The sequence below is a fragment of the Ochotona curzoniae genome, unplaced genomic scaffold, assembly GCF_017591425.1.
Source record: "Ochotona curzoniae isolate NIBS_2020 unplaced genomic scaffold, NIBS_Ocur_1.0 scaffold_1852, whole genome shotgun sequence".
Lineage (NCBI taxonomy): Eukaryota > Metazoa > Chordata > Mammalia > Lagomorpha > Ochotonidae > Ochotona > Ochotona curzoniae.
In genome coordinates, this window is record NW_024467087.1 from 25,761,183 (window position 1) to 25,905,361 (window position 144,179).

General features: G+C 40.6%; 1 protein-coding gene across 4 annotated transcripts; it reads right to left on the reverse strand.

The window, feature by feature from the left end:
- Window positions 1-21,923: 21,923 nt before the first annotated feature.
- Window positions 21,924-110,193, reverse strand: PLS3 (plastin 3). Of its 4 annotated transcripts, XM_040999904.1 has the most exons (18): window positions 110,080-110,193; window positions 66,458-66,535; window positions 63,522-63,602; window positions 49,024-49,187; window positions 41,238-41,367; window positions 40,420-40,552; window positions 37,376-37,457; window positions 36,493-36,658; window positions 34,888-35,030; window positions 32,300-32,326; window positions 31,935-32,030; window positions 30,400-30,595; window positions 28,514-28,592; window positions 27,663-27,777; window positions 27,328-27,461; window positions 25,836-25,959; window positions 25,493-25,617; window positions 21,924-23,177 (listed from the first exon to the last, which is right to left on the reverse strand). In XM_040999904.1, the coding sequence occupies exons 3-18, from the start codon at window positions 63,592-63,594 to the stop codon at window positions 23,045-23,047; spliced, it is 1,920 nt and encodes a 639-aa protein (XP_040855838.1). In that variant the 5' UTR covers window positions 63,595-63,602; window positions 66,458-66,535; window positions 110,080-110,193; the 3' UTR covers window positions 21,924-23,044. The 4 variants fall into 4 exon arrangements, with proteins under 4 accessions (XP_040855838.1, XP_040855839.1, XP_040855837.1 ...); XM_040999905.1 differs by lacking the exons at window positions 32,300-32,326; window positions 66,458-66,535; window positions 110,080-110,193 and adding exons at window positions 69,233-69,237; window positions 79,903-80,011 and having other exon boundaries at window positions 49,105-49,187; XM_040999903.1 differs by lacking the exons at window positions 32,300-32,326; window positions 66,458-66,535; window positions 110,080-110,193 and adding exons at window positions 69,233-69,237; window positions 79,903-79,979.
- Window positions 110,194-144,179: the final 33,986 nt, after the last annotated feature.

Consider the following 144,179-nt stretch of genomic DNA (forward strand, 5'->3'; position numbering starts at 1 on the left):
TGGCCTTGGCTGCCTTCGGGGCGTGCCAGATCTCTGGCTGAGGTCACTGTGGTGTCCACCCACTTCCTGTAACCGCGGTAACCATCAACACCATTCTTCAGGATGCCTTGATAACCAATACTTCAGAATATACTGCTTCCCCCCATCAAGTCTTCTGCTCCCAGCTCATCAGAATACTATACACCCCAACTATACAGAATACATTGCCCTCAAATTCCTCAGAATGTATTCACCCCAAATCTTCAAATTCTCACTCAATTCCTCAGAATGTCCTGACCCCAAATTCTCTGAATTCGCTGCCACCTAATTTCATTTCCCATCAACTATTACAGAATGCTGTCACCTTGAACTCATAAAAATATCTCACCCACCACAACTACTCAGAATTTCCCAGCCAACCAAATCCTCAGATTGTCTAACCCTCAATCTCTAATTGCTCCTCTAATCCTCAGATGCCCGGCCACACACCTCCAAATGTGTGGTCCCCAATGTCTCACAATGTCCTCTCATTCCCATCTCCCCCAAATGTTCTGTCCCCTATATCTTCATAATTTTTTTTCCCTCCAAACTCTTCAAAAATGGCCTAACTCCTGAATTCCTCAATTCAGGAGAAATTGTTGCCCTGCAAAATATCAGAACACACTATCTCTCTGTGCTACTCAAAAATTCCTGACCACCTATTCCTTAAACTATTATTAACTCCTAAATGCTTGCCATCCAAGTAATCAGAATAAGTCTGTCCCTCTGAATGCTCAGAATGCCTGGCCCTCTGAGCGCGTCTGAATCTCCTGCCACCTAGTGTCTCAGAATATATTGCACCCAGGAACCGCTCAAATAATTCCACTCCCGGCAGTTTGTGAATGTTAAGCACCCTCATTTCCTCTGAACAGCCTACGCTCCATCATGATGGCTGTCTTCTGCTACCTCCCCAGAATTTCCTGTGTCTGAGTTACTCAGGATTTCTGCCTCCCCTCTCCCCAACAACCCTGAATGTATATTCAACGCAATTACTCAGAAAGCACTAAATTCCCAATCCTTGAAAAGTCCTGTCACCACCAACTGAAAAGGTCTTGTTTTGCAACCCGCTGGATTTTATGCCCATGTTAACGCACAGCATCTTCTTGTCCCCAAATTCTTCAGAATTTCTTTCCCCCATCGATTCATGTCCAAATTATGAACACTTCAAAATGCTGTATTGCTCCAGTTTAAAAGAATGTCTTGTCTCCAGAACTCCTAAGATTGTCCTGCCCCTCGATGCGAGGGACCAGCTCTGCCAGGGGCAATCAGTCCGAGGGGAACAGGACCCCGGGAACGGTGGGCAAGGATGCAGCAAGTGACAAACAGACACGACACTCAAGGCAGTTGTACCTGAGTGCATTTTGCAAAAGCAAGGCATCAGCTTATATACAATAGATTATTGCAAAGGGACATTTTCTTTGTTTATACATGTGGTTACATTTCTACAAACAATTATTCCAAGGAGGTAAGCGGGTCTGTTGAGAAAATATTGTTCTCTAATAGCCTGGTGACAGCCTGTAGTTGCTATTTCTTGTGGACGCAGTTTGGCATCTGTTGCAGTTTTAATCAGTAAGCGGTTAGTTCTCATTGTGTCTTGTGCCTTACATTGGTTTTAATAATAACCTGTCTATGTTCCTTAGTTTTTCTTCCTGTATGGCTTTTTAAGCTATAGATCTCTGCTATAATCTTCTTTTAGGAATCTCCAAAAATAGTCCCAGGTAGGTTTATTAAAGCTAGTGACCTGATAGTTTTTATCCCATACAGCTTGCAATCCTTGTCCAACTTCCCATCAGGAGGCTTCACAGAACTAAAAGGGGACATTGGGCCTTTGCCACGCATAAATAGCATTATTCCAGCCACAAAGATAAGAGCAGAGAGAGTACAGCCAGGAATGCCAAGACCACGAGAGATGCAGTCAAGTCCAGGAGGCATCCTTCCTTGCAGCTTCCGCCTCAGCTCCACTGGAGGTGGCGTGACACCCCATAATCCCCAGAAGATGCCTATCCCCTTGGAACCTTCAGGATGTCTTCCCACAGAACTCAGGACATGTTGTAACCCCCAATCACTCAGACGGCCACGCTCCCCAACTCCTGACAAATCCCTCTTCCGCTAGACTCACAACATGCTTCCTCCCTGACACCACATAACACGCTGTCCCTAAGATGCTCAAATTTTGCTGCCCCCGACTCCTTACAACCTATTCATCCATAATTCCTCAAATTTCCTGCCCCTCCATGTCCTCAGAATTTCCTTAATCCTAAACTACTCAGAATGTCTAAAGCCCCAATACCTCAGGATGCTCTGCTCCTCAACTCTTCAAAATGTCCCGTCAGCCCCATGCCTTCGCTCTCCATAGCCCCAGGACATCTTGTTATCACCTGTTCCTCTTCCAAAGGTCCTTGGACCATTCTCAGTTCCCCGGCCCTCAGTGCCTCAGTCTATACTACTGAAGAACATAAGTGTTTTCTGCTTTACTTGCTTGGCTGGGGGCCGTGTGGACTCCAGGCCTGGCAGTCTATGTGACACCCGGCAGGACACCTGGCAGAGCACTCCTCAGGAAGGAGGTCCCTGGTGTTAGATTAAGATCCACCGCCCTATAGCCCACCAGTTTGTACTTTTTGGAAGTTGCTTGCTTCAAACCTACCAGTAGAAGCCTGTCAACTTGCTCTTTTTGAAAGCCAACAGTTAAAACTGACCAATCATGACCGCATAATTACATGGAATTGGACTGAAATGTATAAGAACCCTGTGCTGTTCAACCTCGCTCTTTTTTTTTTTTCCTGCCCTGTTGTTCCTGCTGCAGCTGCCTCTCCCCCACCTAGCCCTGCTGGGCTGGGGGGGGTGTGTGGCTGGGAGACCTAGGTTAGCCTGAATAGACTGCCCTTTATGCGTTAGCACCGACTTCAGACTCGATGGTTTTTCTGGGGACCTCCAAATCTGGCACGACACTACCTCACTGCCATTTCTTAGAATGCCCTTCAATGCTTCAAAATGTTGTGCCCACCCAACTCACTGGCATACTGTGCCCCCGACTGCATACAATGTGTTCACCATGAACTCCTCGGAATGTGCTTCCCCCACATCCTCACACAGCCTGACCCTAATTGTTCAGCATGTTCCCTCAACCAACTCAAGAATATCCATCTTGGGGCTGGTGCTGTGGTGTGATGGGTGAAGCTATTGCCTGTGACTCTGGTGTCCTACACGGGTACCTGTTAACTCTTGGCAGCTCTGCTTCGGATCCAGCTCTCTGCTAATGTGCCTGGGAAAGCAGCAGAAGATGTCCCAAATGCTTGGGTTCCCGTTCCCATGCGGGAGAACCAGAAGAAGCTGCTGGCTCCCAGCTTCCACCTGACCCCAGCTTCAGCCTTCGTGGTCATTCTCTGTGTGTATAGGCAACTCAGCTTTCAAATAAATCTTCAGAAAGAGTAGTCATCTTTTTCAAATTCCTCAGAAGTTTTTTTTTTTCTCTTTTATTTCTGTACTTTTATTTGAAAGGCGGAGACAGAGATCTCCCTAGCTCCTTCATCAAATGCCTACCACGGTTGGCTGGGTCAGGCCAAAGCCAGAATTAGCGAACTCAACCTGGGCTTCCCACACAGCGATCAGGAACTCAAGTACTGGAGACATCACTGGCTGTGTAATAAGGGGGTGTAGTAGCAGAAACCTGGTCAGGAGCAAGGATGGGGCTCGCAGCCTGGCACTGGACACGAGATGGCAGGCATCCCAGCCGGTTTCAACCAATGCACCAAATCTCTGCTAATACTAACTGCCCTGATCTCAACTTAAAAAAAAAAAAAAAAAGAAAGATTTATGGAGAGAGAGACAGAAAGATCTTCTGTCTGCTGATTCACTCCTGAAATGGTGGCAACAGCCAGAACAGAGCCAGTCTGAAGCCAGGAGCCTCTTCCGGGTCTCCCATGCAGGTGCAGGGTCCCAAGGCTTTGGGCCGTCCTCTTCTGCTTTCCCAGGCCACAGGCAGGGAGCTGGGTGGGAAGCAGAGCTGCTTAGATACAATACTTGCAAGGTGAGGATTTAGCCCCTGAGCCATCTGTATTGGGCCTTGCTCCCTAACGTTCCAAAATACCCTGCCCCGCAAATCCTCAAACATTCTGTCTACCCAACTTCGAGAATGTTCTGCCTCCACAATTGCTTAGAATAGTCTGTGCTCAACCCTTCAGTCCTGCTCCCAACTCCTCAAAATACTGTCTGCCCGATTTCTCAAAACATCCTGCCTCTGCCCTAATACCTAGGAATATCTCGCCGCTCCAGCTCTTCAGTGTCCTGCCTCTTCTCCAAGTCTCACATTATGCCCTCCCCCCATATCCCTGGGAACAATCTGATGCCCAACTCCTCACAATACCATGCCTCCAAGTCCTCAGGCTGTTCCGGCCCCTGACTCCTTGGAATGTCCTACCCTCTCTCTCCAGTCCTCACAATGTTCTGACTCAACAATTACTACGAACATTTAACTTCATAATGGCATCCCCCAAACAACCAGAATATTCTGAGAACGTCCTGCCTCAAATCCTCAGAAAAATCTGCCTAGTTCCTTAAAATATCCTATTCTCTCAACTCCTGAAATGTCCCTTCTCCAATCTTATTCATCATTGCCTTCGCTGTCGTGGCCACCTGGCTTTTAAACCCAGCACCCAACACCACCCAAGGACACCTTGGCTCTTTCACGTCGCCTCCAGCTCCCAGAGCTCCAGCAGAGAGAGCGGATTAGCTTGCAGGAACACTGCTGGCCAATTCCTCCGCCGCGCAGGAAAGCAACCAGCCGCAAAAGTTGTGGCAGTGTGCGCCCTCTGCTGGAGGAAGCAAGACACTACACAGTCAAAAGTCCACCGCTTCTAAGCCAATAGGTACTTCCCGAGCTCAGCCACTAGTGCTTTCCGGGAGGCAAGTGAAGCTTCTCTGATTGGCCGTTTTGAAGACCCCAACCTGTATGCTATCCAATCCAAGTGTGTAATGTAATGTAATGCCCAAATATGCTTAAGAATTCACCATGATGGAAATACTCCATTTTTTAAACAGTTTTTGAATCTTCCTTTGTTATTGATAGTTCTCAATGTTAGATTCTTAAAATATATATATTTATTTTAAAGGCACTACCACAAAGGGTGAGGGGGGAGAGAGAGGGAGGCAGGGAGAGGGAGAGAGAGAGAGAGAGAGAGAGAGAGAGAGAGAGAGAGAGAGAAGAGAGAAAACTCCCTGGGTCACTCCAGAAACGGCTGTAAATGCCAGGGCCGGGGCTGGGCACGGCACAGCAAGGGAGCCAGGGCTCTTGTCACACATGGGGTAGCAGGGGTGCAAGTACCCGGGCCATCTTTCTTTGCTTGTCCAGGGGCATCAGCAGGGGCTAGATCCAAGTGGAGGAACTGAGACTTGAACTGGTACCCACGTGGGCAGCTGTGGCCACTTTTATCTGCCAGGCCACAGTGTGGCCCCAAAGATTCTTTTGATGAGCTCAGAAGGCATCTAAACATGTGATTGATTATGAAGCGAAAATCAGGGACAGAATTTAGGTGCAGACAGTTCTTGCATTTTCATTTGCGTGTGGATGTGTAAATGTAGGCAGCCGGAAGTGAAAGCAGCATGATTTGCTTCCTGTTGAGGGAGCCATGGAATACCTCTAAAAGACTGCCGGAAATGCCACGGCTTAGGATTCGGGTTTGAGTGCGGTACTTTTGAGGGCGCTCAGGAGCAGAAGCAGGCCAAACTAACTCTGTCTTGGAGCAGAACTCTAAGACCATCGCAGAGACCCCCTCAAGAGCAGCATGGACACGCCGAACAAAACAGGGTGCAATCTGCTTATAACAATATTTGCAAATGGGCTCTGGGGTTTAGGGATTGAGAAAAACAAGTTAGAGGAAGTTCCATTAAGACTGCTCCTGCTCTCACAGTAGCTGACGCACAACCTACGTTTGATGTACAAGCTACGTTTGTTCTTTGGAAGATGATGTGTTTGAGACAAACACCCCTAGACCATGAGACCATCATGGCTTCCTGCCAGACCTTCCTGCCCTTTGTTTCTTGTCCCTTCACCATCACACCCAGCCTCCTTAAGTTTTTCTTGGCTCCTAGACATCATCCCAGATTGATCTCACTAGTTTCTCTGCAATAGCTTGGGAGACCATTTAAGCAGCCGCTGCTTCGCTTGGAAGCAGGTGCTATCAGCAAGTGATAGAAATTCTGTTACTGGGAATCTTACTCTGCCTAGAAGAAGCAAGAATAGCGAAGGGGCCTGAAGCTTTCATTGGTTTAAGCAAAATAACAAAAACAGGGGCTGGCACGATGACGCCACTGGCTATTCCTCTGCCTGCAGTGCCAGCATCCCATATGAGCAGTGGTTCATGTCCTGGCTGCTCCGCTTCCGATCCAGTTCCCTGTTTGTGGCCTAGCTAAGCAGTGGAGAGTGGCCTAAAGCCTTAGGACCCCGCATTCACAAGGGAGACCAGAAGACATTCCTGGCTCCTGGTTTCAGCTCAGCTCAGCTGCAGCCGTTGTGGCCATTTGCGCAGTGAACCAGTGGATGGAAGATCTTTGTGTCTCTGCTTCTGTCTGTAAATCTGCCTTTCCAATAAAAGTAAATAAATGGTTCGTCTCACCACAGCCAAGATTTTGCTTTAGAAACTATTTTCAAAGATTGTAGTCTACACTTGGCAGTCCATCATTTTGTCTCTTTTTTAAAGATTTATTTATTTTGATTGGAAAGTCAGATTTACAGAGAGAAAGAGAGTCAAAGATCCTCCATCCATGGATTCACTCCCACGTGGCCATAACGACAATACACAAACCAGTACCCATATGGGATCCCGGTGGATGCAAGGGGAGGACTTTAGCGACAAGGCTACTGTGCTGGCACCCTCATCATGTTGTCTCTTTTACAATTTTTTAAAACTTTTTTTGAACTCTAATTTAACATTGTTGACCGAATATCATTCAAGACTGACAGGGTTTAGGATACAACCATCCAAAATGTGACTTGTAGGAGACAGGATTATGGTACCCCCAAATATTCCTGTTTAGCGTAAGGATGATTTGAACTGAATATTCTGGGAAACAGCGAACACAGTTGTTCTAGAAACAAGAGTAGTAACTGCCCTTTTACAGGAGGAGTTCGTATTGATAAAAGGAAATGTCCAGGGGTAAGGGTGGCTCCCCCCTCACCCCCACCCCAGGATGAGCATGCGTCTAACCATCAGGCCCTCTTCAGTGGGGAAGGCATGGACTTGAATCTGCCCAGACTTTCTTTAAACCCAGTCAGGAGTCTATCGGCTTATTCATGCTCTAGGTGGGGGAAAATCCGCTCTAAGTACTGTGAAATACGGCCACCTGCAGTTGTACTTACATACGGAAGTCCAGCACGCAGCGAACCCGCTTGATGCTGTCAGGAGACAGGTGAACAGTGCATGGCGCTGCTGCTGCCGCCGTGGCACGCTGTTTCCCAGTGAACCTTTCCAGTTATTCACTGGGTAGAGAAACAGCTGGAGAAGGGAAGGGGAGGGCCGAGGAGGGGGGAGAACAGGAGAGGACCTACTCACTGGTTCATTCCCCCATGCCTGCAAAGGCTGGGCACGTGATGCACGCGCCCCTGTGTGGCTGGTGGAACCTGTTAGCATGATCCGTCACAGCCGCCCCTCCAGGTCTCCACTAGCGAGAGACTGGAATCAGGTGCAGGCACTCTGACACGGGCTGTCCCAGTCCGAAACAACTATCTTAATTGTTACAGCAAATGCTACTCCAACAGTAAAACAGTTTTTTTAAATACACAGTGTTAGATGGGAAGTTAGAGATGATGTGTTTGAGAGGGTCCTAAGGAATAGAAAGCATCCATGAGGTCCAGAATCTTGCCTTGGAAGCAGCCCAGTTACACTACTAAGTCCTGCGCGTGCCTGGATCACAGGTGGTCCGAGCCTGCCTCTGCTGAAAGCTCCCCTGGAGAATCCTCTGTCCTCAGCCCCAGATGGGTTACTCAGCCTGCTAGCACTGGACGATCGAATCTTCCCATCCTCTTCCCAAGGAGGACAGTGCAGGGGAGGCTCCTCTGCTGTCCCTGTGAGCCTGACAGTCCTGAGTGGAGAAGCCCTGGGAGCACCATTACCTAGGCACACCCAGCAAACATTTTTGTGCTAGAGAAAAGGGAGGAGGGGGAGGAGAAACAGCGGAAAGCACTGGACCCCAATCCATCAGATGCCCAGGTCTGTGCAGACTGTGAGCTCAGCTCTCAGTTCTTTCCTGAGCCACACACCTTGCCTGTTAGGTGTATTCTCTCCATCACACCATGTCACTTTGCTTTCCCTAGTCTGAATGGGCACTTGCTCTCAGGTTCTGTCTGCACAGGTGACCATGCCTTCTGACAGATGCCCTAGCCCGTTAGCCCTCATTACCTTGCTTTCCACTGCTCTCCGCTTCACTTCTAAATACTTTCTTGTGCAAAGAACCTGTTCCACCCATCTCCGCTCTCAGTAAGAATATACTCCAAGGTAATGGTGCAAGTACAGGACTGCACAAACTAGTAACGTGGTCAGTTATTTCGAGTATCAAGTTCAAGTTCTGTACTCAATTGTGTGTGTTTTATACTTTCATGTGACTGGTAACACAGAAGCCTGGTTTATAACAGCATCACTGCAACTTGAGGAGTGATATGTTGAGCTACGGCTTGTGATGGTGTGAACCCTTGGCAAAACTGAACCCTCAGGATGGCTCCTGAATGCCTATTCATGGCTAAAATTCAAATTGGAGCCGAGTTGCCATTTGCCGGTTAGGGGTTACATGCATGCTCTCTTGTACTCTATGTTCCTGCCACAACCACTTTCGGGCCCTCATCTGGACATATTCTTGTTTGCGCTGTGGACACAAACAGCCTCTGAAAATTATTCCTTGGTGACATGGACCTGGCCAAGGAACTGTGACTGGTCAGTTTTGAATATCAGCTAATCAACACTGGGCACTTCCTGCAAACTTGTGTTCCTAAGTTAGCATAGTGGTCCAGAGTGGGAACCTTGCTGGGAGGGAGTAAGCCCGCTCTTCCCTTCCTCTGGCAGCGCTGGCAGTCTAAGGCTGTGAGATCCCTGCTTCACTTTCTTCTTCCTGAAATAAAGCCTTTCAGTTATTCTACAGTCTTTTCAATAGAAATTCTATTGACAAATTTTCCCCTTCATTATCATCTTCTGAGATCTCTGTTAACTGTATTGTCCATCAGTGGAAATAGCAGGTGGCACATGACTGCTGACAGGCACAGAAAGGAGTGCTTGCTAGAGGTCACATTCTCCATTGGCTCTACTTCAGAGGTAAACAGGAGCTTGCATCCCATGTTGAAAGTGCCTGGTTTGAAAATTCACGACTTCGGCCCGACGCGGTGGCGCAGTGGTTAAGGTCCTCGCCTTGGACACCCAGGATCCCATATGGACGCCGGTTCTATCCCGGCAGCCCCGCTTCCTTTCCAGCTCCCTGCCTGTGGCCTGGGAAAGCAGTCGAGGACAGCCCAAAGCTTTGGGAACCTGCACCCGCGTGGGAGACCCGGAAGAGGCTCCTGGCTTCGGATTGGCATAGCATCGGCCGTTGCGCTCACTTGGGGAGTGAATCATCGGACGGAAGATCTTCCTCTCTGTCTCTCCTCTCTGTATATCCGCCTTTCCAATAAAAATAATAAAAATAAATCTTTTAAAAAAAGAAAATTCACGACTTCGTGCTTCTAATCCAGCTTCCTGCTATTGCACCTGGGAAGGTCCTGGGGCAAATGGGAAGGCACTGGGGCATCTGGGCTCCTGTCACTCACATAGGAAACTTGAATGCAGTTCCTGGCTCCTGGATTCAACCTGGCCTGCCTTTAGCTATTGTGGGTATTTGGAAAATGAGCCAACAGATGAAGATCTCTCCGCCACTTTAACTGTCAAATGAATGAATGAATGAATGAATAAAGAATTGTTTAAAAAACCAAGACAGTCAAATTCTACATGATTATCAACAGTCTTGGCTAATGAGTCTAGGAGTTATGTTACTTAAGGCTTTTTTTTTTTTTTAGACTATCACATGTTTTGGATTCTGTTTGCCCAGGGATGTTATCCTTGATGAAGGAATGACTGCTTACATGACATGCAGCAGAAGAGTCAGTTATGCCTTTAGATTATTTTTGTTTTTAAGATGTACTTAGTTGAAATACAGAGCAGCACAGCAGTGGAGGGGAAAGAAGGGAGAGTTTCGAGCTATTGCCACCTGCTGGTTCACTCGCCAGCAGGTGACTGGCCAGAGCTGGTCCAGGCCGATAGCAATAACCAAGCACTCCATCCAGTCTCTCACAAGAATGGCAGGGGCCCTTCAGCCTTCCAAGGTCAGCAGGGAGCAGTATCAGAGCCGCGATCGGGATGTGGACCAGTGCTCTAATACAGGATACTGACATCACACGTGTGTGCCTTAACCCGCAGTGTCAAGCTCTCCGCAAACTTTCAGGCTGATTTTTACTTATTTGTGAGGTCAAGTGTCAGAGTGCAATATCTTCTATTTCTTTTTTTTTTTTAAAGATTTATTTTATTTTTATTGGAAAGGCAGACATACAGAGAGGAGAGACAGAGAGGAAGATCTCCTGTCCGATGATTCACTCCCTAAGTGAGCGCTATGCCGATCCGAAGCCAGGAGCCTCTTCCGGGTCTCCCACAAGGGTGCAGGGTCCCAAAGCTTTGGGCTGTCCTCGACTGCCTTCCCAGGCCACAAGCAGGGAGCTGGAAGGGAAGCGGGGCTGCCAGGGTTAGAACCGGCGTCCATATGGGATCCTGGCACATTCAAGGCGAGGACTTTAGCCGCTAGGCAACGCTGCCAGGCCCCAGGTTGTACTTCTGATCAAGCTTCTGGCTTATGCGCACAATGGAAGGCAGCAAATCATGGCACAAGTACCTGGGGCTCTTCCACACGCACGGGAGAGCCAGAGGAGGCGCCTGGCTTCTGGGTTCAGCCTGGCCCAGCCCTGACTGTTGTGGGGAGTAAGTCAGCAGATCGAATTGCCTTCTCTGTCTCTCTGCCATTCAAATAAATAAATATCAAAGACATAGAACTTCAGCGTATGAGTTTGGGAGAGATGCACGCCCAAATTCAGTGTATTGCTTACTTACTATTTTAGAGAACCCAAAGATAATGTAGGTATAAAAGATATCAGCGATTGACGTTTTGTAATTCTGAATATGGATTCTGGATTTGAGAAGGGGAAAAATAAAATATAGTTATTGAAAGAGGAAAGGTAAAAGGCCTAAATAACAAAAGATAAATATTTACAATCAACATTTTAAACCTGTATTATACTGTGGCCACAACTGGAATTGATACAGAAGGATCGGAAGTGGGTGCTGGGGCATGTCTGGCTGAACTGCTGTTTGGGTTGCCTGGTTCCTAGTTCACAGTTCCTGGGGTCACACCTCTGCTTCTGCCCCAACTGTTTCACCTGGCTGGCAGCTGATGACTGTCCAGTAACCAGGTTCTTGCCATTCAAGCGGGAGAACCAGTCAGAGTCCATGGCTCCTGGCTCCTTCTGGGCAAGTTCTGTCTGCTGCTGCCATTTGGGGAGTGAACCAGCAGAGGAAAGATGTCTCTGTATCTCTCTCCCACCACCTCTCTCTTTCAAGCAGATGAAAACAAATATATAAGCATGTTTGTTGTTGTTGTTGTTGTTTTAATTAAAAAGGAATTGCAAGATGTACAAGGCAGCAGCAATGCTCACACTAGCCAGCAGAGGGCGATGTTGGTTCATCTCTGTGGCTTGGACAATGTGTTTTGTCTGTGTTCACAAATGATTATGCAGCGGTCTTGTCTTTTGTCTCAGTGCTTCATTGTCACAGAGAGGCCTTGTTGTGGAATTGTTTGTGTGCACCGAACAAGGCCCGACTGTGAGTACCAGGCTGGCTCCCATTTGTAAGGGATTCATTTTCCCTTTTCATCTATTGCTAGTTCTAGGCTGTGAGATGGGGAAGCTGGTGAGGCTATTTAAATATCCACTAATATTCAAAGTCTGAGCTGTCAAGACTGAGAAATCCTTCCCATGAAATCTATTGTGTATAAATTGGTTCTGAAATAAGATTTTGAAGCCAGGAAGTAAGTATGGGTTAAATTCGCACATCACAAAATCTGGTAGGTAGGCCTTTGTTCTAGCTGATAAGACAGCACTCCCAAAGCCTGCATCGTGCATCAGATGCTGACTCCCTGCTAGTGCGCACGCTGGGAGGTAGCAGGTGACGGGTCAGGAGTTTAGGACCCTGCCACACACATGGCAGATTTGTGTCGACTTTCAGGCCACTGGGCATTTTGTGGACTGATCCATAGGATGGAATCTCTCTCTCTCTCCTTCCTGCCCTCTTTCCAACCCCCACTCTTTCCTTTTATCCCCTCGAATAAGTAAAAAAAAAAAAAATAATTTATAAAGCTTACAGGATTTTTCAAAGAGACTGGGGCATTTTACTTAAAACTGACAATTCCAGGCCCCGCACGGTGGCCCAGCAGCTAACGTCCTCGCCTTGAACACACTGGAATCCCATATGAGCACTGGTTCTAATCCTGACAACTCCACTTTCCATCCAGCTCCTTGCTTGTGGCCTGGGAAAACAGCTGAGGACGGCCGAAAGCCTTGGGACCCTGTACCCGCATGGGAGAGCTGCAGGAAGTTCCTGGCTCCTGGCTTTGGGTCGGTGCAGCACCGGCCGTTGTGCTCACTTGGGGAGTGAATCATCGGGCATGCTTCCATGCTGGGCCCCACTGCCTACTTGCAACATTTATAAAAAGATTTTGTCTACTTTCTGTCAAATGTAAAGTTCTTTTTCCACTCTGAACATTGTTATCTTTCAAACTTTTGCCCACTGATCCCATCTTAAATCATTAAAAAAGAAAACAGGGGCAGGTGTTTTCACATGTTGGAACATGTGCCTTCCATAGTGAAGGGCCCGGGTTTAGCCTGTCTGTCCTGATCCTGATTCCTGCAATGCTTTGAGTACAGATGCTAGGTATCGGAAAGTCTCCATCCTTCAACTTCCCTGCTCCTCAGCTTAACATTTCCTGGCTTCGGTTTTATGGTTGCTAATCAGTCTCTTGCTAAAACGTGCTGGCTGAATTGAGGGTGTGGTGCAGCTAGCCCTACAAGGTCACCAGACTCCCAAGATTGCTTATCTCCTCATAAATAACTTCTTATTGTTGATCTTGTCCTAATGGGATTTCATTTTTTTCTCTTTCTTTTTTTAAAGATTTATTTTCATTTAAAAGGTAGATTTACAGACAGGAGAGGCAAAGAAAAAGATCTTGCATCTGCTGGTTCTTTCCCCAAGTGGCTGCAATGGCTAGAGCTGAGCCAATGTGATGCCAAGAGCCAGAAGCTTCTTTCTCAATCGCCCACATGGGTGCAGCTGCTCAAGGACTTGAACCATCCTCTGCTGCTTTCCTAGGCCATAAGCAAGGAGCCAGAATGGAAGTGGAGCAGTCAGGACATGAGCTGGCGCCCACAGGGAATGCTGACACAGCGTGGAGATACTTAGCCTGTACCCATCCCTTGAAGGGGTTTCTTTCCAGGAATCCCAGGCCCCGAGTAAGAGAAAAACACCACCTCCAAGTGGCCCCAGACTGACTGGAACCCACTCTGTCATCATGAACATTCCCTGAAGGACAAGGAATTGCTCACCAGTCGAAAGGGGACCAGGAGCACTGCAGGCCATCCAGGGACTTGGGCAGGCACTAAACATGCCTCAACTTCAATCTTTTAACAGCCTTTACACCCAACCCCTTAGGGAAGCCAGGAATTAAGCAATAGTTGCCTGGGTCCTTGCTCTGTGTTTTGCAGTAAATGCCTTCTTTCTTCCATGGTCCCCATGCCAGTGATTTTGGCCCCATCAGGTAAGCAGGCCAAGTTTTAGGGATTCTGGAGCAATTCCTCCAAGCAATTTTGGGAGTTGTTCTTTATCAGTGATGACTCCAGTCCCTGTCACCTACGTCAGAGGCCTGGATTGACTTCTGGGCTTCTAGTTTCAGTTCAGCCCAGTCCCAACTGTTAAGGGCATTTGGGGAGTGAACTAGAGGACAGGAGATCTATTAAATATTAATGAGATAAAAACAATTTGAATTATACATAGACACTTCTAGAAATAGGAAAAGTTTTGCTTAGAATAAATGACAGCTTTTTTGTGCATACTTAATTTATTGGCCATTTGGTAACCCTGCACCATAATCCAATCATACTTCATCCTCCATCTTGCAGCTCATGGAGTGGATAACGACAGGTGCAAACCATTGTTGGAGCGAGCTTATATGTTCCATGTAATGACCGGTTATGGAAATAGCTCCAATATGCTGGTATCTTAGTTGTAAAGCTTTATTTTACTTGAAAGTCAGAGGTACAGAGAGAGAGAGAGAGAGAGAGAGCTTCCAACTGTTGGTTCACTCCTGAAGTGGTCACAATAGCCAGAGTTTGGTTTAACTGTTAAGACTCATTAGATCACATTGCTAGGTCCTCCTTCAAGTCTCCAAATAGCATGGGAGAGAGAGGCTTGGAAATGGAGACAAGCTCAGGTGAAGGAAATGTTACAGAACTTTTCACCTGAAGACTTAGCATGAATGGCTAAAAGAAGTTGCTTAAACAGAAAAGGAAACTATATATAACCTGCAGATGCTGGGGAGAAAGGAGGAATGACAGAGAGAGGTAAATATAGTCAACTAGGCTTCTCCCCATGAGTTTTTTAAAAAAGATCTTATTGAAGGGCTGAATTGGAAATTTTAACACACATTCTCTAAAGTGGTGCTTAATGTATGGAAAGGAATCTATTTAAAACATTTCTATTTACTAGGGAAGGGGGCTGGAATGTCCCAATGGGCACGAGGTTTGTAGACCTTCCTTGAAGTGGTAAAATACTACTAGTAAACTTTAACTGCATGTGTATATTTTTCTTTTTAGAAAAACTTTAGAAATTCTATTTGATTTCATTTTATTTGAAAGAGGGCCAGAGAGACACGCGCTGTAATGAGCACCCCAGGAGGCGGCAGCTCAACGCACTTGGGGCCCGGCCACTCACATGGGGAGACCCAGATTCAGTTGAAGGCCTTCGTCCTTGAATGCTATTGCCCTCAGAGGTGCGCACCCCACTTCTCTGTCTTCTCTCTCTTATCCCTGGAGAACTACTTGTTGGTGCTGATGGCTCCCGGCTTTGGGCCATGCTGCTGCAATGGGCAGGCTCAGTATTCATTTCCTTTAGGGGTGAGGAGCCCCCCGCCACATTCATCTCCGCAGGCCCCCTGGGTCCTCCCCAAAGGCTGGAAGCTCACTGCTTTCCCTCCTTTTTCAGGTGATCATTCAGGCTGACCAGCATCAGCCTGGACCGGATGCTTCAAGAGTGAGCACAACCCTTTTTTGGCCCATTCCTTCCGAACCTGGATTGCTCACCCAGTATCATAGACCTTCCCTTTCAAACAGCAAGTGTCAGATCTTAGCCAAAGGAGGCACCCACGGTATCCTCCAGTGGGTGGCATGCCCTCATTACAGTGGGCACCTGGTTCAATTCGGTGTCTCCCTTCCAGTGGGATGCACCAGAAAGGGTTTACGCCGATTGCTCCTTGGTTGGGCCATTTTCTGTCCCGTAGATTTATTTATTTATTTTTAGTGGAAAGGCAGATTTCCAGAGAGCAGAGACAGAGAGAAAGATCTTCTGGCAGCAACAGCTGGAGCTGAGCTGATCTGAAGCCAGGAGCCACGGACTTCTTCTGGGTGTCCCACGTTGGGTATAGGGTTCCAAGGCTTTGGGCCATCCTCTACTGCTGTCCCAGGCCACAGGCAGGGAGCTGGAAGGGAAGCAGGGCTGCCGGGATAGAACCGGTGCCCATATGGGACCCCGGTGCATGCAAGGCGAGGACTTTAGCTGCTAGGCTACTGTGCTGGGCCCTCCCTGTCACAATTTTTAAGGCAATGTCTTGTATTCTCTTCAATCTCTGTTAAGTTCTGGTTTCTTGGGGAGAATCTCTCATGTTCTCTGCTGTTGTTGTTAGGTTCTAACTGCTTGTGAAGCTGAGTTAAGATGATTATCTTAAAAAGGAGCCCTGTGGGCCTTTCCAATAAAAAAAATAATAAAAAATAAATCTTAAAAAAAAAAAAAAGGAGCCCTGCTAGCTTTCATATTTTCCACCTCCATGACTGAGGCTTACGTCACCTTGGGTATGGCATGTACCAAATGGAGTTCTTAGACATGGACAGGTGGAGTTTTGTAAAACTCTGCTGGTACTTTCTGAACTGCTGTATGCAATGAACATAACTGACTCGCCTTGTCCTTGTGTACTTTTATAATCTTAACCACGACCATTTCAACACTTTTGTCAGCCACAGCTCCACTTCGTCTTCAGGAACACTGTTCTCAGTAACACTCTCTTTAAGATCAATCAACTAGATAAAAAGTTCCAGAACTCCGAGGCAGGAGAGAACAACTCTAAAACCCATACACCTGCTAATGGAGATCAAACAAGAATTACTTATTTCTATGTCTTTGATTTATAATTTTGTAAACTGACCTTGGCACACCACTTCTCTAAAATGCAAACATTTTCCTGAGGTCTTATTTTTGTGGCAATGTGATTGTTTGTGTGAGTTCAGTAAGTGTATATTCTTTTTTTTTTTAAGATTTATTTTTATTATTTTTTTTATTGGAAAGGCGGATATACAGAGAGGAGAGACAGAGAGGAAGATCTTCCGTCTGATGATTCATTCCCCCAGTGAGTGCAACGGCCGATGCTATGCCGATCCGAAGCCAGGAGCCTCTTTCAGGTCTCCCACGCGGGTGCAGGGTCCCAAAGCTTTGGGCCGTCCTCCACTGCTTTCCCAGGCCACAGGCAGGGAGCTGGAAGGGAAGCAGGGCTGCCAGGATAGAACCGGTGCCCATATGGGATCCTGGGTGTCCAAGGCGAGGACCTTAACCACTGCGCCACCGCACCGGGCCCAGTAAATGTATATTCTTATCACAGGATATAGTTGGCAACATTGGTGTATCTAAAAGTTACGTAAGCAATGCCTGGTTTGAGGGGTTTTCAGCTTTGCAGTCAGTAAATGGACTTGCTACTTCTTAGTAGGCTGTGACATTTCTAAAGATTGGATACCACAGTTAAAATAAGAGGGTCAGCATTGTGGCACAGGTCTTTCCACACAAGCGCTGCTTCAAGTTCGAGCTACTTCATTTTGAATCCAGCTCCCTGCTAATGTGTCTTGGGAACCGTGCAAAATTGGCCAAGTAGTTGAGTCCCTGCCACCCATGTGGGAGACCCGGATGGAATTCCAGGCTCCTGGTATTTTCTAGGGCTTCAGTCATTTGGGCTAATGAACCAGCAGCTGGAATAGCTGTGTCTCTAACTCTGCCTTTCAAATAAATAAACCTGAAAGAAATTAAAATCTAAGTTTATTTGGATTGGCTTTTTTGCACAGAATTTTTCAAATCAGAGATTATCTGGCAAAGCAATTTTCACTTCTCTAAGTTGTCAAACTAAAATATGTTCAGCTTTACAATGTCACTCTGATCATTGTTTTTAGACTGGCTAACTTTGATGTTTTATTGGTCTAGCTATATATGTTTCTTCTGTTTTGAGCTTTGTGTCTATTGGCTGTCAAAATTCTCCAGAAGATAATACTGGCCTGGCACTTTGCAATGATGACTCATACTTACAGAGCATGTAAAGGAAAATTTAACCCGAAAGTCTTGGTAGTTAGGTTAAGGACCAGCCTTCTAAAACCTCTTTGTTTCGATATGGCTAAAAGTGTTTGACACTCTTGGCCATCAAATACTCCCTTCCCATATTGGCTGGGATTAACTTGGCAATGAGGGAAAAATTTAGCTACAAGATGATGGATGAGCAATGTGTTTAGAAAATCTTGATCATAAGGAAACAATAAGAATCAATATGGAACCACTGGTGTCTTCCCTAAACAGTTAGATAAAGATGATTATGAAGCAAGGGTGCTTGTGCATGGTTGCCTGAGAGTAACCATCACAAAAACCTGCTCAAATCATATCCTCTAGGGCCCAGCATGGTAGCCTAGAGGCTAAAGTCCTCGCCTTGCACCTGCCAGGTTCCCATATGGGGTGCTGGTTCATGTCCCAGTAGCCCTGCTTCCCACCCAACTCCCTGCTTGTGGGCTGGGAAAGCAGTGGAAGACGGCCCAAAGCCTTGGGACCCTGCACCCGCATGAGAGACCTGAATGAGACTCTGGGCTCCTGGCTTCAGATCAGCTCAGCTCTGGCCGTTGTGGCCACTTGGGGAGTGAACCAACGGATAGAAGATCTTCCTCTGTGTCTCTCCTCCTCTCTGTGTATCTGACTTTCTGATAAAAATAAAGATAAATCTTAAAAAATCATATCCTCTAAAAAGGGCCCCAACTTCACGAGAGATGTTAGCCAGATGTTAACTGCTATTTCAAGACCCATTGCTACTATGTAGGTAGTAGCCGCCGGGAGGTGCCGAGGAAGCTCTGACTTCTTTGTGCCTGAGAAGCATGGACTAGGGCTGGAAACAGGAAATAAAAATTGGGGAAAAAAAAAGCGCAATTTCTGATGGTGTAAGTCTATAAAATCTGGACATTATCATCAAAGGCTGGCTGACGTATTTGAGAGGAACACCCACCTTGCACTGCAGGAGACAGAGTCGTTCACTTTTGAGCAGTTCACCACAGCACATCCAGCTCACTCGCTTCTCAGCACTGTCCTTGTTTAAGTGGTTACCCAAAGTGGAAAGGCTCTTAACGCCCATGCACCTGCCCAACGGGGGACCTGTGCCCCTCACTAAGGCAAAATGCCATATACACTTCCCTAAGTCTTCAAGAAATACATACCCATCTAGTGCTATCTCTGACCCTACATCAAGTTCTAAATCAATGAATTGTTTTCCCCTTTGGGTTCAGGATTAGAAGTCCCAGATGGCAGAGTCCATTAACGGTTCTGTTTTTCATTATGTAGGAAAGAATAGAAACAGTAGCATTTCCCCCAAGTATTTTAGCCCAGAAGGCTGAACTCAAAACTCTGACCCATGCCTTATGCCTTAGGAGTTATGGGAACGCTTGTAAGCTGTTGCTGCAACTGTTGCTGTGGAATGTAGATGTAACTTGAAGATAAAACTGTATTAACTAGGCTTTGCAAACCCTACTCAAGATGCAGAAAAATGTCTTCAGTTAAGCCAAGAGCAGGGATTTTTCCTAAGGAGATGTTTATAGCCTCCACTTTTACAGCTCTGAACTGCTCCCTACCCAACCCCTCTGAAAGCAGAAGTAACCAGAATGATCAGTACTTCCACAGGACTGAGGAGTAACAAACAATACAGGGACTGAGACCCAGTGCAAAACAGTAAGTTCATGCAGATCAGATGGTCAATACCAGAAGACTCATGTCCCTAGCCTTCTGCCATTAGCTTAAAATGTTCTTGCCTTTTGATAGCACCAAAATTGACTCATTACCTTGGGGGAGTGGCACAGCTGGTCTTACAAGACTCTAATGACCAGATTCATAAAGTCCTTTGCTTCTCCGACAGATTACACCTTGGTCATCAGTATTGTCACAGGATCTTGCTTCAGGGATAATTCCTGGTCTGGGACAGAACATGTAGCCCCCAGACTTACCAAAGCCCCCTTTGGCCATCATAAAATTCCCCAAAGAGCATGTTATCACTGCCCAATCAAAGGGCGACCGTAACTGCAAAACTGCTTGGCTACAGTCCTTCCTGAGATTAGAAGAAAAATGGCCACTTAATAGATCTCTGGGTTATGTCACTGTTTCTCAGCTGGAGTTGTTTTAAGTTCTTTATATGTAAGCTTTTATGCTGTTATAGCAAAGCAAGATAATTCAGAGTGAGTGAATGAAATATACCTAAAACAATATTGAAAAAAATATGAAGTCAAATGCATGTTAGGTCACATAATTTAAGAAAAGTTTTGATGGATAAGCTGTTAAGGGAAGTTGCGAGCATGAGAGTATATTCTTTGTGAGAAAAGAAAAGCACTGCTGAATAAGGAAAGGAATTACATATAAATTCTTTCTCATGGGCCCAGTGCGGTAGCCAGTGGCTAAAGTCCTCGTTTTGAATGCACCAGGATCCCATTTGGGTGCCGGTTTTAATCCCGGCGGCCCTGCTTCCCATCCAGCTCCCTGCCTGTGGCCCGGGAAAGCAGTCGAGGACGGCCCGAAGCTTTGGGACCTGCACCCGTGTGGGAGACGTGGAAGAAACTCCTGGCTACCGGCTTTGGAATGGCTCTGCTCAGTTCATTGCAGTCACTTGGGGAGTGAATCATTGGACAGAAGATCTTCCTCTCTGGCTCTCCTCCTCTCTGTGTATCTGACTTTCTAGTAAAAAATAAATCTTAAAAAATTTTTTTTGTGATAAAGTAGAACAGGTGGATTATTTCAATTGGAAAGGAAGAAACAGATCAAATAATGGGGGGAAGCTAAGAATGTGTACGGCCTGTGAGAGCTGAGTGCGATGCGAGGTTAGAGACTCCAGGCTTGGGTTCCCAATCCACTCAGTGAATAACTTCATTTCTGTTTTCTCTCCTGTCTCTACTGATTCTTCTAATATTTCATGTCCTGCACTAACTCATGGGTCTCATTTTTCAAACCAACTAATTTATGTTTTTAAATGAATCAATAATAAATATTTATTGTATGTGGATGAAATGATCAATTTGTCATTCTATTATTGTTTTTCGCTGATGTCTTTTTTTGTTTGTTTTATTGATTACATAGCATTATTTGACACAGTTTTATAGGCACTGGGATTCTCCCCACCCCTCCCCAACCCCCCGTGGTGGATTCCTCCACCTTGCAAACCAACTAATTTAGGTTATCTCCTCCTGAAAATGGTGAACCCATTTCCAAATGGCAGTGCAACTCCTCCAACAAAGTTCTCAAGAGGAGGCCACCTATAGTCCCTTCCCCTCAATCAAATGGCAGATGTTGGGCCTGGCGGTGTGGCCTAGCGGCTAAAATCCTCGCCTTGAACGCCCCGGGATCCCATATGGGCACAGGTTCTAATCCCGGCAGCTCCACTTCCCATGCTCCCTGCTTGTGGCCTGGGAAGGCAGTCGAAGACGGCCCAATGCCTTGGGACCCTGTACCCATGTGGGAGACCCGGAGGAAGTTCCTGCTTCCCTGGCTTTAGATCGGCATAGCACCGGCCGTTGCGCTCACTTGGGGACTGATTTATCGGACGGAAGATCTTCTTCTCTGGCTCTCCTCCTCTCTGTATATCTGGCTTTGTAATAAAAATAAATAAATCTTTTAAAAAAATGGCAGGTGTTTCCAGAGTGGATCACCCCCTTGAGCCCACTGAGGTGCACCATCTGCTGAATCCGTGAGGACCCTGGGCCAGATCAACAATCATGGGGCTATCGCAATGCACTGTCCAAGCATGAAGCAGTTACAGAAGATGACACCTTTACCCAAAGATTTGTCATTGTGGATGTGTCAGGAGAGAACACGGAAGATATCTGTTCTCCTGACTCTGAGGATGCCTGTGGTAAAAATCCACAGCAATAATCCGCACTACTGCCATCTAGTGGGTCGAAGGCGATGATGCCACTAACACTCCCAACAACGCATGGGACTACCCTACCTGCCTCCGGAGAATTAATCGTCTAGTCCAAAATGCCAGTAGTCTCCTCTCGGGCTGTTTAAATGCCCTGTGTTTCAGGATCTGTGCATCACAGAACAATGAAAAGATTCAAGGAGAAAGGAAAGAGAAAGGAGGGAAGCTGGATTAGGACATTTTGTTAAGTTGGAGAAAACTATTTTGCTTTGATTGTTCTATCTTTAGGGTCTCTAATTCAACTTAAATTTAACAGATACTATTGTTCTAGATGACATCATGGGTTACAAAGGAAAAAAACAAACATTGACATACCAGGAATCAAGAGGAGAGATTAATTATTATGTAAATGCCTTTATTTGAACTACTACATAGCTACCAGATTACATCACTTTCAGAGTTAGAGTAACATAATTATCTTGAAAACTATAGCAACAGCTTGACAAAGCAGGAGTACATTAAGTCCTACGTAGATGTTTTTAATTTTAGTGACATTTTCTTGTTTTAGATGTAAAATTTAAAAATATATTGTACACTTAGCATATTGGTCTACTAAATCCTGTCTATGTTCCAAGCATACTCTCTCCTCAAAAGTGTCATATTCAACAGCATTTTAAATGTAAAGAGAGAGTTTGATGATACAGGTTTTAAAACAAATAAGCATGTATTGAACGAAGCAATTTAAGACAAAATATTTCTTTTGTTTCCAGCCTGGGTACGAGAGGAAGATGCGTACTTAAGGTACATTTTTCCCTCTAGCTCTAATGTATGTGTTTTACTTACTTGAAGACCCCTTTAAAAAAGTAGCAAAATCAGCAGTCTTGCTTCATGTAATCAAAATATTCTTAAATGTACAAAAAGGATCATGTAGAAAGAATACTGTAAAAAGATACTGATTTTAAGAATAAAAGAATAAGAAGAAAAGCTTCTATTACATTCTGCACAGCCAGGTACTTTGGCAAATTCTCAGTACTACAAAGATAACCAAGGATACGCATATCCAAATATCCTCTGATCATAGTCCTCGAATCAGAACTAACATAATGGATGGAAAGTAAAATTACTGTCTAATAATAATCTGCATCCAAACATCTAAGCAAATCCCAACAGATGAACGTTCTAAGAGGCAAAAAAAAAAAAAAAAAGATACACAGAGAAAGAACACACAGCGATGGGAGATGGCAAGGGCAGCGTTCTGGGAGGAGAGAGTAGGAGGGTTTGGCTATGAGCACATTTCAGGTGTGCCTGCAACACCCAACTTCGACTATGGGAATGAGGAGTTGTTTTTGTTACAAATGCGTCCTCCAAGGGCTTTCATGATGAGCTAGTCTTGTTAATCAAAACTAAAAGTCCTTTAAATGACCAAGAGTTCCTTAAGCCACGAGCACTTCACCTGCATATAGCTGACTTGCTAGTCATGCACCTGGGAACAAGGTGGATTTTATTTAGCTTGGTTATTTTACACCCTCTTCATCCCTCTGCCCATCAAACATGCAAACACCGTCATGACCATCTTGGGCTTTACTTCCACAAGATCTTCAGGGAGAGCGTACACTCTGGCTCCAATTCTTCTGGCCATTGATACCGCATACCTATTTTTTTTTAAAGGAAACAAAAAGCAAGCTGAAATTTTTGCCAGTCAAGGTCATCACATGCAACTTTTATTTTTTCTTACGCATTTGGCTGGGATATAAAAATTTTCATGACACATCAGGACAATTTCAATTCTTGTTTTCTGTTTCGGTTTTGAAGTTCAAAAACTCAAAAAACTCAAAAGTTAACGTTTTAAGTTACACGAGGTTCCTAAATTCTGTTAGTGACACAGTTAATATTTTTTATTCACACTTTTTTCCTCCAAGGTGAAGTGAAAATTAGTCTTGAAGCACTGATTTTGTATGAAAACTAAATTGTGTATGTGTAATTTACCTAGGTTGGCTCTACAATCAACGCAAATGAAGCCCTTAAACAGTCTAGTATCTAAAACACAGCAAAAGCACAATCATACTAGATTTGAAAGGTAAAGAGCGAGAGGGAGATAGAGACAAGATCTTCTCTCCATTGGTTTACTCCCTGCCAAATGGCTGTAGACAACCAGTGGTGCACAGGGCTGAAGCCAGGAGCCTGGAACTCTGTCTTGGTTTCCCATGTGGGTGGCAGAGGCCCAAGGCCTTGAGACCATCTTCTGTTGCTTTCCCAATTATATTAGCAGGGAACTTAATTGGAAATGGTGCAGATGGGTCCAGAATCATCCCTTAAATGGGATGCTGGCCTAGCAGCTGGCAGCTTAACTTGCTTACTATACCTAGCTTTTAATTCTATTTTCTTCACATTTTTGAAGTAGCCTTGTAAGAGTATTATATAATTCTCAGCTGCTTCACTTCCAATCCAGCTCCCTGCTAATGCCTCTGGGAAAGCAGACGATGGCTCAAGTACATTGGGCCCCTGCCACCCACGTCATGTGGAAAACTAGGATGTTGTGATGGCGTTTCAGACTCCTGGCTTTGGCCTGGGCCAGTCATGGCTGTTGTGGCTGTTTTGGGGAGTGAATGCGCAGATGGAAGATCTTTCTGTCTCCTCCCCTAATCCAGCACTCTTTCTAAATCAAACAAACAAACAACATCTTTAAAAATGAGACATGAGGGTCACTGTAAAGCTTGAATCATCTCAGCATATTTTCCCCTTGTTTTAGGTTTGAACTAGATTTTCATTAAAAGTTTCACTATATCACTTGCATAACCCACTAGAATGGGTGATTGGGCATCTTGCAGATCAGGAATGATGGAATGATGCCAGGTTCTTGTTTTTTTTTTTCATTTAATCTCCATAACGCCTTTAAAATATTATTGCCCTATTTTACTGATGAAGAATCTAAGGCTCAGAAATTTCTTCCATATGAACTAAATCATACACTATTTATCTTTCTTTTAGAAAATTTAAAAAATATTTATGATATAATTCCATAGGTTCTGGGATTTCCCTTATCCCCTCCCAAAATTCCCTCCTCCCCACCAATTTCCCCAGTATTATTACAATAGTATAGTCCTTCATAAGCAGTCCTAAGTCTATCATTCTGCTATTTAAGTGTATCCTGAGACTGTGGGCATGGACAATGGTAGAGAGTCCGGCATCCAATTGTCAAGATATAGCTAACAGTTTCATTGGGAGTGCATCTTTGATTTGGAAGTATAGATGCATACTGCGCTGTATCTTCACTTCTGGATATGATAGTCTCTATTTGTCTTTATGTGCCTGGTCTAGCTCACTTGACTACACCTCCCAGTTCATCTATGTTGCTGCAAATGACAGGATTTCATCTCTTTCATGGCTGTACAACATTCCACTCTCATATATGAGGAATCTAGTTAAAAAGCTGATCTTATAGGATAGAGTACAATGATGGCTACTAGAGGTTTGGTAACTTCTGGGGAGGGAGGGATGGAAAAATGTTGGTCAAAAGATCTGGATTTATAGTTTGATAGAAAGGGCAATAAATCCAGAACAGGCCAACACAAACAGTGAGACATTAGGCAAGTGATTTCTTGGAGCCTTCGTCATGGGGTGAGGGGTGGTTATCTGGGGCAGGTGAGAGAAATGGGGAAAGACTACCAATGGTGATGGAGTTTCTTGTTTATGTTAAGAAGTAATCTAAAACAGATTATGTTGCTAGTGTATAAATATTTTTACATACTAAAACCCATTGCACTGTACACTTTAAATGGGTGAATTATAGGAAATGGGAATTCTGCTGTAACTGAGTAGTTTAGCAAAATGTTCAAAGCTTCTTAAAAAGAAGCTGACATTTCTCCCAGGTAACACCACCCTTACAGAGGCAGAACCTGAATTAGAGTCAAGGTCTGGCCAGTCACAGAATCCACATTCTTTCCCCAATATTTGCAGTCTCTCTTACTTGGCATTATTGTGTTTGTCATCTTCTGTTAGATTGCCACTCTTAACAAGGTCATAGTTTATGCAGCCCGGCTGGATGGCATCAATTAAATCCACTACTGCCAAGCTGGAACTGATCGTCTTGTCCTAGTGGAAAAGCAGAACCAATTGGAGAATTTCTATTAGGTTAAAAAAAAAATTTTGTGTTTACTTGTATACCATGTCAAAAACAAAGCTTCTCAATGTAAGAGACTCTCAACATGCATGTAGCAGTTGTTATTCACATAGAAACCAAAGGTTGTCCTACCGAACTATAGCTATTATTTAATAACAAACATAGTGTTCCAATTAAAATGGATTCTGACCTTAAAACTCTGAATGGAAGTTGATTTTCCAGCTTCACTCAATGTTCTGTTCACCCAGTTTACAATGATGTCATCATTAGCTTTCTGACCCTCTCCAAGGTCTTCCAGGACATTAAGGGTGTATCTGAGAAAAGAAGCAGAAGAAAAGTCAGCATGTACTCTAAGAGAAAACGGAAGCACCAGAAAGATGCCTGATCTTCCACTTCTCTTATTCCTTAGGTTTGAAAGACTGAACATTTAATGGAAAGACATTCACAGTATGCGTAAAAAGTATTTCAAGTACTGGCGGCTTGCCACATCTCCACTCTTTTCAGAGGCAAGGGAAGATTTTTAGTGCTTCAATAAGCAAGGCCAACAGTCTATTCCAACAGTGGGGGAAGGACTTACATAGGCTTTGGCTGATGTGTAGTTACAATGAATGCTTCTCAGTGTTGTAGTTGGGAACTTTTCAATTTCACATGGATACAGAGGGGTGTTTTTGAATGTTTTCTTACAACTGCTTTATTCACTGACTGAATGTGACTTCAACCTATTTTGCAGACTACTAATAAAGGGAATGAGTGGCAGAAGGCATCAGGGGCAGTGGTCAAGACACTGCTTGGAGTATCTTCAGGCCATACTGTAGCATTTGGGTTGAGTCCTGGCATGACTTCCGATTCCCATTTCCTGCTAATGGACATCTTGAGAGGTACCAGTTGGGACCCCTGCCTCTCTCATGGGAGACTGGGATTAATGGGTGGCTCCTTGCTCCAGTCTGATCCAGCCTGTGAGAGTGAACCAGTGCTGTGAGCTCCCTTTCCCTATTTCTTTGCTTCTCAAAGAAGCAAAAAAGGAAGGTTTCTAGTTTAAAAAGAATGTTTTTATTAAGGAAGGGAGAATATTCATACTTCTGTTGCAGAATTTGTAAGAAGGTATTTCCTATTGAACATTCAACATATACAAGAAGTCTTTTTAAAAGTTCACAATACTATTATGGAAAAACTATGCATGGATTTCAAAACCTCTTGCTCCAACACAAACTTTTCTATTAATTTAATTTTTCCATGAGCTTTTTCTTTATATATTAAAAATATGTATTTATTTGAAGAGGAGAGGGAATCTTCTGTCTGCTGTTTTCCTCCCCAAATGGCCACAATGGCTGGAGCTGGGCTGCTCCATAATCAAAAGCCAGGAGCATCTTCTGAGTCCCCCACATAAGTGCAGGAGCCCAAGAACTTCAGCCATCTTCCACAGCTTTCTCAGGCCATTAGCAGGGAGTTAGATTGGAAGTGAAGTAGCCAGGTTTTTAACCAATGTCCATATTAGATGCTAGCACTGCAGATGGTAGCCACAGTGCCAAGTCCCTTCCATGAGCTTTTTCAAACACTCTTGTATTCATCAAACTAAATTCACAGTTTAAGGGCAAAGGTTTCATCATTGATACAAACAATACGAACTAAATCATAGTCCTGTATGATAATACATTTTAAACTGGTATACTTGTTTACCATACCTTCTCATCAGCTGCCAGACTAAAGCTAAAGTCAATGTTTGGTTCCCATCATTCAGGTCTTGCCCTCCAATGCCAACCAGGGAGAATTTAGCAGGATGCTTTCCTAATTCAACAGCATAGTTGCAGTTTTCCAGCTGCAAACACACAAAAGTCAATGGTTACACAGTTTCTTGTTTAATGTGTGTCTGTGTGTGTATGTGTGTGTTGTGTGTAATGCCTAGATGTCAGCACACAAAACACACACTTTCTATCCTCAAGAAGCTTGGTCCAGAGATTTTGCAACCCAAGAGACAGATCAAGGACACAATCTATAACAAAGATACACAACAACTTACCTTTTTCATGTTGGCTCCAAGTTTCGGATATGGAGGTTTGTTAACCTTACTCCAGTCAACAGGAACTTTAATTCGTTCATATAGTTGTAAGATTACCAGGGCATCTTGCAGGTCACTAATGATTTAAAAACAGCATAATTAGTGTTTTAGATAGTTGGGTCTTCCTTAAAATCAAATAACATTACAGTGTCAAGCAAGATACATAAAAGCGAAGATAGAATCTCAAACTCCTATTTTCTACCAGTCTGTGCTGAAGACAGAGCCAAGACCATCCAATGCACTTAAAAGAGCTTAATGTGAGCAAGACACTGCTGTAGAGGCTGGGCACAGAGGACAAAAATCCCTGTCCTTACAATAGAGTCAGAGATTGATAATAAACAAGCACTCAGCAAAATAATATGCTTTGGGGCATATGTAAGTAGTACGAAGGAAAACATGGAGCTAGCGTTGGCACTAGAGAATGATAGGTGGTAACCAACAAGAGCCTCCTGAAGCAGTAACTGGAATATGATAAGGGTGCAAGCCATGTGGGCACAGAATATTCCAGGAGGAGAGAATAGTGGGACAAAGGTCTTGAAGTGCTTCCTGGTCTTTGTTTCAAAATTTGAAGTATCTGCTCCCTACAGTACTAGAAAGACATTGACACGTTCTATCACTTATAGTTACTGATTATGTGAAGAAATCATTTGCGTTTCTTTGCAGTTGGTAAATGATGGAAAGTACCACTCACTACTTTCCAATATAAATAACTGCTACACACTAACATTCAGAAAATCTTCAGAGCTGTCATGGTTTGTGCAGCAGCCCTTCATGGTGTTCATAACTGCTTAACAGAACGTAGAAATGCTTACGCATAGAGATGATTTACGTGGGGATTAACACCAAGAGAATTCATCCAGTTACGGAAGGTTCTTTCTTCACGAGTTTCACCTATTAAGAATATTCCAAAAGTTATTCCTTCGTTAAACATCCTATGTATGTAAATACAGTGTCAACCCACCTGTTGGATTATTTTATATGTTGTGTTCAGGTCTAGAAGATACTCTAACATGAATTCCCATGCACTCTCTCTAAATACATTCTCTAGATAGATGCTTTACAAATCTTTTGAATTTATTTTAAAGTTAATACAACATTGTAACCACTTAAACAACTTAGAGGTTTATATTTTATAACCTTCTTCTTTTCTTCTAACTTAAGTATCTCCTCTTATTTTGCCTGACTCAAAATTACCGATGTCACTTTATTTTATATTTTAAAAATTGTTATGGTCATATCAGCTAATATATGTATTAATTTAGATTTGACATAACATTACTTATTATTCACATATATGTAATATTAATTATGCCTGATGAACAGTAAAATTTATTTATTTGAAAGGCAGAGTTACAGGAAAGACAGAGAGAGAGAATCTTCCATCCAACTAGTTCACTCCTCAAATGATGGAATAGCCAGAGCTGGGCCAGGCTGAAGCCAGGATCCAGGAGCTTCATCTGGATCTTCCACACAGGTTTCAGGAGCTCAGGTAGTTGGCCCATCCTCCACTGCTTTCCCAGGTGCACTAGCAGGGGGTTGGAAGCAGAACAGCCATGTAGTGTGGCACAAAACCAGCACTATGATATAGGATGCTAGTGTTGCAAGAGGCAAATGAACTCAGTGTGCCACCTTGCTAGCTCCTGTGATTACTACTTTTACAAGTATATGTTCAGATAACGAATTACTTATAACTTCCAGAAAAACATAATTTTAGAATATTTAATAATTTTATGGTAATAGAACTACGATTGGCATTTATACACTGTACTTCAAGTATATACATGCACTTCAAATATAGCATATATATGCATCAATAGTGTATATAACATATTTATTTAGTATACTTCATATATAGCATAAATAGTCTGGAAGAAGTAAGCTCTGTCTTTCCCAAATTACCAGACATCATCATTTGCTTTTGGAGGTAAAAGGAACTCATACTAGTTCCACTTAATCTGAACACTATTTGGGGTTCTGGTTACTCTACCTCTTAGTCAACTTCCTGCAGCCAATGCCACCCTCACAGGAGACCAAGACAGAATTTTGGTCTTCTGGCTTTGGTCTGGCCCAGCCCTGGCAGTCATCTGGGCAGTGAAATATATGATGGAAGATCTCTGTTGCTCTCCCCCTCTCTCTGTGTTGTTGTGCCTTTTAAATAAAATAAATCTTAAAAAAAACCCAAAAGGCCATCTAACCCTAAACTTTAAAATGAAACACTGGTTTCCTAAGTGGCCTTGCATTAACTGATCCTAGACTTTATTTTCAAAAGTTCGCTTGTGGGCCAGGCCTTTGGCCCAGATTTAGGACAAATCCTCATCCAAGTGTTTGGGTTTATTTCTTTCACACTGATGTCCATCCTGGGAGGCAGTGGTAACAGCTCATGTAGTTGGGTTCTTGCAACCCATGTGAAAGATTCAGATTGTATTTCTTGGCTATGGAGAAAGTGTGAAAAGTGAATCAGCGGGTGGGAGCCCTCTGTCTCTCAGATGTATACATTAAAGATAAAGTCAAAGTTCACTTGTATTATTGCTTTCTAGCGGCTGCCAATTTGTACTCAGCCCTTGCATCTACTCATAGCCGGTATCTGCTGAAGCAAAGGCAACAAAGAAACTTAGCAGCTTGAGATGATGAAATAGCTGTGGTCTCTGTATTTTTACCCTATAGTGCTCCCGTTTGAGAAACTTTCAGTTTAAGTTACCTTCTAATAGAGTCCAGTCAATATCCTGGTTCTCTGGCTTAGTTAGTGCTGGATATTTATTAAACAGGTTAGCAACAAAGGCTAAGTTGAGTTTGGGATTTCCGCTGACAACATCCGCAGGGGTAACAAACTGCCTGCACCCTAATTTGTCTGCTTGTTGAAGCATACTTTCAGCTCTCTTCAAATCATCTGTTTCCTGTTGAAGTGAAGAAGAGTTTTTTTGAAAAGGCCATACTAAAAATATAAAAAATTTCCCTACAATTATAGCCTGAGTATACAATTCAACTTTCCTCCAAGCCAACATACGGTACTTATTATGAAATTGTTTTGAATGAAAAAAAAAAAAAAAAAAAGCTGGATATGCAGTACTGTTAAAATACACTAGGTGGCAAAAGCATATATCTACCTTCTGGGTACATTTAACTCTAAAAAGTCAAATAGCTGAAACACACACACTGAAGAAAAAGATAAAAGCTGGATCTGTTCAGGTTTTAAAATTAGACTGTATACCTTCTTTGGTGTAAGGCTGGAAAAATATGAAGGAAACTGAAAAATAAGGGAAGGGTATGTTTGGATGTTGGTGGGAAGGGAGGAGAAACTGAGCAAGACTGTGTAGGGCCTTACATGAAAAGCACAGAATTTTAGAGTCATTGGGGGAGAATTACTGAGAGATTCTGCGAAGAGACAAGATCAATCAAGCAGTAGTGACTCAAAGAAGGGCTGTCCCACAATCACTGTCATTTCCCACACATGCCATCACCTTGCTAGTCATCCCAGATTCTCTAATTTGTAGAATGGCCGCTATCCATACTGAGAGTGACCCAAGCTGAAAAAGTTTACATTTTGCATACAGACAGAAATATTTGCATCAGTATGTAATGCGGTTCTGGTTAGGACTGTGCAAAATGGTTCAGCTGGTTAATGCACTCAATTCCATTGCATAACATGGTAGATCTGTGGATTTTGTTAATTACTAGAATGTGTGCTAGATCAACTGGGCACAAAGAACTACAGAAACCCAGAAATTTGATACCAAACACTGCAATTCTTTACTTTATGTATAAGCAAAATGAGATTCAATTTTGGGAAGATACCTGCTCAAGTTAACTAAACAAATCAGTGACATACCCAAAGGAATAAAGTCCCTGAAAATGATTCCCAACATTGGATTTAATGGATTTGGAGTTTGCAAACATATTCACATCACTCTGAACACAGCAATATTACAGATATGTATATTAATGCATAGTCAATATGTTTATAATCCACAAATATATAGAAAAATTAATCTCTGGTTCTAATTCCCATATATTTGATTTGAATATTTTATGCCATCACTATAAATCAATGTCACCATAATTATAAAACAATAATAAACAATAAAAAGAAATAACTAATTTTGGGGCCTCTGAATTATATGTACAACAATGTTTCTAAAGGTAATACTTAAAGTTGTCAATATTATTACATACAAATATAAAAACATTTGGATTTATAAGAATGCAACTACAATTCAAAAGAGCACCAATACTTACATTGAAACCTGACATGTTAATATCTATCCGTGGTTCACCTTCCTTTTGCCCTTTTGGTGCAATTTGATTGAGAAGATGGAAATAGGCTTTGGAATCCTACAAATGAATGGAAAATGTTAGTGAGGTCACATTCATAAGTAATGAATGCATCCTATTGCCCTATGTTTAAAAGGATATTTACATCAGATTATTTTTAGAACACATGGCAGAAAATTCTGCTTTCTTATTTAACTGATCTTTTCTCCAGAAGAATTCCATCTACCTGCTTTACGTCTCTTGAATTTGGATGAATTGGATTTTGCCATGACTTCAATTTACTGACATTCAAAATGTAGTAATGCTAACAAACATAACTAGTTCTGTACCTTCACTGAATTACTGAAGTCAATCAGCTTGATAGATTAAAAAAAGGCATGAAAAAACAGCAGGACAGCAGAAATCCAGGAAGCACAGGGAAAGAAAAAATAAAGTGGTTACATCATTAGAACAATATATATCATAATCTATGATAAAGAGATTTCTTACATGAGAAATAAACATATTTGATTGCAAAGTTAAATGACAAAATCTCAAATGAAAACACTGTAGGTGGTAAAATAACATGTAAACTTTTATAGTTTGTATGTAATAATAACACGTGCTGCTCCTTGTGTGTGAAGCTCTGGATGCTCTTTCATCTTTTCCACATTGTTTACTTGAAATCCCAATACATAAAATAAAGAGGAGCTGATCATGGTGGGATTCAGAGGGGGGTGAATTCAAGCTGTGGATTAGCTGTTACACACGACTTAGAAACTATTGTCCTAATGCAAATGATTAAATATCTTCACAAACATGTCAAGTGAAACAGTCTCTCTGGACCACTAGAGGACAGGATTTGAGTCAAAAAGTGATCCTTTCCTATCTGAAGACTATCTTTCCAGCCATGGCAATTTTCTATCACTGAGCCTTAAAAATGCAAACAAGCTAAGAAAGGAAGTGTTTCTATTGGTAAGCTCCATAGGCTATATGCATCCTAGTCCCCTGAACAAGTCACTCCGTGTAACAGGGCCTTCAAAAAGATTGTGGAAAACTAGTATTATGAAAATTTGTGTATGTATTTCCAAATTTTGTTGCACCAAAATACACTTCTCTTGTAATCTCATGTTTCCCAAGAACTTTCTGAAGTATCTGTGTATGTGAATTTCTAGATCCATTTTCAGAACAACTAAATATAATTCTCTGTGAGCTGCCCGGAAGGCTACATCTTAAACTAGCTAGATGATTGTGAAACTCAGTGCTATCAATAAGTCTAAGAACAGGGTAAATCAGGTGAGTAAAAGGCATTTTAGAGCAAATCATGAAATGCCAATCTAGCTCGGATCATGATGGGACATAAAAGGTACCTTGCAGAAAGAGTGAGTTATAGTGGTGAAAGCAGATTCACTTTTAACTACTTATTAGTGGCTCCATAAAGAAATTACAACCTAACGCTACACAGCTGAAAACAGTTGAAGAGCAGACCTAGCGGACTCCGTTTACTATCCTGAAAAAGCCCTGTTAGGGAAAATTTGAATGTGAATATGTATAAATTGGAAGCCAGTTTTCACATTACCAAACAATTCCTGCTTTTACAAAAATTCAAAGGCTTCATTTCAAAGATGTCCTGGTACATAAAATCCATTTACAAATGATTTTTGGCAACAAACCTAATACATGAAGCAAGATAACCTAGCAAAATACATATAAGAAGGGCTCAACTGTTCTTATAATTTTGGGATGACCCTTAATTTTCATCAATAAATCAGTGCAAGTTTCCTTCTTCTTCTCATCACTGAAAATTTTGATATCATCACAACACATTGTTTCACAGTTCTCTTGGTGACATCTGAAGTCTTTAAATGTTTTCTCTTGTTCCAACACGTGGACTTTGGAGAAAGTTGACTGGGTTACTGAGGAGTCTGCAATGCAGTCATCCTTTGCTCTTTCACAGATACCAGAATCTGCAGATGCTCAAGTTCCTTGTGCAAAGTGGAGTAGTGTTTGCAAATAATGTATGAACATTCTTCCAACTATTCTAAAGCATCCCTAGGTTCTTTATAAAACGCCCAAGTTGATGTAAATGCTATGCACAGTTACATTGTTTCATATTGTTTAGAGAATAATGGCAAGAAAAAAAAATCTGTGCAATATTGCTTTCCAAATCAATTTTTAATCTATGGTAGGATGAAGCTGCAGATGCAAAACCTATGGATACACTGGGGAAATTCCATTTGCCATAGTAATTTCAGCCCCCTCTGTGTGAGAAACCAAAGGCAATAGGTGGTAAATGTGTAAGACCAACATCTCCCTCCCTTGTTGGTTTTCCTCTACTGCTTATGGTAAGCAGTTAGTGCCTACATTGAATTCAATACAGTCAGTAGTTGGGGGGGGGGGGGCTGGGAATCTTCTGCGCAGTGGAGAGTGTGTTAGAGACTTGGTTCAACAGGAGGGTACAGAAATGGGGCTGAGGTGGGAGACACAGACAATAGGTCAGATCATTATCCTTCAAGGAATTTTACATGTACAAGTGGGAGGGTACAACAGGAGAAAAGGCAAACAAGAAAAGCAAGAAGGGAAATGAGGAGCCCCTTCCTCTCTCTTCTTGTTCTTTATACTAATGTCTGGGTCTTGAGAAAGGAATAAAAGAGTCATGCCCCAGCCTTCTGTACTTCATATTCAACAAGAGGCAAACATGAAGAACAATAGCACGCGAACACACTTACTCCATAATACACTGTACTACAAAAGATAAAAGGCAGACTTGGTGCTCATGCTTCTTACTTGGCTCTACCTTTTTACTAAAATCAATCACCATGGCTAGGGCAACAGGGCTTGGTGACATAGTGTTATAATTTGCTCTCTCTTAAGCTGGCTTGAATGACCGGAAGGCTGTGACATCTCCCCAAAGTGTTCTGGTTTTCTGTGTAATTACCTTAATGTCAGCACTGAAGTTGTTGATTTTTTGCCAGCCTGAGTTTTCCAAATGAAAGTTTGCCCATCTAAGCAGAAGCTCTTCAGGAGACAACTTCATGAGCTCCTCCAAAGTCTCACCCTCTCTGAGTAAAGCAGCCAAGGCTAGAAAAAAAAAAAAAACAAAACCAAAAAAATCCCATAAGCAATATATGCTATAATTGACACTCCAAGTTCATTCACTCTTCTGAATCTGTTAAGAAACTTAGCTGCAAAAACTAGGTATGTCATAGATCCTGGTTCCAAGGCACTAAGCAAGATAAATATGTAAATACACAATTAATTTAATTAACAAGTGTTATTTATTTGAGATAGGGTAACACAGAGGGAGTGAGATCTCCCATCTGCTGGTTCACTCCCCAAATGGTTGGAGCTGGGATGGTCCAAACCAGGAGACAGAAGCTTCTTCCAGGTTTCCCAGGGTGGAGGGTCCTAAGGACCTGGGCCATCCTCAGTTCTTCCCCAGGCCACAGCAAGATAATCCATTCAGCAGATCTACTGGATCTGCAATAGAGCAGCTGGGACACAACCAGCGCCCATATGCAATGTCAGGTACATAAGGGTGAAGATTAGCTTGCTCTGTCACTGTGCTGGCTATAGGGACTTTGAAAAGTTCATGGAAAAAAATGGAATTTGGTGATAAAAACTCCTATATTATTTCTCTAAAATAACTGAAGAAACTAGGTAACACTAGGAATGTTCCCCAATAAAATATGAATGGTTACATTGATGCTCAGCATTTTAAAGATTGAAGGTAATGCAGTAATGTGCTATAACCATCTATGGTGTAAAAAAGCAAATGCTTGCTTCTGCTGGTCCAGGAAATATGACAGCACCTGTGGCAGATTAAAAGATTTTTTTGAAAAAGTTCATACCTATGATAGAATATAAACTATATTAAGAGATGGCATATACTGGTTAAGCTGAGTAGGGATTGTATGGTTAGAGCATAAAAAATAATTATCAAATTTGAAGACCTTAAGAAAGTGAAATGGACTATCCATTTAAGTTCTTGCTTTCTTAAGACATTTACATAAAAACATTACAGTATTATGCTAGTTGGATGGATGCCACGCCCCTCCATCCAGAACTTGCTGGCCCGTGTTTCTGCATTGCAGCTCCCTCCTACTTAAAAAAATCTCCTCAGGTCCCTAATTCGGGAGTCTGATTTGAGAATTATCCCTGACTCCCTACTTGGCTGCTCTGTAATTACCTTACCCTCCGCATACACACACACAAAAGACCTTGGCTTTGGGAACCAGCCTTCGCATGCACTTGGGCAGACAGACTCATTTTTCACTTCCATAACAAAAGTCCTTTAGCCTCTCTGTATCTTTGTGTCTTGATTATAAAAAAATGAATTTTTAAGTTTCAGACAAATGTTAATTACTACTAAAGGAGAGAGATGTAATGAATGGCTGTTGGCTTGAATAATTGTACAGCATTACTTTATGGGAATTCTAGTTATCATCTAATCACTTCAATTAAATGAGAGTGTGACAGTATGCATAATCAGCAAACAATGAGCCAATGAATAACTTTCAGAATAATGAGTGTGTTCCATTACCTTCATTCCTGCTTAACTCAATGTCAGCGAACAAGCCGATCTTAATGATCTGCCAAAGCAGTCCCAAAACCAGATGAGGTTTCCCAGCTCGCAAATCCTCCGCACCAATGTTCACCACATGACATCCAATGGCAGAAGCAGAGTTCAGTGCCAAGTTCAGGTTTTCCTGCAGGACAGCCAAATTACACACTTGCTTTTTGATCTGTTTTCTAGCAGTCTACTTCTCATCGAAAATAACACTGAATGAGTAAATTGATATCCTCTATTAATTTCACTCATAAATGATTCACAGGGAACGAATTCCAGACTTTGGTATAAAATAGCAAAGCTAAAAATAATCTTTCTTTTTTATTTGTGGAATTTCCTGGGAACTTTGTGTTTGTCATGTGGATCCGTTTGAAGTATGATGACACAATAGGAAAAACCTAAGTGGTCAGAACAAAATATATGAGTAAAGTGTACTATTTCTAAAAATGCCTAAATGAGAGATCAATAGTATTGCGCACACCTGAAAGAGTGTGAGAACTGATCAATCAAGGCATGGTCTTTGCCCTGAGGGAATTTCTGCTTTGGAATAGTCTATGACTCACTGATGGAAAAGCAAGCTGCTCTATTCCTTAGGCATGCCAGTTAATTAAGATTTTAAACATTTTTGCTGCTTTTGGCAATGTTTGAACATACTGTACAGTGAAAATAAGATCGGAAACTGGAAGAGATTTGATTCTCAGTTCTAACATTCCCTGCAGTCCCAGTTCTTTTTGTGACCTCTGAATGATAATTCCAGATTCAGAGTTGCTATTGGAAGAAGTGAGAACACAGGGCGGACAGTCGAGGGCCTGCAGAGTAGGTCCTGAAGCAGCAGACTGTAGGAGGCAAAGGATACCTGAATGATGAAGGGAGTAAGCTTCTTCTTGTTGATGGCTCTTTCATCAATTGTGTCAGGAACTGAAAGGTTAATCATCTTGCTGAACAACAACAAAAAAAAAGATGATGCACTTTTAAAGAACTTGCAAATATCCACAAGTATTATAAGGCTTATTATAACATGGAAACAAACAAAAAACCAAATGTGGTAAATAAGTGACTTTTATCATATTGATCACAAAAAGACCGATATATGTATACCAAAATGTCAAATTAATAAAAGATCAAGGGCCCTGGGCGGTGGCCTAGCAGGGAAGTCATCGCCTTGCACACGCCTGGATCCCATAGGGGCATGGGTTCATATCCTGCCTGCTCCACTTCTTTTCCAGCTCCCTGCTTGTGGCCTGTAAAAGCAGTGGAGGACGGCCCAAAGTGTGGAAGACCTGGAAGAAGCTCCCGGCTCTTGGTTTTGGATTGGCTCAGCTCCAGCTGTTGTGGCTACTTGGAGAGTGAACCAGTGGATGGAAGATCTTTCTTTCTGTCTCTCCTTCATTTTGTAAAAGCTTACTTTCCAATAAAAATAAAAGTCGAAAAAAATATCAAAATGCTTAAAAAGAACAGACATAAGGTTCAAGTAGAAGACTAGGTTACATTTTCTCATTTTTTTGGTGCATGCATTTTCATGTTTTTCACATTACCTTGTAACACAAAATAACTTGGATATTGAAAAGATACTCTTACTGAATAAATGTGAAAAAAAAAAGAAGCAAAAAGAAAAAGATAAGACTTGGAGCCAGGGTTGTGGTATAGTAGGCTAAACCTCAGCCTGCTGTGCTGGCATCTGATATGGGCAGCGGTTTGCGTACCAGGTGCTCCACTTCCCATCCAGCTCCCTGCTTGTGGCCTGGGAAAGCAGTCGAGGATGACCCAAAGCCTTGAGACCCTGCATCTGTGTGGGAGACCTGGAAGAGTGAGACCCTGAAGAAGCTCCTGGCTTCTGGCTTCAGAATAGCTCAGCTTCAGTCTTGTGACCATTTGGTTAGCCAATCAGCAGATGTTAAGATCTCTCTCTGCCTCTTCTCTGCCTGTGAAATCTGCCTTTCAAGTGAAAATGAATCTTTAAAAAACAAGCAAAAAAAAGAAAAAGATCCTACCCTGAAAATTAGTCTCTTATTAAGAATGTGCTCATTTAGCAAAATTTGGAGTGAGACTGGAACATTTCAAATGTTTATAATGCTATCCTAAAACATTGCTCTATGTAAAAATATTCTTATTTCTATGGAAAACATAAAAATATTAACTAAATCATTCCATATGGTTATTTTCTATATTAAAACAATTAGAAAATCATTAAAAAATTTATTTACTTGAAATGCAGAGTGAGTGATGGAATGCGTGAGAAAGAATGAGAATCTTGCATGTCCTGGTAATCCCAAAGGGCCACAGTACCCAGGTGGGGACAGGCCAAAGCATCAAGGTCAGGAGCGTCAATGAGGTATGTATGCAGGGACCCAAGTACCTGGGCCATATTCCGCTCATTGCCCAGTTGCATCAGCTGGGTCCAAAATGGAAAACCTGGAATCAAAGCAGCATTCAGACGAGCTGCCAGCACTGCAGGCAGTGGCTTAATCACTTCTGCCACAACTCCAGCCTCAGAAAAATTATTTTAGTGCTTATATCAATATAGAAAAAAGAATGTATCCCTCCAAATAATCAACATGATCTAACTTACAAATTCTACATGATTATGTGGAATAATATTTACTGGAGTTTTTAAAAGAAATTTATTTTTTATTGGAGAGTCAGATTTACAGACGGAAGGAGAAGATCTTCCATCCACTGCTTCACTCTCCAAGTGGTGGCAACGGCAAGAGCTGAGCTAATCTGAAACCAGAAGCCAGGAGCTCCTACTGGGTCTCCCACATGGGTGCAGGGTCCCAAGGCTTTGGGCCGTCCCTGACTGCTTTTCCCAGGCCACAAGCAGGGAGCTGGAAAGGAAGTGGAGCAGGTGGGATATAAACTGGGGCCCACAAGGGATCTCAGGACATATACAAGGCGAGGATTTAGCTGCTGAGCCATTGCAATGGACCCTATTGCAGTGTCTTAAGCATTCTCTATGTACCAATTTACTTATCGTTTTCCACATCCTTGTGAGGTTCAGAGATAAGTGCAGGGTGGGTATCCCAGAGCCACAATGACCAGAAACAAAAGCATTTCAGATTTGGGATTTTTTTTTTCAGGTTTTGAAATATTTGCATCTGTATAGTCCTATATCTTAGGGATAAGTCCAAATTCCAAAGAGCAAATTCATTATTTATATTTCATGTATACTTTATACACATAGCCTGGTAGTAATTTTATACATTATTATTAGTATGCTTGGATTTAGACTATAAGCCCATCATATAAAGTCATGTGTGAAATTTCCCTCTTGTGGAGTCAAAACTCAGAAAGTTTTGGATTTTACAGCAATTTGGATTTTGGAGTTTTTGGTTAGGGATGTTCGACCTGCTTGAGCATAGAGGCATTATAATAGAATGAAACTGAAATGGAAAGGCGTTAGCTATGTTGATCACAGTTACATAGATACTGAGTGGCAGGACAGGAATAGGATTCCAGTTAAGCACACGCTGGTGATCCCTGCCTTGCTGCACTGCCTCTACAGCCAAGAGCATCAGCTGACAGTCTGTCATCTCATTTCTGCCAAGATACTCATGACTCAGGGGCAGCAGCGGCAGAAACAGTTCACTGCAGGATAATAACTTCCTGTTGGAGGTTTTGATACTTTCAGAATTAATAGGTACTAATATACTTATGTTCTGCCTGCTCAGGGATGAGACGATAATGGGAGCTGAGAGCTTCCATTTAAAGAGATCCCACATCTATGACTGACTCTCAGTTCCTGACAGGCCTAGAGATGAAATGAAAAAGGCAGAATGTGGATGATTTTTCATTTTAATTATTTCCTGAGGTGAAGCTGGCAGGCATCCTGAGACAAATATACCAATTATGGGGAGGCATTTTTCTGGAAATCTGGACGTGAATCAAACTATATCTTCTTACCAAAGTACAATTCCATCACCAACGGCTTTGAACAGGTCATCCGTATTTGGGTTCATTGGTATAACATGTCTGCAATCAGGATCATTTTCCAAAGCTTTGTTTATCCAGTTAACAAAAGCGTATTTCTCTTCCTCTAAAATTATATTAAATAACAGGAAGTTAGTTCACACTTTCTTTTAAATATTTGACTCCAGAGTCTAAAACACTTGTATTTAACAGTGTTGAAAGCTAATGTCTCACAAACATTTGCATATCATCTTTGCAAACCCAGGTACTAGCAAGCACAGGAATTAACAAAAGGAATAGAGCAAGTTAACTGATCCTTAGAGAATTATTTTCAAAATTCCTGAAAAATGACTTTACTATAGAACCTCACTATCATAAAACCTAGAGTTACAAACATAAGGATACTTAAAAAATTCATGGAAAAGTGGAATTAAAAGATAATTTTGGTGTAGACATTTTTGGAATGCATGCATAGATTTTTACATAATGTGTACATTTCATGAACCTCTTGAAATCCCTCCTATGCATGCATCTCACAAAATTTTAGCTGCTCACTATTGAAAGCTATTTTCCATGAACTTTTTGAAGTACCTTCATATGATGTTAAGTCTCTTATTAGGTGATAGAGTCATGTAATAAACACATGTAATGTCTTTATGGCAAATATTGGTTCCATCTGAAACACATGTCACAGAGGACTTCTACTGAATCCTTAATCAGGATGAAAATATTTCTCTAGGGTCTCTTTTTAACATGACAGCACCTGCCCTACTTAGTTTGCTGGGGTACTCCAACACACGTGAAAGTATTACCTGAGTAAGAATGTTGTGTTCCTTCACTGGATAATTCCGAAGTTCCTCCCAGAGCACAAATCCCTTCTTTTCTGTTAATTGCTTTGCGGAAGGTTTTGGCAATATCACTGCTTTTCACCTCTTGGAAAATCTATTCATCAAAAATAATTTTGTTGGTTCACAATTTACATCACACACAGCATTAAGCAATTCATCTCCTTTTATATTTTACCATCTACTTTTTTTTCTATAGGCAATTAGTATTACAAGAAAAAGTGGGCTTGATTATTTTAAATGCCCCACAAGTACTACAACACCACTACTGAAAGAAGCACCAAAGTCAATTGCACAAACTTGTCAAAAAGATTAAGTGCTACATGCATTGATTGGACTTTTAAAGTGAAAAACCAAGTGAGGTTCAAAGGCACAGGTAAATCTGTAACAAGGAAGGCTTTGTTCTTTCCCTTCATTCTTAGTTCAAAGAAAAAAGGTATGCACCTCCAACAAACTATTTTGTGGTATAATGGGCTAGCTCATAAGCATTGATGCAATCAAGCCTCACGGAAAACCAAGCTGAGAAAAGGGGTTAGGTTGGCAGCGATAGGTGACTATCAAGAATAGCCACAAAACGGAGTTCAGTGATTGTCTTGTCCGTGTGTTTACAAAGTTCAGCTTCTTTTTACAGCATGGAATATGGTTAATGAAGCTAACTTGTACATCCCAATTATACAAAAGCAGATTGTTGCAAAGCCAATTTCACATCCTCATGTAAACATTTGATAGAATGAATGGGATATTCTAGAGGTCTTTATATTTCCCCCTTTTTCTGAAAAGATTTATTTATTTATTTAAAAGGTGTAAGAGAGAGAATATTTTATCCGCTGATTCACTTCCCAAATGGCCACAACAGCTGGGGCAGCACCAGGTTGAAGTCAAGGACCAGGAACATGTGTGTCTCCCATGCGTGTAGCAAGGGCTCAGGTATGTGGCCAGCAGGTTACCTTCCCCAGGTGCATTAGCAGAGAGCTGGCTCAGAAGCCAAGTAGGCCTGACTCAAACCAGCATTTGGATATAGGATGCTGGTGTCCCACCAGCAGCTTAACTCGCTGTGTCACAAGTTCAGACGCCATATATATATTTTTTCTAAACACTGGCATTTACCCAACTGCAATTTTATTCCTGATCTAACGTGTGTGGCTAAATTAGCCATCCCTAGCCAGACACAAGATAGAGCTACTTTACGGAACTTTATAAATGCTGTGTAAGAACTCCATTTAAATGGACTCATCAAAAGAAGCATGACTGTACAGGAAAAGCTGCTGGACAAATTCAAAAGAACTCAAAGGCTTTAGGTTTACTTAGAAATAGATAGTGGCAAATCACCGAAGGATGTAAACTGTGTCTGAAGTTTGCAGAACAGAGTCAGAATATAAATTAGTTGTGGTTGGAGCAGCCATGAAGCTGAAAACCAGCCCATGCTCCACTAGCCAAGCCTTGTGTCTGGCACAAAGACTGAGGTAGGCTGAAAGAGAGAACACTTTTTAATAGTTGGTCTTTTCAGGAGGGTGCTTTTTTCTGGTTAATCTACCTAGAGAAACTGACTATGTGTATAGTCAGCAGCACTGTCACAAAGCCATTGTTTTTCTTGTTACTTTATATCCTGACTTTTCTTGGAGTTTTAAACAATTTATTTAGGTAGACAGTAAATCACAAATTTACAAAAATCAAGTACACTCAGTTTCCATGATTGTGATTTGGTGCTATACCTGTATTTTCAGAGAGAGAACTTTAGCATGTATCCATGTCTGTGTAAATGTATATGGACAGACAGACACATACACACTATTCCACATACTTGATACAACCATTGAAATCACCCTTCCTCCACTATAGCCATTATAGTGACTCTGCCTAAGTCTCCATAATGTGGATGTAACTCATACATTGCAGGTAATTTTGAAATGCTTAACACTAGTTTTACTTACAATCTAACTTTTTTTTAGGCTTTCTTCTTCTTCTTTTTTTAAGGAAGTGTTTATTTACTTGAAAAGCCAAATGGAGGGGCTGGCATGGTATCCTAGTGGCTAAAGTCTTTGCCTTGCACGCCAGGGATCCCATATGGGCACTGGTTCATATCCTAGCTGCTCCACTTCCCTTCCAGCTCCCTGCTTGTGGCCTGGGAAAGCCATGGAGGTGGGCCCAAAGCATTGGGACCCTGCACCTGCATGGGAGAGCTCCTAGCTTTGGATCGGCTCAGATCTGGCTGTTGCAGCCACTTGAGGAGCGAACCAGCAGTTGGAAGATCTTTCTCTCCTTCTCTATGTGAATCTAACTTTCTAATAAAAAAACCACAAATCTTTCCAATAAAAAAAATAAATCTTAAAAAAAAGAGAGAGAAAGAAAGGAAAATCCAGGCAGGAGAGGGATGGGGAGAGAGATCCCCTCCCATTGGCTTATTTCCCAAATGGCTGCCATTAGCCAGGGCTGGACCAGGCTGAATCCAGGAGTCAGGAGCTCTGTCTAGGTCTCCCATGTGGGTGTCATTTTCCACTGTCTTCCTAGGCACATTAGGAGGAAGTTTCACCAGAAGCAGAGCAGCAGGTACTAGAACTGTTGCTCCAATATGCAATGCTGGCATCCCAAGGGGCAGTTCAATGCTTTTCCTCAGTTAATTTATCTTAAACTTTCAAGTCAAGATTATACAATAGAATGGTTACCTGGGAATGAAGCCATAATTTTGATACCATTTCCCCTTTGATGATAGTTTATCTGCTCCCTGAAAATACAATATTCCCTCTCTCACCTCCTTTAGAACTCGACTTCAGTAATATGTTGTCTAGTAAGTTAAAATCTGACTGATGTGTATTTTCTCATGCCTGATCTACCACAAATCACTGCAGTGACAAAAAATATTATTGTCCCCAGAATAGACATGAAAAGCAATTTTTCTTATTGGTGTTTTTGTTTCAAGAATCATCCACTTTAAAAATTAGGCTCTTTTAATTATTGCAATTTCAGTTGCAAAAACAAAACCCAAATTATCCTAGAAAAGAGGAATAATTCAGACAAAATTTAAAGCTGGAATGCTTTTGTGGTATAACATACTAATGCAATGATTTAGATAGCTCCATTAAAATGCCCGATACATGCAAATGATATGTAAAATCATAATTATATCTGTGAAATTTTCTATTGTCTTATGGTAGGGAAATGGTTTTCTTTGGTAAATATTTTAAAATAATTTCAGTTAAGCTCAACATTGCAATTTCATATTATTTTCCTCTGTCCCTTAGATTAAAAAAAAATCTCTGAAATCATAGATAGCACAAGGCAGACTACTGTGCTGGAGTCTTCTCTATGAATCTTTTCAAAGCTGCCCATTGTGACACTAATGAGCTCACTGTCGTGTGCTGTTTTCCTTCCAAGAGGAAGGGTTTGCTTCATCATCTGTGAACAAATTCTTGGTGTACTTTTGTCAGGAGAAAATATCCACTGTTGTTGAAGAGATTGTTTCGGTCTCTTGTGGAATATATACTTTTTTATGTGTTTTATAAGTTCCCTTGATTTTCTCTCAAAGATTCAGCGCCAGCTAACTTCTTTTGACCCCAGAGTTAGCTCAGGATAGGACTAGTGGCCAAACCCAAAAAATCCACAGGCATCTGACTACAGAAGGAAAGATTTCGGAAAGAAACGCAAAAATATACCAACTTGTTTTCAGTGTTTGGGGCTTGTTTCCAAAGTAGCAGGTTTGAATTTTTCCTGTTTTTCTAGGGCAGGGGGGCGTGGCTGTAGGGGAATCAGTTGCAGGTCTAAACCCATTGATAATTGGAAAACATTTTTTTTTTAAATGAAAGTAATTATAACCAACACTTATACAACACTAAATGCTAAGAACTTTTTAGTCCTATAAAGTTGGCATTTTATTGCCGTTGTGCAAAAACAAGTTTCTCATTGTGAAAATGAGAGTTCAACACACTCATTTCTGCTGAGCAAATTTATTGGTATACCAGTCTTAATGAATGAAAAAAAAGTTTTTTTATTATAAGTATATTGAAATGCTTAGATGAAACAAGGGTAGGGTATTCAAAACTTTTGCATTTGTAGTTTAAATATAAACTTTTGTTTTTTCAAGTTATTTATTTGAAAGACAGAGTGGGGAGAATGGGAGAGATCGATTGATCTGATGGTTCCTTTGGCAAATGGCTCTGACAGCTGGGGTTGTGCCATGCTGAAGACAGAAGCCTGGAACTCCAACTGGCTCTCCATGTGGGTGGCATGAATACAAATACTCAAGCCATTATGTGCTGCCTCCCAGGTTCATTACCAGGAGCTGAATGAGAAGCAGAGGAGGCAGAATTTGAACTGGCAGTTGGAATTGTGATGCAGATGCTTCAAATGATGGCTTAACTAACCATGACATTACTGGCTGCTCCTTTTTTCCTTTCATTTTATTTGAAAGGTAGAGAGAGGAGAGGGAGCTAGGCAGAGACAGAGTTCTTCCACCTGCTGCTTCACTTCCAAATGCAACAGCCACAGCTGAGCCAGGACAAGGCCAGGAGGCTCAGTCAATTTGGGTTCTTTACATGGGTGGCGGGGAGGCAGTCACTAGGGCCATCGCCTGTTGCCTTCCGGGGTTTCCCATGAGCAAGAAGCTGAACTGAAAGAGGAGAAGCTGGGACTAGAATCAAGTGCTCCAATCAATTGGAGAAGTGATTGTCCCAAACAACATCTTTTTTTAAAAAAATTTTTAAAAGATTTATTTTCATTATTTTTTTTATTGGAGAGGCGGATATACAGAGAGGAGAGACAGAGAGGAAGATCTTCCGTCCGATGATTCACTCCCCAAGTGAGCGCAACGGCCGATGCTATGCCGATCCGAAGCCAGGAGCCTCTTCCGGGTCTCCCACAAGGGTGCAGGGTCCCAAAGCTTTGGGCCGTCCTCGACTGCTTTCCCGGGGCTGCCGGGATAGAACCGGTGCCCATATGGGATCCGGGGCGTGCAAGGCGAGGACCTTAACCACTTGCGCCACCGCGCCAAACAACATCTTAACCATTTTGCAATCCACCTGTCTTCTGTTGTGCTGTGAATAAGAGTCAGCTCCCCAAGTTCATGCGGAGGTTTGAACACCAACAATCAAACCATGCAGAAGTTTTGTTACTACACTGATGAATTAAGGCTGAAGATATGATCTAAAGATCGGGACTAGTAGGGCCTGGTGAGAGGTCCTCAGGGGCTAACCCTCAAGAGTGGGTTGATTTATAAAAGCAGAGAAAGCTCCCCTCTCTGCTTCCTGGCTCACCGTGTGATTGTCCCTTGGCCATCTTCTGACCTCACCCATGAGGTCACCCAGTGTTGGATTGTGAACCTCCAAACTGAAATAAACCTTCTTCTATCCTAAGTAGCTCCTCTTAGGCATTTAATTTCAAGTAACATATAGCTGATTAATAAACCCATGGTCACAGACAATAACGCAAAGAGTGCCTTGAAAAGTTCATGAAAAAATAAAATTAAAAATTAGAATGTCAATTTTCCAGGATCAAACCCCTTCATATTCTTCTCCAAAATTAACATAAATGGATTTTGTGTCTAGCCTAGACTGTAATTAACATTCCTTATAAGCAATTTAAATAAAAAAAAAACCCAAAAGCCTAACATGCAAGACATGTTTATTTCCATTTTCTCATTCTAACATCTGGACAGGAATAACAGGCTTTCTGTTTCTTGGACAACTATTATATTTTGTTTGGCAATTTGTAAAATGTTTCTCTGATGACAAAGCAAATGGGTACAGGCAGACCTTTGGTTTTTTTCATGTATAGCCATGATAGTACCAATCTGAAACACTAAGCAAGTTACTTTGTTCTTCATATTTCACATTTCTTCAATAGCAAGAATGTAACTAAAAAAAAAATCCAAGATTTCCCTGTGTATTGTGGAACAAATCACTTCTTTTTTAGAAACCCAAATTTATTAATTTCTTACAATTTGAAAAAAAAAAAAAATGAAGGTGTGTAAGCATTCTTGTTTCTTCCAGTTCTTGAATGTATATTTTAAACTAAAATGTCCTTTCTAACTTTTTTAAAAGATCCCTGCTGTTGCTAAAGCTATTATGAATGCTATTTCCTCATGAAGGCCATCAAATCTCCTCCCTTAAAAACCACAAAAACTCTGCCGAAACCTCAACTTTGCAAAATGTACGAAATCTAAAACTTTCTCCAAGGTAACCTTTTTCAAAGACACCAATCATTTTGTGTGTAGTAATGCTGTCAAATCTTAACAATTTAGGCTCATTATTTCTAGAAAACTGAAAAAAAAATCTGAACTGAAAATTGTATCAAAACAACCAATCACAGTTAGCTGTGCTCTGAGCTGCTTTAAATTCACAAATAGACATGCAGTTATAAGGGGAGCAAGTTACACATCAGAGGACATGCAAGTGCTCAAATTGCAAAGCAATTGCAACTTACTATTGAACACAGAATTCAAAACAAAAGGCCATAACTGGAGACAAAAATGGTGGGAGGAAATCAGTATCTCAGAAGGAAATGACAAGGACTGTAACACTATAATTATGATACAAGTCCACAGTTTAAAAACAGTATTATCTTCCAATAATGCTGTTAGCTGAGCGGACACATCACTATTCAGTCGATATGCTTCTGGAACTCCTAGAGTGTTCTAAAGAAGCTAATTTTAATTGGAGATGACTTTACTTGCTACAGTGAGCTGCAGCTACTGATGGGAGCATATGTTATGATTTCAGCTGTCTTGAGGCAAAAATAAACCCGAGAAAAGGAAGATCGGAGTGCTAGAAGGTTGGAATCGGAATTAGGCACTAATTACTCCATTGCAATAAACTGAAAAGAATGTCTAATAGAATGAAAGGAATACCTAGTAAATCTAGTCTAACTCAGTCTGAAATTAACAAACACATAAATAAAATCTTAAGGATATACCCAATTATGGGAAAAAGCAACAGCTATTCTTCAATGTAGATCTCAAATACACTGTCAGTGAATATGACAATGGCTCTAAGCTGGAATCCTAGCCTTCAGTCTTTGGCAGTTTGAAGTTAGCATTCAATAAAGAACCTCATGCTAGATACAGGAGGGAATTTTAACAAGTTCACCGAAAATGCGTATTACCAAAAACCTCATGCATCAATTTCAATAATTTTTACATCAAAATATGTGGTTTTTTTCATTCCCGTTTTCCATAACTTTTTAAAGTGCCCTTGAACATTCTCCAGGCATCAAATATGGAAGTCTAAAGTAGGTACACACTTGACAGAACTTTAAGCAATCAGTCTTTAGCCCTGACAACTATTTGATGACACTAGAGAAGAAAACAAAAATTTAAAGGAGTTTCTTATTTAACTATCCAAATCTTAGAAAAAAAATGGTGTAGTCCAATACCACCAACCAAAAGAATAGAAAATGTTCTTTTAATCAGAAAGTTCAGTTCCAGAAGCTTCCAAACTATGAGTTAGGTTGTATCATTAAAACTTCAGAGCACACTGTCCCCACAGGGACTTTGAAAAATGCCCTTTACTAATGCCCTAGAAGGGACTTTCACCTTCAGCAGAGAATACTGTATTACTCATTTATTCCTGTGCTCTTTTTAAGTGTTTTTTTAAAGGCATTCTTGTGACTACAAGAGCTAGTTCCTGTAGTGAGCAAAATGATGGAAATACTATTGGCTCTAACAATATTTGCTGAATTTATTTAGCAATTTAATAGTTATAAGATCTCACTAGACAAAGTATCAATCACTACTTCCAGTAATTGTGAATTTCCACATACTTACATAAACAAATTCGTCAAAGCTTATCTTCCCATCTTTATTCCTATCGCCATCCAACATGAGTTTTTGAATAATTTCTCTCACTTTATATCCTGGTAATGGCATATTAGCTTCCTTGAAAAGGTCATGAAGTTCATAGTCAGAAATGTATCCATTGCTGTTGAGATCTTTGTTTAAAAAAAGAGAGAAGCAGAAAAAAATTAGGAAAAAAATGTATACACTAATTATAAGCTTTATGAGTTAGTAGTGATTCGATTTGAAAGCACACCTGCGACTAAGCAACCACCTGTAGTGCCAACTTTTTTTCAAGAGTCAATGTAAACAAGTATTAATTCAAGACAGATACACAGTTCATAAAACGAATTCGGCATTAAGTAAAGCACTTGCTCCATTTGACTATGTAACATGTATTTTTGTGCTACTGCAGAATTAAAAGGATATATATTGAAGTACTGATTCTATGAATGATGTCTATTATAAAACTGCTCAAAATGAAAACAAAAACATTGATCAGTGAATAAAGCTGAATTACTGAGAAAGAGGATTAATATCCTGAGGGTTGTAACCATTTGAGATACTTCTTAGTGTTTACAGTGTCATTTTAGGTAGCAATCTCACCTTCTGTTCAATAATGTGTTTTATTTCTCAGGCCCCACTGATCTTCAGAAAGAAACAATATGAGCAGAAAAATGATTCAAGATAACCATAGCGTCACTCAAGGGAATACATTTAGACTAGTCTGTTACATATACAGTTAAAAACTGTACCAGGGGCTGGCATAATGGGATAGCAAGCTAATCTTCCACCTGTGGCACTAGCATCCTATAGGGGTGCTGGTTCTAGTCTTGGCTGCTCTACTTCCTATCCAGTTCCCTACTTATGATCTGGGAAAGCAGAGGCAGATGGTCCAAAGGCCTTGGCCCCTCCATCCCTGTAGAAGATCAGGAAGAAACTCCTGGTTCCCAGGTTCAAATCAGCCTTGCTCTGGCTGTTGTGGCCACTTGGGAAAGGATGGACAATCTCTATCTCTCCCTGCTTCTTTCTATAACATCTGTTCTTCAAGAAAAAATTTAAAAAAATTTTTCTTGATTTATTTTTATTTTTGATGATGTTTACATAGTTGATCAGGATGGGAAGGATCGAGGGTTAGGGGAAAGTGGGTGAGAGTATTGTTTCCAAATTTTCTTTTTCTTTCTCCTACATCTGGAGGAAGGGGAGGGGGAGATAAGAGGAGAAGACACATCCAGCCTCCCAACCGCTTCAGTACCCGGGTATGGGGGCCAACCACCCAAAATCATCCCAGGGTCCCTGATGTGGAACATGCTCCCAGGGTTCTGCTTAAGTGGTTTCGATAGTTCTGAAATCCTGTTGATCTCGTCACTATAAGGATAAGGAAATCCTTTCAAGGTCCATTGGCTGACATAGTCCACCACCTTACATTCTTCATTTTCCCAGATATTTGCTGTCAATGCTTGGCTGGGGTAGTTGTACAATTTGTTCTACCCTCCTTCCTCTGCTATGGTACCAGATGTCATCCGCAGGCCCAGTGGACTGCCATATCTTCCATGTGTATCTAGGAATGCCATTCACTGTTCCGTCTAATACTCAGTTCTGACACATGCACTCTACAGTCAATCCACAGATCCTGCAATTCTGTCCATGGTTGGTGTTCTGAGTCCAGCAGCTCAGTTGTGGGTAATTCCAAAGAGATCTCGTCTGAGGTGGTCCCAGATGTGACCCTTGTGTGTGCTTACCATATGGACTCTGGCTCAGTCCATCATCTTCATCAGCCTATGAACATACTGGTAGTTGCAATTGCTGGGTCAGTTCTGTCTGCAGCCCCATCACTTTGCAAACCAATGGATGCTGAAGCCTAGACCAACCCAGCCCACTACACACTTGGCCCTCATATACACCAGTGGAAACTGTAGTCTAGTCGGAATGACCCCTCAATAACCCTTACTAGGCCCGCCCCCAGTCCTAGTTCCTGTGCTTGCCAGTATGTGCAGCTGACTGGTCAAGTCTGTCTGACATCCCAGTTAGCTCTAGTATGCATAAATGAGTGTTGCAACCTAGTTTAACTCAACCGACCCCAGTATCCAGCCCACACTCATGCTGGCAGGTGCTACTGCTGGTCTAGCCAGGGCCTTCCCCAGCCCTTTCTCATGCTAACTAGTGGGAGTTGCAACCTATCAGAGAGGCGCCCATACTTTCCCTACTGGGCCCACTCCCATTCCAAGATCTTGCACTCTTGAGGTGGTTCTGCCATCTAACTTGACAGGATTTGCTCCCAGTCCCAGCATGTACCAGTCGATGCTGTGGCAAAGATAAACCAACCTGCACTTACTCTGGCTCATGCATGTCCCAGCAGATACAGTCTATTAGCCCAGCCTGGCTTCTCCCCCTAACCCAATTCACATGCAGGCCAATAGGTATTGTAACCCTGCCCAGCCTGGTCTACTCCCAGTTCCAGTTCTCATGCCCACCAGGGGGAGCAGTGGCCCAGCAGGAGAGCCCATGCTGCCACCCTTATCAGGCTCGCACCCCTCCCATTGGGTCTCACGTGTGCTGGTGGGTGCTGTGGCCCAGTCTGGCATAATCTATCTCACCTTGGCATTTGTATGAGATACTTTTTTTTAAGGATTATTATTTGAAAATCAGCATGATGGCTCAATTGGCTAATCCTCTGCAGTTATGGCATCCCAAGGGGCACCCATTTATGTCCTGGTTACTCCACTTCCGATCCAACTCCTTGCTTATGGCTTGGGAAAGAACTGGAGAACAGTCCAAAGCCTTAGGATCCTGCACTTGTGTGGGAAACCAGGAAGAAGCTCCTGGTTCCTGGAATCAGATCAGCTCAATTCAGGCCACTGTGACCTTTTTGGGGAGGGAACCAAGGAAGGATGTTTCTCTCTGTCTCTCCTTCTCTCTGTAAATCTGACCTTCCAATAACAATAAAGAAATCTTTTTAAAAAAAGGGGTATGTGCAGTGGGAGGGAGGGAAGGAGGGGTTGAAGCAGGGAAGGGAGGAGAGAGGAGGAAAGAGAGACAGAGGAGAGAGGGAGAGAGAGACACACAGACCGACAGACAGACAATGAGTGAATAAATCATCCATCCCTATGTTTATTCCCCAAATGGACATAGAAGCCAAGGCTGGGACAGACTGCAGCCAGGATTCAAGAGCATCTTACAGATCTCCTATGTGGGCACAGGGGTCCCATTACCTGGGAGATTCACTGCTGCTTTCCCAGGTATATTAGTAGAGAGCTGAATCAGAAGTGAAGCAGCCGGGACTGGAATTGGCACCCGTATTGGATGTTCACATGGCATGTGGTGACTTTTCGTGCCGCAGGACATTGCCAATCCCCAGGTACTATTCATGGGACTGAGGATTCCACATCCAACAAATGAAGGTCTTGCCCTCAAGGTGTCTACACTCTACTGACAATTAATAACATACACGTGAGGTATGACTATAAAATGCAGGGCAATCTAGCAACCAAAGTACCAAGAAGAAAAAACAAAGCAGGATGAAGAGTTAGATTATGAGCCGTTTTGTCCTTTAGAAAGTATTCAAAATTATCTGGTGATAGGGTGATCATTTGGTACAGCAGTTAAATCCCCACTGGGATGTCCTCATCCTATATTGCAGTGCCTGGGTTTGAGTCCCTGCATTTTTTCCCATTATTTCCTGTTAATGCGGTACACTTTGAGAGGCAACAGGTGATAATGCAAGTACTTGGGTGCTTGGTACTCAGGTGGGGGACCATGATGGAGTTCCTGGCTCCTGGCCTCCACCTGGCCCAGTCCTGGTAGTAGCAGGCATTTGGGGAGTGGACCAGCAGATGGAAGTTCTCTCTCTCATCCCATCTGTTTCTTGCTTCCTCTGTTTCTCTGGATTTCATATGAGTAAATTTAAAAAAATATCTAGAGGCATATTTGACACCTGGTGGGGGTTGGAGGCTTGCAGGAAGAAGGAGAGGATTTTTCTGGTATCCAGGTGGTAACAGAATCCTACTGCTCGAAATGCCAAAAGTGCTAAAGTTGAATGACCTTAAGTTAGGGACATGGAATATGTAGGGATGATGGTGCTGCTCTTTAGATGGAAGAGCAGCTTCCTTAGCTCTTTAGCTAAGAAGACCACTGTGATGAAGTTTTATTTGGATGAGGACTTATATGAACCAAATCATGTGGTTGAGAGAACAGATTTCAAGCAGAGGAAAAAGCAAATGCGGAAGTGTGTCTGGTATGTTTTGGGAACAGCAAAGATCCAGTGTGACTTGAGCACAGTGAAAGATAAGGTCAGTGAGCTGATTTTATCTGCTGTTATAAGTCATGGAACATGCTTTGAATTTTTAAGGTGTGATCTAAATATAATTCACATTAGCCAAATGTTTGGTACATCCTTAAAATATTATATACTATTTGTGATGGCATTTCAACAATATTTTGAAGGCAGTTAAAATTCTGGTTAATTGCAATGCAGTATACTTTTAGGATCAAATATTACTCTTTGGAAAACATTATTTGAGAGGCAGACCAGGTAGGGGATGGAGAGAAAATAATAATGAACACAAAAATCTTTCATCCACTGATTTACTTCCCAAATGCCTGCAATGGCTAGGCCTGTGCATAGAATTGGGAACTCAATCAGCAGTTGCATGCGATTGGAAACTTGAATGGGAAGCAGGTCTGGGAGTCAAGCCCAGGCACTCTGATAGGGTGTGCGGGTGTCTCAAGGAGTGTTTTAGCTGTTATCACACACCCTGATGACTTAAACATTGATTACTACATTCAAAAATTCCAGAATGAAAATATCAGTATGATATTTTAAAGCAATCAGAAACTACGTAGCACTTCAGAAAATCACTTATTTTCCCTCAAGGTAAAACACTTGAATTTTCTACGTTATATATATATATCTTCACTTTCTCTCTTTTGAATTTGTAGAAGTCATACAACAAACCCTTACTTGGTTCTATATGCTGTATTTGTATGTGGAAATCACTGCAGCAACAACTAAAGAGAACAAAGTAATCCACACGGCATTGTGGCACAATTTTAGCAATTCTTGGTGTCTGAAAGTCATGGGTTTAAATCTCTGGTCCCTGTGCATATATCAACCTGTTTCTCCAGTTTTCATTATAAAGTTCAAATGAAGCTCAGTACTGCGTAGGTAGTGTGACATGTTAAAATACAGCATAGTTGAAGGGACACACATTGGGAGTAATATAACACAGGATCTAATCTCACCTTGGCTACCATTTTCCACTAGTTTTTAAAAGTATTAATATAGGAGACAGATTTTATGATTTTTTTTTAAAAAGATTTACTTATGCATTTGGTTACAGAGAGGGAGGAAGGGAATCTTCCATCTGCTGGTTCACACCCCAGAATACTAGCATGTTAGCAGGAAGCTGGGATTGGAAGTGGAGTTCCCAAGACTTGAACTGGCATGCATATGGAATGCTGGCATTGCAGGAAGTGTTTTAACCCTGCTACACCAGAACACTGACCTCCTTAGTTTTTTCATCTGTAAAGCTAATGCTTTGGACCAATGATCTCTAATGCCCCCTTTGTGCTCTATCATCTTCTGATACTAAATCAGAGCACACAGGACTTCACAATCCCCGCCCTCTTCTCAACATATACATTAAAATTTTATTTTATCTTTCTGATTTGACAGGAAGGTAGAGAAAGAAAAAGAGAGCTCACTGCCATCTGGCCATCTGCTGATTCATTCCCTAAATGTTTACAAAGGCCAAGCTCTAGACGGGGCCAAAGCTGGAAGCTGGAAACTCAATCCAGGTCTCCATATGAGTGGCAGGGACCTAATTACCTGATCATCACAGCTTCCTTCCAGGGTCTGTGCCCGCAGGAAGATGGATTTAGGAGCCACAGTTTGGTATCAAATGCATGTACTCCGACATAGGACGTGAGAAAGTCTTAACTGCTGGGCTAAATGCTCACCCTTCACCCACATTATTAAAAGCTGGAGATAGAATCATAATGCATATTCCAAACAGATCTAGAGTGATAATAATTGGTTCAGTGCCGTATCTCAGAATCTAGATGTTCTTTTATTCTCTAATCTTTAGAGAAGGATCCAGCTTATACCTTTATCAAAACTGTTTACATTTGAGTGGTTTTTAAATTAAACAAAATTGAAATTATACTCTTGTTTGGCTTGGGAAGTGACATATCTGAGCCTAATTTATATTATTGTTATTGATGCCAATTTATTCCTGATATTCAACAGGTTCTCAATAATTGCCCCTTTAGTTTTCTCAGTAATATGATAAAAGTAGAAGGTACAGATATTTTAAACCAAATTTTGGAGAACTACAACACATTCAAAGCTACACAAAACTGACCAAGGCCCCAACAGTCTACATGGTGGTTTACTTGTATTAGGTAGAAACAGGTTTGGTAACAGAGAGAAAGGAAGAACTACTATTTGCCTGTGCCCTCTCTGAAATAACCTCCCGAGAGCATTAATTAGAAAAGAACTCACTGATGTGATTAAAAGATGCCAGGAAGCAGCCACCCTAAAATATAGCTAACATGAAACAACCACATGTGGAAACTCCATCTTCAAGTAAGCATAGCAATAACAGATGCTTTTAGTAAGGACAGGAAAATTTCTATATTGGTTGGAGGAATTAGAATTTGTAATTCCATGACAATCCTCTTTAAGAGTTTTTATCTCTTGATAAAGATTCTTTTTAATCTCTTTATTTTTTGCCCTGATACACAGTGCCTTCCATAGAACATACAATGGGAATATATATATGTATAAATATACATATCTAGAATAATTGATTCTCAGTTATTGACCAGGAAAAGAATGCCCAGATGCTCCACGGGCACTTTAAAAACAAAAATAAACCACTGTGCCCCAAAATTACAGAAATAGCACTTAAAAGACTGAACAGCAATGCGTCAGGGAACCAAAACTTGACAGAAATATCCCTTAAGTAACATTCAATCTCGTTCCCTTTGTTCTAATCCTGTCCCCACCCAACAGCCTTCAGATCTGTAATTTGGTTTTCTAAGTGAACACAACCAGCAAGAAGGGCCCGAGCAGACAACCAGTGAAGGCTGCCAGGGCAGGACCTCTCTCTTCTAAATGCAGATACCTGCTCTGACCTTATTAAGAATACCTCAAATACTGGGAATGGACTCGGTGCTGGCATTATGTTACATGCCCCAAATACAGAAATGAAGCAGACAGAGTCTCTGAGTCTTAGTTCAAACCACAGCTTCCAAATTCTTGTAAAAATTCAAGTCATGTGGCATAGCTATCTTTTATCTTTCTTCAGATGAGAACATGTGTCATCTTTGAAAAATTTTACATACTCTGCTATATTTTATCAGCAGATGTTAATCCATCTTTTCCCATGATCACAGGCATTTTAGTGCTATTACTGGTGAATTCCATCAAGCCTCTCGTAGAGTTCCTTAAAAATCATGTTTTGAAGAAAACAATTTCAATTTCAATAAGGCAGCAGAGTGTCCAAAAATGGCAGCTAGCAATTAATTTTGCAAAATCTCCCAGCTGGTAAAGTCCTTAGATGACAAAATAGCATGTAATCATTTTTAAAGAGTTTTATGCTAATTTTATTTCCCACTTGCTCAACCCTTTCTCCCCCCAGCCCCATCCTTAAAGCATTCTCAAGGATCTAAACTGCTTCGGGAGCCAGAAAATGAGGTAGCACGACAGCAATTCTGACAGTATCTATCTCATCAATGTCATTATATGCTGGGAGTTCAAACCTATGCTTGATAGTGAACCTTTCCTATTATGAGTTTTGATATAAACTGTAGACTGTAATAATAATATGACCCAAACAACACAGACCTAGTGTGGAAGCAGTTTTAATAACTGCAAAATAAATTTGCCACCAGTAGGCATGATAGCAGTCTTTCATTTTATCATTAAAACTGCCAGTATTAGGGGGTCCCCTTTCTGGCTCACTTGCCACCTCTTCAATAGCTGCACATTGGAATGAGGGTAGAGCCGTCTCTGCATTTTGAAGAGTCTTCTGTGTTTAGCCAGCTCACGAAATAGACATGAATTATCACACAGCCTATATTACTCAGAGTAGTCTCAGTTTTTCTGCCCTCACATGTCTCGACTTTAACATTTAGAAAACCTGGTCAGTATTGGGTAAACATTACCAAGCAGTAATTAGAAAAAAGAAACTGCATACAGCCACTGAACAATGATCGGCAGAAAGTAAAAAGCTAAGCGTCAACACATTGACCAAATGCCTTTTTTTTCTTAATCACTATACCCTAAAATAAAATTACCAGGAGTTTCTCAATGCTGCAGACAGGATCATCTTTCATATTGGCTACTGAATTCCTCAGAAACGAAGCAAGTGTTACAAGGGAATCTCTCTTGGATAACACATGTAAGTTCACATCTGCATTCTGTTTTAAAGGAAACCTCATTTTTCTCTTCTTCCAAGTATTATTTGAAATGTCAGTCAACTCCCTCAACGCCCTCCCCCAAGTAACCTCAAAGTAAATAAACTTATTATACAGCCATGTTCCTGCAGAAGTTTGAATCACACCAAGAATGCATATCCTTAAAAGGAAATGTTTTCCCTCCCCTTGCATCCTGTTATTTAAGCTATTTTAAGTACTTGTCTGGAGAAAGGGGAGCCAGAACTCAAGTGGTTTTGATTTTAGCTGCTGTTTTACACTGCTCTTGTCCAGGTGGTATGTGGTGCAATCCATCACTTCAAAAGCATCTTTTGGGGTGCTACTTTGTCTTATAAATCTGACAATAACAAAGACTGGGATTTCTTTTAACTCTTTAGTGTGTGTGTATGTGTGTGCTGCTTTAACCATTCTTTTGTCTAAATCTGGTGTCGCATATTGTGTGCCCTCATCTGCCACCCAGATGCAGCGTCTGTTAACTCCAGACAGTGCTCATTAGGACTAAGGAAGAAAACCAATCAAGTGCAGACACATATCCTTTCAAAAAACCTGAGCTTAAAGAATCAATTGAGTTTGGCCAATATATCTGATAGATTTTTTTGCCTAAGGAAATGATAAAATGAATCTACATGTTTAACAACAAATGGATTCTATCTCTCTCTCTGTCTCATGCCCATGAAAGTTCACAAAAATACTGATTTTAAGACTCAGCCCAAAAAACTTGTGCAGAATTTAGGCTGTGTTCCATTCTAAGATCTAAGCAGTAAAGTCAAGCTTTCATTAGGCTTTAAAACTTTAGAAAAGACAGCTGCTAAGCAACTCCAGATGCTCAGCTAAACATGGGGTTTGCTTATACCTTTTGAGGTGGCTCACTCCAGCAAATGTAAGAGAGGGAGTTTAATGAATCCCAGCTAAGGGTAGACTTGAAGTTGCTACAGTTGAATTCTTCGTAACAGTGGGGCACTCCCAAAGGTAGAGTCAAGTCCAGCTGAGCATGGCACATTTTTAAAGGGCTGAGACCAGCCAATCCGAAATGTTGTTTATCAATCCTTTTCTGACTAAAAATTTCCAGCAGTTTGGTCATCACTTTATTTGCTACCATTTCCTTGCTTGAAAAATAGCTTTATTCACAGTGACATGAGTGCCCTCACACATGTATGAGCTCTTGCACCTACCTAGGTACCCACCTATGTAAATTTCTATCACCTTCCACATGTTACACCAGTAAAGCATCATTTTCAGACAAGCTGAACACCTCCACCTTTAATATTGCACAGATAATTAACCAGATGGAACAGTGAAAGAACATTGTTTAGTTTTTCTTTCTAAAGTTGAGTTATTTTTTAAAGCATAATTAAATAAATATGTACTGGTAGAGCTTTACTGAATGCTAAAAAGTAAATGAAACTAAACCACCATGTTTTCTGTGGCATCATCCTTATGTGGTTTTTATATTCTAGAGAATATCATATAATTGGAAACAACTCAACTTCCTGGGATGAGAAAAATTTGGTACTGCTACATTCCCCACAACCAAAAACTTTTGGCTTAGTCTGGTGGGTAACCTCATAGGAATATACTCCTGCTACTCCTAGTCATTAAGAAACCCCATTATTCTTTTATTGCAAAAGTGCTGAATTTACATTTTAAAAAAATCAGAAGAGAATGCTGAGGAAAAAAAAAAGTCAAATTTAAAGGCAAGTATTTATAGGACTAAAATAAACATAAAAAGAGGCACATGACATGAATTTCTCTGAATAGTAAGTTATCAACCAAATGACTACAAGTTTCCACAGCAAATAAAATCCCTTAAAATGTGAAAGAAATAGTCTAGCTGTTAAAATGTTTACCTTCCAAGTGTTTGGAAAGCTGTATGTATTCGTTAGGAACTAGTTACCTTTTGAGGTGGCTTACTCTAGCAAATCTGAGAGAGGCAGTTGTTAATTTGAATGAATTTTTGTAGCATTCAAGTTAAAACGTAAGCATGAAGTAGGAAAAAAGTGGGAGATAAGGTTTTTGTTATCCAGTGGGAAATATTGGAAATAGCTGCTGAGAAAATTAAAATAATTACATGAGATTGTAGCTTAAAACTAGGCAGGTGCAGAGAATGAATGAAAGGAGAACTTTAAATCCTAATACACAATTTATTGTTAATAAGGAGAGTTTCAAGGCAGTATTAATTGAACAAAACCTGTGATTAGTGATAATTACGAAGATTTTCTCCACACACTATGATTTTGTGGAATTTCTAAGGAGATAATCAAGGCTATTATTGCTAATAGATGGGGAAAAGCATATAATGATTTCCATATTTTGTCACAATTGAACTGACACAAAGTAGTTCTCCTTCCTCTCCCCTTCTTCACCCTCCAAAACAGGAAATGATTGTCTATGACAAGAAAATAAGCTATAGAGCCTGTTTTTAAAATAAAGCTGCCCCAAATTAAAAAAATAATGTCCAGAACACATTTGACAGTTGCCCAAGGGCTCTGTAACTCACGACAGCTAAAATACTACCAAGATTTTTCTAAGGAAAATGAAGATTCAGCCAACTATTTTAATGAATTTCTAAAAGACAGACTAAACACAAGCCTTTATTATGTTTACACACACATATATAAAACATACTGCAGTGTTATGGCCAAGACATTTCATAATAAATTCCACTATAATGAAAATCTTCATAACAAAGGCCCTTTGACTATACAGCTGATAATGACATAATAACAGTACACCAAAGATTGTGTATAGTTCCTTGGGATTTCATTAGATATTTACAAAGGATCTAACGTGTGCAGCACTGTGTCCACTACTGAAAAGGGAGTACAAAATAATTAATAGTTGGGCCTGGCATGATATCCTAGTGGCTAAATCCTCGCCCTGCATCTACCAGGATCCCATACAGGTACCGGTTCATACCCTGGCTGTTCCACTTCCCATTCAGCTCCCTGCCTGTGGCCTGGGAAAGCAGTCAAGGATGGACCAAAGCCTTGGGATCCTGCACCCACATGGAAGACCAGGAAGAAACTTCTGGCTCCTGGCTTTGGATTGGTTCAGCTCCGGCAGCTGAGACCACTTGGGGAGTGAATCAGTGGACAGAAGATCTTTCTCTCTGTCTCTCCTCTCTGTATATCTGCCTTTCCAATAAAAAAATAAAATAAATCTTAAAAAAATACTTGGCACATGTGCAGTAAGAATCTGCAATATCTCAAGAACACATAGCTAATATACCTAGTATGGACTTTTTAGTAAACTGCATGGTCGAATTGCATGCTTTGGGAAGCTGTTTGCCCATCCTAAAGTCCTTGAACAGTCACACCTATAATTGGCCCCTCCATTACAACTTAACTGTTTCCTCCATGGAGGTAACTGGTCATCATCCCTCACAATATCGTACAATTTTCAAAACATATTTACTTTTTAATTTGAAGCGCTGCGTTACACACGCAGGTTTTACTTCCCAAATGACTGGGGGCTGTGCCTGGCTAAAGGCAAGAGCCTGGAACTCTATCCCATTCTCCCACATGAGTGCAGGAGTCCAAGGACTTGGGACATGTTCTGTTGCTTTACTAGGCTATCAGCAGGGAGCTGGATCAAAAGTAGAGTAGTAGGGACTTGAACCAGTGCCCCTATGGGATATCAATGATGCTGGAAGTGAGATAACCTACTACGCCACAGTGTGGCCATACTTTGCTGGAAAAAGTATTTCATGGCCCCTCAGTAAGCAATATATGAGTTTATTTTAACTTTCTAGAAATACTGCAAAAAAAATAATGTCATAGATGCCACACATGAAGACAAGACCTGTATCCTACAACAAATATTTGTTTGAAAAAAAGAGGTACTGGAACAAACACGATAGTATTAGCTTACCTGCTGTATGGAAAGAAGCAAACATTAAGCTACCTTTACCACTGAAAGATGAAGATAAATAAAACAGGAAACTCAAAGGAAATGCATCAATAAAACAATATGGTAAGACTATTTCTGTAGAATAATGGGACAGAGAAAAACAGGGATACAAAACCAAAACCAAAACTCTCTTGCAGCCAGGAACTCCTTGGTCGCTTTTCACAAATCAAAGAGCAGAGTATATGGTACTTACTCTCCTTGCTAGTATATACAGCAAGCTACTTGTAACGATACACACACTTTTGTGTTGGATTCAGGAACACTCAGTTTTTCCCAGTTTGAATCCTGATTATGAACAATCTGGCTGGGGGGCATCATAATTCTTATTTTGTGGCTTATACAGAATCCTCACCATAAACATATGAGAACAGAGATGTATATACTTATTCCATTTTCATTAGAGGAATTTATAATGAAGATCTCAGAGGAACTTCTCATTTAAATAATAAATGATTCTGATCTAACTTGATGCCCTTCAGTCTAGGAGAGAGCAAAGAGCAACAGTCCAGTTCGCTCAGCACATGTGGACTCACGGGAGTATACACTGGTAGTCAATTTTTATCCTGTTTTCTCATTAACTTCCACAAACGTAACCCAGCACTGACGTTTGGAATGTAAATACTATGTACTGCTTGCTTAGCTGCCCCTTTGTAAAACATGTTCTGGGATGTCATATAAACCAAATGGCATGTTATGCTTTCTCATCTTTGGTTGATGCTGTTATTTAATGTGAAAAGGAAGAACACATTGCACTATGCAAAGGCACAGAAGAGGCAGGACAAGGCAGCAGGGGAGGGGGCTGGTGTTAAGCTGCCACCTACAATGCTGTGGCATCCATATGGCTGCCAGTTGATGTCTTGGCTGTTCTACTTCCAATCCAGTTCCCTGCTAATGTCCTGGGAAAAACTGTGGGAAATGGCATGAGTACTTTGCCCCACATCACCCACATATGAGATACAGGAGAAGCTCTTGGCTGCTGGCTTCAGCCTGGCCCAGCCCAAGGCACTGTGGCCATTTGGGCAGTGAAACCTTGGACAGAAGATCTCTCTTTTCTTGTCACTCTGACTTTCATGTAAATAAGTAAGTAAATACAAAGAAAAGGCTGCAAGGTCAAGTTAATAGGGGAAGGGCAAAATAATATCTGGTATTTTTAATCATTTATTTTATCCACTTGAAAGGCAGAGTTACAGCAAAAGTAGGAGACAGACACACAAAATCTTACATCTTTTGGTTCACTTCTCAAATGTACCAGGTTGAAGCCCAGGACCTAGAACCCTATCTAGGTTTCCCACATGGTGGCAGCTTGGGTCATCCTCCTCTGATTTACCAGGTGTAATAGCAGGGAGTTGGATGGGAAGTGGAGAGCTGGGACTTGCATCAATGCCTATAAGTGATGCCAATGTTGACGGTGGTAGCTTAACTCATAGCACCACAACACCAGCCCTAGCATCTAACATTTTCAAGGGTTCACATATTTCTCTAAGATTATGGTGATAATTCCAAATGCTCTAAAAAATATGATATACAAAATACAATCATAATAGTGCACAATGTTTCATAAAATTTTCAGATGGCATAGTAGCCCTCAGTTAAGAACTGGGTCCCCACATTAAAAATTCTTAACCATATTTAATACTACATATAATTTAAAATAACACAGTTTTTAAAGTGCTGATTTAGCCATTCATCTACTTGAAAGGAATGATGGAGAGGTACAGAGCAGTGGGAGAGACAGAGACATCATTTGCTTGGTATTTCACTCCCCAAATGTCACAAAAGCCAGTGCTGGGGACTCGGGGAACTCCATAAACTTTTCCCATGTGGTTGGCAGATGTAAATACTTGAGCCATTATCTGCTGTTTCCTAGTATTCACTATCAGGAAGCTAGATGGGAAACAGAGCAACTGGCATTCTGATATGGGATGTGGCCATACCAATCAGCAGCTTAATGTGCTGCACCACAATGCCCATCCCCCAAATACAACAAAAACAGTTTGCAAAACCTTTTTGCATCTGTTGTAACTATTTTACCTTAAGGTTCATAGTGCACCATTCACAGCATTTTGTAGAAAAATAATTTAGACTGGGAGCAAATAATGTTTGCTTCTCTATAATTCTACAATGACAACAAAAACACTCACCAACTTTCGCAAAGGCCTCTTTGAGTTCCTCCAGCTCATCTTTGGAAATCTGAGTGGTGGCCATATCATCCATCTAAAGATCTAAAGTGAAATTGAAAAGATTTCAAACTTAAAAAGCAATTGTGATGATTATATAAGCACTCTTGCTAAATTCTCAAGGCAAATTTAAAACAATTGTAATCAGTAGAACAATCTGTAGAAGTAACCGTATCTGTTCTAACAGCTGCAACAAAAAAGAGAAAAAGTCAAGCAGAAAAAAAAAATTCAGAGTCTTTCTTTTGAGGACAAAATCTTAAACTGCATTCAAAGTGCATAAGGATGGGCAAGGTATCCAATAATGGTAGGCAATAGATACAGAATAGAATTTCTTGGTTATGTGTGTTCAAACCAAAGTTTGGAATTACATGAGTAACAATGCATGTGAAATACTTTTTCACAAAGTCACTCTAGAATCACTGTCTGTGGAAACACGAACTTTCAAATAGTATACTTTAATAGTCACTCCCATGAAAGGAGGGACAAATTGGAATCAATAAAAATAAATGTATTTATTATTGCTAGAGAAGTCATACAAGTGTGTTCTACTATACACGTTCTTAACCATGTAATTCATTATATTGGTTCAATTAACACCCTTTTCAATGTTCCCTATTTAATCTGACCAGTGGAGCAGAGGTCAACAGTCTTGGAAACATGGTTCAAATCTGGACCGTGACTTGCTTCATTTATGACCCTAAAATTAAATGTTTTGGCCCTGGTGTGATAGCCTAATGGCTAAATTCCCGCCTTTATCCTGGATCCCTCATGGGTGCTGGTTCATGTCCTGGATGCTCCACTTCCCATTCAGCTCTCTGCTTGGGACCCTGCACTCGAGTGGGAGATGTGGAGGATGTTCCAGGCTCTTGGCTTCAGATTGGCTCAGCTCCAAATATTGCAGCCATCTGTAGAGTGGACTAGCAGATGGAAGATCTTTGTCTCCATAACTCCTTCTCTCTGTAAATCTGCCTTTCCAGTAAAAATAAATTTTAAAAGAAATGCACTACCAAAATAAATTAAATATTTTTCAAAGATTTATTTATTTTTATTGTAAAGGCAGATTTACAGAAACAAGAAATAGAGAAAGATCTTCTATCTGTTAGTTCACTCCTTCCCCCAAAATGGCTACAATGACCGGGGCTGAGCCAACCCAAAACCAGGGACCAGGAGCTTCTTCCTGGTCTCCATGTGGGTACAGGGACCCAAAGACTGGAGCTCTCCTCTGCTGTTTTCCCAGGTCAAAAGAAAAGAGCTGGATGGGAAGCGGTGCTGCTGGTGGGATGCTGGTGCTTCCAGGTGGAGGATTAGCCTGTTGAGCCACCACACCAGTCCCACTAAATATAGTTTTTACAGCAGACATCTTACAGTCCATTTTGATGAGAGTACAGTAAATCTGAACCTCAATTAAGTTAAAACGTTATACCAGAAATAAAAGGAACTCCATTGTTCTCATTAGATCTATATTACAATCATTAATGTTGTCCTCAGTTATTATATTTTGAGTTGTAAATATTTGTGAAAACATGATATTCTTGATATTAATAATATCCAATATTCTGTTTTGTCTCTTAGCACACAATATTTATCATCTGATAAATATTTATCATTTTCACGTTTGTAGAAAAACTGTTGACCCTTGCAATTGAGAAAGGAGTGCTATATCAAAATGAATAATGTCTCAATACAAACTTGCTAATAATTTGTGGACAAAGGAAAAATAAAGGACTATATGCTTTTTATTTTTATCCCTCTTTTGATTTTCCTAAGCAATATTGATTTTAGAACAATTTTAAATTCATAGCAAAATTATTCAGAAAGTACAATGTCTCTCTCTTATTCCCCTAAATGCATTGCCTTCCCCACTACAAGTTTCTCACCAGAGTGGTAATTTGTCATAACCGATGATCCTAAATTGACATTGTTACCCAAAGCCCATAATGTGCGTCAGTTTTCACTCTTGGATTCTGTATAATATTCCAGCCTTTCCAGAAAGGTAACCTAATTTTAAAAACTCTTTGTTATATCTCACAAACTATAAAATCTTGAGACTTTCCTGTATTACTTTTAGGCATTTTATTAAAAGGCAACAAAATACCAACTTGTTTTCTACCACTGAGCACTGTACTCACTCTGGGCAGTGGGAGTTAATGCGGCAGGGCATGAGGATTCACGGGAAACACGGGCCACATTTCTCTTTCTCTAGATTGATCATGATTCCAGGCATATAGTAAGGTCCTCAATACATTTCATTCGTTCAACAATTATGTGTCTCATGCCTTACTCTACATTCATACATTATTCACCGAAATAATTCTATGAGGTAAATATGTTTTAAAAAGAATGATCTATTTTTATTCATTGAAAGGCAGCAGGAAAAACAAAAGAAAGAGACAGATAGATATCTTGCATCCTTTGGGGTTCACTCCTCAAATGCCAGTACAGAGCCCTACCTGGGTCAAGCCAAAGCCAAAAGCCCAGAGCTTCACCCAGGTCTCCTGTGTGGGTAGCAAGGGCCCAGGTCCTTGATTCACAGTCTCCTGCCATTCCCCAACCCCAGCAGCATCGGGAGTGCAGCTGGGACTTGAACCCAAGCACTATAATACGAAGTGTGGTTTCACAAGCAGTGTGGTTATCGTTGTCCTAAATGTCTGCCTTCTCCTTTCTCTTATTAGATAACTTGGTCTTAGCAGGAACTTGGAACTGAGATTTAAACCCAGATTTCTCAAATGCTAGGGAAGTTTCAAACGAGCACACAATAGTACTAACTACATTTTCACCTTAATACAATACTCATACACAATGGTTGGCATTTTAAAAACTAACTAAAGCCAGACTATAAAAAAAAAAAATCAAATAAACAAAAATCTGACAGAACTTGTTCCTTCATTAGCTGCTCTTACCTATAATATTAAAAGGCCACTAAAGATGGACTTTACTGTAGATAGGTGGGTAAAACTCTTTCACAGTGGTCTTAGGATCTATGAAGCAAAAAGAAAGGTCTTCAGTTAAATATGATAGTAATTACTTTAAACGTTAATAACAAAAAGTAAGATTTTATAAGCTAAGTTACAACCTAGGAACAGTAAGTCTAAAAGTAATTTAGATTTCACTAATATGAGGTTCAACACCGAATAAAAAAAACTTGATGGGATTCATTCCAACTTTCTCTTTTTCCCCCGCAAACTTATTTATTTTTATTGGAAAGGCAGATTTACAGAGAGAAGAGACAGAAAGATCTTTCATCCACTGGTTCATGCCCTAAGTGGCCACAACGGCTGGAGCTTAGCTGATATGAAGCCAGGAGCCAGGAGCTTCTTTCTGGTTTCCCACATGGGTGCAGGGTCCCAAGGCTTTGGACCATCCTCCACTGCTTTCCCAGGCCACAAGCAGGGAGCTGGATGGGAAGTGGAGCTGCCGGGATGCAAACTGGCGCCCATACGGGATCCCAGCACATACAAGGTAAGGACTTTAGCCACGAGGCTACCACACTGGGCATCTTTACACATATTTTAAGCAACCACATTTGTGATAGATAATTATTTCCCATCTCTATGATTTATATCATATAGAACAGCAGCACACAAAGTTTGAGACAAATGCTAGGCGACCTCTAAAAGCCTTGCTCTAATTTGTGAGTAACTTAAAGGATGTGAATCACACACGCACATACAAACCCTCAAAAAAACTCAACTGTTTATTTTCATATAGGTTGAATATCCTTTATCCTTAAATGTTTGGGATCATATGTGTCTCGTTTTTGAATTTTTTCATATTTTGGATTATATGTGAGATACCTCAAGGACAGGCCACCAAGGCTGGTTCACTACCCAAATGGTCACAATGGCCAGAGCTGGGCCTGTCAGAAGCTGGGAGCCTGGAGCTTCTTTTGGGTCTCACATGTAGGTGCAGGGGCCCAAAGACCTTGGGCTATTCTCCACTGGTTTCCCAGGTCATTAGCATGGAGCCAGATTGGAAGTGGAACATCTGGGACTTGAAATGGTGCCCTTATGGGATGCCAGCACTGCAGGCAGGTGCTGAGTTTACTATGCTATGGCACCAGCCCCCAAATTTACATTTAAAAGTTCACAACATATGCTCTAATTGCTAATAATTATAATTCTTAAAATTTCCGCTTGAAACTGTAAAATCTATCCAGTTATTTCTTTAGAAGGCAGAGTGAGTGCAAATGAGAGAGAATGATTTTTTTTTTTTTAATCCTCTGGCTCACTTCCAAATGCCAGCAATAGCTAGGGCTGGACTAGGCTGAAGCCTGGATCCAGGAGCTCCACTAGGTTTCCCACACGGGTGGAAGGGGCCCCAGGACTTGCTGGTCCCAGGGTATACATTAGCAGGAAGCTAGATGAAAAGTAGAGCATCTGGGTGTGGAACTGGCACAGCACTTTCTGCTGTGCCACAAAGCTGGCATCAATACGAAGCTTAAAATAAGTTTTCTTTTAAACATGTAGATTTATTTCCCTGCTATTCATAACAAAATGATATCTATCTTCAAGAAAATCAAGCAATAAAGTACTATCTTGGCAGATACTTTGGAAATGATGGTGGATTTTTAAAAAGTTAAAATATTAACAAATTCAAATAGCAGAGGCTCTATTCTTCTTCATGGGGGTGGGGCATTCATTGTACTACAGGACCCTTGTCTCTCAATGCTACTAAAGTATCCCAGATTCTGGACTCGAGAAGGAAAACAGGAAATTCGACATCATTATTGTCCCAGGGACGTTTCATTTAATCCGGAGCATTTAAACCAAGGCTCTTGTCCCTCCCCTAGGCCTGGAGTGTGTGCTAAAGGACAGACTGTGGGACATAGACTCAGAAGACATCAGCTGGTTGTGTTGCTACTTCCTAGTAGTGGGCTCATGAACAAGCTTATGTAATCTCCTTCAGCCTGTTCCTTCATGCGAAAATAGCAGTAATGAGGACTACTTCGCCAGGTTCCTCGTGAAGCCTTAGATGGCATACGTGAAGGCACGCTATAAAAGATTATACAGCAACTTCAAATCCCTAATGAAAGAAAAAGAGGAATAAATGCTTGCCTAAGTAATTGTGAGAGGCCACATAAATATTAGGCGTTAGTCCTAGTAAGAGCCTTTTAAATGGGATACATGAAAAGTTATCTCATCTCTCCTATAATTATTGACTACAGAGTATAATAGTCTCCCTCATGTACAAAAATTACAAGCCTTTAGTCAAAGTAATTTAAGAAGGATGGGCCTAAAGAAAACCTGTCAGCTACTTTTTACCCATGACTTAATTTGGCTCTTTCATAAGACCAGTTTCTAAACACAGTTTCTAAATGCAACTGGAAGGACAGACAGGTAATATTTAAAAGATAGTAACACAATATTTCAGGACCATTTGTTCAAAATAATAGCTCCTTAATACTGTCACACTCTGAGTTCGTACATGTTTTTGTAAGCAACATAAAACAGAGTTAGAAGAGATCAAAAAGAAAGGTGGGCTTTGAAATGTCCTGTTCCTCATCTGTCCTTCCACAAAACTGAACTTTAATGACACACAGGGAGAACTGGTATTGAAACTACGTGAAATATCTTTTCCCTCTGTTTATATTCAGCAAACGAAACAGGGATCAGAAATGGACCTCGCCAGATCTCTCCAGTTTCCACTCTGCTCCGTCCCAGATTCCATCTGCTCACCAGCTCTCGAGCCTACCTCTTCTAGAAAGGGACAGAAGGACAGCAACAGCAATGACCCACTCCTGGAATGTCTGAGACCTTGGAAAACAGATTGCCAACTGACAGAGTAACAAGAAAGCGAAGAAAACCTTGTTTGTTTATCTTTCTAAAAGAATATGGTGCACAACTGGGTATGAATTCAGGGCGTTACCCATAGAAAAAAAATCTTATGCCTATGAAGTCATCGCTAATTACAGAGTTTGACTAACAATACAGCAATTATGAAACCACTGCACCAGCTCATTTACCAAACATAAACCCTGAACACAAATCTTTGCTGAGAAAGGTGCACCTCCAACTACCTGAAACTATTACTCAGATTCTGAAAGGTGTTGGAGTGAAGGCAGGAGGTGTCTGTTCTCATTTCCTAAATCACCTCATGTTAGGAACGTGAGTCACTGAATAATCTACTTGCTAGTGTGTGTCATGCAGTTCCACGTCAAACTCATAGAAGCCTCAGGAAGTGTGACTTCCACCCTGGGAAGCTTGTCTGTGGCTGGTCACCTTGTCTATGAATTTATTTTTTCTCTTACAAGTCATAGGCCAAGTAAAGGGTAAAAGTGGGATATTTGACTTAGACTTTATCCCTGCCACTAGTATGTTGGATAAACAGAATTGGGAAAGGAAAGCGGATTACTTAAAACAGAGATTGGGTAACACATATTTCAGCTTGTTTCATGAAGAATAAAGCAAAAAAGACTGGACAAAAATACATACAACCACATCATTTCACTGGAAAAAGCAATGTGACCGCCAGTATGTGTGAACAATTCAGGAGTGGTCAATGAAAAAGCATCATCTTCCTCCATCCCAAACAGGTTGTGCTTTGAAACACCCACACTTTACATACCCACTTGTACCAACAGAAACCGTCATGCTGCCTCCTCCCTAGTTAGGAAAGTCAACAGCACTAGTCTCCAAGCTAGTTGGCCGGGCAACACTCTGGGTTAGAGCTCACCTTCTCTTCCATTACTCAAGCTCCAGTGTTGTTTCCTAACGACTTCAGAAGATTTTAATTCAAATGTCTACCACACTCACCCACTTAATCATTTATATTCACTAAATCTTTTTAAAAATGCTTTAGCCTTAAAAAAAAAAAAAACAAACCTGTGCAACATAGAGAAACAAAGCTCTCCCATCATGTTGCTTCACTCTCCAACTGCCTGCAACAGCTGGGGCTGAGTCGGGCTGAAGCCAGATACCAACCAGGAACTCATTCTGGATCTTCCATGTGGGTGGCAGGGACTCAGGCACTGAGGCATCACCTACTGTCTCCCAGCATGCATGTCAGAGGCAGGAGTGAAGCCTGGCACTGTGATAGGGGACCCAATGCCCCCGGTGCACACCGCATCAGTAGCTTTAATTAAGGGCTTAGTATGTATAAGACCCTCTGCCGATTGCTGCAGATACACACAATTTGGGTGCCAAATCCTCTTTTCTATGGAAGAACTTACTATTTAGTGGGAGATACATATATCCAGATACAATAAGAGGATACTTGAAAAAAGTGTGAGGCATTTGGCCTTGCTGTTAAGATGCTTCAATCAATCTTACATCAGTATGCCTGGGTTGGAGTCGTGATTCTGACTCCAATTTCTAGCTAGTTGAGACTCTGGGAGGCACAGGTAGTGGCCAAAATGATTGGGGCTTTTTCCAGCCATGTGGAACACTTGGATTGAGTTCCTGGCTCCTGGCTGCAGCCTGGCACACAGTTCCAGCTGTCCCAGGCATGTGATGACTGAATTAGTAGATGAGAGGTCTCTTTCTCTGTCTCTCAAATATGTTACACATTTTTTTTAAGTTTGATGAAAAGTAGAATCAGTAGAAAATTTATTTTGGTGCAAAAGATGTTGAAATATTGAGTTGTTCTCACAGTACGTATATTTTCATGAACTTTCCGAAGATCTTTTGTCTGCATCAACTTCACAGATTTTCACGCCAATATACTTTATCATGAGTTTTGAATCAATGCTATCATGCTATGATGGCGATGTAAACTGAGTAGTAGGTATAGTAGGGAAGGTTTTCAGAGAAGGTGATTTTTTGAACTTTGCCTTACAGCTCGAGTAGCAATGTCTCAGATAGGGATCAAGGGTAAAAACATTCCAGGCGCAATCAGAAAGGGCCGATAATATCTGAAGCTGGAGAAAGACAGTTTATCTGGAATTGTGTCCCTAGGGTTAGTGACGTTAGTGACAGGCACAATTAAGGTAGAAGGTCAGTGGCCAAGTGGCCAAGGGAGAAGGAAAGACAGCAGGGAGGATTCAAATTGGGGAAGTTTTAACTTATTGCCAGATCATTTCTCCTGCTCCCCCCTCCAGCTCTTTGTGTTCACAAACCAAATCTCGTTGTCCACTTCCCTACTATCTTAAGTTTTCAGGTGCATAAATTTGAGACTACAGTTTGGGCCATAAGGAATTAAGGGAAGGGAAGGTGCATCCAGCATTAAGCTTTCAGGGGTCTTCCTGTGCAATTGCTGGGATTTTTCCATCATATTCCTTTATCTCTTCATACCTAGCCTACTCAAAAAAAAAAAAAAAAAACCTTTCAGCTCTGTTGATTTGCTTCCCTCTCAGGCAGTATTTGCACTACCAACTTCCCGAGGAGCATCTCTTAGGATATATTCCATACAAAATAGAGCCCCAACTTTATTCAAGGCATTCAGCTTTCGTGAGCTGCTATGTGTCTGTCTTCCAATGACTGCATCCTTGAAAGCTACACTCTCAAAATCCCTCCTCTCTAGTAAGGCCCCATATTTCCCCCTTATATTCCTTTCTCTCTTTGATCTCCTCAGCTTAATGCTCTTCACCCCCCTGCTATCTAGTCTTTAAAAGCATCTTTTGCTTGCCCACACCTACATAAGTTTCTGCTCCTACCAGTACTTTTACAGAACTGTGTGTTTCCTTCTCTTATAGACACTATGGGATTCACTCACAGAGCTCCAATTTGAAATATCCTGTTTCACTCTCAGACCATATGTGCCATTTTTTTTTTAATTTGGAAAAAAATAAGTCACCATAAGGCTAGCTTTTAACACTGTTACACAAAGCTCTTTGATGGAAGAGAGAATACCCTACTCATTCTACTATTCACCTGCCTATCACAGTACCTGCAAGAGTAGACAGTAATAATTAAGATAGACTATTTTATTGCAAGTTATTATAGCAACTAATAGGAAGGATTTAACATTTATTATGGAGTCTGCTACATGCTCTTTAGAACATTATGTAAGTTACAACTCTGAAAACCTTTACAAACCAGGTAATAACTTGTTCCTACTTTATGTAAAACCAAACAGTCTTAGAGAAGTTTAGTAATCTGCCCAAAGTCATACTGCTAGAAAGAAACAGATCTGGTCTCAAATCCAGGCCTGTCTGATGCGTATTAGTCTCCCAACCATGATGCTAGGCAGCTTCTTCCTGTTAACAACTTGTTGAGTGAATTTACTTCCCTAACAAGGCTTACTAGAGTTGAAATACAGTCTGCTAACTGCTGTATTCTCCATAGAACGGGTATGGTGCATTCTCAGTTGCTATCTTTGGGGGATGCCATTTGGGATGCTTGCATTCTCTAATACAGTGCCTGGGTTCCAGTCTTGGCAGGACTGTAGGATTACAGTTTCTTATTAATGCACATCCTGGGAAGCAGCTGGTAATGGCTTAAGTCCTTGGATCTCTTCCACCCATATGGGAGACCAGGACTGAATGTCTTGCTCCCAGCTTTGACCCGGCCCAGTCAGAGCTGTTGAGTATATTTGCAGAGTCAACCAGTAGATGAGATCTCTCTCTCTCTCTCTCTCTCTCTCTCTCTCTCTCTCACTCTTTCTCTCACTTTCTCCCCTCCCACTTACAAATAAAATAAATTTTAAAAAAATCTTAAAGGTTCAGAATTCTTGAATCTAGAATTGAAAAAGATGTTAAGATTTAAAATGGCCCACAACTAGTACCCACACCTTTTAAATAGCCCTCTATGGGGATGTTGTAATTGATTCTGCCTAAGCAAACTGCCTAATCTCTGCCTCATATTTCAGGTATCCAGAGTGGACCTACTAGTCACACCTAGCCAGCCTGACCTTTCAGCTATGCTCACAGCAAGCTCTTGGATTACAATCATTCTCCTGAACACACCCTGTTCGCCCTACATCAGCACTTTAGCTTTAGTTTGCTCTCCTCTTTCCTTCCTTCCCACTAAGGTCTTCCTATCTAATTCTAATCATTAAAATTGCCTTCCTTTTTGCTTTTCTTGCCTTCCTAAATTCTAGTCCCTTTACAAGATACAGCAGAAGCTCCATCCCTTCCCAATGCATGTTTTCCCATCACTCCACCTCCAGCTCTTTCTCTTGAACTCCCACAGAATTTAGACATTGCCATAAAAGTTAGCAATTTAATTAGAGATTTCTTCCTACAGTTACATAAATGGAGGAAAATCTGGCTGAGACATCTATCATCCTACTTGATCCAGTTTATCTTCTTCCTCCACAATCAGGGGTGGAGAACTTTTTTTCTGTGAAGGACTACTTGGATATGCATAACAACATTCACAGACCATGCAAAATTATCAACTTCAAAATAAGCGTTCTGTATAGTTCTTCTGAATTTAAATTACACCTTTGGTTGCCTTGGCAAGGCCAGATCAAATCATTTTGTGAGCCTTACATGACCCATGTGCTAGATGTTCCAAACCCTTGATCCTCAAACTTGGCCAAAGAGAATACTTTTCTTTTTCAAGAAAAATAGTTTACAAATACTTGTATAATTTCTCAATATGTAAAATCTTAGTTCAAAATTATTTTTGGAGAACAAGTCTAGATTTAATCTCTCTTCGATATTCTCCCACAATGTCTTGTTTGATGCTGGATGCATAGGTATTGCTTAATATTATTCCAAACTAACAGCAATCATAGAAGGGTAGTAAAAGTTCTTACCATGCCTCATACCCAGTGGTTATGGACATTAGAATTGGAAATCTAAGTCTCTAGAGTTTCATTAACTTCATGTTCTCATTTGTATTAGGGGAGGCATAAATGCCAGGGGTAGGTAAGTTAACTTGCCCCCAAACTTGTGCTAAGTGGCAAATGTAAAATTAAAGGAACATGTGAGAAGAAAGGTAATTTAAATTCTCTTTTTATTAAAAAAAACCTTACACATTGTTGAAAGAAAGCCCATGCAAGGTATAGCCAATGAAAGCTATCTTAAGACAATGATACTGGGAAAGAAGAGTGGTTGCTAGGAAGCCAGCACTGTGGCACACTGGATTAAGTTGCCAACTGCAATGCTGGCATCCCATAACAAGAACCAGCTCAAGCCCCAGTGACTCTGATTCCGGTTTAGCTTCTAGCTAATGCTTCTTTGGAAGGCAGAAGATGGCCTAAATGCCTGGGATTCTGTCATCTACGTGGACAACTGAGATGGTTTTCTGGGCTCGTTTGTTTAGCTTGGATCACCCCATTACTGTAGTTATTTGGTGTCTGAACCAGCAAATGGGTGAGATTTCTCTCTCTCTTTCTGGGTCTTCTTTTCAAAGAAAAAAAAAGTTTTAAGCAGTAGGAAAGAATAACAGAAAATGTAAACAGTGGTCCTTGGAGCTAACAGACTTTTCTTTTTTTTTTTTTCAACTTCTAATTTTTTTATTGCAAAGGTAGATGTACAGAGAGGAGACAGAGAAAAATCTCCCATTCACTGGTTCACTCCCCAAAGGCTGCAACAGTCAGAGCTCAGTGGATCTGAAGCCAGGAGCCTCCTTCTGGGTTTCCCATGTAGGAGCAGGGTCCCTAGGCTTGGGCCATCCCCTGCTACTTTACTAGGCCATTAACAGGGAGCTGAATGGGAAGTGGAGTAATGGGACTTGGACAGTGCCCATATGGGATGCTGGTGCTGCAGGAAAGTATTAGTTGAACCATTGTGCAAGCCCCTTATTGTTTTTTGCTTAAAGCTTTTTAAAAAAAGGGACCAGCGCAGTACCCTAGTGGCTAAGGTCCTTGCCTTGCACATGCCAGGATCCCATATGCAGGCCAGTTCTAACCCTGATGGCCTCAACTTCTCATTCAGCTCCCTGCTTGTGGCCTGGGGAAGCAGTCGAGGATGGCCCAAAGTCTTGAGACCCGTGTGGGAGATCTGGAAGAGACTCCAGGCTCCTGGCTTCGGATTGGCATAGCTCTGGCCATTGCGGCCACTAGGGAGTGAATCAATGGACGGAAGATCTTCCTGTCTCTCTCTCCTCTGCTCTGCATATGACTTTCCAATAAAAAAAATTAAAAATGCTTTCTTTAAGAAAACTTAAAAAAAATTTTTTTTAAAGATTTATTTTTATTATTATTTTTTTTATTGGAAAGGCGGATATACAGAGAGGAGAGACAGAGAGGAAGATCTTCCTTCCGATGATTCACTCCCCAAGTGAGCACAACGGCCGATGCTATGCCGGTCCAAAGCCAGGAGCCTCTTCCGGGTATCCCACGCGGGTGCAGGGTCCCAAAGCTTTGGGCCGTCCTCTGCTGCTTTCCCGGGCCACAGGCAGGGAGCTGGATGGGAAGCGGGGCTGCCGGGATAGAACCGGCGCCCATATGGGATCCCAGACGTGCAAGGCGAGGACCTTAACCACTGTGCCACCGCGTCGGGCCCAGAAAACTTTTTTAAAAAGTTTTATTTATTTTTATTGGAAAGGCAGATATATAGAGAGAAGGCGAGAGAGAAAACAAGAAGACTTGTTTTCATGAGATTCACTGAAACCTTGAACTGCAATAACTCAAACTATAACTGGGGAAAACATATGGAATATAGACAATCAGTTCAGCAAAGTAAAAACAGAGCTGCAAAAGTTCTTTCTCCAAAACACTGGTGTAGAATTGGCACTGCCCACAAAACAGCCCAAAGTCTTAAAATAATCACTCAATTGCTTACCTTGTTTTGTGGTACCTTCATTCCTATATAGGACAAGATTCTCTGTCACCGTACTTAACATTGCTTAATTTTAGGCTCTTGAATGCTAAGTACTGTGAACAACCACTCCTATTGTATCAATGCTAATAACAGTGTTAATAAACATAACCAAACACCCAGGTATCCATGTGATTCACTTTTGGTTTTAGGACTTTCCTTTCTTACAGGATTTTTCTTAAATTGCAAGGAGTTTGAAGTTTTATTCACTTTCTATTAGAAATCTTTTGTACAGACTTAGTAAAGGAGTAACTGGGACAGCTTAAGAGACTAAACACATCATTCATTCAGTAACTTGTTCTGAAAGTCAAAACAGAACATCAAACTCTGCTCTCACAGATGTGATAGGTTCCTATTGCTGAATGTTAAGTCAGCAGAGACGGTTGGTGAAGGGTTTTAGTAGTTATTCGTTTTAGCACATCAGCATTATTAAAAATTGCTTGCTAGTCAATGTTGAGAGCAAACATCTATGAGAGCAACATTAAGTCATATAGCACTTTACCTACTGAGATAGTCTTCAGCCTAGATTTTTTGGTAACTTACACCTAACATTTCAGCCACAAATTGTAAAACTAAACAAAGGATATCTTTAGATATTCAAATTAAGGCTGATAGCATTTCCTCATGGCACATTACAATATATGTTGATTATGTCATACACGATTAGAAACGAGAGTATAAAGTAGTTGGCTAACGGAATACAAATTTGGGTGTATTTGGTAATTTGTGCTTCTACAATTCTTTTAGATTAGAATAACCTCAACCAAAAAATGTCTTAGATGAGATGACATGGTACAAGATTTCAACGACATTTGTTAAGTAACCAGAAAAACCTTACTGTAAGCATAAGGAAATATACTTCAAATTCCAAATCAGTTAAGAAGGAAGTTTGGGAATGCTTTGTTACTGAAGGCCGGCTTTACAGTTCATCCAATCCCAAGTAGCTGCCTACCTATAGTGAAAATTTGCCCCGGACACTTACAGGACATTTAAAGAGATTTAAACATCAGCCCACTATTAAGAAAAGATTGCCTTCTCCTGCAAGGATGCTGTTCCAATAGTTCCCACAGATTTAGGAGACATACATGAGGATCTCAAAAGGTTCATGGAAAGATGGAAGTAAATGGCATTGGTTCTAACACCCACAAGCAACTCAACTATCTCAAATTTTGTATCTGTGTTACTTCAACCAAGTGTACAGTAGGGTCATAATCGCTAATCACATTTCCCCCCTTCCCATAATCCTCCTTGGGTCTGTCAGTGAGAGGACAACCTACGTCTGCCTCTGTGTCCTCCAGTAGTCTATGAGCTCCCTGAAAGAAAAGTTGGGATCTTGTCCTTGTATGTGGCACACAGGCACCTAGTAAATGTCTATTGAATAAATAAATAAATGCTGACTGTGTGAGTATGGCAAATGAGCAGACCTGCACAGGGCACAGGCTATCAAGTCATCTTGTGTGGTTGGAAAAATGCCGATGCCATGGGAGCGAGCCATGAACAAAATCATCAAGACATAATAAGGCATCCACATTCTTCACATGCAACTGCCCTGTTATCATGCTTTCACTATCTCCTCAGTTAGTACTTCAGGATACTATGAAACTCTTCAAGATGTTTGTAATCTGTTCTTTGAATTTAGCTGAAAGTCAAACAGAAACAGTTTTTTGTTTGTTATTGCAGGAAACTTTTTACTGGCAACCATGTTGGCATACAAGCAATGCATTTCACCTTTATAATAACATGTGCCCAGGCACAGACCAAGTTTTGACAGGCCTTCAATCGTAACATCTAGAAATAAATCTAAATTGTCCCAAACTATAGTTATATTTAATTTTTATTAGAAAAACTTTCCATATACCCAAAATAAAAATAGTAGAACACTCATAAACCCACCACTGATTCTCCAGTTACCAGGATTTTCCCACAATTGCTTCATCTGTTATCTCTCTTCCCCTCCTCCCTTCCTATCTCTCTTCCCTGAATTACTTTAAATTCCAGACACACAATGATTTCATGTCTACCTAATTATTAAATGAATTCCTTTTTCCAGAAATACCTGTGTTTGGTGGCTGATTCAAGCACATGTTAGATTTTAATTAAATTTATTTCCAGGACCAATATCTATGAGTCACTTAAACCCCAAAGGGTGCCCAACTCTGTGTCATTTCCTGGAGAAATATCAAACACTTCCATTTTAAGTAAAAGTTTTCTTTCCTCTTTTTGTACTTAATAAAACAAAGGTAAGATCCAAAAGCAAAGGCTATTTAAAAATAGGCTTAACCACTTTTCCAAAGTTTGAACCACTCCATTAATTCAGTGAGATTAAAGATAGTTTTGCACACTTATCAAACAAGATTTCTGTACACATTTAATGCTATCTTTAATAGTGATCTGAAAGCTCCTTTTCTTATAATGAAGAATAATGCATCAAAACCCAAATACACGCTTCCTTCTCTGCTATTTACAAAGTTAGGACTTAATAACTCCTGGAATTGAAACAGGACACTGTTCTTCAAAAAGTTCAATCCCCTCCCTATTTCCTAAATAAGCTTAGGAAAAGAAATCTAAATAAATCCCAGACAAATCTGTTAATGTAATTAATTAACCCTCATAGCCGAGGGATATTTCCAGTCTCTGTTCCTATGAAAATTAACATACGTTTGAGTGAAGCTGAGGGTAAATTTCATGGATACTTAGGGGAGGGGGCCCACAACACAAGTGAATGGCTAGGCAAGCTTAGACTAGCCAGCATGCTTTAAGTAAAAACAAAAATACCAGAAAATGCTATGACCTACAGGTCAGAAATCATGAGACAGCACAACTTCAGCTTATACTTGGAGTTGAGCGAAATACGATCTATTTGTTACTGCAGGTGACTTCTTAACAGTAAGTACGCCTTACTCATCGGCTCTCACATCCAGGACGTGTTGACTGAAGCACTGAGATCCTTTTGTTTGGTGCTTTGCATTTCAACACAGTGTACTAAATTCAATCCATCTGACAGATCATTTCTAACTCAGAGTCAGAATTTGCTATATACTCACTATTCTTGATTAAGCCATAAACATGGGGGGAAAAAATCAAACTTATCCTATTCATCATGTGTCAAAAAAATCCTGGTGAATTTATGAGCACTAGAAACTACTATCACTTCCATATTAAATACCAACACCCAAATCTCATCATCAATGACTTTCAGATATCTTGTAAATTATAAGCACCAAGACTACCGTTTGAAATAAATCACTCTGCAATACAGAATAATGATCTAACCATAGCAAATTCATCCACGACTGTTACCTCAACTTTTGTTTCTTTGAATTTTGAAAAAAAAATTCTTAACAGGTATTAGGAAAACATTTAAAAGCCAACGTTCCTCACTCCTGGCAAGGCATAGAAAATACCTTCTATCACTTGGATTTGAAGATCCCCTTTTAAAATGCGTGAAGTTCCAAAAATGTTCTCAAAATAAAGAAAACATGAAATACACACAGGATAGGTTAGCTTGTAAACTTTGAAGACAATTCCTTGTCAGAGAAATTTAATTCTACCGGAATATTTTTTTAAAGTGACTCTCCACATTTATCCTTCCTAATAAATAACAGGAATCTCCATCTTTAGAAATTATATTTGGATTTAAATCTTTAGGAATCTAAAAGAGCGCAACAAAATAATGTGAAATAGTTACCCTTCTTCGACGAGAGCAAACCTGCTTCGTTCCTTTCTCGCAGCGCTAATAGAAAGAACCTTCTCCCACGCCCAGAAGGGCAATCTGGAAACCCAACATTCTTCTTACAATTGCATCTTTAGAGAGCAAGTCACAACACTTCCTGCTCGAAAGGAGTACACCCTGGCAAAAGAATGATATAATACTTACGAATCCCCTTCCTGTTGGCCTTGTGCTATTTTGCCAAGGTTTTCATAAATTCTCATTGAAATACAACATTTAGAATTTTTCTTTCATTTCAGCTCCAGTAAAATCACACAAACACTTGAGGGAATTTATAGTTGGTTCAGATCAAATGGCTATAACCCATATACCTATTTAGAGTTTGAACAGTAGCCAAGTAACCTCCTTATTTTAGAACACACAGAACAGCTTCTCCCTCGCGACCAAGTCACCCATCCACAATCAAGTACATTCGTTGGAAAGGCACATTAACTGTAACGGACTACTTATATTCTGCATTCTTCATTTTGATCTGTTCATGACATTTGTGTTCTCTGTGTGAGGTGCTGACACATTTATTTCAGGCACAGACATTTTGTTTGCTGTTGAAAGTAGAGCTATAACTTGTAGGAACTGTGAATGTACTTCAGAAGCTCAAGGCAAATGTATATATTCAAATACTGCATAGATATCAAAACTGGTTTGTATAACCGATCCCTCTTTCTCCTTTTGAAATAGTTTTATAATTTCTACCAGAAGAGTACATAGGAATGAAGCCAAGGCCTAAATCATTCTGTACTGACAGGCAGCAACGCACAGGCGATGAGCTCTGCAGCCAGACTGAGTTCAAATCCTGGCTCTACAGTCTACTAGTTATACATATCCCTGGGCAAGCTGTTTAAACTTTTCTGTCTGTTTTCTCATCCTGGTTAATGACAACAGTGACTACTTCATGTAATAATAACTGCATTTGACTTTGTTGAGAGGCTTAAATGATTTAATTTGTGTCATAAATTTAGGTCATGGCTGCACAGGCTAAGTACTGGATATGTGATAACTGCTATATTATTGAAACTTGTATTTTTTTTAATGATTTATTTTTATTGCAAAGTCAGATACACAGAGAGGAGGAGAGACAGACAGGAAGATCTTCCATTCATTGATTCACTCCCCAAGTGGCCACAACGGCGAGCTGCACTGATCCAAAGCCAGGAGCCCAGAGCCTCTTCCAGGTCTCCCACATGGGTGCAGGGTCCCAAGGCTTTAGGCTGTCCTCGACTGCTTTTCCAGGCCACAAGCAGGGAGCTGGATGGGAAGAGGGGCAGTCGGGATTAGAACCGGCGCCCATATGGGATCCTGACGTGTGCAAGGCGAGGACTTTAGCTGCTAGGGTACTGCGCTGGGCCCTGAAACTTCTATTTTTATCCAGTTAAGCAATTTAAACAGTAAACAGCTAAATTCAGCAACTTGGTAGTTGTGAATGCCTTTTATGCGAGAGACCAGAACATCAATGGAAGTGCTGTGCTAGGCTCAGGAGATCATTCCTATAGTGACACAAGGTAAGTTAATAATTTGAGAGGAAATGAAATACCATGGATGAATCAGGCTAGTAGGAATCTGACAACCTTGAAGTCTGCGTGACCCCGAACAAATGACTTAGACTCCCTGAGCCCCAGCTTTACGTGTAACAATGGATCTAAAGCCACGCAGCTTCACAAGGTTGCTATGATGAGTCAACTGGACTAGATCCCAACTTCAGTGTGGCTGTGACCACCATGGCAATTAGCAAGAGGCAGGTACTAGGATAATGTGGCTGGGATAAAACTTTCAGGGTATCATTTGCTCTATTTACTTCATGAGGATGAAAAAGTGAGATAATACATGCCCTTTTATACAAACATAAAACAAAAAGTTAGTTTTGTTTTTGGTCTACTGAGTTCTTACAAATAGGAGGCGACCCACGGTGTGTTCACTCTTGAAGAGGAACCCTCACTGGACAGTCCCATTATGCAGTAGACAAAGTTTTCTTGTCCTCATTAATAGGCACCAACAGCACATACTGGCTTACATTTTGTCTCCTGAAGGCAAGTGCCTTAATTTCTTTCAGCAATCACAAAAAAAAAAAAAACTGTGTCAAATTTAGCAAAAGGCAACACAATTGAGAACAGAAGGAATACAGCAGTAGGAGCCAGCAGACATGGTTTCCATCTGTCTTTGTGCTGACTCACTATGTCAAAGGAGCCTCTTCAAATTGCCCAGGTCCCAGTTTCTCCATTTGTAAAATAAGCACAGCACTGTTTGCCTGCAGCAAGTCAGGAATATAGGAGATAATAACTACCAAGCTCCTTAGGCTAACAGTGGGAAAAAAAAAAAGCAAGATAGTATCACATATTTTCCAGAGAAAACTGGGCCACAAGACATCGCCCCTGGTAAGACAGCAGTTAACAGTGCTCAAGCACAAATGTTGGGTTTTTTTCCCTCTTACCTGTTCTTCAGCAACACCTGTTCCCTCACAAGCTACTTAGATGACTAGCTCCAAATGCTGCATAACTCCCCCTTTTCAGACATGCAGCACTGACATAGAGGAAACTGCTATTTTAAACAGATACCTGGATTTCCAAATTTGCTTGCACCCAAACAAGCTGATCATTTCAGTTCATCCCCACCCCCCACGGACTTTCTGACGTCCTCTTATATAATGTTCAACTTTAGAAGATGACTTTTTAAGAAACAAGTCATTTATGCGTCATTACAACAGTGCTACTTAGAAACCATTTCCTTGGCTTCCCCTTTCTTGGTCACCTGGAACGTATGTGCTTTCCTGTTGTCAAGGCTAATCTTTAATCAGAGTGAAATCTGTCAACACCAAGTTGCTGATTTAAGTTCTATCTACTATTACATAATGGCATGTATTTCAACTGCAAAACATTGCAGTCAAATGTTAAGAATAGATATTCCTGTTTAAAATCGCACATCTACTTGGTAAATGAAAGGTAGGCCATGTCCTAAAGGATGGTACAACCACTTTTAATCTGCCATCCATTTTGTAAACTTGTATCTCACTCATCCCCTGAGGTGTGCGTGGGTGTGCATTTTCATTTGCGTATGTGCATGTGTGTGACTGTATGGGAACAAATCTTCGTTTATTCACTATGGGAGAAGACTGGTTTGAGAATAGAAGATGGCGGTGAGGGTAGGGTAACAAATGTCTACATTTTTGTATGCCTGCTACAGGGTGAAAAACAACGTATTAGATTCTGAATCTGGTCATGTGGGAGACTAAGGCACGGCAATGAAAATCAAGCTCTTGTTCTCACTCTCCCTTAGGTACAAATTTTGGTGAAGACTTCACACACATACTCCCCGAGGACACACAATTCCCTGAGTAGAAGGAAGGAGCCATACCCAAAGAGTTGCAAGAGTTTCATATATGAATCAGTGTCCTATGTAGCCGGAACAGGGATCTAAACGTAGTATTTTTAAGCCACTCCCAACTTTGATCCAAACGTCATGATCTCCACCACACCCCGGAATGGCTGCACTCTTTCCATGTGTGACACTCACATCAGAGGCCTCTCCCACTGTGCTAAAATGCCACACCTCAACAATGTGATCTCTTTTTTGCTCCCATGAAATAGGACTTTACTCATCTTCATGACTTATAAAAACAAAGCAAGCAAACAGCACCTGTAGTAACTGAAGCATGGAGACAAAGGAATCCAACACACACAGTAGGTACCAAATTAACATACAGCAAAATGCTATTGTAATTTTGGAATACATTGCATAGTTAAACTAGAAGCAGCATTAGGTACAAAAACTCCCTGTTACAAAATGTGTCAATTTTAACAATCAAGTAGATTTGTTTATGGAGGCCATCTTTTTCACAATTGAGAAGAAAAAGAAATTAGAATAAAATGTCATAAATTCCAAGGAATGTTAAAACGTCAGTATTTATTATCACTTTACTTGCATAACAAAGTAATCAAAGTTATGAAACATCTCATCGGATACTAAATTATCTATCTTGTCCTAATGCACTAAAATCAGATGGTTACAATAAACTGATGGCAATTTAAGAATGAGATCTTCAGAAATCATCATCTGAACGACACATGATGCAAGGAACTGGCTTAAAAGACATCTGTGCTCTATTCATAGACACTAAAAACACGAAATAATGAAATAATTCATATGCTCTGCACCTTTCCAACCTGAGATTTTCTCATTCAAAAAAATGAAAAAAAAAAAGTGTAGGAGGGCAAGGGGAGGCAGTGCAAGAGGAAACAACAAAAATCCTAGCTATCTCAACAGCTCCTAGCATTTTTGACCTCAGGACCTTTTTCATAGTGGGTGAGATCAATGGATTTATTACATTAGAAATGACAAGAAGTTACTTTTAAGATCCTAATTTTAAAATTAGCAACAATGGCAGGCGTTTGGTGAAATGATGAAGGCTCCCACATCCCACATCAGAACACGTTGGGGTTCGGGCCCTGGATCCACTCCTGATTCCAAGCACTTGCTAAGACACATCCTGAAAGACAGTGTGTGATGCGTCAAGGAGCTGGGCTCCCACTACCCACCAGGAAGGTGTGGACTGAGCTCCCTGTCCTGCACTTTGACCTGGCCAGTCCAGCATCCTTCCATTGCAAGCAGTTGGGAACTGAACCAATGGATGAGAGACCTTTATGTCTTTGTCTCTTAAATCAATAAAAATGAAAAAAAAATCCAACAAATCTATTACATGTTAGCACAAATAACATTTTTAAGGAAAAATAACTTTCCAAAAAATGGTGACAAGCATAGCACAGTTACATTGCTTACCTTGTTCAACTTATCCCAATATAGCTGAATATTCTTATCTGTTTCTGTACACAATCTGCTATAATGTATTTTTGTTCAAGTTTGTATATAGAAAAATCTGACTTGCCATAGAAATATTGTACAGGAAAGCATTTTTAAGAGCCTTCCAAATAACTGTGGATAATCTAATGCCAGAGTAAAACTGAGGAATAATTTCTTAAATGTCTGTTAAAATGTGAAAATTTGATATATCAATTGTTCTTCATATTCTATTATATTAAAATCCATCGCTCTATCTAGCACTTTTTTGTTTTGTGGGTTTTTTTTTTTTTTGCACTATGACTGAGCCTTCTACCCAAGCTTGACTTTGTAACACTATACATTGGATATTTGGAAAACTATGATACTAAGTTATCAAGATCTTCCGAATATTGACACCCTGTATAAGACAAGATCAATCAAATCATTTAAATTACATTATCAATACTACTAGGAACAGGTAAGTATTTTCCAGGCCATTAGCAGGGATCTGGATCTTAAGTGGAATAGCATGGACACAAAAGGGCTCCCACAAGCAGTACCCCAAAAATAGTGAGGGGAAGGAAAAAAGGAAGTCTCATAGCAACATGCAAAGAAATCCAGATGGGGCTCTCAGACCTTTACTGAGATGCCTGCCTGGTTTGTCAGGCATACTCTTTTCCTTCTTTTCATTAAACATGGCTAAATAAATGAATAAATAGCTAAATAAGTAAATAAATAAATAAGGTTAAACAACAGATGATATGGCAGCATGGGTAATAAACAAAGAAACAAATAGGTTAAAGAACAGATGATGTGGCACTATGGGGTTTAGCTGCCAGCTGGGATGCCTGGGTCCCCTTCTGTTTGAATCCTGGCTCCTCCATTTCCCAGCCACTTTGCTGTTAGTGCAGCTGGGAAGATAGGGGATACCGGCCCAAGTGCTTGGGTTTCTTGTTTATGATGTTGACCAAGATGGAGTTCCTGGCTCCTGGCAAAGCACTCTTGCAAGAATTTTGGAAGTATATCAGCTGATATAATCTCTCTGTGTGCCTCCCTCTTTCTCAATCATGCATCATTTTAAATAAAAAGAAATAATTAAAAATTAGGGTCCGCTGCATGCGCCAGAATCCCATATGGGTGCAGGTTTTTGTTAGGTTTTTTTTTTTTTCTATCCAGCTCTCTGCTTGTGGCCTGGGAAAGTAGTTGAGGATGGCCCAAAGCCTTGGGATCCTGCACCTGCATGGGAGACCTGGTAGAAGATCCTGGTTCAAGGCTTTGGATTGACTCAATTCTGCCCTTTGTGGCCACCTGGAGAAGTCGACAGAAGATCTTCCTCTCTGTCTCTCCTCCTTTCTGTAAATCTTAATTTCAAAAAAAAAATTTAAAAATTACATACATACGTATATCTAGAGAATATATATGTATATATACATATGTGCATGTATATATATAATAGATATGCATATATATGTATACATACATACATACATATATATATATAGAGAGAGAAAGGCCAGAGTGATGGTTCAAGTGGTTAATTCTCCATCTTGCAGCACTGTCATCCCATATGGGTGCTGGTGGTGTCCTGGTTGTGTTCTGGTTGCTTCACTTCCCATCCAGCTACTTGCTTATGACCTGGGAAAGCAATGGAGGATGGCCCAAAGCCTGGGGACTCTTCACCCCCACGGCAAACCTAGAAGAAGCTCCTGGCTCCTGCTATGGATTGGTTCAGCTTCAGCAGTGGTACCATTTTGGGAACAAATAAGTGGATGAAAAGTTTTTTCTCTGTCTCTCCTCTCTGTAAATCTGCCTTTCCAACAAAAATAAAAAAGTCTTTTAAAAATAGTAAGAAATGACTTAACAGCCAGGTAGCAAATCAAACTGTTTTACAAGTGGTAATGATTTCCTTTTCTGGCATTTATTAATTACAGGCATAAAGCAGTCAAGATTATAAATGTTAAAATCTGTATGAAGTTGAAAATTTATTAATGTGTTAAAATAATCAAAATGGGGGGGGGTGGTACTGGCATGGTGGCTTAATAGTCTAATCCTCTGCCTACAAGCAGTGGCATCCCATACAGGCACTGTTCATGTCCCAGATATTGCACTTTCAATCCAGCTCCCTGATTGTGGCCTGGGAACGCAGTGGAGGATGGCTCAAAGCCTTGGCACCTTGCATCTATGTGGGAGACCTGGAAGAAATTCCTGGCTCCTGGCTTTGGATTGGCTCAACTCCAGTCGTTGCAGCCACTTTGGAAGTGAACCAGCAGATGGAAGATTTTTCTGTCTCTTTATTCTCTCTGGAAATCTCTTGTTTCAAAATAAAAATAAATATACCTTAAAGAAGTATTTTAAAATAATCAAAACTGGGCTCCCAACATCGGTATTCCCAAAAGGCACCAGTTCACTTCCTGGCTACTCTACTTCTAATCCAGCTACCTGCTAACACTCCTGGGAAAGCAGCAGAGCAGCAGGAAATGACGCAAGTACTTACCCCCCAACCCCATCCCCCATTCAATACCCACGTGGAAGACCCAGAAGCAGCTCCTGGCTCCTTGCTTCAGATCAGCCCAGCTCCAAACACTGTGGCCATTTGGGGAGTGTACAATGAATGGAAGCTCTCTGTTTCTCCTTTTCTTTTTAACTCTGTCTTTCAAATAAAAATAAAATCTTAAAAATAAAAACTATACCTTAGTGTATATATAGGTCAAATAATAAAGTGAATTATTCTAAAGTAATTCTCATTTGTAACAGAATGGGGGAGAAAAGATGAAATAAGAACATCAAACATCAATAATTTTAAAAATGGGAGAAGTTCATTGTGCTATATTAGCAAGTTTTAACATTTCTTTAAACATAGGTGTTTAAAAAGTCTTATATGAAATTACTTGATCTCTTAGAAAACAAAATTAAAACTTCTGGGTTATATTAAGGAACTGTACTAGATGGCATAAAAAAATATGGGTTTGTGAAACATGCCTTTCACATCTACAAGAACTAAGGGTGCTTATGACCACAGACATTCATATTGTGAACATATAATATGAATTCCCTAAAATGTGTACAAGGCTTCCAGGATGGTCATTCCAAAGGGTACTTATGCCATTACAAAGCACAACTTGACCCAATTGAATTTCAAATGATTATAATGCAATCTTCAAAAGAAAAATGGTATGAGAAAAATATAAAAAGGAAACTAAAAAAATAAGAAAGGAGACTCGCCTTAGCTTTCCTCTATAAAAGGAAATGAACAGGAGATGTGAGCAAATATGGTCATGACCACATCATTTTTCCACCGCAACCCGTCATCTCATTTTACTTCAGGACAGGAACCATCATGTCATCTCCTTTGAGTCAGCTCTGGGACTATTCACATATGCAAAAATAACTGGGCAGTACATGCATTTTCCATGGTGAACATTAGCTTCATTTTAGTACTATATAATTCTTTATATTAAAAAATACATTTACAATTGCTATAAGTTTACACGAATTCTTTCATGGCTACTTTATCTTCACTGGCTTACCACACATACACATTAAGTTCTTCCTAAAGATTAAATCCACAGGCTAAACCAGCAACATTCCCCAGGTATTCAAATGGTCTATTATTGCTTTAAAAACAACAACAACAACAACAACAGCAACAACAACAACAAAAAACCCCTACAGAATTAATGTTGGTCACTTTAAATAGGTTCTAAAAATAGAATTGATCAAAAATGAAAAAAATCATTCATCAGCTTCTGGCTTCTTGCCGTATAACCCAAACAAGTTGTCAAACTTTCCTCAAACATCAAATAAAATGTGCAAGGTTTTTGTAAACTGATTTAATTAATGTGTTTTAAAGCTGAATTGAAAGTGTTAAGTACTTTTAAACTGCTCTATTCTTAAGCTTTATGAGAGCAGTGATTTTTTCTGCCTGTTTAAGCAATCTTCTTAGCATCTAAAACATAGCATGGTACATCACAAACATTCATTAAGTGAATATATGTTTGTGACATTGCATCCTAAAGAAATAAAACTTTCATTTGCTACAGAAGTTTATTACATCAAGAATAAGCTTGTAGCATTTGTCTTTTTAACGCAAACCAAATAAATAAAGATACAACTCATGTCCCATTGGGCAATTCCATAGAATAGGATTACCCTTAAGAGTTCATACAGCCAACCAAATGGTGGGTTATCTTTTATTAGAACTGACCCCAGCATTCTATTTGGCTGTTGAAGTGATTTTCTTACGTCCTATATTTTTATAAAGTACTGATATTATAGAGAGCACAAAGTACTAAAACTTCTTAATGTATTTTTATCTCAAATTTGCCACACAAAGACACAAGGAAAAAAATCAATTGTTAAACATCCTTCAATTTTCAAATTTCAAAACACCCCCCCCCCCCCAACACACACGTCAAAAGAAATAATGAAACCTTCAAAAGAAAAGAGCCGCTTCAGCATTTCCTGTCAGGTTATCCTAGTTGTGAGATTAACCTTGTCAGTTTTTAGGAAGACACATAAAATCCCCTTTAAATGACTAATTCACATGAAGTGGTAACATGAATGCATAGCTTATAAGATTCCGGTTTCTACTTGTTACCAGATGTTGCCAGCACTTCAAAGTGTTAAACGCATCCATGAAGAGTTTTGAATATTCTTGGATGTGAAATGTTTTTTCTGACTTTCACTATTATTGTTGAGGCAACTTCACAGAGAAAAACCAGTCACCTTATTTTCTAATAAAATGCCCATAAAATGGCCAACATTTACTATGTCAGAATAATTCTGCCACTAACTTTTGCAATCACATATATGTATACTTTGAAATCACAACAGAAAATAATTCTGTAAATTCTATTTTACTGGGAGGCTGCCAGAAACAGCCTGCTCTTTATCACTATAACTTTTTTTTTTTGGATTTTCACAAAATAAGTCCAGCTGAAAAATTCAATTTTTGTATGTATTTTTTTTTTTACAAATACACAGTCCTCACTTTACATGTAGCTTAGGGTTCTTTTGCCCTGTATCTTTGAATAAGTCCACTATAATTACTGCTTCTAAACACGTCTCTCTAGCTAATTTCTTTCGTTATGCTGCCATTAGTTTGATTTAAATTTCGCTTTAAATCTCCAGAGACAGTTTAATTCAGTAACAATGGTTGCTATTTTCTACACATAATGGTCATTGTTAAGTTTGGCCCAATACAGAATCCTGAACACAATGTGGATTTATCCTTAAGGTTGCCTGCAAAAACACTGTTGATCTCTTAAAGTGGTTACATGCCTTTTGCATTCAAACCTATGGGAGATGCCCTACAAATATAGCTTTATTTCTGCTGAAACATCTTAATGTTATTTTTTTTGGAGGAGAGAACTGAATCCATAAACATAACACCATGCTGGCTCATGTTACGGGAGAGTGGATTCCAATTGACCAGTCTTGCTTATTTGGTATTTTATTTGGCAATCTGTTTATTGGTACAGCTAAATATTCTCATTAGAGCGGATCCTGCCACAAGTCAAAAGGTTTTTGTGGTCATCACTTGCTAAAAATGACATTGTTAGCAAAAACTCATCTGTGCAGGACTAACCAACCTCTTTCATCTCATTGTTTATGTAAGCCCAGATATTGCCTAAGCCAGTCGCAGAGACCTTTTGGTGGAATATACTCTCCAAAGCTCACTGGCTCTGAGAATTCACTGCTTTAGAGAATGAGCTTTTAAAAGGTTGATCAGTTGGTGTATTGGCTAAGCTGCATCTCATAGTATAGTGCTAGGGTTCAAGTCCTAGCCTAGTTCCCAATTCCAGCTTTCTGTTAATGCAAATCCCTTGTTCTAGTATTTATGTTCCAGCTATGCACGTGGGATACCAAGATTTAAGTTTTCAGCTCTTGGCTTCAGTCTGGCCCAGCCCAGCTGTCACATGCATTTTTGGGAAGTGTACCAGGGATGAGTGTTTTCTCTTTCTTTTAAATTAATAAAGATAAAATAAAAAAGAATAAAAAGTCTCATCAGCTTAAGTAAATACCAAAGTGTAGCTAAATTATATGTGAGCAAAGATACTTAGATATCTATTCACGATGAGTACTGCACTGTCCCTTAAATTAAGCTTTTTTTTTTTTCTTTTGGATTACAGGCTAGGTTTTGCTGCAGCTGTCACTATTAACCAAGCAGGGGAGCAGTAGGTGGGAACAACATGAATCACTGATACTAGTAGTTGTAAACTTCATTATGATGATACTACTTCAGGGTGTTTGCTATAACTTGGGGGAGTTTTCATATGAATATTAAATTCTGCTAACTATGTTAAGATTGTTATTTTGGACCCATTATTATCATATGCTTCCTTTTTTAGTTTAAATATTTAACCCTATACTCCTACTGTTATAGGCCAACAGTGATTTTTTTATTAAAGTAACCAAAGTCATTTAGAATATAAGCAGGATGGAAAAACAACCAAGAAAAAGGAAGGTCTTGTTTTGTGTCTCCCACCCTGAATTATTAAGCAGGAAAAACAGAGTGTAAAAGTTTTATCTTAAAAAGCAAGACAGAAATGAAAGCCTGATCACTTCATTTTTCCCTCATCCAAAAGCAAAAGGTGACATTTTCCTTTCAGTTCTTCTTCAGCCCTGATAAGTTTGCCAGTGCCCTATTTTTTAAACAGTGTATTTCCAAGTAATCGTTTAAATCAAGAGGTTTACAAGATGCTTTGAGATTTTGCAAACTTAATCATCAAAACATGAAAATACAAATGTTTTCATTTGAAAAAAAAATTAAGTACTGATATATTTGAAAGGCATAAATACACACACACACACACACACACACACACACACACACACACACACACACACACTATGAAACTTCCATGCACTGGTTTACTTCCTACATAGCTATAACCAGGGCTAGGACAGTTTGAAACCAGGAGCCAGCAAGTGCATCCAGGTCTCCCACTTACATGGCAGGAACTCACACTTGGGCCATCATCCACTGCCTCCTAAGTTCATTAGCCAGGAGCTGACTGGTAAGTGGAATAGCTGGATATTTAAATTAGTACTCCAACATGGGATAGAGGTGTTACAAGTGCAAGCTTATACTGATACAGCACAACAGCTACTCATTTAAAAACTTTTGATATACTGTTTATAAATAGCAGACACATCTTGAACTCCAATACCCTAAATTTCAGGGCTTTAGAATATTTCATTTTACCATTGACAAATGAATTTGTCTGATAAACCAGATTTTTCTTAAGGCAGAAAAATAGGGTTTTTAAGACTCTTTATAAGCAGTCTTATAAATCTAATGGGTGGGGCCCGGCGCAGTGGCGCAAGTGGTTAAGGTCCTCGCCTTGCACGCCCGGGATCCCATATGGGCGCCGGTTCTAATCCCGGCAGCCCCGCTTCCCTTCCAGCTCCCTGCCTGTGGCCTGGGAAAGCAGTGGAGGACGGCCCAAAGCTTTGGGAACCTGCACCCGCGTGGGAGAACCAGAAGAGGCTCCTGGCTTGGGATTGGCATAGTATCGGCCTGTTGTGGTCACTTGGGGAGTGAATCATCGGACGGAAGATCTTCCTCTCTGTCTCTCCTCTCTGTATATCCGCCTTTCCAATGAAAAAATAATAAAAATAAATCTTTAAATCTAATGGGTGGTCTTGAAACATTCCAGAAGTAAGCCTTTGAAAGTTTTCAAAAATTCAAAAATGGTTCAATGAACTATTTTAGAACTTGAAAGTGATATAGCTAAACCAAGCATATGTCATTCTTTTGAAAAACTTCAATCTTGGCAATTAGTAAGATGCTTAAATTATATCTGAAGAGAAACTACTAATTAGTATTTATTCAATGATTTCAAAATCATAACAGTCACTTCCTTAGAAAATAAAATCAAGCATTAGACTATAGAAACAAAGTCTAAATAAGATTGCCAATTATAATGTAAATATTTATTTTCATTTTATTTGAAAGTTAGAAAGACTCAGAGAAACAGAAACTTTTTATCTGCCAGTTCAATCCCCAAATGCAATTAACAGTTGGAGCTGGGCTGGGCTAGGTCAAAGTCAGGAACCAGCAACATAATCCTGGTCTTCTACATGAGTGGCAGGAATACAGGTTCTTGCTGCTCCCTAGAGTATATGGTGGCAAGAAGCTCCAACTGGAAGTGGAGCTTGGACATGGACCCAGGTGCTACAATATGGGATGAAGATACCCCCAATGGTGTCTTAACAGTTGCACCAAATGCCTACTCCAGAATTACCATTTTAAAACTTTATTTGAGGGGTCCGGCGGCATGGCCTAGCAGCTAAAGTCCTTGCCTTGAACACGCCAGGATCCCATATGGGCGCCGGTTCTAATGCCGGCAGCCCCGCTTCCCTTCCAGCTCCCTGCTTGTGGCCTGGGAAGGCAGTCGAGGACAGCCCAAAGCCTTGGGACCCTGCACCCTCGTGGAAGACCCGGAAAAAGTTCCTGGCTCCTGGCTTCGGATCGGCATAGCACCGGCCATTGTGGTCACTTGGGGAGTGAATCATTGGATGGAAGATCTTCCTTTCTGTCTCTCCTCCTCTCTGTATATCTGACTTTCCAAGAAATAAATTAATCTTTAAAAAAAAGAACTTTATTTGAGAGGTGAACAAACAGAGTGAATGAAATAGCTAGCCACGTTAAGGGAGTTCTCATCCACTGGTTCTTTCTCTAATTGCCTGCAGTGTTTTGGGTTAGATCTGGCAAAGACTGGAGCTGGAAATTCAATTCAGGTCTTGCACATGGGTGATAGGAATTCATCTCTACTTGAACCAGCAATGCTGCCTCCCGGGGTCTGCATTAGCAGGAGGCTGGAGCAGGGTATCAAACCAAGGTACTCCAAAGAACCCAGAAATACACCTAAGGAAATACACTCCACTAACTTTTGACAAGTGTACAAGGGACATCAGTTCCTCAGTCATCCATCATGGGTGGATAAATGATATTAATATAACTGGACAAACTAAAGGCAAAGGAAAAAAAAAACTTTTCAATACAGCTCACACATTACTTACAAAAACCTTGCCTTCAAGATTGATTAAATATACAAATGTAAAACAAAGTAACATAAAACTTTAGGAAAACAAAAAACAATCTTTAGGAGCCAGATTTAATGAGGAGTTCTTAGATATGACATCAAAACTATACACTCTGGTAGGAACTGTGTCTCATCAAAACAAATATTTCTGACCTGTAAAAGATCTTTTGCTGAAGCTGAAGAGATAAAGTACAAACTTGGAGGTAATAGTTCTATACCACATACATGAAAAACAATCAACATTAGAATATGTAAAGAGCTCTTGAAATTCAACCTGAAAAAAATACAAATCCAATTAGATAAAAATATGAACATTTTACTGAGGAACATTGACAGATGGGAAACAAGCTCATGAAAAGATGTTCAATATCATTCACATTCAGGAAATGCTAAGTAAGAGTGATTCACCACGCCATAGCTAATAGAATGCATAAACCAGAATCTTACCAAATGCTAACAAGGAGGGGAAAAAAACCTAAATAAAAGCAAAACTCACTCTGAGAAACCATTGGGGCAGTTTCTTACAAGGCAAAACCAACTCCCAAACAACACAGCAATGGTGTTTTTTGGCTATTAATTCCAGACACATGTAAATTCACATTCATACAAACATATAAGTATATAATTATAGCAGTTTTATTGTTCATAGCCAAAAAGCTAGAAATGTCTCAGATGTCCTTTAATGGGCAAAATGGTTAAATAAACTGGTATATGTACATCGTGGGACACTATTTAGCCATGAAAAGGAACAAGGTATTGATATACACAATTTAGATGAATCTGAAAATAATTTCACTCAGTTAAAAAAAAGCGCAGTCTCCAAAGGCCATATACTGTATGATACCAATTACATAATATTTTCAAATATCTTGTAAGTATTTCAAAAATGAGAAGCAGAGACAGTTTAGTAATATCCAAATGTCAGGAATGGTGGTGGGGAGAGGAAGGTAGTGTATATTGCTCTAGAAGGGAATTCTAATTGCTTTAAAAGGTAATGGATATGTTTTGCATCTTAACTGTACAAATGTTTTGATATTTGGTTTTGATAACTTTAAAACTTATTTATTATTTATTTTTTAAGGCAGAGTTGCAGAGAGAGGGGGAAAGAGAGGTAGAGAGAGAGCGCGAGATCTTCCATCTGCTGGTTTGTTCCCCAAACGGCTATGAGCAGGCTGGGCCAGACCAAAGCCAGCGCCCCAATCAGGTTTCCCACGTGCTTGGCATAGGCCTGAGCACTTGCGCTATCTTCCACTGCTTCCTAGGCATATTACCTGGGAGTTAGATCGGAAGTGGGGCAGCCAAGGTGTGAACTAGTGGCCATAAGGGATATCAGTTCCTCAGTCATCAGCTCAATATGCTGCATCACAACACTGGCCACCAGTTATGATATTGTACTAAGGTATTTTTAAAAAGATACATTTACATATGGGAAAGTCTGAGTTGCAAAGAGAGAAGCAGAGAAACAGAGAGGTCTTCCACCCTTTGCATCATTTAGCAACTGGCTGCAATAGCTGAAGCTGGGCCATCCCATGGCTGGTAGCTCCTTCCTGTCCCCAATACTGGTGCAGGGGCCCAAGGACCTGAGCCATCTTCTGCCATTCTCCCAGGCCACTAGCAGGGAGCTGAATTGGAAGTGGAGCAGCTAGGACCCAAACTGGCACTATAGGCCTGCTATGCCAAGGCACTGGTATCACGAAGGCTTTTCATTTTTATGATGTTACCATTGAGAGGTAGCATAATGGGCACACAAAAAATTCTTTATTTCATTTCTTACAACTGTATGTGTATATCTAATTTCTTTTAAATTTTGGTGACAGGCATTTGGCATAGTGGTCCCAGGTCTAAGTGCCTGGGTTACAGACTCAGCCATTCTCTTGATTCCAGCTTCCTTCCAGTGCACATCCTGAGAGGCAGCAGGTGACGGTACTTGGGATGCCTGTTACCCACATGAGAAACCAGCATGGAATTTCAGGCTCCTGACTCTACCTTGGCCAAGCCCCGCTACTACATGCATTTAGGGGTGTAATACAAAAAAGTAACTAAGTGAAAGTCACAAGAAATTTTCATTTAAAAATCTATTAAAAATGAATATAAATTAGTATAAATTCCATATGTTGTTTCCAACATTTCTTCCATGAATCTTTCCCAAATATTATTACTACAGGCTTATTTTTTATCGCCTGTTTAGAGAGTATTAATTTTGTTTTACATATTTCGCATTTGGAAAGTACATTAAAATAAGTACATCAGGGCCAGGCATGAGAGCCTAGTGGCTAGATCCTTGATTTGCAAGCCCAGGATCCCACGTGGGTGCTGGTTCATGTTCCAGCTGCTCCACTTCCCATCTAGCTCCCTGTTTGTAGCCTGGGAAGGTAGTCAATGATGGCCCGGGGCTTTGGGACCCTGCACCCATGTGGGAGACCTGGAGGAAGTTCCTGGCTGCTGGCTTTGGATTGGCTAAGCTCCGGCCACTGCAGCCACTTGGGAAGTAAGCCAATGGATGGAGGACCTTTTTCTCTCTGTCTCCTTCTCTCTGTTAATGTGACTTTCTGATAGAAAATAAGTCTATTCTATTATGCAGTAAAATATTTTTAAAAGTGCATGAAATGTGTCCAATAATGCTTCAGGGTGACTGTAATTACCCCACTCTATTTCAGACCAGTATCTCCTAAGGCTCTCCTCAACATTGCTGACACCTTTGCTCCTCGGGACTCAAAAAACAAATGTTATTTGATATGAATTTGTTTAACAGAATTTTGTAAAAATCTATTACATATAATAACCTTTAGAAAACACAATTCCACATTTGTATAAGCTTTGCATTATTCAAGTAAAAATTCTACTAAAGAAAGTCATTAGAAATAAACCGATAAGCATCAGGAATAAAGCAGTTAAACTTCAGTGGAGCAATCAGCAGTACTCAAAAATAAATCAAAACAATTTATATTCACAGCTGTGTATAAATAAAGAAATATCATCTAGTCAGTAGCACTTTTAACTCTTAAGCTGACCCATGGGGTTAGACACACAATGTTGACATAGCATATCATTTCTAAGAGCCAAAAGATAGACAAATTCAATGTCCATCAATGGACAAATGGTTCAACAAAATCTAGCATTTATCTGTATTATAGAGTATTACTTGACTATAAAAAGGAAGCTTTGATATCTGCTACACTGTGAGTGAACCTTGAAAACATACACTAAGTCAAAGATGCTAGACACAAAAGACCATCTAATGATCAATTTACAGTAATGTCCAGAATCTGAGAGAATAGATTACTGAGGCCAGTGCTGTGGTATATGGATTAAGTTGCTGCACATGATACCAGCATAGCCTGTTGGAATGCCGATTTGAGCTCCAGTGACTCCCCTGTAATGTACCTGGGAAAGCAGTGGAAGATGACCCAAGTCCCCTACCATCCATGTGAAGGACCCAGGTGGATTTCCTGTTTCCTAGCCTCAATCTGGCCCAGCCTTAATGGTTGCAGCCATTTGAGGGAGTGATCCAGTGGATGGAAATTCTTTCCCTGCTTCTCTGTCACTCTACCTTTCAAAAATCTTTTAAAGACAAAAGAGAATAGTGATTCTTATGGTTGGGAGAGAAAAATGCTGAAGAAAATGACAGCCAGAGTATGGGGCCTATTTCTGACATGATAAAAAAAATGTTTGAAAATTGATTATGGCAATAATGCTTTTATGGATCTGATGGTGTGCTAAGTGAACTGTATCTGAAAAAATCTGCTAACAAGTGAAAATACTCATTTGTCCCAATCTGTTAATTATTTTTAAAGAGTTATGGAATGAAGGAGAGACAGAGAGGGATCTTCCGTCTGCTGGTTAACTCCCCTGATGGCCAAAATGACTGGAGCTGAGCTGATCCAAAGTCAAAGCCAAGAGCTTCCTCCAAATGTCCCATGTGGGTGCAGGGGCTCAAGGACTTGAGCTGTCCTCCACTGCTTTCCCAGTTCATAAGCAGGATTGGAAGAGGAGCAGCCAGGACACAAATGAGCATCCCGATGGGATGTTGACACTGCAGGTGCAGGTTTAGCCTGCTTCGCCATGGTGCCAGCCCTTCTTTAACTCTCAGGTTAAACAATTTTCACTAAATGTTATCCATAACATTCAGTCATAATCAATCATTTAAAACTAAAAGGTAAAGAAAAGTCCTGAACAATCATTATTTGAGGCTCAAATCATTATACATTTTTTCCAATGCATTCTGAAAGTATTGATTTGCTGATTATGCTTCCCTAGTTTTCCTTTTTAAAAATTTTACACCAATGGGCTTTTTAAAAAGAATTTATTTTTCATGATACAATTTCATAGGCTCAGGGACTTCCCTTTCCATCTTCCCCATTTGCCCTCCTCCCAGCTGCTTTCCTCTGCATTATTACAGTAGTATTGGCTTCACCAGCAGTCACAAGTGCATCATTCTTCTATTAAGTTTATCATTACATTATAGACAATGGTAGAGAGTATAGCACACTATTGTTAAGATATATTTAACAACAGGCTTTTTAAAAAGTTTACTCATTTATTTGAAAAGCAGACTAAGCAGCAGCGTGAGGAATCTTGCATCTTTTGGTTTATTCTCCAAATGCTTTCAACAGACAGATCTCCAACATGGCTGGCTAGCACCATCATTTGCTGCCTCCCATAGTGTGCATTAGCAGGAAACTACATCAGAAGTGGAGGCAGGATTTGATCCCAGAACTCTGATACAGGATACTTCTGCCCCAAGTGATGGCTATACAAGTATGAACAATTTACCTCCTCCCTTTTACTTTTTTTTAATCAGCAAGGACTATTTATGGCCATTTATGTTAACATATCTTAATAACAAAGATTTATTTATTTATTTTACTTGAAAGTGAGTATTAACTTAATTGAAATCGCAGGTTTTACTGTCCAGTTTAAGGTCTGAAAATCAAGAAGGAAATTATATTGTCAGTTATGCCTATAGTTATTTGCTGGTATGCACAAGTCAGATAAAACTTAGAAGAATGTTGTTCTACAGAAAGTATGAGAGCTGTATGAACAAGCTACGGTACAGAGAAAGATTTCAGGGCTTTTGCATACATGGATATTTCCACAGAGGCAGAACCAACTACTGCAGAAGCACATGCTGTGCACAACATCTACAATTTAGGAAAACTGGAAAGAATTTTATTTTTGTAAAAACTGAATGGGGTGTGGTTCATTTTCTTGCCAAAGGGCTATTTTATTCCAGGACTCTGGTGTCTGCTGACCTTCATTTATAGGTTGAGCAATGTTCTATTTAAGTAAAATTACCTCACAGTGGGCTCTTTTTTTAGGATGCAATAATTACTGCAAAGAAATGACAATGTTTATATTTGATTTGTTCTTAGTTTAGATTTGATTATATTGGGTTATAAGTGAATGTCTTTGTGCACCCAAGGTTTAAATTTAGAAATTATTTGATGTTGAAAAAAAGGCCATATTTCAATTCCCTTCCTATGGGTAAGAGTATGTTTAGGTTTCATAAGAACCAATATTACTTTTGAGTCTTTCACTTCTGCTAGACTGCAGGAGTGTCTTTTTCCATCTTTGAAATCCTAACATCTCTCAGTCTCCATGAAACTTTTGCTAGCTCAATGAACAATGGTACCATTCCACAAACAGACTGAGCTATTGTCCACCTGCAGTTTGTAGCATCTCTGTGTATGAGGGTACCCTAGAAAGTTCACTGAAAAAATGGAATGAAAAGGTTAAGTTTATTCTGGTGCAAAAACTTTTGATATCACAGAATACAAAGGGGTCTTCAAAAAGTTTGTGGAAAATTTTATAGCTATGCATGGATTTCAGAAATTTTTGGAACCAGAATAAATACCTTCATTCCCATAAAGTGTTTGAAGTATCTCTGATTCACCCAAACATTTGGGGTACATTGAAGGTTTCCTGAAATTTTACACCAATTTATCAATGGCCTATGGGCCTTCTTTTACATAATATTCACATGTTTCTTTGTACTTGACTTGACATATCGACCTGCCCTTCACCCTAACACAAATTTCCAGTTGCAAAGTTTTTCTGTTTTGCTTCCATCAACAAATACATTCTAGCTTGCTTCTTTTCGTTTGTTTTAAAACTGAGGGCCAAGTAAAGCTAGAATGCTGATTTAGGCTATGATACCAAATGTATAGACGGATGTTTGGTAAAGTGGTCAGTTGGGAAGACCACATCCCCCATCTGAATGCCTACTTCAAGTTCTGGCTACTGTGCTTCCAATTCTGCCTGCTAATGTGTGTTCTAGCAGGCAGCAGATGATGGCTAAAGTACCGGGGTCCCTGCTTCTCAGATGGAGGTCCAATCTCCCAATCGTTGTAGGTTTTGGGAAAGTAAACCAGCAGATGAAAGATCTCTGTCTCCGAAACAGAAAACAGGGTCCAGCACATTGGTTCAATTGGCTAATACACCTCCTGCAAGGGTCAGGAACCCATATAGGTGTATGATCCTGTTCCAGATGCTCCACCTTCCATTCAGCTCCCTGCTTATGAACTGGGAAAGCAGTAGAGGATGGCCCAAAGCCTTGAGTCTCTGTATCCATGTGGGAGAGCTGAAGAAGCTCCTGGCTCCTGGCTTTAGATGGGCCTAGATTTGGCTTTGCAGCCATTTGGGGAGTGAACCAACTGATGGAAGAACTATCTGTGTGTCTCTGCTTCTCTCTGTAGATCTGCCTTTTTAATATAAATAAATCTTTGGGCCCAGCACGAAGGCCTAGTGGCTACAGTCCTCACCTTGAACACACCAGGATACCACTTGGGCACCGGTTCTAATCCTGACAACTCCACTTCCCATCCAGCTCCCTGCTTGTGGCCTGGGAAAGCAGTCGAGGACGGCCCACTGCCTTGGGACCCTGCACCCACATGGGAGACCTGGAGGAAGTTCCTGGCTCCTGGCTTCGGATCAGCATAGCCATTGTGGTCACTTGGGGAGTGAATCATCGGATGGAAGATCTTCCTTTTTGTCTCTCCTCCTCTCTGTATATCTGACTTTGCAATAAAAATAAACACATCTTTTAAAAAAATATAAATGAATCTTTAAAAAATAAATGAAATAAGAATCCTGTTATTTATGTTGCACAATGATAGAAGAAAATTAAGAGGTAGATGCAGAATCTGACAGAGATCATCTAAGGCAGCATTAGCTAGCTTGTAAATGTAAATGCTTTTTAACTGTTTCCCCTTAATTTTAAGAGCAACCTTGAGAAATAGTAGTATTATTCTCACTATATAGATGGAAAAATTGAAATTTAGAGGAATTAAGAAACCTCTCCATTGCCACAATTATAAAAGAGCCGAGCCAAAGCCAGCATTCTGAAAAGGTACACTGTGCTACTGCCTGTGACACCGGTATCCGTATGAACTCAGGTTCGGATCCTTGGCAGATCTACTTCTGATCCAGCTCCCTACTAAGGTATCTAGGACAGTAGAAGAAGCCCAAGTTTTTGGTCTACTGTTATTGATATAGGAGCCCTGGATGGAATTCCTGACTCCTGGCTGCAGTCTGGCCCAGCCCTGACCTTTACAACCATTTGGGGAATAAATTAGTAGATGGAAGATCAAGATCTATATTCCTTCCTTCTTTCCTTCCTTCCTCCCTCCCTCCCTTCTCCTTCCCCTCCGCTACTCTCCTGCCAATCTCTGTGAACTTTGTCTTTCAAATAAATAAATAAATCTTATAAAAAGTACTAAAAGAAATGAACACTTTTAAAAAAAAAATGGCGGGCCCGGCACAGTGGCGCAAGTGGTTAAGGTCCTCGCCTTGCACGCCCAGGATCCAATATGGGTGCCGGTTCTATCCCGGCTGCCCCGCTTCCCTTCCAGCTCCCTGCCTGTGGCTCAGGAAAGCAGTCTAGGACAGCCCAAAGCTTTGGGACCCTGCACCCGCGTGGGAGACCCAGAAGAGGCTCCTGGCTTTGGATCGGCATAGCATTGGCCCATTGCGCTCACTTGGGGAGTGAATCATCGGATGGAAGATCTTCCTCTCTGTCTCTCCTCTCTGTATATCTGCCTTTCCAATAAAAAAATAATAAAAATAAATCTTTAAAATAATGGCAAGGCCATTGGAACTCACATGTTAAAAATGATTCTATAAAACAGTGTGTACATGATTCCTCTGAGAATAGGAAGGTGGTGAGAATGTGCTGTTGGATTATACAATGCTTCCAAATGGCTTCTAGGCCACCAGAGTGTCCTCAATGACATTGGAGAATTAGAGAAAGGAGAGAAATACCACGGAAGGGTCCTTTGAAGCAGCTTGGGATAAGGCAAAGCATCAGAACTTTTTTCTTTCTTTCTTTTTAACAATATATCAGTATTTATGGTTTCAGTAGCCTGAAAGAAACAGAAAACTTGACTTCAACTAGAGTTTGATGAGTGTCAGCAAAGTGAGAGACCAACAGACTGAGATAAAACAGTCATTTAATGAACTACAGGATTTTAATTTTTCTTAGGATACCAAATATTTATGGACATAAATTGTGAATACTTGACTCGAGTTTTACAGCAACACACAATATAAAGACTAATTAAAAACAAATTTATTTTCCCTTTCCCATTAAAATTCAGTTTCCAAAAATCAGAACTTCCTATGATTGTGTACCCTATGGCATTCTACGTCTTCCTGCTTTATACCTGCTAACTAGATCAGAGGAAACCAAAATATTTGCAAGACACACTTTACCTAAATCAGATTCAGTTTAGAGTCAGAATAAGATAATACACTATATGAACTTAAACTCTTGTTTAAGTTAATCTTTGATGTTCAGAGATTTGTCAGAGGAATTCATCTTTAAAATAATTCTGGCAATTTCTTTTCCAATAATTATTGAGTTGTAAAATTATTTTAGCACAAGGATTTTCACTAAAATATTAACTATAACATGTAGAAAAACTTCAATGACCAATAATTAATAACTAGTGAAATAATGAAACATCCATTATTTAAAATCTCAGCAAATTTAATTGAACAAAATTGGAATCAATTTTTAAAAATGTTTTACTTTATATCTGTATAAGCAACAGATAAATATAAGTTGGTGGTATAATTGAGTAGTTTTTTTATTTTCTTCATTTGAAAAAATGTTTGAAAGAATGACAGAAAGTGAGAGATGGAGATCTCCCAGCTGCTGGTTCACTCCAGCCGCTTTCTCCCAGGAGCTGGGTCTCCCAAGTGGGTTGCAAGGCCACTCTAGCCATCATCCCTTGCTTTCCCTGCCACATTAGCACGGAGCTGAATTGGAAGTAGAGCATCCAGCACACAAACAAGGACCAATATGGCATACTTGTACTTCAGGGACAGAAGATTTACCTGAGAAGCCACTACATGGACCCCATATCTTTCTTCATTATAATAGATTTTCTTCTAATTTCTACACTCATATTTTCTTTTAGATTTATTTATTTTACTTGAAAGTCATTCCTAGAGATATCTTCTATCTGATGGTTCACTTCCCAAATGTTTGCAATGGACAGAGATGGGTCCATCCAAAGCCAGGACATTTTTCTGGGTCTCCCATGTGAGTACGGGGGATCACGGACTTGAGCTATCCTCTGCTGCTTTCCCAGGCCAATACATAGGGAGCTGGTTGGAACTGGAGCAGCAGGACATGAACTGGTACCCATGTAGGATGCCAGCACCACAGGTGGAGGATTAGCCTGCTACTTTACTACACTGGCTGCCACTGATGTTATATTTCTAACCCAAAGCAAAATGATTAAAAATATCTTAAGTATGCACTACTTAAGATACTTTACCTGTAGATGGATTATTTCATATAATTTGAATACTTCAGCAATAAGATGTTCCCCAGAAACATGTCATTTTCACTTTTGAGTACTTTGCAACTTATATTGATAATTCTAATCTAAAATACAAACCCCAAAATATAAAAAAACAAAGAAGTATTTAAAATAGGAACACATAAGCACATTAAGATATAAAAAGAAAAAGCTTTAAAATTACATTTGTGTGTGAAAGTATTAGTTTCAACAGTAGAGTGTAAATCTAGACACAACATTATGTAGAGAAAACAATGTAGTACTCTATGATATCACTATTTAAAACTATTATATTATCCTAACAAATTATTTCATAGAAAAATTTTATTTATATCATATAAAATGATATACCTACATATCTTATGTAGTTTTAAATACACTCATGTTTCTATCATAGCTTAAGAGATTCAGAGTTACATTTTCAATGGATTGGGTTACAAAGATAACAATTGATGCATTTTAAAATTACAAAAAATATTTTGTCATGTAATTTTTAAAGCAGAGGTATTAGAAATAAGATCACAAACCTTACAAAGGGAAAATTTCTAGAAGCAAAATGAACTTGCTTCTCAGAATTCGTCATTTAATACCAGATTAAAAAAAATCATTGAACTCATACTTTTCTGCTTATTTAATTGTAAGTACTATCAATGATATCTTAACAAATGTTACTCATAATTTAATCAAAAATATTTTAAAATATACTAGTTCAAACCTTGGATTATAGAAACATTATACAATTCCCAAACTGAGAATAAAATGAAAAATTAATTTCAGAGCAAGCACTGTGGTGCAATAGGTTAAGCCACCAGCATTTTGTGTGGCAACAGTTCCAGATCCCTGCTAATGGCCTGGCAATGCAGCAGAAGATAAGCCATATCTGTGGGCACCTGCATTCAAGTGAAAGACTTAGAAGGCACTCCTGGCTTCAAGCTGGCCCAATGCCAGTCATTCCAGCCATTTGGGGAGTGAAGCAGTGGATGAAGATCTCTAACTGCCTTTCAAACAAACAAAATAAATCTTATTAAAAAAGAAAATTAATTACAAGTTAACAGTTGTGGGGATGAGAGCTGAAATTTATCTGGGAAGTGTCAAGTGAGGAACTACATACACTCACAAGCTTTGTATGTTACTGATGGTAGGGTACCGGAATATATAGATGGTCTCCATTACACACTTTTCCATAACTGAACAAAGTCCTCCTTTGGAATGCAAAGGTGAGGATAAACACTCAATTTTTTGTGAACACTTTTACATAAAACCCCCTATTACAAGCAATCACAAACTAAGAATGAAACTATAAAACTATCAATGAAGATTAAAATATTCAGCAGTTTTTTAAAAAGAGAAAAAAAAAGTCATTGCATGAATGGCCCTTAACAGGTTCCTTTGAACAATATCAGAGGGATGAAATATAAAAAAGTATCATATGTAGGTGTTTATTTTTTATTATCCATTCCTTCATACTACATATGGCTTTGTGTCTCCTTTCCTTGTAAAAATAGGCTAGCTTGAGAACATTCACAGACAAGTAAAACATAGCAAGACTTAAGTGATGCGAATTCTATTATTTCTGTGAAATCTCCTAAAAGCCATAGTGTTTCTATGATACATGACTACAGTATGTTGAATGTACATAGCACTTGCCCATGGAAGAATCAAAGCTTTGCATAGCTCATTCAGCCTTAAAGATTGGAAAGAGTAATGTTTTCCTTAAAATAACTTATCTGTCCAGATTACAGAGGACTAAAAAGACTCTGGATTCCATGCTCAATGTCTTTCTCCAACCAACAGTACTAACTCCTTATTATCAAACACATTGGTAAACTTTCAACAAAACTTAAGTTTTCTCATACTATAAAACTATTGGGCCTAACACAGCAAAAATCCTGGTCAATGAATGATATAAATGGTATATACATATTTTAAAGAGCTATATTAGGCTCGATACGATAGTCTAATGGCTATATCCTTGCCTTGCATGCACTGGGATCCCATAGAATCACATGTTCGTATCCTGGCTGTTTTACTTCCTATCCTGCTCAGTGCTTGTGGCCTGGTAGACCTGCAAGAAGCTCCTGGCTCCTGGCTTCGGATCAGATCCACTCAACTGTGGCCTATGCGGCCACGTGGGGAGTGAACCAGCAGACGGAAGATCTGTCTGTTTCTGTAGATCTATCTTTCCAATAAATCTTTTTTAAAAAAATGTTTTAAAAAGAATCACATTAGTTATGGAATAAATTACTGATGATTCCTGACTAGTTAGCTATTTGTTAGCAAGGTGCTTTACTTGGTTGAACATAACTTTATCAAAATTTAGCAAAATACACTGATAGATTCTCATAAAACTGAAATAAACCAGCTTGTAAATATTTGAAATAAATGCCAGTATTCTAAAATCTTGATCCATAACCTCATTTCGTAAAATGAGAAAATGTATGATGTTTAGCACATAGGTCCTCAATGTTAGTTGTCAATAATTATCAAGTCAATCTATCCGTCAAACTATTAGTCAGTAGCAAAGCATCTAGAATCTCATTCTTCTGAGACAAAGTCCTACATACTTGACCCCTCTGTATCTTCATTTTCAGACAACCTCAATGCTTATTCATTCCTAAAATAGTTTAGACTCACTAATATTACCATTTTAAGTGCTAAGAAGACAAAATTCTACATCAAATTTATTGTGAATCTTTCAAAGTTGTTTCACCTCCCATTATCTGAGTCAGCTCAAGTCTGACCAGACCTTCTCCTAAGACTATTTCTTCATCAGATAGTTTCTGTAACTCTAACCCAAACTCCCTCATAACTAAAAAGAATTGGTTGTGATCACCGGCATGTAAAAAAATTTCCAACATTGTAGCTCCCCAAAAGCTTTTGAAATCTCTAAAACATAGAACAGACATTATATAGCATGTCACTCTCCAAGATAAATTATGCAGATTCAAAACATGATCCAGCTGTTTTCTTCTATACTCTTATTATTTTCACAGATTAAAAAATTTTGCTCTAGGTAATTTTTCACTAAAATAAAAAGTATCATGTGTGAAATTATTCTAAAAACAGATACCCAAGTTGTCATGCGTTTAGATGTTCATTTTCAGATTTATTTTATTTCAGCTACTTTGTAATTTGTACCAAACAAGCACCAGTTTGGCGCACACACACACACACACACACACACACACACTCCACCTAGATTATATCAGGTCTATCAAAACAGTAAATCCATCAGTGTTTTGTCCGTGAAAGCCAAGTAGAAATGATGTCTAAAACAGAATATGACAAATTGGCAAGCAGAGTGTATGTTGGTTTTACCAAAAAGTATCATTTTATTACTTAAACATCATGGTCTTTTCATTAACAGTCATACTGTTTGCCTACGAGCCAAATTTCATCAGGTTTCGGATAGTGCCCTGGATATCAATATTCTGCCAATATAAACAGTCACAGTCAAATCTAACGTGCATACAACTGCTTGGAGACTTAAATTCACCCCAAATTATTCCTCACTTGTTCTAATTAATTTGTTAACACAAAATGTCATAAGCCTCATCATTTTTTGCAATTGAACCTCAATAACATTGGACTAGAGAGTTTGGACTCCAATCTTGAATATATTAAGTATGCCCTATGCATACTTAACCAAAGGGGTTGATATTTGGCTAAATCAAACAGCAGAAATTATTAATCGCATTCACAGCCTGTTAGTTTTAGTAAAAATTTGGATTCCTTCGCTCATCCTACTAAAAACTAATTCAACAATACTGAGAGTTGTTTTCATTGAATAGGCATCCCAAGACAATGAAAAGTTGTGGCCTACAAGCCTAGTGATGATTTTGGCACGATTTACTACTATTTAAAAAAGATCTATCTTCCTATCACTGTGACCTAGTTAGATAGTGCTCCTCCCCTTTTTTGAGGTTAAACATTTATCAAGACTTCAATCTAAAATTATTTTATTACTTCACTACCACCAGAGGGGGGAGGTCTATCTACCAGTGAACTCCAGTAACTCAGGTGCAGCTTCAATTCCCTTCTAGCTCACCTATGCCAAAAGGCTAGCCTAGGGGCTCAGAACTCCATGTTTTAAGGAAGCTCTAGCTTTGAGGGCTACAAACCAATGGCACAGCAAGAAAATGGAGTCATTTAGAGGTTGCTAGAGCAAATAAGGGATTTTTGGCTAAAGAATATCACACCAAAATCTCTTAAATGGTCTCAGTTTCATTGTTCACAGCTCATGTCCCATTTGTTGTCTAGGTTGAATACGCATCAACTGGATTCATATTTGCAAGTAAATAAATATTTTAAACTGCCAACATTAGAGACTCCTTTGCCTGTTTGTATACTCTGCAATATATCATCTGAATAGCAAAATCGCCACATTTTTCCTGGCAGCAGCCTTAACTTGGGTCTCATGGGTATGTGCAGGTCAATATGGGAAAGTTGTTTCTTATTTCACCAGACTATCAGCAGGTAAAATCCAACCAACTCCATTTATAAAACGTAGTGTTCAGTTTTTATGTGAGATTCCTGACCCAACTTAGTCCCAAAACACAAATAACTGATGGTTAATTTTGGTCAGGAGGTTATCCACCAGTTCAAGTAGATGTCTAGTATACATAATGGTTCAATGAAGACTAAGGAATATGGACACTTATTTTAATAACATCTAATGGGATATGACTTCAAAATTCAGCTTTTAGAAACCAAATGGAATATGAGCAAAAAGATGTAGAACATAATTAGTAAGATATTTTTGAAAATCAAAAGTCTAAAGAGATGGATAGGAGATCTGGGGAAAAACATGTCCCAGCACAAATGTATTTCAAACATTTATTTTTTACCAAAAAGAAAAAGAGATTCTGTTATTATTTTGGATTGAATCCAGCCACAAATTCACTTTCCTGTCCCCTCATCCAAATCCAGGCAAAATTCCCTGGTGTCAAGGCTTGTTACATCCGCACCCCACCCCACCCCCATCCCACTCCATCCCCCATTTTGTCGCAGCAGTTTTGGGAACAGGGGCCTTAGCCATTACATTCCAGTTTTAAAGTGAAAAGAAGTCATCTGAGCATTACCAAATGGGGCACCCCAGACTTGAGCCACGTGATGTCAATTGGCCTGTGTGTGGGGCTTTGGCCACTCAGTAGGGATTCACTGTAACTGCATCTCCAGGATTAAGCCCCGGCTCCCAAATACAGTGCTATGCATTAAGGTGAACTCCACAGCAGGTTTTCATTTCGTTTTCCTACCTCCTATGACCAAGAAGGCTTGCTTTCGCCCCATTCTATACTACAGACCATGCACCCTCCAACATCTCTCCTGCTTGACCCTAAGCAGCTAGGCTCTCCAACCTGCTTAGTTCCAAGCTCAATTCCCTGCACCTCTGGAGAAGTTGTGTAGATTAGTTAAGTAGCACGCAGCGTGGTAAGCCCACTCCACCTCCGGGGTACCAAGCCCACTCCACCTCCGGGGTGGGATCGTCTCCCGCCTTGGAGCTGGGCGGTTGGAGCCGCCAGCACACAGGAGCGACGGCGGCACAACTTGGGGACTGGCCAGCGGCCAGGGCGGGGGTGGTTGGCGGCCCCCTGGCCGCTCATTAGAATGCTTTAAGTACTCTGGGCGAGGGAAAAGTAAACAGGGGCCAGTGCAGCTGTGTCGAGAAAGGGTGATATTACCCCGGCCAGCCCACCGCCCTGGCGGCTCTGCCTCCCGGGGAGCTCCGAGCGGCTCCCGGGTTTCCGCCTGCGAGAGAGCCCGGAGTGCCGAAAAGGGAGCAGACACCCTGCCTGCTGACGGCGAGCGAACGGAAAGGTACTGCCCTACTGGCCCGGGGATGTTCTGCTACTGAAAGCAAAAAGTGCTTACTCATACGGAGACGCGAGGCGAGCTGACGCCCGGGGTAGTGGCCAGAGAGGGAAGGCGGTGGCGGACAGGCTACCTGACCCCGGTTCCTCCCAGCGGCCATGGCACCCCAGCCCCTCGCAGACCCCAGGGGTCGGTGTGAGCGCGCCAGGCTACCCTCGGCGGACTGCGCGCTCCCTGTTTCCTGACTCTGGGCGGGCGGGAGGGGCGGGGGGAAGCGGGGAGAAGGAGGAGGTGGCTGTAGCTGGGAAGGACAGCAAAGGGAAGTTAGGTGCTTGATTTCTACTTTAGGGCTCCGCAGCTGCGGAAGAGGACCGGAGCTAATTTGGGCTTCAAGGACTCCAGCCCAAGGCTGACAAGTTAAGAGCAACTGTCGAGAAAGCCCCAGTTACATCCTAGGGAGCAGAAAACCTGTTTGCGGCGGGTTGGTGGTGGGGAGCCCTGTATCTGCTACCCATCCTGGTTGAGAAGGACACCTTGGGAGTCCAAGGGTTCCACTTAAAGTTCTCTGCTCGTTCTCTCTTCGACTCCCCCACCCCTGGGCGAGACACGTTCCTGCTGAGGTTCCCAGAGATGCTCTTCTCTCGGACCCAGTCCTGCCCACGCCCAGCAGTCCCGCTTTCCTTGTACCCGCCAGTGGCTGCAAAGCACTTACGTGAAGTCGCAGACTCTTCCGTCTGGCCCGACAGCCTCCGACCGGCGCGCTCAGACAACTTCTGCTCCTTGGAATCTTTTCTACTGCGGCTGTAAGCCAGCGTTCCCTCCCCTCCTTCCAGCCCCCTCCGCCCCTCAGCCGCCGCCATTGGCTCCGGTGGTGCTAGCAGTCGGCCCTGGGAACCAGCAAGGGGATTGGACGGCTTGCCTGTCACTTCAGCTGGGTGGGGAGCTGGGAGAATAGGCGCGGGGATGGGCAGCCCAGAGTGATGGGAACTTTACTGCGGCAGGGAAGGCTGGCGGATTCCTGGTGCCTGCTTCTCCCCGCCTTAACTTAGCCTAAGAAGAAATGAGAAACCCATTTGGAGTACAACGCTCGAGAAATGTTGTGAAATAAATAAAAACACGGGAATGTCGGGAATAAGAATTTGAACGATAGCTCTTTAAGTCGGGGCGGGGGTTAAAAATTTCTCCCGCAATCGCGAAGAGAATCTCAACACCTTCTTAGTTTCATGTATCCTGATCAGCTCAGGTGCCAAAACACGCGAAGGGAAACCCCAGCAATCTCTTCTTCCCTTGAGAACTCGGAGGGTTGGGTGAGGACAAAACAGGGGTAGGGCTGGGCCCTCGTGCCTTGGGCTTCCTGCCAAGTAAATTGTTGACCAAAATCACCTGTCTGGTATGTTTGTCCCTGTGTTGAGTGAGCACAGGTGAGAGGTGGTGGAAGGAACTCAGTTCCACTCATTGCACTGCAAATGGGCATAAATGGTCACGGCTGTTCTTGTAACCCGAGAAAATTTGGACATGTGCTTCTGCGTCCCACAGTACGATTTCTTCTCCTTCCTTGCCCAACATGGCCTCCCTGTCATAGCTGACTTCTTTCAGTAATATCTGCAAAGGTTTCCTCTCCTTTTCTGCATTCCAATTCTTTGGCTCACAGGGACCCAAAATGGGCTATCAGGGCCACATTCAGGGATTCTTCGGGATCCATTCAGGAGGTGGGCATGTCCCGAGACCTTTGTAGCATAAAAAGCAATCTTTTCCTGCGTCAGTCCTACCTATTTTGTTCAGGAAGTGGATGTTTGGAAGATTGTGGAAATGAGTAAAATTGATTCCCTGAAGCCCCGTTTTTTTTTCATACTTCCAAAATATATACACTAAATGAAGGCAAGCTTTAAAAATGAAATGCTTTTGTTTATCTGCTCTTATTCATTTCCTTAGAGAAATTAACCTGTAGTGCATGCCAGGGCTTCTTAAATGAGGAATGGGTGAGTTCATATACTGCCTAAAGACTCCACAAGCAGAGGACTTGGCACTGGGAAAAAACCTTGTTAAATATTAATTAATGATTAACCAACTGGAAGAACTTATGAAAGGCACAGGAAGGTGAAAAAGAAGTAAGAGGGCAATCAGGCTTTCAGAAACATTAAATTTCTGTTATCAGGAATTTTGTGCTGAGTCCGGTTGGAGCAGCATAAAAATACCGATTTCTACACGTTGCTTTTGCATTGAACATGCAGTACATTGCCATACATGTCTACAGTAGGTACTTAAAGGACAATTCTGTGTTTCTATAATTGGCTGAAGGTTTGGTGTGCCTTCTGGAGTACTTTATCAAAAAATTCTAGAGACATTATAGAGAGTACTTGAGTGTTTGACCTTTCATTGTGGCTGCCAATCACCACTGAAGAGTTTCCATCTGTGTTTATACTTTAATGGCAGAAAGCAGTAACTTGAAGTCCCTCTCCAAGCCAAGTTTTCTGCTGAGGAGATATTTGTTTCAATGACTTAGTATTTGATTTTAGTTTATTTTTTTCAAATTCTAGAATTTAAATCAAATTACTAAGATCCTATGCATAAGGTCTGGCGCGGTGGCTCAGCAGCTAAAGTCCTCGCTTCAAACGCGCTGGATCCCATATGGGCTCCAATTCTAATCCTGGCAGCTCCACTTTCCATGCAACTCTCTGCTTGTGGCCTGGGAAAGCAGTCAAAGACGGCCCAGAGCATTGGGACCCTGCACCCACGTGGGAGACCCAGAAGAGGTTCCTGGTTCCCGGCTTCAGATCAGCATAGCATCGGCCTTTGTGCTCACTTGGGGAGTGAGTCATCAGACGGAAGATCTTCCTCTCTGTGTCTCCTTTCTGTATATTTGACTTTCCAACAAAAATAAGTAAATCTTAAGAAAAAAAAATCCTATGCATATACTATTTCTATTTTTCTGTTCTTGAAAAATCTTAATGAAGCTTTAATGACTAAGGTCTTTGTTCAACACTAACACACTGAGAATTCAATCAAGAAATTTCATTGTAACAGAAATATGGTTGTTCCAAAGCGGCAGGTGCCCAAGTGATTGTAATGGCACTGCTACTCATTGTCTCGGGAACTTTCCAACAGATAAAATACACCTTGAACACAGAAATACCTTTTACTATGCTGCTTGAGAGTCCTGTTGAACAAGTTTAACCTTATAATCCTAGTAGAACTCCATTTTAACGAGTACTTTTAAGATACCCATTTTGATGTAATAAGCTCAGCACCCCTAAGACCTTTTCAAAGTTTAATATTTTGCTCTAAGAAAGGATGCTCAAAGTTGCATTTAAATTGCATTTTTGGGTAGATCTTTCACACCAGCAGTCTAACTCATATGATTAATTCACAGGAAGTCCAAAGGCGATACTTTCCTTATCTATGTAAAAAGCCTGCCGCAGGCAATCTTCAGGATCCCCTTCAGCTACTGCGAGCAGGTCACAGGCTCAGTCAGATTCTTTTTACTGGCACCTTAAGTAAGGCCTACAGCATAGGAGTTCAGTAAATGTTTCTCAAGCCAATAGTGATTTTCTGGGTTTATTCTTGAAAAAGAAAAGCAACAAAAAGCTATAAATAGGTCTCTCATGCTGTGAATCTATAACCTAGACTCTTCATCTTCTCCTTTCATCTTCAATCCCCATATACCTTTGTAATGCATAACATTAAGTCAACACCACAGAATTTTGAGAGCATTTCTTCTTTCTGTCCCCTATCATTGAAGGCTCTGATTTCCCTGTTAGGATTTAGCGCTGTCCAATCTGCCTTTTCTTCTTTCCACCTTCATAGCCTCCATTTATTCACTATTTTTCCTTTGGCTCCGTTTCGTGTTCTCCTCTGTTTAGTTCTCAAGTAATGACATGTATGTATTCTGAGTTTTTCTCTAAAATTTTCATAGGGTTAATTGTCAGTTTCTCTTTTATTGACTTAAAAATTTCCTTTATATATTTTAATAAAATATGGTTATGTAATATGAACTTTATATAATAGAAGTAAGAATTAAAGAATTTGGGTCCGGCGTGATGGCATAGTGGTTAAGGTCCTCGCCTTGCACGCCCGGGATCCCATATGAGCGCAGGTTCTAAGCCCGGCTGCCCCGCTTCCCTTCCAGCTCCCTGCCTGTTGCCTGGGAAAGCAGTCAAGGACGGCCTAAAGCTTTGGGAACCTGCACCCATGTGGGAGACTCGGAAAAAGTTCCTGGCTTTGGACTGGCTCAGTTCCAGCCATTGCCGCCACTTGGGGAGTGAATCATCGGACGGAAGATCTTCCTCTCTGTCTCTCCTCTCTGACTTTCCATAAAAATCAATAAATCTTTTTTTTAAGATTTATTTTTATTACAAAATCAGATATGGAGGCATTTGAAGAGTAACCCAGCACATGGAAGAGCTTGATTCCTCCCTCGCTCTCTCTGCCTTTCAATTAAATAAAAATAAAAACTTTGTGGTTAAAATGAATCTTGACCAATTCAATAAATCATTTTTTAACTCACCTAATTGTTTTCTGTTTTAAATTTACAATGTGTACTACTTTTTTTTTAAGTAAGATGCCTCTATTGGCTTATTTCCAGGAATTCTTCCATTTTTCCCTTCAGCTTTATGTTTTATATGAGAATTCTATCCCATGTTCTACTTGCTTTATGTCCATGGTTTGATCTTGATTACTCTTTTTTCCACATGTCGTGACATGAAATTTTGGTTGAGATTGTGTTAAAAGTTTCTTTCATCAAAATATTAGTCATGAAGAAAATTTTATAGGTCTGAAAATTCTCAAAAAATGTTTGAACAAGAAAATAAAGGTTTGAGCAGTTATTTCCAGTTTAAGGTAAAATTTTTGCGTTCCAAGTTCAAAATGTGTGTGCGTAACACACGAACATTAAGTCCTTAAATAAATGCTTGTCAAATTTTTTTCAAGCTTCAGGTATTACCATGAGGAAAACTGAGTATCCTACAATTTGTTCTTATAAATCACTGTGACATTTCCCAGGTTACTTCAAATTTTCACTTGTTTAAAGAAGTGAAAGATAAAAAGAAGTCAATGGAATTGTCATTAGTAGGATTGAGACTGTATCACCACTAAGCTTCTGTTTTATAGAATCAGTGAAGATCACTATTATCACCAGAAATTCTCAAAATTAAAGTGTTTCCCCTAGATTTATTGTCTGTTAAATATATAATTAAGCAGCAGTTTTATTTTATTTTTTATTTTCTCCTTTTTAAATTTATTGTATTTTGTACATTTTACTTCTTTTGGTATTATTATTATCATTTTATGATACAGTTCAATAGGTCCTGGAGTTTCCCCCTATCCCCTCCACAGTGCCCTCCCGCCTCACTGAGTTCCCCTGTATCATGACTATAGTATAGTTCTTCATACACAGTCATATGTCCATCATTGTGGGCATGGACAATGGACAAAGTCCAGCATCCTATTGTCAAGACATAGTAAAATGTTTCATTGTAAGTCCATCTTTAATCTGGAAGTAGAGATGCATATTGCATCATATCCTCTCATCTGGGTATGATAATCTCCATTACACAGTCACTATACATCCCCTTAAATGAAAAGCCACAATACAAAATTACAGAAATTTTCCCCTTATTATTTCACTGAAAACACCTTTAATTCCAGTTTCTCTTTCTGCACTTTCTAGGTTTCCCATAACTCTTATATTTGGCCCTTTAATAGTGTCTTTCAATTCTTGAATACTTTTTTTAGCTTGACCCAGCTCTGCTTCTAGCTTTTTGTTTGTTTCCCCCGGTGACAGGAAATATGTTCTAATTTTGAGATTCTTTCTTCTGCCTTCTTCATTCTATTTTGGAGACTTTCCACTGTACTTTTAATTTGCTCTACTGTATTCTTCATTTCTGATATATCAGCTTTCAGTTGATTCATTTCTAGTGTGACATACTCCTTGAACGCCTGCTTTTTTTTTTTTTAAAGATTTATATTTTTATTTTTTTTTATTGGAAAGGCGGATATACAGAGAGGAGAGACAGAGAGGAAGATCTTCCGTCCGATGATTCACTCCCCAAGTGAGAGCAACGGGCCGATACTATGCCTATCCGAAGCCAGGAGCCTCTTCCGGGTCTCCCACGCGGGTGCAGGGTCCCAAAGCTTTGGGCCATCCTCGACTGCTTTCCCAGGCCACAGGCAGGGAGCTGGATGGGAAGTGGGGCAGCCGGGATTAGAACCGGCGCCCATATGGGATCCTGGGCGTGCAAGGTGAGGACCTTTAACCACTTGCGCCACTGCGCCGGGCCCTTAAACGCCTGCTTTATGTGCTTCTCATTGTTGATAAGAACTTTTATAACAAGTGTTTTGAATTCAGTAGCCCCCATTTTCTCCATGTCTTCCTCAGTTAATTCTGAGGTAGGCTCCTTTGTAAGGGAGTCTTCAGTAATATACATTGCCTCTTTTTCTTTTTTTGCTCTTAGTCATGGCAGTTCTGGTTATCAGATTCTTCTCCTTGGGGCAGGTTTTTAAGCTGTGTCACCCACAGGTCTACAGTTCGATTTTACTTATTGCAGTTGGCACATGGTTCTTTGTTTGCAGTCAGTTGTGCCACTCCTCCAGCGAGTTTCAGGTCTTGGTTATTATGTCATATTTCCATCACCATGGTCTCCGTAGCCCCAGCTCCTGGCTCACCAGTCTCTACCTCCTGTAATACCGTGCTGAGGCTGCATCATTGTCTGTGCAATCTTTCTCCCACTTCCTGGGACTAGGGAGACACCAGGTGTCCTATATAGCTAAGTAGTTGTTGGTGGTTATCTTGCAGGAACCTGTTGGCCGTTAGGTCTGAGGGCCACACGGACCTATTTTGACGCGTACGATTTAAGAGTCGGTATTATTTTCCCTGTTCCTGTTGGAGTTCCGGCTGCTGCATTCACATCACCGCTTGCTGAATGCTGCTGGAGTATCAGTGACTGCAACACCACACCGTTGTGTCCGCTGCTTTCCTGTGTCTGTCAGTGTCCAGGTACTCCTCTGTTTTGTTCTGTCTTCTCCTGTTCCTGGAATGTGCCCTCTTTGAATCACACTGGGTAATGTTTCTCTGTCCGTTTAAACGTGTCCTTACTCTATCCCGCCATCTTGATTCTCCAGCAGTATTATTTTAAATGCCTGTTATATTCTAATATGGATTTAAATATTATAAGCAACATAAAAATGCATAGTCCCCAACACATATGGAATTCACAGATTGCTACTACTTCAATATAAAATGAACACGAGTGAAATAACGAAAAACAAACTATGTAAGGGACACTGTAGGAATTTTAAAAAGAATGACAATTGTAGGTCTGAAGCAGAGAAGGCATTGTGCAATGAGACTGAAAATAGTCTAGAAAAGATGGGTATCACTTGAAAAAGTTAAGGAGAAATGAAAAGCATTCCATTCCTGAGATGAAAACAGAAAATCTTGAGGTGCATTTCTTCAATTGGGCTTCTACCTCGTCCTTTGCAGAACAAAAGCCGAGGTCTGGGCCCGGCACGATGACCTAGCAGCTAAAGTCCTCACCTTGAGCGCACTGGGATGCCAGGTGTATGCCAGTTCTAATCCCAGCAGCTCCACTTCCCATCCAGCTCCCTGCCTGTGGCCTGGGAAGGCAGTCGAGGACGGCTGAAAACCTTGGGATCCTGCACCTGCCTGGGAGACCTGGAGGAAGTTCCTGGAACCTGGCTTCGGATTGGTGCAGCACCGGCCATTAAGGTCACTTGGGGAGTGATTCATTGGACGGAAGATCTTCCTCTCTGTCTCTCCTCCTCTCTGTATGTCTGGCTTTGTAATAAAAATAAATCTTTAAAAAAAAGATTTATTGATTTTTATGGAAAGTCAGATATACAGAGAGGAGGAGAGACAGAGAGGAAGATCTTCCGTCCAATGAATCATTCCCCAAGTGAGCGCAACGGCCGGTACTGTGCCGATCCGAAGCCGGGAACCAGGAACCTCCTCCAGGTCTCCCACATGGGTGCAGAGTACCAAAGCTTTTGGGCCATCCTCGACTCCCTCCCAGGCCACAGGCAGGGAGCTGGATGGGAAGTGGAGCTGCCGGGCTTAGAACCGGTGCCCATATGGAATCCCTGGGTGTTCAAGGCGAGGACTTTAGCTGCTAGGCCACGCCACTGGGCCCAATAAATCTTAAAAAAAAAAAGGGGGGGAGGTGAGGTCTAGTGATGCCATCCATTGGAAATAAAGTCAGCCTGAGATCTCATCTACTTATACCACCTAAAAGATAAAAGCCAGTTGTCCTCTACCCTCCAGTTCTGTACCAGAGGACCCAATCAAATATAAATGGAGAATATTTAGTGTGTGTATCAGAGGCAGGATTGCATCCATGTTAATCACATGCAGATGTTTCCTGTCATTCCCTAAATCATACAGAGTAATAGTTAACTCATCTAAAAATTATCTTGTATAAGGTATTAGAAGTCACCTAGAGATGAGTTAAAAGGAAGGGAAGATGTGCTTGTTATATGCAAACATGACACCATTTTATTAACATTCATTGAAAAAAATATCTATTCTGTTTGAAAGGCAAGTGGCAGAGGGAGATACCTTCTACCTGCTGGTTCAGTTTTAAATAGCTAACAGTTCAGAATGGGCCTGGCAGAAGCCCGGAACCAGAAACTCGATTCTGGTCTCCCACGAGTGGCAGGAGCCCAAGTACCTAGTCCACTTCCAGTTGCTCCCAGATGCTTTAGCAGCAAGCATAGAGTAGGTGAAAACTGAACAAAGCAGTGTGATGGGATGTGGGCATCCAAAGTGGCAGTCTAACCTATTTTGCCACAATGCTCACCCTAACTATACCACTTATAGAGGGGACGTTAGCATCTGTGAATGGTATTTATGGAGATTCTGGAACTAATCCCCTAGGGTTACTGATGAATGAATGCATTTTTGTTAAACAAATTTTCGAGACTGAAAACATTTGCTCATCTTTCTTTACAATAGTTGAACTGAAATTTACAAAAAGTCATATTTTGGCTCTAATGCTTTTGACTGTTAATTTAGATATGGTCATATTAATTCCCTTTCCTATGAGGTCTATATACCTAATTGGCAAACATCAATTTTGCTTCCAGAGTAAATAACGATATAGGTATGGTGTGGTAAGGCAGGTGAGTATGTTAGTTAAGGATCTTGACTTCATCATTTTGTAGTTCTGGTTTATGCAGCATTCTTTTTGGTGAAATGTTCAACCTAAACTTTCATTACAGTAAAACAGGAAATATGGCTGCTTTCCTATGAGAAGGATTTGTTAAAGACACACTGAAGACTGTGCAACATAAGTTGTAGAGCACATTTCAAAATTCTTAAGGATTATCCAGAATTCTCTGCTTCCCTGACCAGGCTCCTGGATTTTGGTACATTTAGGAGAATCTGCTTTATGGTCTCAGTCTCTCTCTCTCTTTCTCTTTCTCTCTCTCTCTCTGTGTGAGAGAAATAATTACATGTTAAAATGCTATCACTGTTTATTCTTCTGAGAGTGCTCATAGTTAAATATTTGAGTCTGTGTCTACTAAATATGCAAAATGCAGCTTTAAAAAGAGAATGACAGTGTTACAACACGGATGAGCCCTGAAAAACTGAAAGAAGCCAGTTAGTTACAATTCAGTACATACTCTATGATTCCATTTCTATGAAATGAGCCAAAACAAAAAAAGAGAGAGAGAAAATCCATAGAGTTAGAAAGTAGATTATTGGTTGCCTAGGGCTGGGGAGGGGGACTAACGGAAAAGGGGGAGTTTCTGCTAGTGCATTTGATGTTTCCTTTAGGGAGCAGTGAATAGCTTCTAAAATAGTTTGTGTTCAATTTTACAACCTAGAAAAATCATTGAATTTTACGACTGGAATTGGTAAATGGTATGTGGAGATCCTAGTAAAGCTGTTGTTAAGAAAGAAACTGATTGGATAAGGTTGTTGCACGAGGGAAGCCTCGCTAATGAGGATTTGACATGTGATGGCAGATAAAGGAGAGAAATGATCTGTAACTTCGTAAAACCAAATCAGTAGAAATCAAAAGGGCCTTGTAATAACATCTGTTAGCATGAACCCTTGTTTGTCACATCTTTTAAAAAATGGACAAAACAATTGTCAGCTTACCACAAAGGAGACTTAAGTTAAACATTATAACAGAACCCTACCCCATTTGAAACAAATCAAATAAGCAAAAAGTAGAATCTGGTTAACATAAAGTGGCGTCTTTCTTCTTTGATGCCTTTGAGTCAGGCTTGGTTAATTGGTTTAAGTCTTTAAATTTTGCAGTAGTTTCAGTAACTAATTGCTGTTAAAATGATAATCGCCCTTTTGCTCTAAATAACCAAGAGTTTCCTTAGGAAGTGTTAAAGCAGAAATGAGGAAAGGAGCTTCCATTTGAATGAATATCATCTCTTTGGTAATTCACAATATAGAATGCCATTACTCTTTTGTTTGTCTGATAAACAACAGGAAAAGCTGTCCAATGAGGTGGTAAGGGAGTGGGAGTCATATTCCTGCTCACATGCTGAGCAGAATTATTATTTTTAAATTTAATTTCATTAAAATTTTTTTAAAATTTTATTTTTAATGAAGTGTACATTGTTGATCTGGGTGGGAAGTTTCGAGGGTTAGGGAAAAGAGGGTGAGAGCATTGTTTCCAAACTTTCTGTTTCCTCTTCCTGTATAGGGTAGAAGGGAGGAGATAAAGGAAGAAGCCATACACATAGCCCCCCAACTACTCCAGTACTCAGGGTTGGGGAGTGGCCACCTGATTTCAACCCAGGATCCCAATGCGGTGCACTCTGAAGGTTCTGCTAAGGTGGTTACAATAGTTCTGAAATGTTGTCAATCTCTCTGATTGAAGGATGAGTGAACCCTTGTAATGTCCATTGGCCGACACAGTCAACCTTAGTGTCTCCATTTGCCCTGAATTTTGCTGTCATTGTTTGTAGTTGTCCAATTTGTTCTGTTCTCCTTCCTCTGCTCTGGTACCAGATGTCCTCTGCAGGCTCCAATGGACAGCCATATCCTCCATGTGTATCTGGGCCTGCTGTCTACTCCGTCTTTTCCAACGAGGAGGACGCGTTTCACAGGCAGCCCTAGGACCCAGGGCAGTTGCCACGGGTCCCACTGGACCCCAATACCAGGGCTCACAGACCTGGCACCAACTCTGCAGGCAGACCAAAGGACTTGGGCAAAGAGGCCTGGGCCCCACCGAACCTCCAACACCCAGGCTGAGCAGCATTATTGTAGGAGAGAAGCTGCTTCGCAGATGAAGAGGCTTATAACCAAGTTTAACTCAGCATTTAAAAACTCTTTAAAAGCTTGAAAAAAATTTTTTTGGGACATCCTCGACTGCTTTCCCAGTCGACAGCAGGGAGCTGGATTGGGAGTGGAGCAGCCAGGACATGCTGGTACTTTGATGTGAACAATTAGCTGTTGAGCCATTGTGATGATTCTAGCTTTTAAAAACTTTTAAAAAGTATTTGAACGTCATCTGGAAAGAACTTCATATTAAATGAGACCAGTTTCCAAACAGATCTTTAAAAAAAAAAAAGATTTATTTTTACTGTAAAGTCAGATTTAGAGAGAGAAAAAAAGAGAAAAATCTCTCTTCTACTGATTCACTCCCCAAGTGGCCGCAATGGCCAGAGCTAAGCCAATGAAAATCCAGGACCCAGGATACTCTTCCTGGTCTCCCACATGAGTGAAGGGTCCCAAGGCTTCAGGCTGTCCTCACTTCTTTCCCAGGACATAAGCAGGGAACTGCAAGGGAAGTGGAGCAGTTGGAATATGAACTGGCACCCATATGGGATCCTGGCATGTGCAAGGTGAGGACTTTAGCCAGTAGGCTACTGCACTGGGCCCTCCAAATAGATTTTTAAAAATCCTGATTTATTTTAATCTACTTCAAAGGCAGACAGAAAATTTCCCAGCCGTTGAATGACTCCCCAGATGTCCTGAATAGCTAGGGTGGGGCCAGGGAGAAGCCAGGAGCCCAGAACTCCCATCTGAATCTCCTGTAACCTTGGTTGCAAGAGCCTGTGTAGTTTGAGCCATCATTTGTTCCCTCCCTCCCCAGGTATGTTAGTAGAAAGCTGGATCAGCAGTGGAACCATCATTCTGATATGTGATGAGGGTATCCTGAGAAGTGGCTGTGATGCTGACCCCTCCAAAGGAAAATCAAGTTGGCATCAGCATGCTTTATAAAAGGATAACACTTTATAAAAGGACAGATAGTAACTTAATTATTTTTTGCATATAGGCCATACAATCTCTGCTCTAATGATATAACTCTGCTGTTGTAGGATGGAAGCAACCCTAAAGCATAAGCAAATGGCAAGGGGATATGATAATACAACTTTATTTGTGTGAATGTGTGGCAATGGATTTGGCCTGTAGTGTGTGCTTTGTGTTTGTTCCAGTATGCTCTTGGCCTCTGGATGGAGCCATGTCCTTAAAGGTGTATATAAGTGTTGTTTCACGATAGAAGATAAGAAACAAATAAACAACAAAAAAAGAAATGAATCTTTCCCTTAACTCAATCTAAGGTCTTCATAATCTATTCATTTATGCATTTATATTTGGGAGGCAGAGAGAATGAAATACAGACATATAGAGATCTTCCATTTTCTAGTTTATTCCAAATGCCTGCAACAGCCAGCGCTGTGCCATCCACAAGCCATGAGCTGGGAACTCAAACCAGATCTTCCACATGAGTGGTAGGGCTGTAAGAGCTTGAGCTAGCTTCTGTTGCCTTACCAGGGTGAGTATTAATAAAAAGCTGGATTGGAAGCGATGATAGAACTCAAGTCCAGGTGCTCCAATATGACATGTGGGCATCATGATGGCATCTTAACCACTGTACCAAATGCCTTCCCCTTACAATTTTTATTTTTATAAAGATGTATTTGTTTTTATTGCAAAGTCAGATATATATAGAGGAGGAGAGACAAAGAGGACGATCTTCTGTCCGATGTTTCACTCCCCAAGTGAGTGCAATGGCCAGTGCTGTGCCAATCCAAAGCCAGGATCCAGGAACTTCTTCCGGGTATCCCACACGGGTGCAGGGTCCCAAGGCTTTGGGCCATCCCCAACTGCTTTCCCAGGCCACAGGCAGGGAGCTAGATGGGAAGTGGAGCTGCCAGGACATGAACCGGCGCCCATAAGGGATCCCTGGGCGTTCAAGGTGAGGACTTTAGCTGCTAGGCCATCGTGCCAGGCCCAACCCCTTCTAATTTTTTAATATCACACAACTTACAAATAGTTATTTTCTTTTTCACCTTTCAAGTTTGATTCCAATCATGGCAAATTTCCACAAGGTGAGGAGGGGGATAAAATGACAACTACTGCAACTACTCCTGATGCATCTGCTTGAAATGGCAAGCCCACTTTTATTGTTCTCATTATGGAATGAATGACTTGAGACCAAGGTTATTTCGGTTGATCATGCAGTTGCTGGAGTATACTGTGCATGCTCACATGTGTGTCTGTGCATGTGTGTGTGTAGTGAGGGAGGGGATGGGTTTAGAGAATGATTTTTATGACTGGCTCTGTAGTCTATAATCAGAACAATACAATTTAACAGGAAAGCATTCACTGTTCTTTTATTCCCCTAAATACAGCATAAGGACACCAGTGATTATTTTACCTTCTCACTCCCATGGAAAATTAGTGCACTGATGGCCCATTTCCTAGGTAAACAAGCATGTTTATTACATGTTATGGTCTGAATCTTTGTGTCCTCCCAAAATTCATTATGTTGAAAACAAATCAAGTTGATGAGACTAAAAACTGGTGTGTTTCCGGGTTGATCAGGTCATGAGGGAGATGTCTTTAGTGCCCTTTTACAAGAGGTATCAAGAGCTGACTGTTTAAAAAGGTTTATTTTTGATTGGAAAGCAAGATTTACAGAGAGAAGGAGAGACAGAGAGCGAAAGATCTTCTGTTCATTGGTTCACTCCCCAAGTGGTTTCCATGAGAATGATCCCAGCCAGGAGCCAGGAAACGCCTCCAGGTATCCTTTGTGGGTGCAGGTTCCAAGGGTTTGGGCCCTCTTCTATACTTCCCCAGGTCACAAACAGGGAGCTGGATGGGACGTGGAACAGCTGGAATACAAAGTAGAACCCAAATGGGATCCTGGCACTTGAAGGAGGAGGATTAGCCAGTTGAGCCATTGTGCCTCGCCACCTGCCCCAACAGCTGTCTTGCTTATGAACTTGCTTCCCAGCCTCTAAAACTGTGAGAAACACCATTAAAAAATTTTTTTAAAACGTATTTATTTTTGAGAGGTAGATTTTATAATAGAGGGGAGGAGAGACAGAGAGAAGGTCTTCCATCCATTGGTTTTCTTCCCAAATATCTGCAGTGGCCAGAGCTGTGCTGATCTGAAGCCAGGAGTTTTTCCCAGGTCTCCCACATGTCTGGTAGGGGACCAAGGACTTTGACCATCCTCCACTGCTCGCCCAGGCCATTAGCAGGGAGCTAGGTCAAAAGTGGAGCAGCCAGGAAATGAACTGGCACCTTTATGAGATGCTAATGATGCAGGTGGAGGATTAATCTCTTATGCCATTGTGAGAGCCCCTGAGAAATGTTTTTATTTTATTTTTTTATAAATATACTGTCTGAGGTATTTTCTTATTTTACTTTGAAAGACAGGGTTACGGAGAGAGAGAGATCTTTCATCCATTGATTCATTCTCTCAAATGGTTGTGACAGCTAGAGCTGAGCTGATCCAAAGCCAGGAGCTTTTTGCATATCTCCCATGTTAGTATTAGAGCTCAAGCACTTGGGCCATCTTCCAATGCTTTCTCAGGCTATTGGCAGGGAGCTGGGTTAGCAGTGGAGCAGCTAGGACATGAACTGCCACCCGTGTGGAGTGCTGGTGCCACAGGCAGAAGCTTAGCCTATTATGCCACAGCACTTGCCTCAGGTCTGAGGTATTTCGTTATAGCAGGATGAACAGACTAAGATACTCCACCTCTGATTTTTCATTGTTATCCACATGCATTTATTTTCTTGTGATTCTGTACTTGCTGCTTCTTTCTTATCACATGGCATTGCCATGTAGTAGTAATATAGTAATAATATCATGTAATAGTGGGTCCACATAATAGCAATTTAAGCTAGTCGTAGCATACTGCAGTACTCTGTATTTTTAGCTAAGGTCCAGGATTAATAACATAGATGTTTCAGTACTCTGAAGGCTATCTCTGTCAAATGTTAAAATCGAGAGTTGAACTAGTTGGTTGTTGTAAATAACAAGCAACAGATTTTCCATTATTCTGTTTGCACCATATAGAAAATCTTAATTTGTCAAAATTTCCAGAAAATGCTCTATTATAATTCAGTTTGCCCTACATAATTATTCTGTGTAATGAGTGCATAAATAATAGAGGGTTAGTTTTAAACAAATTGCATATCTGTTCTAAAACAAATGTTTGTTGGGAAAACATTCAAAACCATGTTTGTGACATCTCACTTTAATTAATATAGTCTAAAGCATCACATTTAAAAATGGAACGATTTGACAGTAGAAATGGATTTCTATCTCATATAAAAATGTTTTTTTTTTGCATCCTGTGAAGCAAAATGACTTACCCTAATCTTTTCAGCCTTTCAACATTCTTTTATAAATTTAGCAAAGCAGCTGGCATTTTCAAGATTAGAATTTTCTTTCTGTATACTTCAATTTTATTCTTAAAATTTGTGTTCAGTTTTTGATTTCGATGGACAAGAGAGACAGAAATCTTCCTTCTACTTGTTCCCTTCCAAGATGCCCACACAGATAGGGCTGGGGCAGGCTGAAGCCAGGAGCCTGTAACTCAGAATGGCTCTTCCTTGTGGGCGGCAGGGACGCAAACACTTGAGCCATTAGCTGATGTAATAGCAGGCAGCTGGACTTCAAGTGGAGGAACCAGCTCCTGAAGCAGCCACTCTGATGTGGACTCCCTGTTCAGGTCCCACATGCACCAAATTGCCATCCCTATTTTTCAATTCTAAGTGTGGCTTTGCAAATATAGTAGATGGTTATGTTTTTCAGATACATATCCACATCTCATGTTGTGGAGTTCCTTTCGTCCATCAGTTTTATGGAAAAGTGATGTCAACAATAGGGTATCAGCTGAGGTCAAATAGCAGTCAGGGTGTAAATAGGTGTCCATAGTCATGCACTTGCAGGGTAAAGATTAGAGCCAGAATTGACCAAGAGGAGTAAGCCTTGAAGCAAAAGGACTGCAAAAAAAAAAAAAAAAAAAAAAAAAAAAAAAAAAAAAGAAAAGAAAAGAAAAAGAAAGCAGCTTTTGGGATTTAATGCAAGAGAAGGGAGCTAGTTAAACCTGAATGGCGCCTCAGCAAATTGTTGCTTAGTTTCAAGATAGTGCCTTTGACAGATCACACAAAGGAATAGATCCCTTGTTTGGACTGTTCTTTGTGTCTGTTCTCTAATTAACAACTCTATTTGTAATAGTCATGAAATTCACAGTATTATTCCTGGGGAAGTCAGACTAGGTTATTCATATCATTAGGGACAACTCTGTCTACAAAGGAATCCGGTATCAGGTAATTCTCCCACCTGATAGCAAGGCCTCATTTGCTTTGCTTTCTTAATTCTCCTTTCTTCTTTACCTTATCTGCCACCCACATGGGAGACTTAGATGCAGTTCCTGGTCCTGGCGCAGGTCTGTCCTGAACCTGGCTGTTGTAGCCATTAAAGGGGTGGTTGGTGGATGGGAGACCTCTCTCTGTGCCACTCTGCCTTTCAAGTAAATGGATATTTTAAAGAATAATGCTAAAAGATTTTTCTCACTTCTAAAAGAATGAAGCCTTTTCTCCAAATCTGAGAGGAAAGGCACAGCCCTATTGTCTTTTCTTTTTTTTTCTTTTTTTTTTAAACCTTGATTGAAATAGGTTCTGCTCATCAAAACCAGCAGGTTAGATACAGGCATTTAGCCTAGCAGATAAGATTCCTGTGTGTCACATCAGAGCATTGGCAGTCACTGAAGTACAAGGGTGTCTCTGCCACCCATGTAAGAGACCTGGATGGAGTTCCTGGCTCCTTTCTGTGACCCAACCCAGTCCTGAGTATTGTGAACAATTGAAACGTGTAGCAGTGAATGAGAGCTCATTGTATCTCAAGTAAAATAATTTTTGAATTTAAAAATTGAATCAATGGATTAGTGCAACTTTCGACTTTTACAGAGCAAAAAACCCACTAACGAGAAAAATAAACACCAGATAGCAAAGCATGAACAGTTCTGTTAAATCTGAATGTGGATACCAGCATGTCCTCGCTTCCAGCACTGTGTGATTGTCATGGAGCTCCCAGAAGTACAGAGTGAATGAATGTGCATGATGAGAAGAGATTATCTGGGGTTGGTCGCTTTCAAATTTATCTTATAATATATATCTACTGTTAATATAAAAGAAAATATAAAATATACAGTAGTATTTTACCATTAATGGTTCAAAGTTGCTTATTTGACACCTAGAATTAAATGCATATTTCTAAAGAGTGAATGAATGCCTTCATTATTATTTATGTCAACTCATTTGTGTGTGTGTGTGTGTGTGCGGAGGAAAGAAAATATTCTGAAGATTTGGAACAGCTCAGCTTTCAAAGTGCAGATAAAAACATTGCGCTAATTGAATCGTTGTCAGTAGTTACTATTTTTTTTCAAATGTCTTACAGCATTCTATAAATAGAAATACATACACAAAAACAATCCATATGAAAATGTAAACTATTGTGTAAATTCAAGGAATGTATAGCTCTTAGTAGTGTTTTTTGTTATTTAAAACTTCTATAACCAATTTTTCTTCTCAATTATTCCTATTAAAATCAGATTAAATTAATTTTAAATATTTGGCACTCCATACAATCCAAATATCTGCTTAAACATTAGCATCTACAAAGTTGAAGTCAATATCTTCTATTTCAATACTGTTCTATGATCCCTAGGATAGGTCATTTCAGTTGCTGTCATACAGACTTAATAGGACTCTGATGAAGTGAATCTTGGTTTGTACTACTTGACAACTCAATCTGTATTGCAAAATCCTTGCTCTTACTTTGTGATACCACTTAAACATATTTATCTGGTTATATGATTTAATTTTATAAATAATGAATTTTCAGGTTATATCCAGATTTGGGCAGTAATTTTTGGAGTAAGAAACTATCTTAATACAGTGTAGTTATGATGTAATGAAAGGCTCATTTTCATTTTTGTCTTTTGCATACTTGCTTCAGACAGCTATTCTTTTGTCATTGTTTGGGTCCTGGTATATTGTCTGGGAAGCTAGCTGATAAATATTCATGATTCATGATGTTTTAAAGTAATGGCAAGTGAAAAATGGTTGTACTGAGAATCATTTTTAATTCCTTTTTGTTTTTATTTCCCCCAAGTTTGTGGGGTCATAAGTTTCCATAAACTTTTAACAGTTATTATTGTACTTGTTCCAGGATCTTCTTGGAAAGATACACACTAAAAAAAAAAAAAAAAAAGCATTATTTCCCTTTCTTTTTTTTTTTCTAATAGTTCTTGTATTTCTCTCTTTCTAAAAGCAAATGATCAGATATATATAACCCTTAACATACAAAGTAACATTCTATAAATTTTTCTGTCACTTCTTCACCTACTCAATCCTTACCCTTTTTGTATTCTAGCCAAATAAGATATCCCATCATGTCCCAAATATGCCTGTATACGTTTATATTCCAGTGTTGGGAGATAGAAAGCAAAAGCTGTGTGTTTAGAAGGCTAGCACTTGATTTGAATCTGTGTTTTTCTGTGTGGCTTTGGGAAAGTCATTTTGTCTCTCTGTACCTCAATATCCTCATATGAAAATTCAGAGCATTAGCATGTCAGCATAATGCTAGGGATACAGCTTGTGATCAACAAAGTGTAATTGAATGAAGAATCAAATATAACCCAGAGGAAGCAGTTTACACAGTGCCTGGCAGATGGCATCAGTCATTGCCTTCTGTGAGGTCTGCCTGCACACTCACTTTTAACTTAGCACAGTTCTAACCTTCCTTGAAGTCTTATACCAAATGGCATCTCTTTGGAGATGACTTCTCCAGCCCCTCTGGGGAAAGTTATTAATGCTGTCTTCATTTTGGTAACATCTTATCCATTGTTGCCACAGCATTGTGTCATTATTGTCCTTGTTAATTTGTCTACATTCCTAAGCAGATTGCAGTAAACTGTAATGGCAGTGATCCTATCTTACTGATTGTGGTATCTGTAGTTTCTAAGTCCCAGGCACAGAATAGAGCAAGCAAAATCTTGATAAAAGATGATATAGAAAGTTACTCACCAAGTGTGATTTCTTGCGTTTAGAACTGCTTGAGTAGTGACCTCTTAAGAAACTTGGAGAAAATCTTGATTCTGCTTCCCTTCTAGATTAGTGGAAGTGACCCTTACTTTGGAGGAAAAGTGACCATATTCCTTGCTAATTTTAGTATGAAGAAATTTGAGTTCTAATTTCGGTATTCGGCTGGCAATAGCATACTACAATTGTTTCTGTTCCATCAGTCTCTGTAGGAAGCATTACTAACACAAAATGACACTTTTTGGCATTATACAAACTTGGTGGGTTAGGCTAACGAAAGCAACCCAGCATACATCATGTTCTTTTTCATTTTTTCAAAAAATAGCATTAACTCCTAAACAACCATCTAGCTTTCGAGGGAGGGAAAAAAAGACATTTGCTTATGACCATTTTAATTTTTTAAAAAAAGATTTATTTATTTATTGGAAAGTCAGATATACAGAGAGGAGGAGAGACAGAGAGGAAGATCTTCCGTTCGATGATCCACTCCCCAAGTGAGCACAACGGCCGATGCTACGCCTATCCGAAGCCAGGTTCCAGGGACTTCTTCCGGGTCTCCCATGCAGGTGCAGGGTCCCAAAGCTTTGGGCTGTCCTCAACTGCTTTCCCAGGCCACAGGCAGGGAGCTGGAGGAAGTGGAGCTGCCGGGATTAGAACTGGCGCCCATAAGGGATCCCTGGGTGTTCAAGGCGAGGACTTAAGCCGCTAGGCCACACCACTGGGCCCATTTTAATTTTAAGAAAGCCTTTCCAACTTTAGAAACAAAAATGACATACTCATAAATATTAATGATGTTATATTGATCAGTTGTTATACCACTTGGTACAAGGAGAATTGCCTTGGTGCAAGCCCTAAGTTAGAATAAAATTAGACTGAGGGTTGTTAGTAAAATTTTTGTTTTCCTTTACTTTGATAATTGTTTTATGTGCTTTCAGACATCTGTTCCCAGAGATTACTGTCTTTTTGCTATATTCCCCTCTTTTAATCATGAGACAGATGAGCAGTTGTCATGAGAGTATAAAGTCACTGGTATTCCATAAATGGATTCCAGTGCCTGTTGCAGGAACAAGTGGCAAGTGTTTTCTGTCACTTGTAAACTATAAATTAATTAAGCTGACCACTTTTCCTTTTTGATGTTGCAGAGAAACTTTTGAAATAAGTTTTATTGCATTTTCTGATTGTGAAAGTAACATATGGTCATTCTGGGGTACTGATAGCACAGGAAAGTCTAACAGGAGAATAAAATTCTCAACGCCCATAGAAAACAGCTGTTCGCAGTTTGATGAATTTATTTAGCTTTTAGATGTACATTTGCATAAAAATATTTTAAAGAAAACTAGGGTCATATTATGTAATGTTAGATCTTTTTCAACAGGTCCTTAAATTTGAAGCATTGTTGGTGCCATTATGTACTTGAAAACACATTTTGGTTTTTAAAATAAATATATTTTTAATTAATTAATTTTTTCACGACATATTTCCATAGGTTCAGGGATTTCCTCTTCCACCTATTTTTAGTCTTCAGCTTTTTTTTCCATTTTGTAGTCCAAATCTATTGATTTTTCCATGTGTGATTTGTTCCATTGCTTATATGCTTGAAAATTCCATTCTTATTCAGTACAGCTTTTGTCCTGCTAGTTTTAATTAGTGAGGCTTGTTATTTTTGAGGCAATAGATTTGTTCTACACAACTTCAAATACAGCTATAGCTGCACTTTGTTCATTTTAAATATTTTATAGACAGATTTGGAAGCATTTGTCATAAAAGTAGTGCCGGCTGTAATTCCTTTTAAACATGTCTGTGTTTGGAAAAAGAAATTGTTAAGCAGTCTTTGAAAAAGGACTTGAAATGTTGACATTTCATTGCAGTGAACATCTGTGTTGATTGAATGTTCCACATTGTTCATCTCACATTGTGTAAGAGTCCTATAACTCAAGGCAACAGAATACTCAATCTGAAGTATCCCTTAGCATTTTAGTTTTAAGGAGAAATCTCAGAGAACAATAAGATGGCCGATCACGGGAGGCAGGTGTAGCTGTGAGTACAGAAAGCTTTGAGACAGGATCCAGTGGAGAGGTAACTCCTGGTCGAGGAGAGTTACCGGGCGAGGTGACTGAGGCTCCCTGAAGCCAACTGGCAGGAGGCTAGTGTCACACAGGTGAGGAAGAGCTGCCGAAAACGTTCAGCATTGTAGCTGCCAGCACAGGAGGGTGAACACAAGCACCCCGAGCCTCAGACAAAAGCCTGGTGAGTTTCGAACCAGTACAAGGAGGCAGTGGGAGGCAAAGGAACCCATAGGACAAAACACTGGTGAGGGAAGGCAAGTCCGAGGGGAAATCCACAGGCATGGACTGGGCTTCCCTTCCCACCCTCCAACCGAGGAGGGCACACCATTTGGGAAGGAGTCATGGGGTGGGGGGAGGAACAAGCTGGGGTGTAGACCACCTCGGAGAGGGACACGTGGAGCAAGAACTGAATCTGCCCACTTCCGAGAGGCAGATGCAGGATCCCTGGGAGGCAGAGCAGAGACCCAAATACCAAATAGCAGGAGAGTGCAGATCCCTGGCCATTCAAAGTCAAGGCTATTGGGCATGCCCGCACAAGCAGGTACATAGTGGGTGTTCCTGTGCCTCAACAGCCTCATTGCCCCTGATAGGTGCCCCAAAACACTCCATCAAAACACCAGAGACTGAAGGCCACGGGGGCACGTATATTACCAACAGGAATGAGAAAGTCCATAGATCCAAAAAGCCACGGGGTAGGGCAAAAGAAAAACAGGAAGCAACATACATGAGGAAGCCAGCGCTTCCCTCAAAAACGAACAAAAGGTCACATTGTTCTTGGAGCTGCAGTATGAAGATATTGAGGATCTCTCAGGGAATACAAAAAAAAAATCATAAATTTTAAGAATTAATCTGTTGTGGCCTTATTATAGAATAGCTAAACCAGCATATTTCAAAGAGTGGGCTTTGAACTCCATGCATCATTGTCACCAGGATTACTTATGAAACTGGGGCAGCTATTATGGCTACAGGTTAAGCGCTGGGAAGGCTACATCCCAAAGCTGACTGGGATCTGCTCCTGCCTCCCCCCACTTTTTTTTTTAAAAACATTTATTTGTTTTTTATTGGAAAGTCAGATTTACAGAGAGAAGGAGGCACAGAGAGAAAGATCCTCCATCCACCAATTCATTCCCCAAGTGGCTGCAACAGCTGGAACTGAGCTGATCCGAAGCCAGGAGCCAGGAGCCAGGAGCCTCCTTCTGGTCTTCCACATTGTTGCAGTGACCCAAGGTCCTGGGCCATCCTCTACTGCCCTCCTAGGCCAAAAACAGAGAGCTGGTAGGGAAGTGGAGCCATAGGGACATGAATCGATGCCCATATGGGATCTTGGTTCATGTAAAGTCAGGACTTCAGCCAACAGGTTACCATGCTGGGCCCTCCTTCCTCCATTTAAATCCAGCTTCCTGCTAACTTGCATTTTGGGAAGGCAGTAGATGATGGTTCAAGGACTTATTGTCCCTCATGTGAGAGATGGATTAAATTCCAGGTTCCTGGCTTTTTCCTGGTCCAGCCTTGGCTACTGAGGACCTTTGGGATGTGAAATGGCAGGTGGGGAAAAATTCCTATGGCATTAACAAACAAAAGGCTGTGTATTGCCATAGGCTGTGTAACCAAAGGCTCTGTATTATAATTGAACATTCTCTAGAGCCCACATGCTATTTTCTGAACTTTGATCATTAATGTTTTCTTTTACATGTCTGATTAGGCTTAATGTGATGGTTAGAGAAGTGTGTTGGTGCATTAAATTCATCAACCGAAAACAATTAAAAAAAATCATATACCTGGGCCTAGCATGATAGCCTAATGACATAATCCTCACCTTGCATCCACCAGGATCCCATGTGAGTGCTGGCTTGTATCCTGGCTGCTCCACTTCCCATCCATCTCCGTGCTTGCAGCCTGGGAAGGTAGTAAAGGATGACCCAATGCCTTGGGACCCTGCATTCTTGTGAGAGACCTGGAAGAAATTCCTGGCTCCTGGTATCATCTGTTATCTCCCGAGATACATGTTAGTTGGAAACTGGAAAAGACACTGGGGCTGGGCCTAGAACTCAGGTACTTTGATATGGCTTAACTTCTATACCAAAATGCTTAATCACAGTAACTGAGCTTTGATTGCCAAAGTCATATAGCCAATTAACTAAGCAACAATCAATTGATTTCTCTCTCTTTGTACATCTAGATAGGCCTGGCTATCAGGCCTCTCAATTTTCTACTTCACGTTAAGGCAAGCAGAAATGTTCATTTTTAAGATATTTGCTTGGAAGCCCCTAGTATGTCTCTAATCATACTGTAGTCAGCAAAAAATAAAAACAGAACCCACAACAAGTCATTCAACAAATATTTAGCCATGATCCTATTGCTGTCCAGTATGCAGTTCTACATGAACATATTTATAGGAGCAAATTACAGCTCCGGCCCTCAAGGCGTTTATGGTTAAATAAGGGAAATGAGGCATACACAGAGACAAGGATCATGCATGGCTCCAGAATGTAAGTGGCTTGGGTGTGGCACAGAAGAAATCTTCAGAGATGGGGGCGGGTCCTCCAGGCCAAAAACTTTATGTAATTGGTTTCACTCAGTGGTTGACTGAATGATATATGTTGCTTTCAGGAAGCCAGCTTCAGCAACAAGATTAAAAAAATATTTCAGTGCAACATAGGGAAGAAATTAAATTCAACCTCTCAACAACAAGCATAGAGTCATTGGATGAGGGCAGGCTTTGGGCATGATAAAGCCCTGATGGTTGCAGTGTTGCATCTCCAAAGCCTTCTTTCTTTTCCTCAGGTGGTGGAAATAAAACAGTCCTTAAAAGGAACGAAGTGAAGAATTTCCAGTTTTGTCCTGGAATAAATGGTTGTTGGCATTGAATAGAATGAAAATAATGATAGGCCTTTTGGCACCAAGGCATAATGACCCTTGTGGCCATTCCCCGGGCTCTGTACCCTGTACTTTCTATGGTAAACAGCAATTTGGGTGGCAATATTGAAATAGATGTTAACCCTTGGTTGCTCAGTGGGTGACACGTACATATAGAGCCCATATTGAACTCTCTGTGTACCAGGATTCATAGTCAAGCAGATCTCTTGATTTCTACCCCTGCCCCAAGCTCACTGCAATTGAAAGTCCATTATTAACACATTCACGGCCCAGGTTGAAAAAGCAGAGAATCCATGGATGGCTAGAAGACTTAAAAGTATAGCAGCTGCTTTGGCATAATATTGATACTACTTGGGAACTTAGGATCTAAATTCTGTAAATAAAATTATTACCATTCTAAACTTTGCAGAAGTCATGGTACAGTTAGGTTTCAGTTTGTTTTCTAAAGCTAAGGAAAATATAGATTATTTTCACCTCCATGCATGTGAAAACTCTTTGTGCTTTAGTACATATTAAATTAGAAAACCTGACCATAGGAGTGAGCTTTTGGGCTACTGGCCAAGCCACTGGCTGTGATGCTGGTGTCCTGGCTTGGAGTACCTGGGTTCAAGTATCAGCTCCATCTTTTGCTTGTGGCTTCCTGTCCCTGCAGGCCTGGGAGGCAGCATGGAGTGGCTCAAGTAGTTAGGTCACTGGGTTGAATTGCTTGAATTGCCTCGCCCAGTCTCTGCTGGGCCGCAAGGAATCGCAAGGAATGAACCAACCCCAGGGAGTTCTCTTTGTCACTTTCTCTCAGTCTCTTGCTCACTCTGTCTCTCAAATAATTTCAGAAGAAAATCTGAATTTTAAATACCACATTTGTAATGGTGTAATACCTTATTAGAATTCTCAGATTTAGCAAATAAGAGTATCAGTTGAATTTGCTTTTGAAATAAGCAAAAAAAAAAAAAAAAGCAGAAAATAATGTCTTAGTATACCCCATCAATGTTTACCAATCCTACCATTAGAACATTGCTAGATTATATAATATTCAGGGGGTTGGTTAATTTTTAGGAGGCAGGTGTATTTTTAATTCCTGGATTTTCATCTTTTCGCAATTCTGTGTATATCCCCTGATCATACAAGATTTCTGTAGATGAATGAAAAAATCTTTTGTGAGGTCTTTTAAAATTCATTTTCTTAAAAATATTTATTTTTACTGAAAAGGATGGCTGAGGTTGAGTGAGGCTGAAGCTAGGATCCTGGGATTCCATCTGAGGATCCTCCTTGTGGGGCAGAGGCCTGAGTTACCTAGGCTATTTTCTCTGCTGTCCCAGGTGCATCTGCAGAGTGTTGGAACAGAAGTAGATGAGCTGGGTCCCCTACTAATGCTCATATGGGAAAGTGACATTGGAAGTGGTAGCTTAACCTATAGCACCACAATGTTGGCTCCAACCATTCATTTCATAAGTGAATTATTTTAAAGTCCTGTACCTTCAGGCCAAAAAAAAAAAAAAAAAGAGAGAGAGATATTTCATTTTGGGTCCTTTTTTCTGTGCTCTCACAATTGCTTTTCTCTTGCTAATTGGAGTGGAATCAATGAGTTCTTAGTAGTATATCTATATCTGAGCCAGGAATGGGGTGGGTGGAGGTAGGGAGAGAGGAAGTCTGTGGAACTTAGTCAAAAAAGTAAAAATGCTTTAAATAAAAAAGAGCTCACATGGAATTTTCTTTACCTGACCTAAGTATTTTGCTGAACATTCCATCCATTTACGTTTGCAACAGAGAGCTCAAAAGTCTATGAAAAGTTGATGATTCTGCATTTATGTCTTACCGATTTTAGCTGGAGAGAAACATCTTTATTTTATAATATTTTCCTATATGCTTTCCTGATCATTTAGTTATTCCTTATCTCAAAAGGAGATATATTCCCATTATTGCAGGCTATCACTGAAGGCAGATGCTAAGCATGACAGATAGCAGTTATGTGTGAGTAACATTGGCTATTACCCAAGCTTATAATAGGTTTGGGAGGGTAATCAAATTATGTGAACAAATAAATATTAAGAAATTTATGTATATTAAGTAGTTGCTGTATTATCTCAGAAGATACCCTATCTATGAACCTTCAAGACAGCTTAGCCTTAAGTTATTATTAACTATATTATGACAACATCTGTGGTGAGGGAACCACATGAGAGATAATATTTTACTTTAAAAATGAGTGCTTCTTAATCTACAATAACAAAGACATGGAAACAATCTAGATGTGTGTCCAAAGAGGAGTGGTTAAAGAAACTGTGGTACATCTACTCCATGGAATATTACTCAGCTATTAAGAAGAATGAAATTATACCATTTACAACCAGATGGTCCCAGCTAGAGACCATTATGCTCAGTGAAATGAGTCAATCACAAAAGAACAAATACCATATATTCTCTCTTATATAAAGAAACCAACATGCAAAGTGTAACTGCAATAATCCTATCCATACTGTTTTGTCGTTTCTTTGCCTTTTTTGCTGTATCCCATGTGTTTTGATGGTTTTTCTTTTTTTAAATTTCAGTTCTGTTTATTCCAGATAATTCCTTTTCTCTTGTCAAATTCATCACTGGCTCATAGATTACACGGTGGCATCTTCCCCCCACCCCCCAATGAATGTGTCTACATTTCTCATGAATTCCTCAATTTTTTTTGAAGATTTATTTTATTTTTATTGGAAAGGCAGATATACAGAGAGGAGAGACAGAGAGGAAGATCTTCCATCCGATGATTCACTCCCCAAGTCAGCGCAATGGCCGATGCTATGCCCATCCGAAGCCAGGAGCCTCTTCCGGGTCTCCCACACGGGTGCAGGATCCCAAAGCCTTGGGCTGTCCTTAACTGCTTTCCCAGGCCACAGGCAGGGAGCTGGAAGGGAAGTGGGGCTGCCGGGATTAGAACCGGCGCCTATATGGGCGCCCAACCAGGCGTGCAAGGTGAGGACCTTAACCACTGCACCATCACGCCGGGCCCTCCTCAATGTTTTAATAAAAAATATAATTTATATACCTACTTGGTAGTATAATCACCAATGTGTTTTCAAAGCTAATTATAAATTTACAATAATCAAAACCATATGCTATTTTTATAAAAGATAAATAGGTAAATCATCGGTGTTGGCCTCACAGTAAGATGCTTTTGCACACCTCTTAGAATGACTAGGGCCATGGTTCAACAGGCTAATCCATCTTCAAGTGTTGTATCCCACATTAGCACTGGTTCATGTCCCAACTGTTCCACTTCCTATCCAGCTCCCTGTTTGTGGCCTGGGAAGGCAGTGGAGGATGACCTAAGTCCTTGAGACTTTGCACATATGCAGGAGACCTGGAAGAAGCCCCTGACTTCTGTCTTTGGCTATACTCAGCTCTAGCTATTGTGGTCCTTTGAGGGGTGAACCAGCAGATGGAAGATATTTCTCTCCTTCTCTCCTCTGATTTGGCTGATATTTAAGCTAGTGGCTGAGGTGCCAGTATTTCATATCAGACTGCCTGAATTTGATACTCAGCTCCAGCTGCTTATTGCAGCCTCTAGCTGAGGCAGTGAAGGATTGGGTACCTGATTCTTGACAGCCTCATGGGAGACATGAATTGAGCTCACTGCTACCAGTTTAAGCCAATCCCACCCAGCTCCAGCTCTCAAGGGTTGGAGTCAAACAGTGAATAGAAGCCTTTTTTCTCAGTTGCTGTGCCTCTCAGAAAAACCTAAGTATCAGCTTATAATATTTTCCTTGAAATGCTTCCATAGTGAATGCCATAACCTTCATAAGTTACTGTGGAAGCAAATAACATCTTCTCCTTAGTAAATGCATTGCATTTCCCTTAAATTTTATTGGTCGTTGGTTCATCTTACTTAAGAGAGTAAGATACCTCATAATAAAGAGAGTGTCTTTTGTAGAATATCTTGAGGCCGAGGTGAAGAAAAGGATGTTATCGAAGAAAAATGAATTTCACTTCACTGCTAAAAGAAGTCGGATATTGTATGAAATAATAACTGGACAGTATACATGTTCATTGATTGAAAGACTAGTACTTTGGTGGCAGTTCTCTTCTGCTATGTGAACTGGCAAAGAAAGAGGTACTGATTAGGCACTCAATGATTTTATTCATAATTTTTTTAAAATCAAAAAGTTCTAGAAAAGCAAAATGGTTTTATACTTTTGGTAGTAGTTTATTGCAACTTGTGAAATCGAAAGTCCAGTGGACTGCCAAATTGGAGAGGTAGCTGTATATCAACTGGTCTGTGTTTAGTTCCACGAGTGCAGACAAGGCTTTTCACCTCTCTGGACATGAGTTTCCTTACTCATGACATTGAATGGTTAATAGATGATCATTCCTGTTCTACTTCTAGTACTTTTTAAAAGACATGTAGAGTTTTTTTTTTTTTTTTTTGCATCAAATTGGTTACTACCTAAAGAGACAGGTTGATTGCTACAACATGAGCATTGAAGAACAGAACAAAATGCTTCACAAAAGCAGGCCAGAGGGTTTGTTCCTGACCAATCTGAATAAATGCTTTAATTATCCATTGGCATTGAACATCTGTGATGTTAGTAATACATAACAATTGTATTAAATCCCCGGCAATTTCTGTTTTCTCAAAGTAGGTGATTAAAAGTAATAAAGAACTAGTTTGTAGGTCTTTTGATTTACATATTTATTCTTAACTACATGAAAGATCAACACAGAGACCTTCTATCTGCTGGGTTATGCCTCTTCCTATGTTCTTCCCCCCCAAAACCCTACTATAGGCAACAGTGGACCAGGCTGAAGCCGGAGGCCTGGTATTCTTTCTATGTCGCCCATGTGGACAGCAGGGCCCCTAGCACTTGAGCTGTCATCTACTGCCTTACAAGATGATGCATTAATAGGAAGCTGGGTCAGAAGCAGAGGTGCCAGCCCTTGATCCAGTGCTCCAATATGGGATACTAGCATCCCATGTGGAAGCTTTAATCTGTGGTGCCACAATACTTGCTTTGATCTTCTGATGTAAGCATTCAGGATATTTGACAAGGTCCACTGAAAACTGATAATCATAAATGTCCTTAAATTAACACTTAAAAAAATGCTACAGCTTTCTTCTTTAAAAAATGATTTTGGGCTGGCACAGTGGCATAGTCAGTTAAGTTGCTGCAGCTGTTGTGCTTCTAATCCAGCTCTCTGATAATAATGCCCCCAGGCAAGCACTGGAGGGTGGCCTGACTGCTCGGGCCGCAGTACCCACATGGGAGACCCAGACGAAGTTCCACTGAAACCATTTGGGGAGTGAATTCTGGGCTCCTGGGGTGGAAGGTCTCCCTCTCCATCCTTCCTGGCCCTAACCCTATCCTGTTCTTTAACCTGCTATGCCAGAATGCCAGCCTATCTGTTTTATTCTTAGGCTGAACATCTGAGCCCTGTGGTAACTATATCCAACCAAGTATATTACCAAATTGTCACTGTACACACCTTAGCAACAGTGCTATTTTCATTTACTTATCATTGTTTCGTAAGCAGATTGAGATGTTAACATCTAAAATCATTAATGATTACTTTTTCGAGTATATATATTTTTTCAAAAGAACAAAATTTGCGTTATTCTGGGAACCTTAGAAGAGGTGATGTATACACAATTATCCTACACGGGCCTTTCTTTCATCCAGTCCTATCAGGTAATTTTATCTAGGTTCCTATATTCAGTGATGATGTTTCATTTACATTTAGTTTGAGATTGCTGTTAAATGATTTTATATTTATACACAGATAGGGAGATCGTAAGATCAGTATATTTTGGAGAGCTAAAATTTTAAGAAATATGCAGTGGCACTACAGTTGCATTTTTTTAACTTTTGGGTTTTTTTTAAAAAAGATTTATTTATTATTTTTTATTACAAAGTCAGATATATAGAGAGGAAGATCTTCTGTCCGATGATTCACTCCCCAAGTGAGCGCAACGGCTGGTGCTGCGCCGATCCAAAGCCAGGAGCCAGGAACTTCTTCCGGGTATCCCATATAGGTGCAGGGTCCCAAGGCTTTGGGCAGTCCTTGACTGCTTTTCCAGGCCACAGGCAAAGAGCTGGATGGGAAGCAGGGCTACTGGGATTAGAACCAGTGCCCATTTGGGATCCTGGGGCATACAAGGTGAGGACTTTAGCTGCTAGGCTATCACCTCGGCCCCAGTTGCATGTTTTTAATGAGTTGGTAAATTTGTATATTTCATTGAAGTCAATAGCCATGAATGTGTCAAGGGCACCTCACAGTTTTTCAGTGGGTAACAAACATCATGACATACACTTTCAGTTTTTGTCTCTTAATGTCTACAATGGCAAATCTGAAGTATGACTAATGTTGCTTTTGCATTCCAATTTGATGATGAACCTTAACCTTGTACCATTTCATGCCATTAAGAGAGAAAAAAAATATACTTACTGGCAAAGGAAATGGCTAGTAAAGTAATTTGAATGATGGAAATAGAACAGTTCCCAGCATGAAATGAAAGTATCTTTCACCAAGGATGGATTGAATTATAGAAGTCTTTCTCTTGTAGTTGTGTTTTACAGTCAAAGATCTTACTTAAATGTCTCTCCTTGTGCCTGTTGTATGATCTCTGACCACTGAAGTTTTGCAGTCTGAAAAATGGCTGTATTCACAATCTGGGTAGTCACAAAGAGTCTTACATAATCTTCAGGCTTTAAAAAAAATCTGTATTTTCATCTACTTGAAAGGCAGAGTACAGTACAGTAAGAAAGTACAGGGGAGGGTTCTCTAATGTGCTGGATCACTCCCAAAATGCCAGGGCTGCGCCATGTTGAAGCCAGGCACCAGAAATTCCATCTGGGTCTCCCACATTGATGTCAGGGGTTGAAGCAATTGAGTCATCTACTGTCTCCCAGGGTGCACATCAGCAGCAAGCTGGGTGGAAACTGGAAGAGAAACTCCAAAATTACTATTGGATTTATAGACCTCCCAAATGATGTCATAATACCTACTGCTTTCAAGCTTTGAAGGGGATGGGCATTCTATGATGCCTACTCCATCACATATGTCACATAAATCTATACATTTACCATATGAACTTTTAGGTATGTTTCTTTCAAATACAAAATGCCTGAAATGTGTTTTCTCATGTGAAGATGATCCAGGGGAGCCTAGCAAATAAAGCAGCCTAGTGTCAAGTAAGAATGCGATTAACTTTTTTAAAAAAGTATTATTTGTATTTGAAAGGCAGACTTTCAGAGAGAACACACACACACACACACACACACACACACACACACACACAGAGATTTTCCATCTACTGGTTCACTCCCTGATTGGCTATAATGGCTGGAGCTGGGCCAATCTGAAGCCAGGAGCCTGGAATTTCTCCTGAGTTCCAAGGACCTGGGGTCATCCTCTGCTGCTTTCCCAGGCCATAAACAGGGAGCTGAATTGGATGTGGAGCAACCAGGACTTGAACACCGTGGTGCACATTTGTTATGTTGGCATCACAGATAGAGATTCTAACCTACAATGCGACAACACTTGTCCTATAACTAAGTTCTAAAACCAGCTGCACTGCACAATTTAGAGGATCAGGAAAGTGCATTCACTTTTAAAAAAAGATTTATTTATTTTTATTACAAAGTCGGATGTACAGAGAGGAGGAGAGACAGAGAGGAAGATCTTCTGTCCAATGATTCACTCCCAAGTGACCGCAATGGCCAGTGCTGTGCTGATCCGGAGCCAGGATTCAGGAGCCAGGAACTTCTTCTAGGTCTCCCACGCGGGTGCAGGGTCTCAAAGCATTGGGCCGTCCTCGACTGCTTTCCCAGGCCACAAGCAGGAAGCTGGATGGGAAGTGAAGCTGCCTCTGGGATTAGAACCGGTGCCCATACAGGATCCTGGCACATCCATGGCAAGGACTTTAGCCACTAGGCCACGGCGCCACAATGGCGCCACAATGGCGCCACAATGCCCAAGTGCATGCACTTTTAAAATCAGTTATTGAGAGGCTAAGTGCAAGAAAGTCTCTTTCAAAGCATAAAGCAATAGTCAAATGTGAGGAATTTTCTCTATGCCATCCATATGAATGTTGTGGGTTTTCCATTTTCTGAGATACAAGCCATATAACTGAAATACACTGAAGTGATAGAGATAAGCTTTGTGGTATTTTATTAGATTGAAGTTGTATAGAATACATTTTCATCTATAATGCCTAAAAACCAAACCAGACAATTTTGTAATGGTTGTAACTGTATATTTTACCTAGTTGTGGTAGTTTCCCTATGTTATCTAGCGCAATTTGTTGAAAGCATCCTGTGAGGTAATGATATTATTGCCATATTATAATGAAGAAACATATGAAGCCAGAATTACAGATTGATGAAATCTGGCCCATCACTTTTGTATTATGCTTCCCCCCAAGTTTCTAAAGTGTGTTTATAAATCTATTCTAGTCTATTCTATTTGCAGTGGAACAATTTCCAGAATAGATGCAAGATAAAAATGTTAGTGACACTTCTGGAAATGACAGATTCCATGTAGCCTCATCATCCATTGAACAGTATTCTGGTGAAATTGAGAGGGATAATTGAGACCACAGAAGCACAGAAGCACAGAAATTATTGGAGGAAAAAAATCTACTTGATTTCTGACAGCATACCATATGAATGCACTTGGCCTTGTGATAGTGGAAACCAAAGTAGGGGCCTGTAGATTGTCATACTGTTAACTTAAAAAGGTTTCTCAACGTTTCCAAACCAATGACTGTTTTGATTCACCAACAAGCCATTATAAAAAAAATTCAGTTTAACATCTTAGAGATGAGTGGGAGCCTATGGGAATTCTCTCAGCAATACCACCACTCTGCAGCTGTGGACAATTTTGCAATTATTCAAAGTCTTGCATACTCCTTGTGAGGAAAATAGAGTTTTATTATGGTGTTTTAGAGAGCTTTAAAATCTTAATGGCAGAATCCTCCAAGGATTAGTGCTGGGTTTGGCTTAGATTATCAAGTACATATACATATTATGGAATTACTACAAGGTGATTCCAGATTAGTGACAAAAAGTCATTAAGATTAAATTGGTCTCAACCCACATTTGTAACCTCATTTCAGTCATGATTCTACCCATGCTACATTCTAGGAAGACAGAATTATTTCCCAGCTATAAATCTTCCTACTCTTTTTCTTCTTAGAAGTCTCTTCAATTTTTTTTTACTTTTACCCAAGTTTGTTTTTTCAAATCACATGTATATTCCCATCTCTGAAATTTCCTCACTTCATTTATTCAATCATATATTAAAATATGAAATTGACAAGTTCTTAACCCCTCGAATAAGCACCTCCGTTAGGCAAAGCCAATCAGTGCTCTTCACCATCCTACTTCTGCACCTCTCTATCTACATGTAATTGGGTTAAGCGATTTTCACAAGAATCTTCTCGCTGTAAATACCATTGCCAATTTAAAACGAAAAGAAAGAAAATAAAATCTTAAATATTTAAAAATCCTTTTCACTTTATTCAATAAGGCTGAGAGATGCAGAGATTCCCCCCAGCTGGTTCACTCCCTGGTTTAAGCTAGCCTGCAACTTTATCTCCGTCTCCCACACCAGCGGCAGGGGCCCCAGGACTGGTGCCATCACTTGCTGCCTTCCTGGGTGTACTAAAGGAAGCTAGAATTGAGAGTGGAGTCAGACCATGAATCCAGGCAAGCTGATATGGGTTGTGGGCATTGCAAGCAACACTGTGCAAAATGTACCCTCCTACACACACCTGTTTTTCTTTTTAAAAATTTCATTTTTGCCTGAAAAGCAGGGCAGGGAGAGGCTGAAGAATGACTAAATGTGATCTCTCAATCTCTCTAAGCTGTTCTTTGAGGCTGAACGCTTCAGCTTCTCTCTTTCCCTCTTATCTCAGTGTTTGAATATTCCTCCCCCTTATTGTTTACTCCAGTTACATCAAGTAACACCAGCTTATTCCACCAGCACAGAACTGCTGCTAGCCCTCACTCTGGGAATGCAGCCCCTGATTTAATGAACAGAGCCTTGGTTGGATATCAACCCCATCGCATTCTCTCTCATGTAGAGAATAATGGTGCAGCTATGAGATGCTAAGCAGGTTTCACTTTGGAGTACCAGTTTTTTCTTTCTTTTTCTTTTAATTTACAAGTTAGAATCAACAGACCAAGAAAGTCCCACGGGATCAAATGGGGTTATGACATAGAAAGCATTATGTATGTTTGAGAGTAACTCAAAATGCCATTGTGCTGTATCCATTCTCAGAGCTTTCCTTTCTTAGAGCTCTGGTATTGTTGCTGAGAGTCAGTTTTGTGTTGGGGATTTGATGGGGTGGCCACTCTGTCTGCTAATAGCAGGAAGTCTTGCTGCTGTAGGTTCAAGACCCCCAGGAGGGCTAGCTAGAGGACCAGGAACCAGGATGCCTATAGGTGTAGAGGTGGTGGGATCTGATTTCAGCTTAGCCCCCTTTTCTTGGCAAGGGGTTGAGTTGGCATAGCAGCAGAGACAGCAGGAGCCAGGGCCAGCAGTGCCAGAGACTTGAGA

Bases quoted from the DNA above. Each gene is read 5' to 3' on its own strand.
- PLS3 (XM_040999904.1), bottom strand. From the start codon at position 63,594: ATGGATGATATGGCCACCACTCAGATTTCCAAAGATGAGCTGGAGGAA. The intron at 35,031-36,492 runs GTAATGGAACAC...TTTTTTTTCTAG, and splicing joins TGAGTTAAGCAGGAATGAAG to CCTTGGCTGCTTTACTCAGA. The intron at 30,596-31,934 runs GTAAGTATTGGT...TCACTTCAACAG, and splicing joins TTAACATGTCAGGTTTCAAT to GAAACAGATGATTTGAAGAG.